The following is a 144,179-nucleotide window of genomic DNA, read 5'->3' as shown; positions in this document are numbered from 1 at the left end:
GAGCATAAAGAGATAGGGTTGAAGAATTAATATGGAGCCAGATTACCAGGGGGATTGAAAGTCCATTTAAATAATTGATTTTGTTCTGTAGAATTACGAGTCAAAATGACATAGGTACAAACAGACATTTATCTCTAAGTTTTGGTAAAAAATGATTACTAACTATAATAAATACCGCTCATGAAGCAGAAGGGGGAAAATGATCTTTGTACATAATCTTCATCTTATATTAAATACTCTGGCTAACTTGGAACCCCAAAATCCAGATTCATAAGAGGTTAAAACCTTGAACAAATTTCCAATATCCTGCAGCAGTAAAGGCAAGTGTCTGCAAAAAAAAAGAAAAGAGAAGAAATGCATCATTGATATTTTTGTACTGTATTTCATGGTTCACAAAATCCTTATGGAAATAGAACAAATCTCTGGGTGGAGTTCAGAAAGCTCTACAGGCATTAACAGTGGGTTTATGATGCTTGCACAGACCAGGTTAGGGATTTGGTTTTGATCTGGAGACAAAGCATTAGGGAAAGTCTCAGCAGCATAGGGGCAAAGGACAAAACCTGACATTTATTAGTGTTAGTCAGTCAGTCATGTCCGACTCTGCATTCCCATGGACTGTAGCCCACCAGACTCCTCTGTCCAAGAAACTCTCCAGGTGAGAATACTGGAGTGGGTTGCCATTTCTCCAGTATTCTTGCCTGGAGTCCTATTGAAGGACTGCTATGTGTAAAATCCTGGACTCTAGATATACAACCTCAGTTAACAGGTATTTGATTAACTCTAGGCAAGAGGAACTATGCTACAAGGGGATCTGGCAGAGTAATGGAGACTCAGAAACTTCTACACTTGGGTTAACGACTAAATCTTTCAATCACTCTCAGCCTCGTGGCAGTTGTGATATGTTTGTCAACTGTACTTGAGTGAATATGGTTGTTACTCATGGAATTTTGACTAGACAATTGCAATCACTTTAATAGTTGAATCAAAATCTTTTGGGGCCAATTTGAAGAAAGAATGTCAGTCATGGTATAATTTGAAAGGTCTTCTGTTGACATCTTCTGATAAAATTATTTTATTTCTAGCACCAAACAGGAAAAATCAGTCACTGGTTGAAAAAGTAAATGTTCTGAGCCAACAGTTGACTATTCTTTTCAATAACGTTTGTATAGGATGCTGGTAGAAGAAAGGATGGAGATATGAATTGCAAAGAGAAAAATCAATCTCAGAATGTTTAGAAGTTTTAGAAATGCCTCCATAAATTCATTTTGCTTATGTTTTCTTTTAAGTTACACAAATGTATATGATTAGGTATATGTACATATATTTTAAAAGAATTCTTTCAATAAGTATAAAATAAAATGTCTTTTAAATGAAAGTATAAAATAAAAAGTAATTACTGAGTACTATGGTACAGTGTAATTCCTCTTCTTACTATACATAAATAACCAAGCATCTTTAAATCAATGGCATCTTATATTTGATGAAATACATAGTTGGTTTCAAGAATTGTACTAAAAGATTTATAAGTAGTGCTTTACTGCGTCCTCATATCTAGTCTACACTTTCCTGTACTTCAGATATGTAAAATAAACCATATATGTTAAGTTCATTTTTACAATCCTACATATAGTAAATAGCAATTCCATTAGACTCCGCATCTGTCTAATTACAAGACTTGTTCTGAATCAAGGCAGCAGTGGATTTCGACTTCAGTGTGTGCAATCATCACCCAGTGAGCTTGGTAAATATTTAGTTTTCTGCACTATTTCCCAAGATATTCTGCTTCAATAAGTATAATATAGACTCTGGAATACGCATTGTTAACAAACATCTAAATTGATTTTTTAGCAGAAGGTTTGCATACATCACTTAATGTTCTTCTCTATTAGATAATAGTAAATGTATAAAGGAACATGGTCAGCCTATTTGGTGCACACAATCAATAATACACAGCAGGAAGGTGGATTGAAAATTAGTTCTCCATGTTTCCTTGGCAGTTATACAAGATAGACCCCAGAGTCTGCTGGAAAAATAAAGAACAAGTACAGCTTGAAAAATACTGCAGATGGTGACTGCAGCCATGAAATTAAAAGATGTTTACTCCTTGAAAGGAAAGTTATGACCATCCTAGACAGCATATTAAAAAGCAGAGACATTACTTTGCCAACAAAGGTCCGTCTAGTCAAGGCTATGGTTTTTCCAGTAGTCATGTATGGATGTGAGAGTTGGACTAGAAAGCTGAGTGCCAAAGAATTGATGCTTTTGAACTGTGGTGTTGGAGAAGGCTCTTGCGAGTCCCTTGGACAGCAAGGAGATCCAGCCAGTCCATCCTAAAGGAAATCAGTCCTGAATATTCACTGGAAGGACTGATGCTGAAGCTGAAACTCCAATGATTTGGCCACCTCTTGTGAAGAACTGACTCATTGGAAAAGACCCTGATTCTGGGAAAGACTGAAGGTGGGAGCAGAAGGGGATGACAGAGGATGAGATAGTTGGATGGCATCACTGACTTGATGGACATGAGTTTGTGTAAGCTCCAGGATTTGATGATGGACAGGGACGCCTGGTGTGCTGCAGTCCATAGGGTCACAAAGAGTTGGACACAACTGAGCAACTGAACTGAACTGAACTGAAAGACTTGAAATGCATCAGTTGTGAAGATTAGACAAATCCAGAAGAAGCTAACCAATCAAATAACTATTCCAGTAGATATAGGTAGAGAGCATCAAGTATTTATGGGGTCGCAGAGTCGGACACGACTGAGTGACTGATCTGATCTGATCTGATCAAGTATTTAACCAAGTCACCCTGCATATACTGCTGCTGCTGCTAAGTCGCTTCAGTCGTGTCCAACTCTGTGGGATCCCATGGACTGCAGCCTACCCGGCTCCTCTGTCCATGGATTTTCCAGGCAAGAGTACTGGAGTGGGGTGCCATTGCCTTCTCCACCCTGCATATAAGTTACAAACATATTTAGAATAGTAAGTCTCAGAATGTGTAAAAATGTTATAAATAACTTATCAAATTGTTTTGCTTATATGTTTTAATGTATATAAATAATGCTATATGATCATATACACATATGTTTAAGGGCTTCTCAGGTGGCGCTAGTGGTAAATAACCCACCCCCCAGTGCAGGAGACTTAAGTCAATCCTTGGGTCAGGAAGATCACCTGGAGGAGGGCATTTCAAACCACTCTAATATTCTTGCCTGAACAATCCCATTGACAGAGGAGCCTAGCAGTCTACAGTCCATAGGGTCGCAAAGAGTCAGACACGACTGAAGCAACTTAGCATGCAAGCACATATATATTTAAAAGAGTTCTTCCAATAAGAATTTTTAAATCTTCATTCATAAATATGGATTTTATGACATCAAATTTCCTTTTAAAAGCAATGTCCTATGTTATGATATGTTAAATCATCAGTTTAGGAGAAAACAATGTTTAAAATAAAATAATATTCTGTATACTCTCAGATAACATCTGAGCACACTTACCTAATTTAATTTCACTGCCTCTACTTTAAAAAAAAAAAACTCATTAAAATTAGATTTTAACAAATTCAGAAAAATATCATAACAAAATCCACAGAATAGAAATTCTGATTAATTTCTCCCACAAATAGTAGGGACATAACCAGATGGGAGAAAGGAGACACTGTACTTGGCTCCTTGATAATACAAAAAAAAAATACCACATGAAAGTAAATGGGGGAAAACCTGGAAGAGCTTTATTTACTTAGAAACCGTATCATTTAATAAATGTTGGAATCAGAGATAGGTTATTGGGCATGCACAATATAAATATTTCTCTCTATCACTTCTGGGAAGCACACCAGACCAAGCCAGTAACCCTGAATTTGGATTCTATAGCAGTTCTTTAACAAGCTCATTTTGGCGTGGATGGAAACACTAATTCCTTGCTACCACAGAAAATGCAGAATTAATTGACACAGAAGCCAATCTAATAATTGGCTTCCACTCTATTCCCAGCAAGCTTCTGTGTTTCTAAATTAGCAATGTAAAGTTATGAACAAGCTAAGCATTTCTATTTTGTTTTGTTAGGACTGAACTGTTTGATCATATCAAAACAGGAATAGAAGCAATTGGACAGATATCATCTACATTTTTCTACTGAAAAAGAAGAAAACTGTCTTTAAAACATAATTTTAAAAGCTTCACTAAACATAAGAACACAATTTTAGTTAAATAGAAATAAACCTTTTTGTAAACTCTCTAAAATTATTTTATGAAATAGAAAAAGAAGGACAAAATGAATTTTAGAAAATTTGTAAATCTGTTTTCAATGATATTTAAGAAGCAACTGCATCTATAAAATTTTCAAAAGTCTCAATTAGGAGCCATTTAAATAAGAAAAAAATTGAATGGAACTTAAAAAAGAAGATAAAACCAAAATGAAAGCCGAAAATACAGATTCAAAATTTTAAAACATGATTCCGTGAAATAGCAGTCAAACAAGACATTTTCCATAATGAAAAGAAAAGAAAAAAATATAAAATGATAAGAGGTAAGATTTAAGGAGTATTTTTATTTTTATTAATATAATATGGCTACTGGTACAGGAGCAAGAAAACAAAATCTTCAAAGCATTGAAAAAATGGCAAGTTACTTAATCTGGTAAAGATTGGAGTTAGAAAGGTAAAGAGAAGAATTAATCAGTTCCCCCCCCAATGATATTTTTTTAACCTGAATGGACTGGATTTCAGATTTTCTCATCTTTATGGAGCAAGAGGTTTGAAAACAAATCTAGGTAGAGACCTAAGGCAGAGAATCCAAAAGTGTATGCATCCACCTATAAATCCTGATGCCCAAAGATCTACATATGCCGTACAGAAGTATGACTTTAAAAAAATGAAAAAGAAAATTCAATGTTTAAAGATCTTATTGGTTTTACTCAATGATTCGTGAATTACCCAGCATCCTATCTAGCAAATAGAAAGGAATTCTGAGTAGCTGTATAAAAATCAAAGACTTTTATAGGCATAAGGAAACAGGAACAAGGTAGTTAATACTGGACAAAAAAAGTGGGTTGGTTACTGCAAGACTTTCTTTGGGGGATAGTAGGGATCTATCAGGGGCTTCTCAGACGGCTTAGTGGGTAAAGACTCCTTCTGCAATGCAGGAGACACAGGAGATGTGGATTTGATCCCTAGATTAGGAATATCCCCTGGAGAAGGAAATGGCAACCCACTCCAGTATTCTTGCCTGAAAAATACCATGGACAGAAGAGCCTGGTGGGCTACAGTGCCAGGGGTCGCAAATGCACTTGGGCGTGTGTGTGTGCATGCACACACACACACAGGGGTCTATCAAGCAGATTACCTCACTAGCGCTATCAGATGATTCCTGACTGACTGGTTTAAGATTCCATTTCTTGGAGAGTTCAAACTGTAATTAAGTCTCAGTTTGGTAACATAGGGATTAGCCTAAGCAGCACCATTTTGAGTCTGTTTTTCTTGTTTTTAAAAGATTCTGGAAGAAGAAAATTCATCCCAGATGTAAGGATAGAGATACAAATAGGATTTGGAGTGAGTACTTGCTTTTTCCAGGAATGATGGGATGATCATATGCAATAATTTTCAAAAATATTTAAACACCATCTCACTGAAACCATCCAAAAGTTACTTAAGCAATATGAATTTTTGATGCATTATTTAGGAGAAACTGGAATTCAAAAGAGGTAAAAATGACATTGGTTGCTGCTTCTCTATAATGTTGATTGGTCATATCAAAAGCTGTGACCAAGAAGTATTTGATAACTTGAGCAGGAATTTTCATCATCTCATGGAGTTAAGGGAGTCATGGAAATTGGGATGGAAATCAGGACTGGCCAGTGAGGAAAAGCGCTCGCTGGGAACCTAAAGGGCTACAAATATAATTAAAGTTGAACTGAAAATAAACCAGAGAGTAAAGACCAGCTGTGATAATTTCAAGGGCTGATTGTACTAATTAGATTTGTCATCTATCTGCCAGAGAAAAAGTAAATCCTCTTTGGAGAACGATATTATCCAGAAGCTCAAATGATCTCTAGAACATTTCAGATGCAATGTTTAACTTGTAAACAAAAGTCACACAAATACAACAGGACAAACTTTGAGTAAACACAATAGTAACAAACAAAAGGACTACAGGAAAAGCCTAAAGGAAATTATCTTACAAAACACAAGACTGTTTCATATAAAAACACAAGATGTAGAATTTTGGTACAGAAATGGAAATATGTACATAAAAATCGTATAAATGTACTATAAAGGCATCAATATCACTACCAGTGGGAGAAAAGGGTGCTTACCTAAGTAACTCTGTAAATTTGTGTAGTCTATAAACAAAAGGCAAAGTAACCTTTTGTAGCACTGTACTCTCATTGATAAATTTGTGTCCAGGGGTATGGGCTAAGAAGGCTAAAATCACTAATATTTATATTAGAATTGAGCAATCAAGTAAATGTACAGTAGATAATGCGAGCCAGGTTTCTCAGCCTTGAAGTGAGCAGTTACAAATAAGCAAATAAATGTTCTGTGTAGTAATGGATAAGATGTGGTGACATCAGTATGAACTCATGAATTACCTTGATATAGATACAGATGGTTACACTTTAAAATAGTTATATGTTTGTATAAACATGGGTTAATATCCATGCATATATTCCCTTGTTCTGTGAGCTGAGAGGGCCTAGAAGCAAAGAGCACATCTACTGCCCAGCTCATGGTTTCTAATGTCATGAACAACAACAACAAAATAACTAGTGTTCCTGGAAAAAAAATGGCTGATTCTAGAGCTGGGACAGGAAATTTACAAGATGTTGTTCAGTCACTAAGTCGTGTCTGACTGTTTGCGAGCCCGTGAACTGCAGCGTGCCTGAAGTTCCCTGTCCTTCACTATCTTCCACAGATTGCTCAAATTCATGTCCATTGAGTCAGTGATACCATCCAACCATCTTATCCTCTGTCACCCCCTTCTCTTGCCTTCAGTCTTTCCCAGAATCAGGGTCTTTTCCGATGAGTTGGTTCTTCACATCAGGCGGCCAAAGCATTGGAGCTTCAGCACCAGTCCTTCTGATGAATATTCAGGATTGATTTCTTTAGGATTGACTGGTTTGATCTCCTTGCTGTCCAAGGGACTCTCAAGAGTGTTCTCCCACACCACAGTTGGAAAGCATCAGTTCTTTGGTCTTCAGCCTTCTTTATGGTCCAACTCTCATATCCATACATGACTACTGGAAAACCCATAGCTTTGACTATACAGGTCTTTGTTGGCAAAGTCATGTCTCTGCTTTATAATACACTGTCTAGATTTAATATAGCTTTCTTACCTTATAATGCCAGAAAATATAGATATGCCTCCTCTTCCCCAAAATGGTATATACATAATGATGTACATGCTAAGTTGCTTCAGTCATGTCCAATTCTTTGTGACCCCATGGACAGTAACCTATCAGTCTTCTCTGTCCATGGGATTCTACAGGGAAGAATACTGGAGTGGTTTGCCATGCCCTCCTTGGGGTTCTTCCTGACCCAGGGATTGAACTAGCATTTCTTATGTTTCCAGCATTGGCAGGTGGCTTCTGTATCACTAATGCCACTTGGGAAGCCCACAAATGATGGGGTTATGTCAAAGGAATAAAAAGCTAATTGAAAGATTTCCCAATAGCCAGAGCTAGAACACACGGAACAACAAAAAATAAAGCATTTTTAATAGTACATTACAGTATAAATAAACATCTGTCTCAAACTGATACAAACAAGTGATTGAATTAAATAAATGAGGAGAAATAGACAAGTTTCCTGTGCAAAATAACTCTGAATAATTTTTTATTACTCTGCTCTCAAGGAGTTGAAGTTATCACTTCCCATTTGTTATAGGTGAGCTGTACATTAGTGACTCCCTTTCAAGGAGAACTCGATGGGAAATGGGTGGAATGAGGTCAGTTTACAATAGAAACACCTGCCAAACAACCTCAAGATTAACATCATCATTTTTAAGCCATGTTGATAAATGTATTCTTGATATGATGTAATGAGAATGGCACTTTTCTTTTCTGGTCTTTCTCCCCAAAATGTACAATCAGAGTCTGATCATGTGACAAGTAACTGATAAATCCCACTTGAGGGACACTACAGAATAACTGACCAGTACTTAAAATACAAAGGTCATCAAAAACAAGAAAATTCAGAGAAATTGTCACAACCAAGAGGAATCTAAATGTAATATGACATCCTGTTACAGAAAAAAATAGGCAAAAATTAAGGAAATTCATATTAAGTATGGATTTAGTTAATTAGAATATATTAGTATTGCTTCATTGATTGTGTCATAGTTACTCTCTAATATAGAATAGTAGCAATGGAGGAGACTGTGTGTAGGGAACATGGGCATTCTCTGTAGTATCTCTACATTTTTTGTACATTTCAAGTTGTTTCAAAAAATTTTAATAGCATACTAAAAATTAGAATTGCCAAAATATCATTTATATTAGTGCACAAACAGAATTAAACACTTAGGTATAAATCTAAAAAATATGATCAAAGTCATAAATAAAAATAAATACAAGTTCTATATATAATAAAATTTTAAAACTGATGAAATAAATCAATGTAACATGCTAATAAAATAAATGATAAAAATAATATGATCATATATGAATGCAAAAAAGTGTCACTAATGATTGAAAATTTCTCAACCATCTAAAACTACAACAGCAATCTGCTAAGTTATTAAAGTGTATATACAGAAAAATAAAGCAGAAAAAACAAGCTTAACAGTTAGATGTTTAAAGCCTTCCTCCAATAATTGAAAATGAGAGAGCAATGTCCACTTTCATCATAATTCAGCATTGTAATGTAAGTCATGAAAAATAAAATGAGAGAAAATATATAGAGAATGTTCCTAGATGATGTGGCTGTATAGAGAGTCTAAAATATATATAGGTAACCTATTTAATTATTACTCATTGGAAATGATGTAATTATTACTCATTGGAAATCTTTCCCTAATGCTGGGAAAGATTTAAAGGGGGCAGCAGAGGATGAAATGGATAGCATCACTGACTCAATGGATATCAGTTTGAGCAAACTTTGCGAGACAGTAGAGGACGGAGTAGCTTGGCATGCTGTAGTCCACAGGATCACAGTCAGACACGACTTAGCAACTGAACAAGACATCAACAACAATCTATTTAATTATAAGTGTATTCAGCAGTGATGTTGTATTCAAGGCCAACCAGAAAAATACTTTTTTTTCATGATTACCCTAACCACAAGATTGTGACATAGATTCAAATGGGAATATTGAAAATTGAGAAATAAATTTGGTTTTACTAGGGAGTCAGTAAATTAAGGGAAATGTTACAGGTTTCATTTATTTGGGGACAAAACAAACAGAACAACTATTTGTTGTTTTGTTTTTTAATCTTGAGGGAAAAGTATTGCTTGCTTGCTTGATTGCTTTTTTATCTTTTGACTATAAGATCTATTTACTCATAAAGTCAGAACAGTCTTATGGACTCTGTGGGAGAGGGAGAGGGTGGGAAGATTTGGGAGAATGGCATTGAAACAGGTAAAATATCATGTATGAAATGAGTTGCCAGTCCAGGTTCAATGCATGATACTGGATGCTTGGGGCTAGTGCACTGGGACGACCCAGAGGGATGGTATGGGGAGGGAGGAGGGAGGAGGGTTCAGGATGGGGAACACATGTATACCTGTGGTGGATTCATTTTGATATTTGGCAAAACTAATACAATTTTGTAAAGTTTAAAAATAAAATAAAATTGTAGTTGGAAATAAATAAATAAATAAATTAAATTAAATTTACAAAAAAAAGTATCAGTTTTGCTTCTGCAGGGAAAAGTGTTTGTAAAACAAACTATAAGTGATTTCCTCAGATAAAAAAAAAAGTAACAAACCATTAGGATAAATGGGCAGGAGGGAAAAAAAAAAATCAACACTCAAAAGAGAAAATACAAAGTGAAAGACAATATGTAATACATTAACAATTTAACATAATGCAATACATTAACAATTATAATTTAACACCTATGTAATTTAAAAATCAGTAAACTAGAATTAAAATGGAACTACATTAACTAAGATATGAATATTGGATGCAGAATTAAAAGTTGTAATTATTTTCAAACATGTTAATTATTCACAATGATAAAAACAAAATTAACTTCCATATTAGATATATAAAAGAAATAAGTGGCCAAATTAAAAACACACATAAATAAATTTCTACTTATGTACCATTTTTATCAAATAGAAAATAAACGAAGTATAACAAGAGTGTAGCACGCACACAAGAACCACTTTAGAACTCACAAATAACCAAAAAATGGTCATGTCTAAATGAAATGAAAAAAACTATAACGCTTTCCTGAAAGTCATAAAAGAAGACCTCAATGAACTGAAAGAGAACATATTCCTGTAAGGGAGAACTCACCATTGTAAAAATGTCATTTCTCCTTCAATTACTCTATAAATCCCTACTGGACTTTTATGAAACTTGTCAAACCATCTTAAAATGTACTGTATGTGGAAGTGAAAATGTGCTGTAATAGCCTACTACAGTAACTTCTCCTACCAGATACTAAACAAACATTTAGGATCTAACACAAGGTGATATCTAAGACATAGGTGAACTATATCTTTGTGCACTCAGCACATCCCTACTGTTTTAAATTAGTTTTCACCCTTATGCCCTAAAGACACAGATGCCTTACCAACAAGTCCAAACAGATACTTTGATCAGCCTCAAATTTAAAAACCCTTGTCTAATATCACTCATCACGTCATGGGAAATAGATGGGGAAACAGTTAAAACAGTGTCAGGCTTTATTTTTTAGGGTTCCAAAATCACTGCAGATGGTGATTGCAGCCATGAAATTAAAAGACACTTACTCCTTGGAAGGAAAGTTATGACCAATCTAGACAGGATATTGAAAAGCAGAGATATTACTTTGCCAACAAAGGTCTGTCTAGTCAAGGCTATGGTTTTTCGGTTTTTCCAGTGGTCATGTATGGATGTGAGAGTTAGACTGTGAAGAAAGCTGAATGCCAAAGAATTGATGCTTTTGAACTGTGGTGCTAGAGAAGACTAGCACCTTGGACTGCTAACTAACTGCTAACTAACACCCTTGGACTGCAAGGAGATCTGACCAGTCCATTCTAAAGAAGATCAGTCCTGGGTGTTCCTTGGAAGGACTGATGCTGAAGCTGAAACTCCAATACTTTGGCTACCTCATGCGAAGAGTTGACTCATTGGAAAAGACCCTGATGCTGGGAGGGGTTGGAGGCAGGAGGAGAAGGGGACGACAGAGGATGAGATGGCTGGATTGCATCACCAACTCAATGGACGTGAATTTGAGTGAACTCTGGGAGTTGGTGATGGACAGGGAGGCCTCGCATGCCATGATTCATGGGGTCACAAAGAGTTGGACACGACTGAGAGACTGAACTGAACTGTACTGAATATCACCCAAAGCACAGACATTATTTTCTTGCACTGCTTATCTGCTCCACTCCCTCATTCATTAAGCCTTGCAAGCCAAAGATCTCCATTAAGAACCCATTCCTGTAGTCATGTATGGATGTGAGAGGTGGACCATAAAGAAGGTTGAGCACCAAAGAACTGATGCTTTCAAACTGTGGTGCTGGAGAAGACTCTTAAGAGTCCCTTGGACAGCAAGGAGATCAAACCAGTCAATCCTAAAGGAAATCAATCCTTAATATTCATCAGAAGGACTGGTGCTGAAGCTGAAGCTCCAATACTTTGGCTACCTAATACAAACAGCCAACTCATTAGAAAAGAACCTGATGCTGGGAAAGACTGAAGGTAGAAGGAAAAGAGAGCAACAGAGGAGAAGATGGTTGGATGGCATCACCAATTGAATGGACATGAACTTACGGAATCTCCAGGAATTTAGTGAGGGATAGGAAAACCTGGCGTGCTGCAGTCCTTGGGGTCGCGAAGAGTCAAAAAAACTTTACGACTGACAATAATCTTAATTATGCAGAGTTCTTCTTAGTTGCTTGCTACTAGAATACTAAGAGAGCTTCTTCACCTACACATATCAGAGTACAACACTGCAGTGAAATCCTGATAAAAGGACACTTGTTTTATAAAAGTCAAATCTTATAAATTTCAAGTAGTATTGCATCCCTACAAAAATTCTGCTAGACCTGGCTAGCAATAGCCTCCCTTTAAACAAAATGCTATTATGAATACAGTTCTCTAATTTAATATATTTTAATTTTATACAATGTTTCTATGAAAACTATAACCAAATGATGGCAGTAAATACATAACATTTAAAGGTTCTATATAAACAAAAGAACTATCAATAAAGGTCATAAATGACACTATTAGAATAAATATTTACAATATATAACAGAGGGCCAACATCCTTCATATGTAAGAAATTCCCATAAATCAATCAGAAAAATTCAAGCTACCAATGGAAAATGTTTCAATTAGAGAAAACATGTACAGAAGAAAACACAAACTGCAAATATAAAAACACCTTAAAAGCTATCCTTATTATAAACAAGAGTAATAATTTTTAATGAGATTCAACTATTAGCTAATCATATTAAACAAGAAAGTAAATCAATGTTAACAATGCTGATAAGGAAAAGAAATTTGGTATTCTCAGACACTATTTAAAACAGTACAATTTGATGAAGATATTTGCAATTCCATTTGATGAAAAATATCAAAATTTAGTACACTGATATTAATATACTTATATTAGAAGTCTTAAATTAGCACTTCTCAGGACTTTAAAGCAAAGAAATGTGTGCAGTGATGTTCACTGATATATGGATTGCAATAGCAAAACATTAGAAAATACTTCAAACTGTACTAATAAAGGAATTTCTAAATAAACTGTGTACTGCATTACCACAGTTCATTTCAGTCGCTCAGTCGTGTCTGACTCTTTGCGACCCCATGAATTGCAGCACGCCAGGCCTCCCTGTCCATCACCAACTCCCAGACTCCGCCCAAACCCATGTCCATTGAGTTGGTGATGCCATCCAACCATCTCATCCTCTGTTGTCCCCTTCTCCTCCTGTCCTCAATCTTTCCCAGCATCAGGGTCTTTTCCAGTGAGTCAGCTCTTCGCAGGAGGTGGCCAAAATATTGGAGTTTCAGCTTCAACATCAGCCCTTCCAATGAACACCCAGGACGGGTCTCCTTTAGGATGGACTGGCTGGATCTCATTGCAGTCCAAGGGACTCTCAAGAGTCTTCTCCAGCACCACAGTTCAAAACCATCAATTCTTCAGTGTTCAGCTTTCTTCACAGTCCAACTCTCACATACACACATGACCACTGGAAAAACCATAGCCTCGACTAGATGGACCTTTGTTGGCAAAGTAATGTCTCTGCTTTTTAATATGCTGTCTAGGTTGGTCATAACTTTTCTCCCAAGGAGTAAACATCTTTTAATTTTGTGGCTGAAGTCACCATCTACAGTGATTTTGGAGCCCAGAAAAATAAAGTCAGCCACTTTTTCCACTGTTTCCCCATCTATTTGCCATGAACTGATGGGACCGGATGCCATGATCTTAGTTTTCCGAATGTTGAGTTTTAAGTCAAGTTTTTTACTTTCCTCTTTCACTTTCATCAAGAGGCTTTTTAGTACTTCTTCACTTTCTGCCATAAGGGTGGTGTCATCTGCATATCTGAGGTTATTGATATTTCTCCTGGAAATCTTGATTCCAGCTTGTGCTTCCTCAAGCCCAGCATTTCTCATGATGTACTCTGCATATAAGTTAAATAAGCAGGGTGACAATATACAGCCTTGATGTACTCCTTTTCCTATTTGGAACCAGTCTGTTGTTCCATGTCCAGTTCTAACTGTTGCTTCCTGACCTGCATACAGGTTTCTCAAGAGACAGGTCAGGTGGTCTGGTATTCCCATCTTTCAGAATTTTCCACAGTTTATTGTGATCCACACAGTCAAAGGCTTTGGCATAGTCAATAAAGCAGAAATAGATGTTTTTCTGGAACTCTCTTGCTTTTTTGATGATCCAGTGGATGTTGGCAATTTGATCTCTGGTTCCTCTGCCTTTTCTAAAACCAGCTTGAACATCTGGAAGTTCACAGTTCATGTATTGCTGAAGCCTGGCTTGGAGAATTTGAGCATTACTTTACTAGCGTGTGAGATGAGAGCAATTGTGCAGTAGTTTGAGCATTCTTTGGCATTGCCTTTCTTTGGGATTGGAATGAAAATGGACCTTTTCCAGTCCTGTGGCTACTGCTGAATTTTCCAAATTTGCTGGCATGTTGAATGCAGCACTTTCACAGTGTCATCTTTCAGGATTTGAAATAGCTCAACTGGCATCCATCATGTCCACCTCCACTAGCTTTGTTTGTAGTGATGCTTCCTAAGGCCCACTTAACCACATTCCAGGATGTCTGGCTCTAGGTGAGTGATCACACCATAGTGATTATCTGGGTCCTGAAGATCTTTTTTGTACTACATAATTACAAGTGAAATATACACACAGAAATATGGAGATGCCATAAGGTTATATTCTCAAGTGAGTCCATTAGGAATACACTGAAAGCATATGCATGGAACTTCCATGAAAACAACAGTTATGGTGGCTGATAGAACCAGCTCTGGAGCCAGACTGTCTAGGTTTAAATCCACATATCCTACTTACTTTAAGTATGGCCCTGGTAAGTCACTTTAACTTTCCTGCCCAAAGTTTTAATTTCTATAAACTAAGGGAAAATACTGAGCCCTAAATATTGGCATTCCCTTTATGATTCATTTTAGAATGTAAAATGGGCACTGAGCTGTGAACACGGCACAAAACTTATGGACCAAAAGCCCTGCTGGATAAAAAAAAAAAAAAAATCAGTCTTGAAACTTATTACAAACTGTAATAAATTTTATAATTGGCTATCTCTTAAAAGAAGTGTCAGATAAAATAGTATTACGAGTTTTGTTTTCTTTACATAGAGTTTTAAAGGAAGAAAACAAATAATAAAAAATAAAATAGCAGGAAGTAAACAAGATGGAATTTACTACCGCAGTGAGTTTTTGTTTTGTTTTGCCATACCACTTTTTTTTTTTTTTTTTGCCCATAGACTATGGTTTGATTATTAAGGGGTGAAGTTTATAATGTATTATATGGCTCCTGTATTCATTCATATGCTTAGTTCATTCTGTTGCACAATGATTTTTATAAGAAGGAACTCAAAGTCCATTTCAAGCTCATATAATCCACAAAATAAATATTGGCTAATTTATTATTTTTGTAGTCTACAAAATTTAACATTTAAATTATTTTTTTCTAAAGAAAGAAGACTCATGACTTTGTACATGCTTGGACTGTCCATTTAAAAAGATTGTTGACTAGTTGCTTATATTTATAAAGGCTCAAACAAACAAACAAAACCGAATTTTTTAAAAAGAAACTGCAAAGGACCAGTGAATAGCTTTTTGTGTGCTCATTTTAATGATTTTTTTTCACAGATATAGACATTTTATATTTTAAACACTCAAATCTCAGATAAATCCTGACCAATGCATAAATTATCCAATTGCACTATCTAGATGTGTGTACTAAAAACTCATAAAACTACTGGACCAAAAATACAAAACATTTCCTGTTATAGGCTGATCGTTATTACATGTTTAAGCTAAAATTTTAAACTGCCTCATGAAAAATAATCTTTACAATTTTTATCCCCCTTGTAAACAAGTGAATGAAACACAAACCAGAATCAAGATTTCTGGGAGAAATATCAATAACCTCATATACTAAAATGACACCACACTTATGGCAGAAAGCAAAGAAGAACTAAAGAGCCTCTTGATGAAACTGAAAGAGGAGAGTGAAAAAGTCGGCTTAAAACTCAACATTCAGAAAACTAAGATCATGGCATCTGGTCCCATCACTTCATGGCAAATAGATGGAGAAACAATGGAAATAGTGAGGGGCGTTATTTTCTTGGGTGAGGTCAAAACAGTGAGGTCCTTTGCAGTCATTCAAAATCACTACAGATGGTGACGGCAGCCATGAAATTAAAAGATGCTTGCTCCTTGGAATAAAAGCTATGACCAACCTAGACAGCATATTAAAAAGTAGAAACATTACTTTACCAACAAAGATCCATCAAGTCAAAGCTATTGTTTTTCCAGTAGTCATGTATGGATGTGAGAGTTGGACTAAAAAGAAAGTTGAGTGCCAAAGAATTGATGCTTTTGAATTGTGATGTTGTAGAAGATTCTTGAGAGTTCCTTGGACTGCAAGGAGATCCAACCAGTCCATCCTAAAGGAAATCAGTCCTGCATATTCATTGAAGCTGAAACTCCAATACTTGGCCACCTGATGCGAAGAACCAACTCAATGGAAAAGACCCTGATGCAGTGAAAGATTGAAGGTGGGAGGAGAAGGGGACGACAGAGGATGAGATGGTTTAATGGCATCACCAATGCGACGGACATGAGTTTGGGTAAACTCTGGGAGTTGGTGATGGATAGGGAAGGCTGGTGTGCTGCAGTCCCTGGTGTTGCAAAGAGCTGGACACGACTGAGTGACTGAACTGAACTGAAACATGTGAATGATCACCGTATCGGTTTTTATTAACTTTTATTAACATCTAGTAAGATATAACTACATTTAAATTTGCTTTTAAACAAATTATAAGGTTTTAGCAGAGATTATCATTGTAAACACATAAGTACACATTAATATATTTTACAAAGCCCAACATTAAAGTGTTTTGTTTCATGAAGTATATAAGTACAGGAAAGAGACATAAAATCCTAAGATGTCAGAGCAGATTGATGAAAATATTTGAAATCTGAAAATTGGAAATTAATGGAGTTTAAAAGCTGATGACATAAAAACAGAATATACCAAGACATTATCATCTTCATGAAACAGTTACCTAATTTATGATGGTTAGACATAATTAATTAAATTAAATTAATCAAATTAGAGTATTTTGTTTTCAATTAAAATACATGAATGTGAATGTGTAAAGATGATGTTAAAATATTTTTCAAGTTAGTACATTGAATACTATGTTCTTTATAGATCCTATATTTCTGTCATGTGATTTATATTTGAGAATACATTATTCTTATTCAGTTTTATCTACCCCTTTAAATCTGTTCACCTGTAATCTTCAGAAAGGCAGTCTTGCCTTGATATTCTTATACACTACAAAAATGATCACCACACTACGTCAACATCTATCTGCCAAAGTTGTTACAATATTATTGATTGTATTCCCTATACTTTAAATCACATCTCTGTGATTATTTTATATCTGTTAATTTATACCTTTTAATTCTCATCAATTATTTTGCCCATATCCCTCTCTCCCTCCCCTCTGGCAACCACCACTTTGTTCTCTATGTCTATGACTATTTCTGTTTTATTATGTTTGCTTGTTTTTTCTTTAGATTCCACATATATATGAAATCATATGGTATTTGTCTTTATCTGACATGTGTCACTTAAAATAACAGCATCAAGGTGAAAATGGCCAGATTTCACTCTTTTTCATGATTGAGTATTACATTGGTTGATATGCCAATGTCCTTTATCCATTCATCTATCAATGGACAGCTATGTTTCTTTCATAATCTGCCTATTGGAAATGACAATGCTATAGCGAACATCAGGGTGCACACATATTTTTGAATTAGTGTTTTCATTTTCTTTCAGACAAACACAAAAGTGGATTTGCTGAATAGAATGGTGGTGCTATCTTTTAAATTTTTTGAAGAATCTTGAAACTGTTTTTCATATTAGCTGCATCCATTCACATTCTCACTAACAGTGCACCAGGGTTCCCTTTTCTCCACATCCTCACTAATGCTTATTTGTTTTCTTTTTGATAATAACCATTCTAACATATATGAATTGATATCTTATTGAGGCTTTGAGTTGCATTTCCCTGGCAATTCATGATGTTGAGCATATTTTCATATTTCTTTTGGCCATTCGTAAATCTTCTTTGGAAATGTGTCTATTCAAGTCCTCTGTTTTTTAAATGGATTGTTTGCTTATTTGATATTGAATTGTATGAATTCTTGACATTTTTTGGAAATTAATCACTTACCAGATATATCATTTGCAGATATATTATGCCATTCAATAAGCTGTCTTTTCATTTTGATGATGGTTTCCTTCACTATAGAGAAGCATTTTATTTGATGTGGTCCCACTTGTTTATTTTCACTTTTGTTTCACTTGCCTTTTGGAGACGGGAAAGACAACCCACTCCGGTGTATTTGCTTGGAGAATTCCATGAACAGAGGAGCCTGGTGGACTATACTCCATGAGGTCACAAAGAGTCGGACGTGACTGAGTGACTAACACAGCACAGACCTTGCCTTTGGAGTCAAATTCACAAAAACATTGCTAACACCAATGTCAATGACGTTATTGCCTGTGTTTTCATCTGGATCTTTATGGTTTCAGGCCTTATGTAAGATCGTTAATTCATTTTGAGTTGGCTTTTGCACATGATGTAAGAAAATGGTCTAGTTTCATTGTTTTACATGTAGCTGTCCAATTTTATCAACACCATTTACTGAAGAGACTGTCCTTTTCCCATCAGATGTCTTTGGCTCCTCTGACCACATGAGTGTGAGTTTATTTCTGGTATCTCTCCTCTATTCCATTGATCTATGGGTCTATGTGTCTGTTTTTGTGCCTGCACCATATTGCGGAAAATTCTTCAAGAGACGGGAATACCAGACCACCTGACCTGCTCCTGAAATATCTGTATGCAGGTCAAGAAGCAACAGTTATAACTGGACATGGAACAACAGACAGGTTCCAAATCAGGAAAGGAGGATGTCGAGGCTGTATATTGTCACCCTGCTTATTTAACTTACATGCAGAGTACACCATAAAAATGCTAGACTGGATGAAGCACAAGCTGGAATCAAGATCGATGGGAGGAATATCAATAACCTCAGATACTCAGATGATACCACCCTTATGGCAGAAAGTGAAGAAGTACTAAAGAGCCTCTTGATGAAACTGAAAGAGGAGAGTGAAAAAGTTGGCTTAAAACTTAACATTCAGAAAACTAAGATCATGGCATCTGGTCTCATTACTTATGGCAAATTGATGCGGAAACAGGAAAGAGTAACAGACTCGAATTTGGGGGGGCTCCAAAATCACTGCAGATGGTGACTGCAGTCATGAAATTAAAAGACACTTGATTCTTGGAAGAAAAGTTATGATCAATCTAGACAGAATATTAAAAAGCAGAGACATTACTAACAAAGATCCATTGAGTCACAGCTATTGTTTTTCCAGTAGTCATGTATGGATGTGAGAGTTGGACTATAAAGAAAGCAGAGTGCCGGAGAATTGATGTTTTTGAACTGTGGTGTTGGAGAAGACTCTTGAGAGTTCCTTGGACAGCAAAGAGATCCAACAAGTCCATCCTAAAGGAAATGAGTCCTGCATATTCATTGGAAGGACTGATGCTGAAGCTGAAACTCCAATACTTTGGCCACCTGATGTGAAAAACTGACTCAATGGAAAAAACCCTGATGCCGAGAAAGATTGAAGACAGAAGGAGAAGGGGAAGACAGAGGATGAGATGGTAGGATGGCATCACTGACTCAATGGACATGAGTTTGAAAAAACTCCGGAGTTGGTGATGGACAGGGAAGCCTGTCATGCTGCAGTCCATGGGGTCGCAAAAAGTTGGACACAGCTGAGCAACTGAACTGAACTGAACCATACTGTTTTGACTACTGTAGCTAATATTAGTATAGTTTGAAATCAGAGACTGTGACACCTCAGGTTTGTTATTTCTTGAGATTGCCCTATACCATGTCTTTTGTGGTGTCATATAAATTTTAGAATTATTTGTTATAGTTCTGTGAAAAATGCTATGGGTATTTTCATAGAAGTTGCTTTGAATCTATAGATGGTTTTGGGTAGTGTGGAAATTTAACACTGTTAATCATTCTAATTTATGAAGATGGGCTATCATCTGATTTATTTATGCAGCTTTCAGTTTCTTTCATCAATGTCTTATAGTATTCTGAGTATAGGAGTTTCACCTCTTGATTAAATTTATACCTAACTTTTTTTTTCTTTTTGATGCAACTGTGAGATTGTTTTCTTAATTTCTCTTTATGATAGTTCATTCTTAATGTAAAGAAATGCAATAGATTTCTGTATATTGATTTTGTATCCTGAAAATTTACTGAACTCATATATTAGTTTATTAGTGAAGTCTTTAGAGTTTTCTAGATAAAGTATTATGATCTGCAAATAGTGGCAATTTTACTTTTTCCTTTCCAATTTGGATCTCTTTTATTTCCTTTTTGAGGGTCTGACTGCTGTGACTAGATCTTCCAATACTATGCTGAGTAGTAGTGGGAAGAGTGTGCACTCTCATCTCCTTCCTGATCTTAGAGGAAAATTTTTCACTTTTCACCACTGATATAATGTTAGCTGTGAGCTTGTCATATATAGCCTTTATTATGTTGAGGTATGTTTGCTGTTGGGATTCCCAGGTGGCCCTAGGGTTAAAGAATCTGCCTGCCAATGTAGGAGACATAGGAGTCTTGGGTTTGATCCCTGGGTTGGGAAGATCCCCTGGAGGAGGGCATAGCAATCCACTCCTGCATTCTTGCTGGAGAACCCCATGGGCAGAGAAGGACAAGTCTGTGTAGCTAGAGTCCATAGGGTCACAAAGAGTCAGATACAACTGAAGTGACTTAGCAAGCATGCACGCATGTTCCCTGCTAGTGGTAATATCCCCTTTGGTAAGAGATTTTTTTTATATATATATATCATAAATGGATGTTGAATTTTGTCAAATGCTTTTTCTGCATCTCTTGAAATGACCAAGCAGTTTTATCCTTCATTTTGTTAATGTGGTGCATCACATTGATTGATTTACAGCTATCGAATGACATTTGCATCTCTGGAATAAATCCCATTAAATCATAGTGTATGATCCTCTTCATGTAATTCTCTTAATGTATTTTGAATTTGGTTTGCTAATATTTTGCTGAGGATTTTTGCATCTATGTTTATGAAGGATACTGGCCTTTAATTTTCTTTTCTTTTAGTATCTTTGTCTTATTTAGCCCTGTAAATGAGTTTGAGTTTCCTCCTCTTCTATTAATATTTTTGACAGAGTTTGAGAAGGGTTGGTATTAGTTATTCTTTAAATGTTTGGTAGATTTCACTAGTGAAGGCTTCTGGCCTTGAATTTTCATTGAGACATTTTTGATTACTGATTTAACCTTCTCAGCAGTAATTTATTTGCTAAGATTTTCTATTTTTTTCATGATTCAGTCTTAGTAGGTTGTGTGTTTTCAGGAATGTATCCATTTCTTCTGCGCTGTCCAGTTTTCAAGTATGGTTATTTTTAGTAGTCTCTCATGCTGCTTTGTATTTGTATAGTAACAGTTGTAATGGCTGCCTCTTTCATTTCCAATTTTGTATATTTGATTCCTTTCTTTTTCCCTTGTTGAGTCTGGCTAAAAGTTCGTCTATTTTGTTTATCTTTTAAATAAACCACCTCGTAGTTTCACTGATCTTTTCTGTTGTCCTTGAGTTCATTTTTTACTGCTCTGCTTTTTGTTATTTTCTTCCTTCTGCTAACTTTGGGCTTAATTTATTCTTCTTTTTCTAGTTCTTTGAGATGTAAAGTAAGTTATCTCTGCTAATAGAACTTATGTTAATAGGAATGATGGATAATAAACATGGGGGGAAAAAAACAAGAACAAATAGCAACTGATAAGGACTCTGCAGAAAAGTTCAGCTAGTTAAGGCAAAGGATAATTTAAAGGGAGGCAGACAGGAAATATCACTTTAAATGAATTACAAGAATAATAAATGATATGAAATCATCATAAAAGTAATTCCTAATGGATGAATAATTGGTACAAATACCCTAAGATAAGAATTAACTGTACATCTTTGAGAAATAAAAATAGCAGCTATGTTGTTAAAGCAAGTCAGAGAAGAAATGGAATGCATGGCACCAGGCAGGTAGGCAAAGGTTATTGTCACATAAAATGATCTATCAAAAAATAATAATAATTTACATTTTACTCTTAAGTAAGCGATTGGAAATCCACTGGAAATTAATGGATCACCACTGTTCTTAGCAGAAGGGCAAAATTTGTTTAAAATATTCGACAGTTTATGTCTATTAGAATGTATTGTTCCATCCTTCGGGCTCTTTTTGCAACATACTCTTCCTTGCCTTTGCTTCTACAGCATAACTGGATATTTTTCAGGCCATTCAATTTTCATGATTGACCATGCTGCTTCTTTCACCTGAGATGAATGAATTTATAAATAAATGAATGTATCATTTTTAGACGTTGTAAGCAACCAACTCATACCAAGACTTGTGAAATAATAAAACAACTAGAAAGGGAGAAAACAAGAGACTTTCTCCAAACCTCAAATCTCACTTCAACATTAAAGACTTAGTGCCTGTGCCACCGTTTCTAGATCAGCCTTCCTCCTCTTTCCACCTCTTGGTGCTTAGTCACTCAGTCGTGTCCGACTCTTTGCGACCCCATGGACTGTTTCCTGCCATCTCCTCTGTCCATGGGATTTTCCAGGCAAGAGTACTGGAGTGGGTTGCCATTTCCTTCTCCATTCCAACTCTTATCTCAATATTTATTATGTATTCATCGATCAAAAAATTCCCTGTAAGGCAACACAGCCTGAGACAGACGGGGATCTGTGATGCTGCATTTTATTCTCAGTTAAGTCATGTACAGTGAAAAGATAAGCATACAGAGCTGTAGACTCCAGAGAGAACTCTATTTACATGCAAAAGAAGGCCTACAGATTGCTTTAAATTATAACTCGAACCAGGAATGAAAAATGTAAAATTCTCACCTCAGGAAGACAGAGCTGCATTATATAAATGTTTAATATAAAGTAGGGTTTACACAGAGTTATCTTGCATAGTTTGGGAAGCAAAGTCAAGATATGTGGAAGTACAGGACACAGACATCCTGTCGGCAGCCTCTCGGTCAGAACAGATCTCTATTGCTTCAAAACTGTACAAACTTGGGAGGTGAGGGCAAATATAAGGCCGGGAGGCTTATAAAATTTTCAGTTCAGTTCAACCACTCATCGTGTCTGACTCTTTGCGACCCCATGGACTGCAGCACCCCAGGCTTCCCTGTCCATCACCAACTTTCGGAGTTTACCCAAACTCATGTCCATCATGTCAGTGATGTCATTCAACCATCTCATCCTCTGTAGTCCCCTTCTCCTCCTGCCTTCAATCTTTCCGAGCATCAGGGTCTTTTCAAATGAGTCAGTTCTTCAAATTATGGGGCCAAAGTGTTGGAGTTTCAGCTTCAGCATCAGTCCTTCCAATGAATATTCAGGACTGATTTCCTTTAGGATGGACTGGTTGGATCTCCTTGCAGTCCAAGGGACGCTCAAGACTCTTCTCCCACACCACAGTTCAAAAGCATCAATTCTTCGGCACTCTGCTTTCTTTATAGTCCAACTCTCACATCCATACACGACTACTGGAAAAACCATAGTTTTGACTAGATGGACATTTGTTGGTAAAGTAATGTCTCTGCTTTTTAATATGCTGTCTAGGTTGGTCATAGCTTTTATTCCAAGCAGCAAGCACCTTTTAATTTCATGGCTGCAGTTACCATCTGCAGTGATTTTGGAGCCCAAAAAATAGCCTCTCACTCTTTCCATTGTTTTCCCATCTATTTGCCATGAAGTGATGGGACCAGATGCCATGATCTTAGTTTTCTGAATGTTGAGTTTTAAGCCAACTTTTTCACTCTCTTCTCTCAGTTTCATCAAGAGGCTCTTTAGTTCTTCGCTTTCTGCCGTAAGGGTGGTGTCACCTGTGTATCTGAGGTTATTGATATTTCTCCTGGCAATCTTGATTCCAGCTTATGCTTCATCCAGTCCAGCATTTCTCATGATGTACTCTCCATGTAAGTTAAATAAGCAGAGTGATAATATACAGCCTTGATGTATTCCTTTCCTCAATATTAAAGCATAGAGCCATTTTTGTACAATAAGCAGAAGGTGGGCAAACCTTCTTAACAATTTTACTAGAGCAAACAATAGGACATGTAAAACTATTAGCTTTGAGTTTTCAGAAATATTAAAAAACATAATCTTCATGAATTCAAGTATAAAAAATTAAATGAAAAAAGTACTGAGATATATATGAAATAATGCTAAGATATTAAAGATGAAAACAGAAAAAAAACTTTTCATTATTTATGAGTAAATGGAATGAACCAACATCAAGTCAAACATGCAATTTGGGAAACACACTAAAAGTATCTTTAAAATTTGATACCTGTTAAAGACATGGTGGATATCAAAAGCTGAGAATATATATGAATAGAAATATATGGAGACTATAGTTTCATATCATAGGTAAAGTATATTTCTGGAAAAATAAACTAGAATAAATAAAATACTAAAATAAAGAGAAAACAAAAATATTCAAAAATATTTCTAACGTGTATGTATTTTTCTTTAAAAAAAAAAAAACCTAACCTATTGACTATAAGAATTCACTGTATTCCGGGCTCAAATAATGCAAAAATAACAGAAGTTTAGCATATTCTGGAAAAGTTTTAAATTTTGATAATAGAGAAAATAAAAGTCATAAACATTCATGTATAAAAACATAAATGGCCATTTTTAGGGAATATTAAGTAATTCTAGTTTATTATTACATTTTCATAAACTACCACCAACATGCACAGACAACCTAAAGAGATATTTTATATGAAAAATAAGAACACAAAATTAAAAAAATATTATCTCTGTTACCTAACCCCAAAGTGCATTAATGGAAAACACAAATGCTAAAACAGAAGGCTGGATATAAGATGGCATAATCCTGATTCTATCTCATATCATCATCTTTGTGATGGCTATTCTATGTATTTAAAATTAAGCTTAGATCACTCATTCATTCAATATATATATATATATATATATATATATATATATATATTTGAGCACTGATATGCCAAAGACTATGCTAGGCAGCAAATACTGACAAAAAGTAATGAACAATATGGTAACAAAAATGGAAAAGGAAAAGACCAATATTGATTTTTACAGGATGATTACATAAAATGAATGATACAAGTCTATAAACACATGTCTTATTGCAAACAAAGAAATTATGGAGCAAGAGAGTATTAAGGTAAATTCTTTTAATTAAGGAGTCAGAAGTAATAAAATTGTTCTTGAATATGGAAATTTTGAAAATCATAAATTTAATTGCAGGTATTATTTTAATACTATTGTATAAACTTTAAATCATTTAAGACAAGTTTAAAAGCAAAGATTTACCTATGTAACCAATACTGTAATTAAAATAATTTCCAATATCATGAAAAATAATACATAGAAAGACAAACTAGATATTAACATATTAAAAATACCCATTAAGAGAAAATATGTATTTTATTTGGATAAAAAAGCAATAAATTACAAGAATATACTGTATTTGAGAATAACCAAGGCAAAAGAGTAAAAAAAAGCTAGTTAAAAATGTGAAACAGTTTTGAATATAGAAAATTTTAAGTGTTTTTGTATATTTTGTCTATGTGAATGGATAGAGCTAAATTATATCCCTAAATTTCTATACTTATTGGTACTTGAGGGTGATTTTAGAATTTGTAATTTCTATATTTACAGTTTTCTTTCTTAAAACTATATACTTTAAGATTTTTAAAAATGGAGTCAAAATGTCTATGAAAAAGCAAACAAACAAATATCTCTGGCTTATTTCTTACTTTGTTTGAGCAGAATATTTCTCATTTGTCTTGCTTAATTAACCAGTCAAGTCAGTGCTTTGTTTTTTTAGCAAAGATGTATAAATCTGGGATTAATGGCTATGCCCAGGGAATATCCTTAGATATCATGACCTTGATTTTAACATGTCTCTAGAAATGTGGGACATTAAATGAACTGGAACTTGTTTATTTTTCATCATTTGAAGAAATATTTATTCTTACCTGATACACTTGCCCCCAAAGCTCTTGAGATTTTTTTTGTTCTACTTTTCTAGCAAATGACAGCTTTGAAGTGTCTGTTTCATTTGAAAAGTAGTGCATACATTTCAAATGTTTGAATACAACAGAGGAAAAAATAAAACATCATTATGATTCCAATTTGAGGTACAATTTAAATTTTAAAATGGTTATTTTAATCATCTTTCATGAGGCTACCTTAACCAGTCATCAACTCCCTCACTATCCTCTGATTCTTGTGTTCAAATAGCAATATTTTCCATTTTTGCAAAGGGTTCTCTTGCATGCATTCTCAGTCGCATCTCACTCTGTACCCCTGTGGGCTGTAGCCTGCCAGGTTCCTTTGTCCATGGGATTCCCCAGGCAAGACTACTGGAGTGGGTTGCCATTTTTTTTTCCAGGGGATCTTTCCAACGCAGGGATTGAACCCACATCTCCTGCATTGCAAGTGGATTCTTGACCACTGTGCTGCCTGGGTTAAGCATTAGGGCTCTCTCATTGTCATCCTTGTTTTTTTTTTCAGTCTGACTTTTTGTCTGACCCCATGGACTACAGCACGCCAGGCTCCTCTGTCCTCCACTGTCTCCCGGAGTTTGCTCAAATCCATGTCCATTGTGTCAGTGATGCTATTTAACCATCTCATCCTCTGTCATCCTCTTCTCCTCCTGCCATCAATCTTTCCCAGCATGAGGGTCTTTTCAAATGAGTCAATTCTTTGAGTCAGGTGGCCAAAGTATTGGAGCTTCCACTTCAGCATCACTCCTTCCAATGAATATTAAGGGTTGATATCCTTTACAACTGAAGGATTATTTTACCCCATAGCATTTTTGATAATTCATAACCCAGAACTAATTCCTTTAAAATCCCTTATACATTTTCCACTTGCTAAACTCCATCTTAAACTTTGCATTACTAAAGAAATGTTTTTGCTTCTCTTCCCCTCTCTGTAGGAGGTCTTCCTGGCTCCTTTCTCCATTTATTCCTGAGATCTTTTAATGCCTTTTCTCCTTTTAATGCTGAGAGATTAAATTTAGTCCTTGTTTTTCTCCACAGACATTCATATTGCAACTAATGCCAAAACTCAGCAAAGCAAAAGATTTTCTATTGAACAGGACTCTTCTGAATTTTATGACATTCAATTAAGCATTAATTTTGTTTGGAGTCAGATACCTCTCCCAAACACACGTATTTCTTCCTAACATATAACATACTCTCCTGAAAAGAATTTCAGTGGATTAGGATTTATCTATCCTCTTCTGCCACTATCATAGAGCCTAGTAATGCTAAAAATGTAGTTCCTGGCCTAGTGTCAGCACCACCTGTGACCATGAGAAAAATGCAGATTCTTGGGTCCTCTTCCCAACCTACTGAATCAGAAATTCTAGGAGCTTCTCCATTGATTCTGAAACATGCAAAAGTTAACAACCAATGAAAAGAATCTGCAGCAACAGGGAAAAAACTGTAACATGCATGGACTCAAAATATATTTCTATGTGATTGGATCATTAAATAGCATGACCTTGATTTTAATCTGTCTCTAGAAATATGGTACATTAAATGAGCTGGAACTTTTTAATTTTTCATCATTTGAAGAAATATTTATTCTTACCTGATATGCTTGCCCTCAAAGCTCTTGTGTGTGTGTGTGTGTGGGCGGAGGCGGGGTGGGGGGGGAGGGGGGGAGGGATGGGGGGATGGCAAGTATATTAGGGAAGCATAGATCTGGGAATGGAGGTGGGTGGTGAGCAGATACCTGTACATTCAAAGTAGAGTTCTGGTCATGTTGCCCTGAACTTGCCTCATCCCCAGCTACAATCTTCAATAGCCCTCTTGAGCCTGTTTGTTCTTCATCTATTCTTCCATCACACAATTCACTTTAATTCATTGCGGGATGTCTATATACCTGGCCTGGAATCAAATCTACCTGAAACTTTTTCTGTGCTTTCCACTGGCAGGGTTCATCCTACTCCCAGGTGAGACTTACTGACTGCTCTAGGTCTCTTTGTATCATTTCCTAGTTTTCCATGTCTGTAGCCATAAGCACCTAGTAATAATTTTTATGGTATCTGACTGAGTGCCTGAGGTCATCAGCCATTTTCTCCACTCTGTCTGGATTGGAACATCAATGTCTTCTGGCATTGAATAACCTGATGTCTCTCTGAGCTATTTCTAGCCCCACAGCAGCCAATATTTATTTATTTTTTCTTGTACAGTGTTGTGTTTGTTTCTGCCATACAACACGAATCAGCCATAATTATACGTATATCCCCAATCTTTGTTAGACTTGCTGAGTTTTGCTGTCTTGCACAGGCCAGCGTTGGACCAAATGCCTGAGGTTAAATCCCTCTTAGACCTTGATGCCTTCCTCTGCTCAGCTGTTCTTCCTCATGTGTTCCGCTCCACAGTCACCTCAGAAGCTTCCAACTTTGATCTGTACCACCTCTGCTTAGCAAGACTGCTCTCCCCTTTGGCTCTATCTCCATGCTGTACTGTCAGAGTCATCCCAGAGAGAAATCCAACACAATCATGAGACTTAATCTGTATGTTTCACTTCTCTGAGGATTAATCATTCTTTGTTGTCTGTTGTCAAATGCCTAGTATGGGAATATAGTCAAATGCCATTTAACCCGTTAAGGAGGCTGAAAGAGAAGTTCTGAGTCCTGTTTTGAAATGAAATTTTTTTCAAGCTATCATCTTTCATGACTGTCTTTCATTTTGGCTATATTTAGCAATCCATAATTTTCTACTTTGTGGATTTTAAACATTTTGGAACTTTTTTGGTAGGCTCAACTCCCTAAGAAGAGCCTGAGCTAGAAACTTGGTGACCGTGATGTATCGAGGGAGGGCTCTTAGGAGAAGAGTCATGAGGGAAGCTGGATAGACAAGGAAAACAAGTCAAGCAAAGATGGGATTTTGTCCAGAGTACTGGCTTCAGCCTGGCCCACAGGGAGCTCTGGAACATGAACTCAACCAGAGCCATTCTACATTATGAGGCAAGGGGGTCAGGTTTCAGTCAGTTCAGTCACTCAGTCGTGTCCGACTCTTTGCAACCCCATGAATTGCAGCATGCCAGGCATCCCTGTCCATCACCAACTCCCGGAGTTCACCCAGACTCACGTCCATCGAGTCCGTGATGCCATCCAGCCATCTCATCCTCTGTCGTCCCCTTCTCCTACCTCCAATCCCTCCCAGCACCAGAGTCTTTTCCAATGAGTCAACTCTTCACATGAGGTGGCCAAAGTACTGGAGTTTCAGCTTTAGCACCATTCCTTCCAAAGAAATCCCAGGGCTGATCTTCACAATGGACTGGTTGGATCTCCTTGCAGTCCAAGGGACTCTCAAGAGTCTTCTTCAACACCACAGTTCCAATGCATCTATTCTTTGGCGCTCAGCTTTCTTCACAGTCCAACTCTCACATCCATACATGACCACTGGAAAAACCATAGCCTTGACTAGACGGACCTTTGTTGGCAAAGTAATGTCTCTGCTTTTGCATATGCTATCTAGGTTGGTCATAACTTTCCTTCCAAGGAGTAAGCGTCTTTTAATTTCATGGCTGCAGTCACCATCTACAGTGATTTTGGAGCCCAGAAAAATAAAGTCTGACACTGTTTCCAGTGTTTCCCCATCTATTTGCCATGAAGTGATGGGACCAGATGCCATGATCTTCGTTTTCTGAATGTTGAGCTTTAAGCCAACTTTTTCATTTTCCTCTTTCACTTTCATCAAGAGACTCTTCAGGTCTTCTTCACTTTCTGCCATAAGGGTGGTGTCATCTGCATATCTGAGGTGATTGAGATTTCTCCCGGCCAGTCAGGTTTATGTTTGCTCATTTCAGTCAGTTGTTGACTGATGGCTATCCTGGGGAGTGGAGTGGGCGGTTTGGGGTAGGAATCCATAGCTTCCCAGGGAGGTTTGCTCCTATTTAGCTGAAGGAAATTCTCTCAAAGAGGGGGTAACATTGGGCCATTAGCAGTGAATATTCATCCTGCTAGTGAAGGGAACATGAGCAGACAAAAGAAAAAAGAAAGAAAAAAAAAAGAAGAAGAAGAAGAGTAGAGAAAAAAAGAAAAGAAAGAAAGCATCCACGAAAGTATTGTAAATCAAATAAATAATTTTGGGGAAACAGTATAAATAAAAGCAGCATTAGGGCTTAGTGTTTACTACTTTTTAAAAGAAGCCTTTTCATACTAGGCTTCTTCTATAGAGCTGAGTTTGTTCAAAAAATAGAATGCTACCATATATCTTACAAGATATATTTTTACATGCCTGTCTATAAGCCACATCTCTATTTAGTCTGAGAACTTCTAAATTACTAAAGTTAAACCTGAATACTATATTGGAATGTCCAAAATATCTAATATTTAATGTCAATTTTGCTAAATATTAGAGAAAATTTTATATTTCTACTTAAATTGAATAAAGTTTTGAATAATTTCCAATTTGGAAGTCAAATTTTTTCTCAGAAAAAAACCTGATAATATTGATGCCTTAAAATTAACAATTCAGATTTTTATAAGAATAGTAAAATAATCAATGTTCTTCATACATAAACAAGTAAAAAAAAAGACATGATCTCCAGAGAATTCCTTGTCACTGTTTGCCTTCCTACAAGGGATATATAACTTCCTTCCTTTTGCATACGTGCTCAGTCACTCAGTTGTGTCTGACTCTATGTGACCCCCTGGACTGTAGCCTGCCAGGCTCCTCTGTCCATGAGATTTTCCTGGCAAGAATACAGTGGGTTGCCATTTTCTACTTCATTCTTCCTATTAGGTTAGCCATTATGGTTAACATCATTGTTGGCGATGTTTACAATCATCTCCTTACTTTTTCCTCATGTATTTAGAATGCTTATGAGTGAAAGTCTTCTTTTTAAATACAACTTATTAAAGAATATTTTGAAAAATCCCTTTATCAAATTTTCATACTTAACATCACAATTATTGACAATACTTATTCAAAGTGTTTATTCTAGTTGATGTTTACTATTTATTGAACATTCACCAGGTTGCATGCAATGCCTTTTCTGTACTTTTTTTCACTTTCCTAAAGAGAGGAAGGTCATTTAATTCAACTTTAGCCAGCAAAGAATCTTCACCAAAGATGTATGAATTTATACACATATACAATCTTCTGAGGATGATCTATAACACCTATTTTCAATTAAAGTGAAGGAAATACCCTGTATAATGCATGTTCTGTCAGAAAAGCAACATGGGAAATGAACGCTAATGTTTCATGAGGCCACTACATCACTTCATATTGAAAAAGTAGGTCGATCAATCAATCTTTGAAAAAGTTACTGGTACTCATTTTATGTGAAATACTTCACTACATGTTTAAAGCAAAATATAATAGGGAAATCTACTTTGCAAAGCTTCTGCATTATAATTGGTGGCATCCTCACATGATGGGAGTCAAAAAGAAGAAAAAGAAATGCTTCTCTTGGATACTTGAGTGGAAAAAAGTTGAACTGTCAGACAGTGAAACTTGTGAGAATTTGATTAAAAGAAAGAACGCCTAAAAAGGAAGTGGGGATATCTTTCCTAGAGTCTACTTAGCATATAGGTAGAGGAATGCTTCATAGAAGAAAAAAGTCATCGATCTATTCAATGATGAAAGAATAAAGCTGTAACATGAATTTCACAAAATAAGTAAATCTTCACACACCTACAACCTGGAAAATATAACTTCAGTAGTTTTCAGAGCAGAATCTTGCAAACCTTCCAAGAGGATTCATAACGATAGCCCTGTAGCCTCTGAGACTTATATTGAAAGGCTTCTATGAACATTAATCCACTTCCCAATGAGTAGTCTTGACAGATTCAAGAATAAAAATCAAGGACTGGTCAATTGTCATTCTCACTCCTTCCCTGGAAATTCATTTGGCATTGTGCAGACCTATCCACAGAGCTTAGCAAGAAAGACACTGGGAAGAGGGCTTGAAATTGAAATGTTTGAAATTTCAAAGGACTTAAATGAAGCTGAGTTAGCCTGGCATCATTTTCCTGACCAGTAAAGTCTTTTCAGACAGTAAAAATCTACATTAAGGAGTGTATTCTGAATAAATAAAAGAATCTTCCCATAAGACATCTGTTTTAATTAAAGCTGGAAAATGGAGTGCCTCATTGGAAAAACAGAACTCTTTTCTCAGCTTTCTAGTCTGAAGGTACTTTCTTGAATTTAAAATCAGAAAGGTTTAAGTGTTAACTGCAGTACACTGGCAGTCTCCACCAGCCTTTTGAAATAAGGGGGTAATTTATATTTGATGTGTTCTCATATCTTTAGTGCTCAATCCACCTTCTAAGAAGCTGGAGTGTTTTTCTAAGAATTCTGCCAGAAATAAAAAATGTCACCACTTGTAATCTGCTTTATATTTTAGGCAGCTGGCAACTGAGAACTTTGTCCTCACCTGATGATTAGCAGTCAACTCTTGTCAGGGTCAGGGGGCGGTGACAAGTCGAGAGACTGAACTGGAACAGAGTATCCCATGAAAGGATCTGGGAAAGGAGAAAACAGGGACAATGCTCAGTCACCATCCTTATTAGAGAATATTAGTTAATACTACTAGCTAGAAAAACGAAATCAGTGTACAAAGGATGGGAAATGGCGAGAAAAATGCAGATATAGCCTGAACCCAGATCTCTGAAATAGTAGAAGGGTAGTGGGATGTGTGGGGGGCAAGTCTGACCCAGAAAAAGTTACAGCAAGTGTGACCAGAGTGGCCTGCTTAACTTTTCTAAGCTGTTGAGACAGGCATCAAGTTTCAAAGGGTCAGGCTGGCTCAAAGGTGTGAAGTCAAGATGGAAAACTAACAGGCAAGTTGGAAATCTATGAAATTATACAATGCAGTAAATGCTTCAACTATGATACATGTACCCTAATGAGAAAAATTCAAATGTATTATGGTATAGAACTAGATTTCAGAGCATTTTGTCATTGTTAAAATTCTTACTTGTCAAACTCTCTTCAGTATATACTGACCTCATTTTAATTGAGTTGAATTATTAGCTTAAAAATAAACATTGTAGTTTAATATGCCCTATTCTACTTTCCATGAGCTTCCATAATATTTATTATCATAGCAGTCATATCTGCTATGACGTGACTGACCACCTGGATATGGTACCTAGATTGCCATCTACTGGAAACTACTGCAAATTACATATGGAAACACCAGACAGGAGAGTGCTTACTATGAGTTCAGTTCTACATACGGTGACATAGTGGTGCAATTTCTGGGAGACGACATGGTAAATATAAAAGCACTGTGTGATAACTCTGCTTTCAGTTATTAATGAATACAAGCATCCTGTATAAGTTTCTTCCTTCAATGTGTCTGATATGATTTTGTACAATCAACACCTCATCACCTGAATGTTCTAAATATTCTGTTTTTGACACACAGGAATGTTTCTAGGTTTTATTAATAAAGTAAAAAATATATAATTTATTCCATAAAGAAAGTTATGAATACTTCTTAAATTTATCTTTTATCATAAACACTGATATTCTGATATTTTGTCTTCTCCTTATTAATAATGTTTATACTCGAAGGGAATAGAAAGGAAATGTTATGCTTCATAAAAAGTAATATACTAGATATTTTAAAACCATCTAAAATGTAATATTATGCCTAAAATGTAAACTCTAAAATTCGTTTTGTTGCACTGCTAATAAAGTGGGCCCAGAAAGTTATAGTGATTAAAATCACAACTATCTGATGGTAACATTTAGGATGAGAATATCAAACCTGGGAAAGAATAGGATTTAATTTAATCTTAACCACACAGAGACTTTTTACAATGTTCAATTTTCATAATTTTTTTAAATAAAATCTTGAGGATCTAGAAATTACTTAAACAAATCCAATTAATAAGTATTTTTTTGTACCAACAATGTATGATATACATTTTTTCTACAAAAGAAGCATGATTTCTTAGTATTATAAAAATGTGCTCATTCCACATAAAATGCATCAAAAATTATTCCAGTATTATATTAGACTTTGTTTTATATAATAAAGTGCCACTATTATAAAAGTTAATATATTGGGAATTTTGTATTCTTCTTCATTGGGAATTGACATTGTTAAGAAAGGTAAATAGCTCAATATCTACCATCTATCCATAACAGTAAGTATTATAGAAGTGATTTGTATTCACAACAATGTTACATATGTCTGTGTCTTCTGATCTTTAAGTTATGCTTCTTAAAACATATTGTATCAATCTTGAAGAATTATATGACAGTAAATATCCTTGAAAGTGTATCTGATTCATCTTGTTGGCTTCAGCTGGAAATGCATGAAAGTCATGTAAGACAGGTGAATCTTATTATTCGATAACTACACAGTAGCAAAATTCACAAATCCTCTTCCAAATAAGTACATTCTTGAATTCAATGACCTTTGCTATCAAAACAGTCCTTAATATATGTGACTGGGTTTATGCTGACTGGGTTAAATTTATTTCCTCAGTGGAAATAGAGAACAACATGACATTGTATATTTAGGATACTTATCACTGAGTTCCATGGAATGATACCTAATCACAAGAACCTTCACTAAAAATCTCTTTCATGTCAAAATTAATGTTCACATATTCGATTTATATTATATTCCAGTCTCAACTTTCTCTGTTAAGGAATAAATCTGGTTACTTATCCACATAGTTTTCCATTCTACATTACAAGATTATCATTTTTAAGCTTATGGAAAGAGTTTCAGTATCATGTTTTAGCTTCAACATTCTGAGGAACAAATCATGAGTTCCTCACCTGGATTTCAGTTATTGCTTTTCTTTAGTATTTTGGATTCAATTATTTCTATAGTGAGACAACAAAGACTCATTTTCCCCAGAGATTTACCCTTGGTCCTATGTTGGTTAGTATTACAGAGAAATGCTAAGGAGTGTAATATCTAGCCAAAAAGTTCAACTTGGAGACAAAAAGGCTGTAATGCTTTGCTAAAGACTCCATTTGCCTTTTCTTATGAAGAAAAACAATGAAATGACAGCATCTTTTTAAATATTTCCCACTGACTGCCATAGAACACTGATCCTGCGTAAAAGTCTTAGCATACAACTGAAATACCTCTATTTTAGGACAGAACTTCAAGCTTAATGACATAGTTCAACTAAACTGAATCATCATCAGATTGCTGACATCTTCTAGAGATGTCCAATCAAACCTATCACTGTTACTTGTGCCTACACCATTATTTTTGTAGTCTTCATGTCTGACAGTGATTTCCATCTAAGTAAAATAAGTTGCCTTCCAAAACCAAATCAACTCGGCCTGGTATATAGAAACTCATTCCAAATGATGATCACTTTAAAGAGACGAATACCATGCAGTATGTAGCAAGTACTTTTTTGTTGTTTTAGCCTCTCCCTTTGTGTTCCCTTTGGTTTAAGTGTATCTACTCCAAAATCCAAATGTGCTTAGAAAAAGGACATTTGGATTATATAGCAGGTCATCCAATTAGAATACTAGCTCACTCACTAAAACATTTACCCAACTGTAGGATACATCCAATCAGCAGGCTTTTTAATTGCATATACACTAAATTTTGGTAGGGATTACAAGTTCACAGTTAAACATGTTCCATTAAGAGAAATATACATTGCAGAGAACGGTCTTGCCTGAAACATACACATATACTTGGTCCTTTGAGGTTTTGTCTTTTTAAAATACAAAATACCTTATTTTGTTGTCTAGCGTATTTTAATCAGCTTTTTGTTTATACAGTCCATCTATGTTGTATGTGTAACTTACGTTTGCTGATTTTCAGTGTGATAGATGATTTCATAAGATAATTATATCACAATAATTTATCCACTCCATTCTTGATAGACATTTATGTTATTTCCAGGTTTTAGCTATGATAAATAACACTGCTATGGGTATTTTGTGACAAGCCTACTGCATATGTGTACGCACATATGTTGGAAGTAAAGTGGAATTTCAAAGTCATAGAAAACATCTACTTAAAAAGTTAGTTCAGTTCAGTTCAGTCGCTCAGTCGTGTCCACTCTTTGCAACCCCATGAATTGCAGCATGCCAGGCCTCCCTGTCCATCACCAACTCCTGGAGTTCACTCAAACTCACGTCCATCGAGTCGGTGATGCCATCCAGCCATCTCATCCTCTGTCGTCCCCTTCTCCTCCTGCCCCCAATCCCTCCCAGCATCAGAGTCTTTTCCAATTAGTCAACTCTTCGCATGAGGTGGCCAAAGTACTGGAGTTTCAGCTTTAGCATCATTCCTTCCAAAGAAATCCCAGGGCTGATCTCCTTCAGAATGGACTGGTTGGATCTCCTTGCAGTCCAAGGGACTCTCAAGAGTCTTCTCCAACACCACAGTTCAAAAGCATCAATTCTTCGGTGCTCACCCTTCTTCACAGTCCAACTCTCACATCCATGCATGACCACAGGAAAAACCATAGCCTTGACTAGACGCACCTTTGTTGGCAAAGTAATGTCTCTGCTTTTCAATATGCTATCTAGGTTGGTCATAACTTTTCTTCCAAGGAATAAGCATCTTTTAATTTCATGGCTGCAGTCACCATCTGCAGTGATTCTGGAGCCCCAAAAAATAAAGTCTGACACTGTTTCCACTGTTTCCCCATCTATTTCCCATGAAGTGATGGGACCAGATGCCATGATCTTCGTTTTCTGAATGTTGAGCTTTAAGCCAACTTTTTCACTCATAGTAGGTTATATTAAATGATTTTCCAAGGTGTTTATACAAAAACTTTCTTCCACCAGTAGTGTATGAGATATTCTGCTGCTTTAAAATCTTATAAAAATTTGGTATTGCCAACTTATATAGCCCTTTCAGAAGGGTGTTAGTGGTATATTGCAGTAATTTTTATTTGCATTCTCCAGTGATTAATGAGATTGCTCACTTCTTTTGTATTTTCACTGGCCAATTTGATATATCCTATTTGTGAAGTGCCTGTTCAACCCCATTTTCTTTTGGACCCTGTGTTTCTCCAGTGATATGTAGTTTTCCTACATTCTACCCAGAATACAGAATATAGTCTTTTCTAGATTACGTGAATTGCAAATATTTTCATTCATTTTCCTTTCTCTCTTAATGGTAACTTTTCACATGTAATTTTAATGTAGTCTGATTTCTCAGTCTTTTTTTAATTATTATTAATGCTTTTAGGAATCCTGTTTAAAAATATTTCTCTACCTAAGATAATAAAAATGCTCTTTTATGTTTTCTAAAATCTTTTGTTTTGCCCCCCAACGCATACAGTGAATCAGCAATTGTTACTTTATATATGGGAGGGGAAAAGGTCAAGTTATTTGTTTTTGCCATAAGGACATCTACTTGGCATTGTCCCATTTGTTGAGAGGAAAATCTCCCCCCACTAACCTATACTGCCACCCTTGTACCATATAAGATCATCTGTACTCATGAGGTGCTCTGGTATATCTGTTCGATTTCACTGATTTGTATTTGTCTGTCTTAGTCAATACTTTCATACTTATTGTTGCTTTACGGTTAAGCATATATGTCTGATAGGGGCTTCCCAGGTGGTGCAATAGTAAATAATCTGCCTGTCAATGCAGGAAATGCAATAGATGCAGGTTTTATCCCTGGGTCAGAAGATCCCCTGGAGTAGGCAATGGCAGCCAATTCCTGCATTCTTGCCTGGAAAATTCCATGGACAGAGGAGCCTAGCAGGCTACAATCTGTGGGGTTGCAAAGAGTCAGACACGACTGAATGTGCGCGTGCACACACATGCGCACACACACACACACACACACACCTGATAGTCTGATAAGAGAAATCCTATCACCTTGTATGTTTCCAAGCATGTCTTGGTTTGGAAATAACCTTTGCATTTCGAAACCAATAACAGTTTACAATGATCATGTAAGAACCAGCTGGCATTCTTACTGGGATTACAATGAATATACAAATCAATTTGAGGGAATTTAACTTCTTTAAATTATTAAATCCCTTCATTATTGGACCCAGTATCAGTTCAGTTCAGTTCAGTTCATTTCAGTCGCTCAGTTGTGTCCGACTCTTTGTGACCCCATGAACAGCAGCACTCCAGGCCTCCCTGTCCATCACCAACTCCCGGAGTCCACCCAAACCCATGTCCATCGAGTTGGTGATGCCATCCAACCATCTCATCTCTGTTGTCCCCTTCTCCGCCTGCCCTCAATCTTTCCCAGCATCAGGGTCTTTTCAAGTGAGTCAGCTCTTCTCATCAGGTGGCCAAATTATTGGAGTTTCAGCTTCAATATCAGTCCCTCCAATGAACACCCAGGACTGATCTCCTTTAGGATGGACTGGTTGGATCTCCTTGTAGTCCAAGGGACTCTTGAGAGTCTTCTCCAACACCATAGTTCAAAAGCATCAATTCTTCGGTGCTCAGCCTTCTTTATAGTCCAACTCTCACATCCATACATGACCACTGGAAAAATCATAGCCTTGACTAGATGGACCTTTGTTGGCAAAATAATGTCTCTGCTTTTTAATATGCTAGGTTGGTCATATGTGTAGGTTGGTCATAACTTTCCTTCCAAGGAGTAAGTGTCTTTTAATTTCATGGCTGCAGTCACCACCTGCAGTGATTTTGGAGCCCAGAAAAATAAAGTCAGCCACTGTGTCCACTGTTGCCCCATCTATTTGCCGTGAAGTGATGGGCCCCGATGCCAAGATCTTAGTTTTCTGAATGTTGAGCTTTAAGCTGACTTTTTCACTCTCTTCTTTAACTTTCATCAAGAGGCTCTTTAGTTCTTCTTCACTTTCTGCCCAATATATGCTTCCATTTATTTAGGTCTTCTGTAATCTATCTTAATGATATTTCTAGTACTATCTGTGACAATTTTTCACAGGATTTATTCCAATGTATTTAAAATACATTGATTCTATTGCAAAGGCTATATATATATATATATATATATGCATATAATTTTAATGCTACATTTTGATGCAGTATCCAACAGTTGTCAAATTTGCACATTATTTATAATAATGTATATGTTTATTCTCCTTTCCTTTTCCATTCTTTCACCTTTTAAAAAAATTACCTTCTTGTACTGGTAGTGTTCCTGTACATAAATATTAACCTTAAAAATGCTAACTGGAGCTATCTTCTAAAACTGTTTTCCAGCTTGCATTTATCAGTAAACTCTTTGTGGGAGAGAAGGAGTTCATAGAGGAGTTCTCTCAATCCACTTATATTTAATGGATTTAAAAGATTCACTGACTCCTGTCTGTTCCTTCTGGAAGATATTCTGACTGATATCCGTAGTATGCTGATTACTTGTGGTTAGTAGGCTGTTCTAAATGTGTTTCCGTATTTCTGCTCATATTTGTCAGACCGTCTTTCCAATTTTTTCTTCATATCATCTGATTAAGAGTGTTTAAATGTATGTATACATGATTCAGAACAGGTGACTCATAATTTTCCTGAAAATTCAAAGCTCACATGATAGTTAAAATGCTTTCTACCTTATCCATTTAATCCTTTAAGTTCTACTCTTGAGAAATCCACTGTGTAATTTTATGTAGTATAAAGTTAATATTTACAGTGAGATTCAGTGAAAATATATTAAAGGTAAGTCAACCTTCAGAATCAGAGGTGCCTCATTTCCATCAAGCATTATGTGGATGATGGTCTCCTTTCTCCCTGTAAAATGTGTGCTACATTTTCATTAACCATAAAAATACATTAAAAACTCATAATTATGGTAGTAATGATGCCTTTTAAATAGTGCTAAAAAGTTTAAAAGTACAAAACCTCTCAAAAGACTTATATAATATGCAAAATAAATTATTATGCCACTTCATTTAGTGAATTTTAACTAAGCTTCTTTAGCTACTTTTGCCATCAGTTTATTTCACTCAGCTGAATAGTCTAATAATATTTTCATTAAATATTTATATGAACAATCAAACACTGCAAATTAAAAGCATATCCCTTGACATTCAAGATGGTTTCCAGGCTGATATCAGCAGTTTGTTATGTTGGTAAGGCCCATTTCAATGGTTTAGAATGATGTTTTCCATTAGCTTTGAGTATCTTACATCTGACCTTAGAATAAAGGCTATTCATCATGTCTTCTAATGTCTAAATTTTATTTTTTCATTGCAAAAGTACTGATAGAAAATTAAGTGCATTTAAAAGTTGGGGTCATGTTATACTAATTCAGCCAAAGAAATTGATTAACACAGATCATTTTTTAAAGCATTAGAAAATATACTCTTTGGTCATATATGTTTAATACCATCCTGTTCCTATCAATTTATATTTCCATTAAGGAGAGGTGAATCTAATATTTGACTTCAGCTTTATATGTGATTTTTCGATTTATGAATGCATAATAGCATGGTGACTGCAATTTAATTGTCACATTTAGTTTTAAATCCTGTAAGGGTAATCACATGATAAATCTGTACATTTCTGCTGAAATATTTGTCTCACTTTCATGGTTCCTATTGGAGATCACTGGAAATTAATATCAAAATGATCCTGTATATTTTCTAGATTATATATCTAAAAATTAGATTGATATCACAAGTTTCAAATAAATACAAAACTTCTTGGGTGGCCATTTTGAATACTCAAGAAGTTACAACTAAAACTTAAAAAAGTAGAAATTATTAGCTTCACCGTATAATTCTGTAACATGTGTTATAAATTTGTAGTTACAAACTGGGATGTACAAAAAAGGTTATTTTGAAGCAAATTAAATATGACTTATTTGTATCCCTTGTGATTAATGGGAAATTTAATTCAGACCATTAAAGGGCTGGTCTATACACAGCTCAGGGCCTTGGGCCCAGAGTATCTTTCAAAATTTCAGGTTTTAGTATTCTCTGTTTGCAAAAATGGAACACTGTCCAAAACAGCACAGCTGCTTCAGGCTGATTGTTCTGCTATTTCTATGATATATTGGGGCCCAGGGCATATATTTGATGAGAGAAACCCCGATGTGTAGCATCAAACTTCTCAGCCACAGTTAATAGGTAAAATCCTCCAACCTCTCCAAGATATTGCAAGGGCCTGAGCTACTATCCTTACTTGTTCTGAAGACCCCAGACCTTAGACCAAGCCTGCTTATTGCAAAACCTCTTCCTTATCATAGTGTTTCAAATTCCCACCCCACGGTCACTAGTTCATCACATCCCACATATTTCTTGAGACTACAGCATAATGTTCTGAATCAGTTTTGTTTTAGCTTGAGTGACCACATAATTTGTCATCCAAACCAGCGTATTTTTGGGGTTAGGAGGTATTCATAATCATGACAAGGCAACTGATATAGCTGGCTGTTTTAGATTAGGCTCCTCAGAAACAGTTCCTAATTTATATTAAAGTGATTTCTTATGATGTAATCCCACAAAAACCTGATAAAGGATTAGGGAAATAGAGTTCTGATGGAAAAGTGGCCAAGGAAGAAGGCTGCATCAATGATGTCCCATGAGAGTGCACGTTGCCAGATAAAGTATAGGACATCCAGTTACAATGGATTTTAAATTAAATAATAATTAATTATTTTGTAGTTTAAGTATGTTCCAAATATTGCATGGGCCATACTTATATCAAAAAAAATTTTTTTTTTCTTGCTGGCTGTCCTGTTTTTTATTTGCTAAATTTGGCAAATCTACCCAAGAGGTATTTGGAGAGTGAAAGAGTGTAGATCCCACCTAAGAGTGCCAGGACACAGGAAAGCTAGTGTATTTAAACCCCTGTATCCATCCACCACTGGTTGAACACTGCTTGGATGAATAGAAATTCCCAGACAATTCCATCTCTCTGTGTACTCAGATGAAAGGGATTATAGGAGTCTGAGGGTAGCCTTCCCAAAAAGAGACACAAGGGCTAGCTGTTGGCATAGAGCCACACTAGGAGCTTCCATGCACAAAGATGGCAAAGAGATCTGAGGGTGTATGGGCAGAGCATTGACAGCATCTGCTGCCCTCGTGTTATCCCAGGAAAACAGATGTGTGGTTGTCTTGACAAAAGCTAGCAGTCTATGCGTAGGGCTTGAAAGCACTCTTAAAAGTAGAAGAAATGCTTTTTTTGGATTTCAATGATAATGGGATTCTTCCAGAACACTAGAAAAAATAGTATATCCTCCCACACATCCACAGTTTTACATCTCAGTGAATTACTACCGTGCCATCAAAATTAACTGTGACACATACTCTCAATTTTGTAGCTATTGGAAGTGAATTTACTCCTTGAAGATTATTTTAATTTAATAGAAATTAAGAGATCATGAAATGAAGCTTCTTGCTTTATTTTCACACAAATTTAGCCATTTATGATATATTTTCTTCCCATAAGTGGGACAAATATGCATGTTATTTTCATATTACCTGAAGATTAACCAGAGCTTCATGATGCGTAAGGCAATGGCTCTCCCAATTAACAGTGAAAAACTCAAGAGTATAAGATATCACTTGGAATAAGCTTCCATTTCCTTTCAGGTTCTTCTGGTAATTCCATGTCCTAAACTTAATGTATAGGCCTCCTAGATAATTAGGATGCTAATTACTATTGGAGTTTTCCTCTTACCCTAAGGTATTGTGCAGTTAAACTTATTCTAAAAGTTAACTACAGCATTTTGACTCCTTGGGGTGTGTCAATAAATAAGATAAAGAAAATTTGCTTCCGGGTTTCAAAGAAGACCTTCTCCTGTAATATATAATGCCTAATTACTCAAGATAGACACATCACTCATTTATATAAATAATTTACAGTTTCTATCCTGTCCAAACGTGGCCATCAATTAGGTTGTTGAATCTGTTAGTGCATGCCCATAAATATACAAGTAACATATAATGGTGTCGTGTCCGACTCTTTGTGGCCCTACGAACTGTAGCCTACCAGGCTCCTCTGTCCATGGGATTTTCCAGGCAAGAATACTGGAGTGGGTTGCCATTTCCTTCTCCAGGGAATCTTCCCAACCCAGGGATCGAACCTGGGTCTCCTGCTTTGCAGGCAGATGCTTTACCCTCTAAGCTACCAGGGAAGTCCTTAGATAAATAGATTGACATCTTAGAGACACCACAGAACAAAACTACATAGCCCAAAAGGATGTATCTTTCTTTTAGAAAATGTGACAAAGTAACTTTCAGTCCAGAGCCCTAATTAGGATGTATACTTTCTGGTGAGCACCAATGTATAGATCCTCCTCTTTTCATAGCCCATGGGACCAAACGTATATTTGTCACTGCAGGATACTGAAAGCTCTTACAGAGAAAAATATGGGACACGTTGCTCCTCACGGAGGGAAAAAAAACAACAGAAACAAACAAAAAAACCTCCTCACTCTATGACTTATTTGATTATATGCCATGTGTCTTAGCTTATCCTGCAAGATCCATCTTGACCTGGCCTATGCCTTTCCCTGACCTCAACTTCTGGTAGCTCCTTTTTAAACACACACCATTACAGCATACCCAAAATTAACACAACATCTTCCCTTTGCTAAAACTACTCCAACTCATTGGAATGTGGTCACTACATTCCTTTCTCATGTCCCCTGGCTAATAGCTACTTATGCTTTAATACTATATTCAGGGAACACACTCTGGGAAGGCTTCTGTGATCTTTCCCAGACTTGGTTAGGCACTTCATCTATTCTCCCTCAGTATACAGTGCATATACTGTCTTCATAACCTGATGTATTGGTGTATTTGACCTACATATGTATCCTTTTACCTAGATTTTTGTTTGTTTTTGAGCAAAAGATGAAAGCTAACTTTCTTTGCATTCTCTAAATTTAGCAGAGTATCCAAGACACATAGAAAAATTTGAATAATAGTTTATTAATGAATGAATTCAATAATAGCAGACTCTGGCTTACTCCTGAAGCTGAGAACAAATGACCATGAATTGAAGATAAGAAAATGTTAAATCTTCAGTTTAAATACAGATCTGTTTCATCTATGTCGATTCTTAAATATGGCTCTAATACAGATACTTGTTAACTGGTAGACTTATGATATAATGCATTAATACCATAGTTAAAACATGAAATTCACTGTAGAATTTTTATAGGTCTACCATTAAAGAGAATATTATAATATACACAACTTTTTATATCCTATTTTAATCATTTTTCATTTTAGATATATGTAAGCATATACATGGGAGAAGGCAATGGCACCCCACTCCAGTACTCTTGCCTGGAAAATCCCATGGACAGAGGAGCCCGGTAGGCTGCAGTCCATGGGGTCGCTAGGAGTCAGACATGACTGAGCGACTTCCCTTTCACTTTTCACTTTCATGCATTGGAGAAGGAAATGGCAACCCACTCCAGTGTTCTTGCCTGGAGAATCCCAGGGACGGGGGAGCCTGGTGGGCTGCCGTCTATGGGGTCGCACAGAGTCGGACACGACTGATGCAACTTAGCAGCAGCAGCAGCAACAGCAGCAAGCATATACATACATATGTAAAAGCAAATGGATGATTATTGTAATTTTACTAGGAGAATGAAATAATAACTGTTCATTTATACATGTCTACATCACCTTATGCTTTAAGAGTTAAAGATGACAGGATTAAAGTAGCTTCTTCAAGCTTTAGAAAAGACAATTGAGTAGCAATGTCAAAATCAGTTAACAATGATATTTAGAATGTCAGAGTAAATTCAAACGCTCTGATTTTATTTTTTTCTAAATCCCATGAAAAGGAAGTTTCACTTAGTCTAATCATAAAAAGTAGAGATTGCCTAAGACCAACAAACTTAGATCTGGATTCTAGTAATCAAGGATGGTGCCTATCATCAAAGTATTAGACCATTATTCTCTGTTACTATCTAATCAGAAGCTGGTAATTGTCATTTTGCACATAAATTAAGTTCTTTGAGGCATATTAGATGATACTATAACATTTAAATAATGCTTTTCATCTTTAACATAATTTATAAATATGAAGTAAGTAATTTTGCAAAGTGGTTATTTGAAAATTTTATCTCCCTTGAAAGTGATTATGTTTAAATTTTCTATTTAGTGGCATTTTATTTAATTTTGCAAACATTACACTTCACAACTAAACTAATCCATCACTTTCTTCCCAAGTACTATTTACTCTGATACTAAATGAGATAAGCATTAGACACTTACATGGTAATTTTACCAGGGACCTCAACCAGTGGACAGTTTTATCCTTCATATCTTGTTCTTGTGCTTCTTGGGTAATTCTCAATGATGTAGTTCTATTTCTTGGAAATAAAGTGGACAACAGTCTTTAACAGCATGCTTCAGTAGGAAAAAAATGTTCAATATTAAATAGATCACATGAATACCATGTTATTAGGGTAATGAAAGTAATACTACAAAAATACTACATTATGTATTGTCTTTCCAACTGCTTTGAATGAACAGAGACACATTTTGGCACAATGCAAATACTGGGGATTTTTTGTGAGGGTACACTGAAACTATACAAAAAAGATCTCAATGACCCAGATAACCACGATGATGTGATCACTCTCCTAGAGTCAGACATCCTGGAGTGCAAAGTCAAATAGGCCTTAGAAAGCATCACTACAAGTAAAGCTAGTGGAGGTAATGGAATGCCAGCTGAGCTATTACAAACCCTAAAAAAATGATCCTGTAAAAGTACTGCACTCAATATGCCAGAAAACCAGAAAATTCAGCAGTGGCCACAGGACTACAAAAGTTGTTTTCATTCCAATCCCAAAGAAATGCAATACCAGAGAATGTTCAAACTACCACACAATTGCACTCATTTCAGATACTAGCAAAGTCATGCTCACAATTTTCCAAGCTAGGCTTCAACAGTACAAGAACCAAGAACTTGCAGATGTTGAAGCTGGATTTAGAAAAGGCAGAGGAACCAGAGATCAAATTGCTAACATCCGTTGGATCATAGAAAAAGCAAGAGAATTCCAGAAAAATATCTACTTCTGCTTCATTGACTACACTACAGCCTTTGACTGTATGGATCACACCAAACTGTGGAAAATTTTTCAAGAGACAGGAATAATAGACCACCTTACCTGCCTTCTGAGAAACCTGTATGCAGGTCAAGAAGAAATAATCAGAACCAGACATAGAAAAATGGACTGTTTCCAAATTGGGAAAGGAGTAATTCAAGGCTATATATGGTCACCCTGCTTATTTAACTTATATGCAGAGTACACTATGCAAAATGCTGGTCTGGATAAATCACAAGCCGGAATCAAGATTACTGGGAGAAATATCAATAACCTCAGATATGCAGATGACACCACTCTTATGGCAGAAAGCAAAGAGGAACTAAAGAGCCTCTTGAAGGTGAAACAAGAGAGTGAAAAAGCTGGCTTAAAACTCAACATTAAGAAAACTAAGATCATAACATCTGGTCCCATGATTTCATGACAAATAGATAAGGAAACAATGGAAACAGTGATAGACTTTATTTTCTTGTGCTCCAAAATCACTGGAGGTTGTGCCTGCAGCCATGAAATTAAAAGACTCTTGCTACTTGGAAGAAAAGCTATGCCAAACTTAGACACCATATTAGAAACCAGAGACACTATGCCAACAAAGGTCTGTATAGTCAAAGCTATGGTTTTTCGAAGGAGTCACGTATGGATGTGAGAGTTGGATCATGAAGAAAGCTGAGCACTGAAGAACTGATGCTTTTGAACTGCGGTGTTGGAGAAGACTCTTGAGAGTCCCTTGGATTGCAAGATCAAACCAGTCAATCCTAAAGGAAATCAATCCTGAATATTCATTGGAAGGACTGATGCTAAAGCCCCAATACTTTGGCCACCTGATGTGAAGAACCAACTTATTAGAAAAGGTCCTGATTCTGAGAAAGACTGAAGACAAGAACAGAAGGGGATGACAGAGGACAACGTGGTTGGATGGCATCACTGACTAAATGGGCATGAGTTGGATCAAGCTCCAGGAAATGGTGAAGAACATGGAAGCCTGGCATGCTGCAGTCCATGGGGTTGCAGAGTTGGACACAACTGAGTGACTTAAAAGCAACAAGTACTGGAATATGCATAATAAAAAAAAACATGTTTGTGAGCATCACATTAAAAATTCCCTAAGGAAAGAACAAGATTGCGGAGGAATAGGTGGACATGGAGTACATCTCTCTGCAAGGATACGTCAGGAATTACACCTTCAGACACAGATGTTCATGCAGAACACCAGCTGAAAGGGGACTAGAGTACATGACGAGTGGAAAAGAATATGTAGAACCAGGCAAAGCTTGGTAGAATGAAGGAACTAGGAGGAAAACTGGACCTGCCCTTGGTGGGGAGGAGTACTGAAACAGGGGTCTGATCCCCATTTTGGGACAATTGTCTGAGTCAGAGGAGAAACATTTAAAGCTGTGAGCGAAACAGCTGATCTGTGGCAGCCTAAATAGAATGAGAATCAGACAGTCCTTGTTGCAGCCATACATACCCCGGACAGGAACGCTGGTCTCCTGGAAGGCACAGTGGCTGGGAGCTGGAGTTTAGGGATTGTGGAGCAATCCCTGGGCGAGGGCTGCTGTTGATTGCAGAGAGACGGATGGAGGGGATGTGAGAGAGGAGATTGTAGGGGGAAATTACTGTGGAGGAAAGCCGAGCAGACATGGAAGCAAGGCAATCCTGCTAAGTCATGTGTAGGGGGTGGAACCATCACCATAGCCTCTCTCTCCCACATCAGCAGCTGAACAGTAGAGAGGCTGGCCCATCAAACGCCCAACGCACTGATCTACAGAGTAGGACCCCATCCAAGGTGCTCTTTTAAGTGCCTGACATGCCAATCTACAGAGTAGGACAGCAGCCAGGGGGACCCCTTTATGTGCCTGATGTGCCAGACAACACAAGGACCCCAGACAAGGGAACCCTCTAATTGCCTGAATGGGCAGAGCTACAGAGAAAGACTGGTCAAAGTGGCCTTCTGATCACCAGCTACAAGAGGCTCAAAAAAGACTGACAGGGCCATAACTCCTGCATCGGAGAGTGTCCCTGCACACTTGGCGCCGCTAGGGTCCCCATAAGCCAAGCAGCTGCACCACCTTCACATTCAACTCTCACTGGGGCAGAGCTGCCATAGGCAGAAAAGTCTTGCGTCTATGCACTCAGGGTCACTTTGGTCATGTACATCTCTTTGTGACCCTGTAAACTGTGGCCTACCAGGCTTCTCTGTCGGGGAGGGAGGTTCTCCAGGAAAGAATATTGGAGTGTATTGGCCAATGCTGGTTGCCATACCCTTCTGCTGCTGCTGCTGCTAAGTCACTTCAGTCATGTCCGACTCTGTGTGACCCCATAGACAGCAGCCTACCAGGCTCCACTGTCCCTGGGATTCTCCAGGCAAGAACACCGGAGTGGGTTGCCATTTCCTTCTCCAATGCATGAAAGTGAAAGGTGAAAGTGAAGTCGCTCAGTCGTGTCTGACCCTCAGCGACCCCATGGACTGCAGCCCACCAGGCTCCTCCATCCATGGGATTTTCCAGGCAAGAGTACTAGAGTGGGGTTCTAGAGCACTATATTTCTTTGTGCCCCAGCCGCCAACTCCCCTGAGTACCTGCTGTTGCCAGAATACCTGCGACCCAAGCAGCTGCACCACTCCATCCATGGCCCTCACAGGGGCAAACCCAAGTCCTTCAGGGCAGCCTCAGGAGCAAACCCCAGTGGATGACCCTCATGCAGAGGTGGAAGTAAAACCACAATTGAAACCCAGGGGCAGTATGACTAAGGAAGAAGACCTAAAACCTTCCCATCTGCTGTACAAGCTGCAGATTAAATCCACATGATCAACTAGGCAGACTGTGTGGAATATGTAAAAGATCATTGCGAGCTCCCACAAAAAAAAACACACTAGTTCTGGTATCTGTGGACATTGAAGGCAAGAACACACAGGAGTAGAACCAGAATAGAATCTGAGCTGCTCCCACTGCAGGTCCAGAGATCAGCACAGTGTCGGAGGGCATCCTAGGGAAGTAAGGTGGACTGTGACTCCCAGTGAGGGAAAGGACTCTGACAGCAGTGACTTAAGAAAAACATTATTCTTATTTTTTGACTTGTTCTGTAGAAAATTTTGGAGTTTTATTTTTTCCCCTCTGTTGTAGTTGTTGATTTTATTGGCACTGCTGCTGCTGCTGCTGCTGCTAAGTCGCTTAAGTCATGTCCGACTCTGTGCGACCCCATAGACGGCAGCCCACCAGGCTCCCCTGTCCCTGGGATTCTCCAGGCAAGAATACTGGAGTGGGTTGCCATTTCCTTCTCCAATGCATGAAGGTGAAAAGTGAAAGGGAAGTCGTTCAGTCCTGTCCGACTCCTAGCGACCCCATGGACTGCAGCCTACAGGGCTCCTCCGTCCATGGGATTTTCCAGGCAAGAGTACTAGAGTAGGGTGCCATGGCTTTCTCCATTAATCCAATTAAGCTTTTGAGCTTTTTTTTCCCTCAGTCACATTATTTATTGTTGTTATAAACATCTGCCTCTATGTTGAGCTTTTACAGTTCTGTGGAGTTTTCTTATATATTTTTCTTTTCTCTTTTCTTTTAATTTTAATTTTTTAACATATTATTATTTTTTATACATTTATTCCTTTGTTTGCTTTTCCTATTGTTCTTTTTTCCCCTTGCAATAAATATTCAACATATATAAGCCTTCTTTATATTCCTCTGTTTAACTTTGCATATCTATTCTTTCTTTCTTTTCTTTCTCTCCTTTCCTCTCAACATATTTGTTTAGTTTTATTTTAATTGCTTTATTCCCCAATTGGCACCTTACTTTTGTTTTGTTTTCCAGTTTGTGCTTTAGTTAGTTTTGTTCTGGTAGATAAAATTTGTGGTTTCCTTTGTTCACTGGGTCAATCTATTTTACTTTATTTTTGTTGGACTGTTCTTGCTTCTAGGTGTATGTGTATATGTGCATATTCAGTCACACTTTTTAGTTGTTATAAACCTTTGCCTCTGTGGGCTTTTGCAGTTCTATGGAGTTTTCCTTTTTCTTTTCTTTTTTCTTTCTTCTTCCATTTTTTTTTCTTTTTTCCTTTTTATAATTTAAATTTTTTAAACCTATTTTATTTTCTCTACATTTATTCCTCTGTTTCCTTCTGTTATTTTCCCCTTGCAGTTAATCCTTAATGTATATAAATCTTCTTCATTTACCTCTATTTAACTTTCCATACCTATTCTTTCTTTCTTTCCTTTCCTCTCAACATATTTGTTAGTTTTGTTTTCCAGTTTGTGCTTTAGTTTCTCTTATTCTTAACTGATAAATATAATTTTTTATTTCCTTTGTTTGCCAGGTCAATCTACTGTACTTTATTTTGTTGGACTGTTTTGACTTTGCTCATGGGTGTATATGTATATGTGCATATTACATTATTTTAATTATTATTTGCATGATTTTGTAACTGCCATTTGTCTGGGGTTTATCTTTGTTTTCTCATTTCTGGATATTTGTTTTAATCTCACTTAGTGCCATAACAAACCACTTGTGGACCCTCCATTCCTGACCAGAGATCAAGCTCTGAGGCTTTGGATTGGGAGCACTCAGTCCAATGCCCTAATGCCCTGTGGTAATCTATTATCAGAAAACTAACCCTAGGGCCCTGCTGCTGCTAAGTCACTTCAGTCGTGTCCGACTCTGGTTGACCCCATAGATGGCAGCCCACCAGGCTCCATCCCTGGGATTCTCCAGGCAAGAACACTGGAGTGGGTTGCCATTTCCTTCTCCAATGCAGGAAAGTGAAAAGTGAGAGTGAAGTCGCTCAGTCGTGTCTGACTCTTCTCGACCCCATGGACTCCAGCCTACCAGGCTCCTCCATATATGGGATTTTCCAGGCAAGAGTACTGGAGTGGGGTGCCATTGCCTTCTCCTACCCTAGGGCCCTAGTGATTATCAAATAGTGAGAACTCACACAAAGAAAAACACTTGAAAATAAGACCCAGCATGACCCAACCACCAGTGGCACCCATTTTAAACAACAAAACAAAAATACAAACCCAATCATCAGCAGACAGGATTACTACCTTACTCAGCCCTGCCCACCAGAGGAAAAATAAACAAACAAAAGCTCAGCACAAATCTCACCCTATATGAAGCTTACAAAAACCACTGGACGAATCTTAGGAGGGCAGAAACCAAAAGGAAGAAAGAATTCAACCTTCTTCAAGGAAAGAATTCAACTTTATTTGAAGCCTGGAAAAAGGAAACGTCAAACACAATAAGTTAAATAAATATATAAATAATGAAAAGGCAGAGAAATACTACACAAGTGAAGGAACAAACAGAAGTCCAAATAAATGAAGAGAAAATAGGCAAACTACATGAAAAAGAATTCAGAATAATGATAATAAACATGATCAAAAATCTTGAAAACAGAATGGAGAAAATGCAAGAATCAATTAACAAAGACCTAAAAGAATAAACATACAAACAAGACAATTACTGAAACTAAAAATACTTGAGAAGGAATCAATAGCAGAATATCTGAAGCAGAAGAACAAATCAGTGAGCTGGAAAATAAAATAGTGGAAATAATTTCTGAAGAGCAGAATAAAGTAAAAGAATGAAACGAACTGAGGATAGGCTCAGAGACCTCTTGGACAATATCAAATGCACCAGCATTTGAATTATAGGATCTGATAAGAAGAAGAGAAAAAGAAAGGCTATGAAAACATTTTTAAGAGATTATAGTTGAAAATTTCCCCAACATGGAAAAGGAAATATTCAATCAAGTCCAAGGGGCACAAAGAGTCCCATACAGGATAAACCCAAGAAGAAACATGCCAAGACACATAGTAATCAAACTAACAAAGACTAAACACAAAGAATATTAAAAGCAGCAAGGGAGAAGCAACAAGTAATATAACAGGGAAACCTCATATGCTTAACAGCTCATCTTTCAGCAGAAACTCTGCATGACAGAAGGGAATGGCAGATTACTGTACCCAGCAAGGGTTTCATTCAAAATTGATGGAGAAATAAAAAGCTTTTTAGACACAAGCAAAAGTTAAGAGAATTCAATACCACCAAACCAGCTTTACAACAAATGTTAAAGGGACTTACATAGTCAAGAAATAAAACAGAAGAAAAGAGATCTACAAAATCAATCCCAAACAATTAAGAAAATGGCAATAGGAACATATATATCAGTAATTGTTTTAAATGCAAATGGACTAAATGCTCCAACCAAAATACACAGACTGGCTAAATGAATACAAAAACAAGACCCATATATATGCTGTCTACAAGAAACCCACCTCAGACCTAAAGACACATATAGACTGAAAGTGAGAGGATGGAAAAGTATATTCCATGCAAATGGGAAGCAAAAGCAAGTTGGAGTAGCAATCCTCATACCAGACAAATTAGACCTTAAAATAAAGATTACAAGAGACAAGGAAGGACACTCCATAATGATCAAGGGATCAATCCAAGAGGAAGACATAACAATTGTAAATATCTATGCACCCAACATAGGAGCACCTCAATACATAAGACAAGCACTAACACACATCAAAGGAGAAATTGACAGTGACACAATAATAGTAGGAGACTTTAACACCCCACTCACACCAATGGATAGATCATCAAAACAGAAAACTAGTAAGGAAACACAAGTCTTAAATGATACATTAGATGAGATGGATCTCATTGATATCTTCAGGACATTCCATCCAAATGCAGAATATACCTTCTTCTCACGTACACAAGGAACATTCACTGGGATAGACCACATCTTGGGTCACAAATCAAACCTCAGTAAATTTAAGAAAATTGAAATTGCATCAAACATCTTCTTCAACCACAATGCTATGAGACAAGGTTATGAATTACAAGAAAAAAAAAAAAAAAACAACTGTAAAAAACACAAACACATGGAGATTAAACAATACATTTCTAAATAACCAACAGGTTACTGAAGAAATCAAAAGATGTGAGAGTTGGACTGTGAAGAAAGCTGAGCACTAAAGAATTGATGCTTTTGAAGTGTGGTGTTGGAGAAGACTCTTGAGAGTCCCTTGGACTGCAAGGAGATCCAACCAGTCCATCCTAAAGGAGATCAGTCCTGGGTGTTCACTGGAAGGACTGATGTTGAAGCTGAAACCCCAATACTTTGACCACCTGATGCGAAGAGCTGACTCATTGGAAAAGACCCTGATGCTGGGAAAGATTGAGGGCAGGAGGAGGAAGGGACGACAGAGGATGAGATGGTTGGATGGCATCACCGACTCAAATGGACATTGGTTTGGGTGGACTCCGGGAATTAATGATGGACAGGGAGGCCTGGCATGCTGTGGTTCGTGGGGTCACAAAGAGTCAGACACAACTGAGCAACTCAACTGACTGACTGACTAGCTGTTTAATCATCCAACTGTTTATAGACCAATAAATGTTGGCCATAATAGCAGGGTTACATGGTGCAAGGTATGGCAATATAAGGATTTTCTTACCAGAGAGCTGGATAACCTTAATCCTTTGCAAATGTCCAAAGGGGACAAAATAAGTAGCAGGAATCTGAGGGCTACCAGAAGAAACGCAATACAACTCTCAGTGAAGATGAAACTTCAGAGTTTTCCCAATACGAAAATCGTAATATATGGAGCACTAATGATGTGAGATGTGCATTATATATATATTACTTTTTTAACTATTATAACAACATAGGAAGTTATATATTATTGACATTACAGATGAGACCCCCAAATTTAAGGAACTTGATCAAGTTCACACAACTAGTAAGTATTAGAACTAGAATATCAACTGAGACTTGGCTGATATTGAATCTAATTTATTCCTCAACAGTACCACACTGATTTTCATAGAAACTATAAAATGAATTAATTGCTATGAGTTGAATTTCATGTTGATTAGTCATAGGCAACAATCTTTCGCTCTTATTAACTTGGAGTATATTAAGGTGGAATATATTTTCCTATTTGGGGGAGGAGAGAACAAAAACTACATATTCAGGAATATGAACTATGGTGCTGGAGAAGACTTGAGAGTCCCTTGGACTGCAAGGAGATCAAACAAGTCAATCCTAAAGGAAATTTGTCCTGAATATTCATTGGAAGGACTGATGCTGAAGCTAAAGCTCCAATACTTTGGTCACCTGATGTGAAGAGTCAACTCGTCGGAAAAGACCCTGGTGCTGGGAAGGATTGAGAGCAGAAGGAAAAGGGGGCAACAGAGGATGAGATGGTTGAATGGCATCACTGACTCAATGAACATAAGTTTGAGCAAACTCCAAGAGATAGTGAAGAATAGGGAAGCCTGGCATGATACAGTCCATGAGTTCACAAAGAGTTGGACATGACCTAGCGACTGAACAAGAAAAGGTTATGAAAGAAATAATTATCTTATATGACTCAGGACTCTTACGAAGTAAAAGTCAGGTACTGTCAGCATAAACAAGGTTATTAGGAATAAAATCAGGGAGTACCTTATCCCTTGTCCTCTGTCTCCAAGGCTGGTGCTTCTTGAATGGTGCCATGTTGTCCCTCTGTCTGCTGGCTTTCCTGCTGAACATCAAGCATTCATTTCATAACTAGGAGAAAAAATATTAATAGTTCAAATCATAAAATATAAACAATAAAATCAAACAATAGATGCAGTTTATTATCTCCCAATAGCATTTTGTGTTCTATGAAACAAATTCAGTTCAATTCAGTTCAGTCGCTGAGTTGTGTCCGACTTTTTGGGACTCCATGAATCTCAGCATGCCAGCCTTCCCTGTTCATCACCAACTCCCGGAGTTCACTCAGACTCACGTCCATCGAGTCAGTGATTACATCCAGGCATCTCATTCTCTGTTGTCACCTTCTCCTCCTGCCCCGAATCCCTCCCAGCATCAGAGTCTTTTCCATTGAGTCAACTCTTCGCATGAGGTGGCCAAAGTACTGGAGTTTCAGCTTTAGCATCAGTCCTTCCAAAGAATACCCAGGACTGATCTCCTTCAGAATGGACTGGTTGGATCTCCTTGCAGTCCAAGGGACTCTCAAGAGTCTTCTCCAACACCACAGTTCAAAAGCATCAATTCTTCGGCGCTCAGACTTCTTCACAGTCCAACTCTCACATCCATACATGACCACAGGAAAAACCATAGCCTTGACCAGACGAACCTTTGTTGGCAAAGTAATGTCTCTGTTTTTGAATATGCTATCTAGGTTGGTCATAACTTTCCTTCCAAGGAGTAAGCGTCTTTTAATTTCATGGCTGCAGTCACCATCTGCAGTGACTTTGGAGCCCCCCCCCCCCAAAAATAAAGTCTGACACTGTTTCCACTGTTTCCCCATCTATTTCCCATGAAGTGATGGGACCAGATACCATGATCTTCGTTTTCTGAATGTTGAGCTTTAAACCAACTTTTTCACTCTCCTCTTTCACTTTCATCAAGAGGCTCTTTAGTTCCTCTTCACTTTCTGCCATAAGGGTGGTGTCATCTGCATATCTGAGGTTATTGATATTTCTCCCAGCAATCTTGATTCCAGCTTGCGTTTCTTCCAGTCCAGCGTTTCTCATGATGTACTCTGCATATAAGTTAAATAAGCAGAGTGACAAATACAATCTTGACGTACTCCTTTTCCTATTTGGAACCAGTCTGTTGTTCCATGTCCAGTTCTAACTGTTGCTTCCTGCATACAGATTTCTCAAGAGGCAGATCAGGTGGTCTGGTATCCCCATCTCTTTCAGAATTTTCCACAGTTTATTGTGATCCACACAGTCAAAGGCGTTGGCATAGTCAATAAAGCAGAAATAGATGTTTTTCTGGAACTCTCTTGCTTTTTCCATGATCCAGCGGATGTTGGTAATTTGATCTCTGGTTCCTCTGCCTTTTCTAAAACCAGCTTGAACATCAGGAAGTTCACGGTTCACATATTGCTGAAGCCTAGCTTGGAGAATTTTGAGCATTACTTTACCAGCATGTGAGATGAGTGCAATTGTATGGCAGTTTGAGCATTCTTTGGCATTGCCTTTCTTTGGGATTGGAAAAAAAACTGACCTTTTCCAGTCCTGTGGCCACTGCTGAGTTTTCCAAATTTGCTGGCATGTAGAGTGCAGCACTTTCACAGCATCATCTTTCAGAATTTGAAATAGCTCAACTGGAATTCCATCACCTCCACTAGCTTTGTTCATAGTGATGCTTTCTAAGGCCCACTTGACTTCACATTCCAGGATGTCTGGTTCTAGGTAATATAATCACCATTGTGATTATCTGGGTCGTGAAGATCTTTTTTGTACAGTTCTTCTGTGTATTCTTGCTATCTCTTAATATCTTCTGCTTCTGTTAGGTCCATACCATTTCTGTCCTTTATCAAGCTCATCTTTGCATGAAATATTCCTTTGGTATCTCTGATTTTCTTGAAGAGATCCCTAGTCTTTCCCATTCTGTTATTTTCCTCTATTTCTTTGCATTGATCGCTGAAGAAGGCTTTCTCATCTCTTCTTGCTATTCTTTGGAACTCTGCATTCAGATGCTCATATCTTTCCTTTTCTCCTTTGCTTTTCACTTGTCTTCTTTTCACAGCTATTTGTAAGGCCTCCGCAGACAGCCATTTTTTCTTTTTTGCATTTTTTTTCCATGGGGATGGTCTTGATCCCTGTCTCCTGTACAATGTCACAAACCTCATTCCATAGTTCATCAGGCACGCTGTCTATCAGACCTAGGTCCTTAAATCTATTTCTCACTTCCACTGTATAATCATAAGGGATTTTATTTAGGTCATACCTGAATGGTCTAGTGGTTTTCCCTACTTTCTTCAATTTAAGTCTGAATTTGGCAATAAGGAGTTCATGATCTGAGCCACAGTCAGCTCCTGGTCTTGTTTTTGCTGACTGTATAGAGCTTCTCCATATTTGGCTGCTAAGAATATAATCAATCTGATTTCAGTGTTGACTATCTGGTGATGTCCATGTGTAGAGTCTTCTCTTGTGTTGTTGGAAGAGGGTGTTTGTTATGACCAGTGCATTTTCTTGGCAAAACTCTATTACTCTTTGCCCTGCTTCATTCCGTATTCCAAGGCCAAATTTGCCTATTACTCCAGGTGTTTCTTGACTTCCTACTTTTGCATTCCAGTCCCCTATAATGAAAAAGACATCTTTTTGAGGTGTTAGTTCTAAAAGGTCTTGTAGGTCTTCATAGAACTGTTCAACCTCAGCTTCTTCAGCGTTACTGGTTGGGGCTTAGACTTGGATTACTGTGATATTGAATGGTTTGCCTTGGAAACGAACAGAGATCATTCTGTCATTTTTGAGATTGCATCCAAGTACTGCATTTTGGACTCTTTTGTTGACCATGATGGCTACTCCATTTCTTCTGAGGGATGCCTGCCCGCAGTAGTATATATAATGGTCATCTGAGTTAAATTCACCCATTCTAGTCCATTTTAGTTTGCTGATTCCTAGAATGTCGACATTCACTCTTGCCATCTCTTGTTTGACCACTTTCAATTTGCCTTGATTCATGGACCTGACATTCCAGGTTCCTATGCAATATTGCTCTTTACAGCATCGGACCTTGCTTCTATCACCAGTCACATCTACAGCTGGGTATTCTTTTTGCTTTGGCTCCATCCCTTCATTCTTTCTGGAGTTATTTCTCCACTGATCTCTAGTAGCATATTGGGCACCTACTGACCTGGGGAGTTCCTCTTTCAGTATCCTATCATTTTGCCTTTTCATACTGTTAATGGGGTTCTCAAGGCAAGAATATTGAAGTGGTTTGCCATTCCCTTCTCCAGTGGACCACATTCTGTCAGATCTCTCCACCATGACCCGCCTGTCTTGGGTTGCCCCACGGGCATGGCTTAGTTTCATTGAGTTAGACAAGGCTGTGGTTCTAGTGTGATTAGATTGACTAGTTTCCTGTGAGTATGGTTTCAGTGTGTCTGCCCTCTGATGACCTCTTGCAACACCTACCATCTTACTTGGTTTCTCTTACAAGGTTTCTTTTACCCTGGGCATGGGGTATCTCTTCACGGCTGCTCCAGCAAAGAGCAGCCGTTGCTCCTTACCTTGGACAAGGGGTATCTCCTCACCACTGCCCTTCCTGACCTTCAATGTGGGATAGCTCTTTTGGCCCTCCTGCGCCTGCGCAGCCACGGCTCGCTGGATGTGGGGTTGGTCCTCCGTGTTAATAAATATCTCTTTGGAAACCACATATAGCACCCATTGACTCCAAGAAAAATTTAGACCTTTGATCCTAGATCAGAATATTTTAAAAATTACAAAAGCCTTCACACTAGAACTCAGCAAAACAGTACTAAAATTATTATATAAAAGAGAAAACTATGTCTTTACTTATTAAGGAAAAACTTTTGAATTTTCTACATTGCCACTCAAACTTTTATTCCATGGCCAGAGTGGAGATCGTAGTGATAAAATAAATAATAATAGAGCAAATTATATTTCTGAAGCATATCATGTTCTTCTTTTAGTGATATACATTTTTAAAAGTGTCTCTGAACCTATAAATTGAGCTATCTGGGGGGAAAAATACACAAACATACATAATGGCAATAATGTGTTTTTTGAGCATTACGGCTTTCACACAAACCCCCATTCCCAAAAGATGGCTTGCTTGGTACATCTCTTATCTAAAAAGGAAGAAGCACTGCTAAATGAGTTGTCTTTTATTTCTATTTTTTAAAATATTTTTATATTTTATTTTGTTAATTGGAGTATAGTTGATTTACAGTGTTGTGTTAATTTCTGCTGTTCAGCAAAGTACTTCAGCTCTACATAAAAATATACTTTTAAAACTTTCTCTGAAACCTGAGAGACTATTTATAAAATTCAAAAGACTTCAGGAAGTGCTTGCTCTTACACAGGCAATAAAGATTCTTATTTTTCCCCAGAGGTTACGGCAAATCTAGTCCTTTTTATGAAAACTTGCCTTCTCAGCCTGGGGAATTCTATTCAAAATGTGTTTTGCCTTATGAGTAATGTAATTTCAGCTACTACTTACATCTATATAAGGCAATTTACTCCTATGATACTAAAAAGCAGTATTCGTCACTCTAGACTTTCCAGCTATCACCTCTGTAAGATCCCTCTGGCTAATACCAATGAACATTATCTATACTCTAAATCTCTTTCCCTTTTTCCCCTCGAAAATATAATTTCTATTTAAAAAATCACAAAGTGGTAAAAATAATTTATTCATTTCCAAAAAGGAGCTTAAATGCAAATATGGTCTCTTTTGCAAAAGCTAAGGGATCAAGTGAATAAAGATATTCTAGCAAAACCTCGACTATTAAAAGTTACAGAGGATAGAGTCTATTTATTCTATAACATGAGATGACTAGATGGCCATCACAGGTGTTTCTTCTGCTTCCACATCATAAAGAAAAAGGAAATTTTGAGATCATAACATATTATTGGTTCCAACAGACAATAGTGGCCTAAGTCTTCTTCTGATCTAATTATCACAGGGTTTCTATCATCTCTCAGAGAAGGCAGTGGCACCCCACCCCAGTACTCTTGCCTGGAAAATCCCATGGACAGAGGAGCCTGGTGGGCTGCAGTCAATGGGGTCGCTAAGAGTCGGACACAACTGAGCGACTTCATTTTCACTTTTCACTTTCATGCATTGGAGAAGGAAATGGCAACCCACTCCAGTGTTCTTGCCTAGAGAATCCAAGGTACGGGGGAGCCTGGTGGGCTGCTGTCTATGGGGTGGCACAGAGTTGGACACGACTAAAGCGACTTAGCAGCAGAAGTCTATCATCTCTCTCTTGAGAGCTCTAAAACACACTAGATTGAAAAAAAAAAAAAAAAACTGAAGTAAAACAGTATATAACATTGCATCTTTATGACAGTTACCTTGAACTCTTTATCAGGTAGATAATTTCCATTTGATAAAGGTATTTTCCTGAGGTTTTTATCTTGTTTTATTTGGAACATATTCCTCTGTCTCCTTATTTTGCCATACTCTGTGTTTGTTTCTGTGTATTAGCAAAACCAGCTACCTTCCTAGTTTTACAGGGTGGCCTTGTCTAAGATGTCTCACAGAGTCCATAGGCACAATCTGGCCACCAGAGCTAGGTCCTCAAGGGAAATCCGGGTTTGGGCTGTGTGTGCCTGCCTGCTGTGGCAAGGGCATGGGCAGGGCTCTCGAATGGCCTCCTTGCTGAGTTGCACAGCTGTGGCTCTTTGGGATTAGATGGCCTCCCAGTGGGGTGTGCCTACTGGTGCTTGCAGGTTTAAGAATTCCAAAGTAGTGCCTGTCAGTGTCAGTATTAGCAAGGAAGAATGAGATCTCAAAAGGGTGTCAGCCAGCATCTCCCTTTCTGGGGAGGATCCCAGTAGGCTCCTGCCTCTCTGGAAGATGCTTTAAGATTGGTAAGTGGATCTCCTTCACTTTTTCAAACAGATGCTTTTCAAACTGTTTGTTGTTGTTTTGTTTTGTTTTGTTGTGCTGCAAAGTGAGTCTGCAAATGAACTCTTTAAGATTGGATTCTTCATGTCCTATAGCACTATGGCTTTCCTGGATGTATCCTTGTCTTTCAAAGCCAAATATTTTGGAGGCTTACCTCTCCTGCATGGAATCTGAGGGCTGGGATGCTTGATACGAGGCACAAGTGCATGACTCTTGGGAAAGAGTTCTGTAGTTTTGAGCCCCCTCCCAACTGTGGATGGCTCACCAGCAGTAGGGTGTTTCTTTGGTGAGACCATGTCTTTGCCTTCACTACAATCTCAATGCTGCTCTTTTATCCTTTCTTGTGGAGGCTCTGTTCACCAAGTCTTCAGTTCTTCTCAGAGGAAACTATTCAGTAGTTTCAGAGGAAACTGCAACTATTTGTGGTTGTAGACTTGTTGTGTCCCTGGTAGGAGGTGAATTCACAAACTCCCCATGCTACCATCTTGAACTACTGTCTAAGACATACTAGTTTTTCATCTTCAGACTTCTCTTTCATTCACCTTTTTCTTTCATTCCAGACAGAGAAGATATTTTAACCTTAGGGGCAGAAAAAGCTGACTTTGACTGTTGAAAAAATCTAATCCCTTTGCCACATGGAATAGTTGAAACTATCAAGAAAAGAATTTTCCATCTGTTTACATCTCAAAGAATTATCCCCACATACTTATTCAGATTGATCTTTTCAGCAGATACCTTTGCCTGCTGGAAACAAAAATGTCAAAGAGATTGGGGAAAACTGGTATCTCCTTGTATAGTAGGTCCTTTTTAAAATCATGGCTCAAATTTTTAAAAGCATTATATAAAGTACATTGTGCAATTCCTGAGACATAGCAAATATTCAATTAATAATGTGTATTCTTGTCTTATTATTATAAGTCTAGGTTTACAATTATTTTCAGTAGGATTTGCTATCAGGGTAATGTCACCCAACTTCAAATCCCACGAAGGTTGACCTAATTCCTAAGGTACCCAAGCTCCAAAATTACCATCTCCTCATTGTTTCCAATCTCTCAAATTCAATTTTAATTTCTTTACTCATTTATTCATATAGTCATTCATTCAACAAATATTCAATGAGGTGGCAGACTCTATACAAAAAAATACAAAGATAATGATAATTAACACAACCCTACCTCCATAAGAGTACTGCCCAGTGGCAGATAGAGGTATTAATCTAATAATCACCCAAGTGTGAAACTGCTATTATAATATGAACTGGGAAGGAAAAAAGTGAGATTATATTTTTAGAGAAGTCAAAGAAGGCTGCATTGCTTGATCTGAGACCCTTCGAAATGTCTCACACTCCTTCAGATATCAACTAGATATTAATAACAAGGAAGGAATAATGCTCTAGGCAGTGAGAATGACATAAACAAAGACCCTGGAGTGGGAAAAAAGTGCCAAGAACTTACAGCTTGTAAGACCAGAGGACAGACAGGACAAGAAAGCAGCACAGAGCAAGATGAGGTTGGGGAGTTAGATGTGAATGACAGCATCCAGGCTCCCGAGATGGACTTTATCTGGACTTTAGCTGGAGATTCATGGTACAACTGAAGGTTGACAACACAGGAGTGACATGAGAGTAATGGAAAACAAAATGGGGCTAGAACAAGTGTAAGTGATTGACCTAGGAAATGGCACTTCTCACTTGCACTGAAGAGATACAAAGAGCTGAGATGTCAGCCTACAAGAGAACAGAATAGTAGCAAGGAAAAATGGTGGCATCTAGGAGTATTTAGGAAGTGAAGTCAAGATCAATGCTAATAGATTTCATACATGAGAGTGAATGAGAGGGAGGTATTAAGAATGATGAACAGATGTATACACTGGGATCTGAGTTGCAGAGAGTAGTTTGGGAAGAAGTGCTTTTTAAGGAGAGAATGATGTAGGCAGTGCCTTTCCATTTTTGGCTTGTTTTACTCATTTGTGTAAAATAGCTACTACTCTGATGGCAGGTTGCCCATAATTCTCTACATATTTGTAATTATTTCTCAACTAGAAAAAGTACAAAACTTAGTGTGATTTGGTTGCCTTTCTATACCTCCTATGATTATTTTATTATACAGGAGTAATCAAATTCATTTAACAAAATGTTAGCAACTTAAAGGATCTTATGAGATTTCTCATGACATTTTGAAAGAGAAAAAAGTGAAATAATCACAGAAATACTGGTAACTTATTAATATATATCAGATTTTTTTTTCTTTTGGCTAACATAAAAAGAAAAATGTATCTTCTACTAGCACTTTAGAAGATACAGATGTACTGGAATGTGGTAATAGTAGAAATTCATCATTATCTCCCAGCCTCTATGGTATTTTTATAAACTGGATTTCTATTAGTGCTTTATTCTAATTCAATCTCACAGCCTATAAAGGAGAGCATCTAATTTAAAGTTGTTGCTTATACTCAATGCCATGGCATGCCCAGAATAAAGTTTGATAGTGGCCCCGCATCCAATATCACAAACCCATATAAATATGCATCTTATTTCAAAGTAATAAAGATGTCTCTGACTAGAAAATGGTGAGGGTTATTCCTTCAAAAATATGTTAATAATTAAATAGGGAGTAACTCTGTTTTGAAGATCAATAACTATGTATTCCATACAAAGTCATAACTTTACAAACGTGTAATCCATGTTAAACCCCATCTCCAAGTTTCACCAAGCATACGTTCTTGCTTTACAAGCATATATATGACAGTTAAATTACATGTTTATCATTTTCACTGAGGACATTCGACATTTATAGGTTATGGTAAAAACAAATTGGGTAATTTTGCTGCCTTAAAAAAGACAAACCCACTACAAAAACTGTATGTTCTCTGCTTTCAAAAGAGAATAGTTTTGGTTTCCAAATGCGAAGGTTTTTTACTTATTTTCTCTTACATACATAAAATACAAGGAATTGTAGACACTGATCTGCTTTGTCTATCAAATTTTTATAAGTAGGATATATTAGTTCTTGGCTAATAGTAACTTAAGAGACAAGTCCTTCAGTAACTTAAATGAAATAAAATGATTTTTTGCTGGCATTCTGTGATGTTATTCTCAGGTTGTTCTAATGAAGCAGACTTATTTTGTATTGCAGCTTATGACCAAGCTTAGAGATATATCTCTGAAAGAAGAAATTTACACCTATCATCCCATGTTCTTTTGCACCTTTTCAGGGACATTACAATAGTGTTTTGTATGAACATGATTTTGTTCATTTGAGAAAGTTTAGGTCCACATTTTCTCTTTAAATGCTAGACTAAAAAGGACAGCTTCACTTTCAGGTCTTTACATTCTCTTTAAGAAAGGGAGGTGAGAATTAGGTCCCACAGAACCCTCTATCACATGTAAGCTATGGTACTGCAGTATGCTTGCTAGAGAGTCAGGCTCTGAATTGTAAGATAAGTATCCTTGTCGTGTCTACAAGTTTGTGCACTCCTGTAAAGAACCAAAGCTTAAGGGGGAGAGAGGATTCCTTATTTACAAATGAAATTAATTTCAAATATGTTAGTACTCATTCTGCAAATTAGAAAAGCCCAATATGATGTCCTCTATTTGATAGATCACTAGGGCAATATATTGTGACAGTATTATTTTCGATTCAGCTATCAAATATTGGATCAACTATTTTGTCCCACTATAATCAAAAGCCATTTAACTGGAGAATTAAGAATAAAAAGGTATTAGTCAGCCAGAGTCTCAGTTTTACTACAATTTTTTAATACAAATTTTTACCACAATTTTTACTACAGTTTTTCTTGCGACCCACAGCAAGAAAATCTGAAAAAGCACTGATGCTTCCAGTGTAGTGGGGGTTCCTGGGAACCTTGTCTCTTCATTCCACAATTTGCACTGCTATCTATTGTTCCTTTCATATTATACATCACACCAGAAGTGCAATTGATGCTATTTTTGTTGATAGCACAGGCCCTTGTGTTTCCTTTAACCACAGTCCTTCAATAAGCATATTAGTTATTTTATATGTACCTGAAAAAATTCAAATATTAAAAGAGGAAGTTTTAGCTTTCATTTTTATTTCTCCATTATATACCTTGCTACTTAAATACAGTAGGATCCTTCTGTGCCACACAAAATGTGAATAAAAATGTCAACTTCTCAGGTTTAGTGCAAAAATTAAATCAGATAACAGAATATATTATAAAGTATCCAAAATGTTATGTCTCAAAAAAGGGAGAAAGTTTGTTCTATATTTAGCTAAACTTTAAAATATGAAAAATATCTCAAATAGTTTTTGGTTGAACTCTCACATAAATTGCCTAGGAATCAGTAATATGAAAATATATTTAATAGCTTATATGACACACCTAAAGCAGTGCTTGGAGAGATATTTAATAGCCTAACCATTTATATTACTAAAATATATATATAGATATAATGAGTATCCAACCTAATCAGTTAAAGAGCAGTAAGACAAAGAGAAAAAGTATATTGGAAAAAGTAATCAATGGCAAACACTGAACTGAAAAATAGAACGTAGTTATCTAAGAGATGACTCTAGAGGAAAATAAAGAATAAAACAGATAAATCATTATTTAACATAAAAAAAGGAAAAAGACAAACACATCAAGCATATAAATCAAGCAAATTTTCACAGATTACATTAAAAAATTATAAATTACTTTGCTTCTCTGTAAAAATTAATTTACAAATGTAGATAAATAATCTAATATAGCCCAATCAAAATAGCATAAAAAATTGAAACCTACAGATTACCATAGAAGAACTAGAGAACTTGTCAAATAACTTTTCACCTCCCATCTCCATTATACAAACACATTCAAGTTAATGCATTAATCATAAATAGATTCTTCAGGAAATTCATGGAATTCCATAAATTATTTAAGTAATATAAGACTATGCAATGCAGGAGATGCAGGTTTGATTCCTGGGTCAGGAAGACACCTTGGAGGAGGAAATGGCAAGTCACTCCAGTATTCTTGCCAGGAAAATCCCATGGACAGAGGAGCTTGGCAGGCTACAGTCCACAGGTTTGCAAAGAGTCAGATATGACTGAGTTACAGAACACATACACATATGATATCTCCATTGCTCAAGAGCATATTTAACAAATTCAAACATAAGTAAAAGATTAGCAAAAAAATCAGTTTCCCTTACTGGTCATAAAATCCTAAACCAAATATTAGCAAACAGAATATAAGGGCATAACAAAATAATAATAATCCATTATTAGTCTTACTAGATTCAGATATAATTCAATATTGAAAGAATATAATAATATAATCTGCATAGTAATATACTTTCAAATATAAAATAATTATAATCACTTCTCAAATGTTTAAAGATATTTGATAAAAATTTTGCACATTTGTCTTAAATAGTACATGCTACTGCTAAGTCGCTTCAGTCGTGTCCGACTCTGTGTGACCCCATAGACGGCAGCCCACCAGGCTCCCCCGTCCCTGGGATTCTCCAGGCAAGAACACTGGAGTGGGTCGCTATTTCCTTCTTCAATGCATGAAAGTGAAAAGTGATAGTGAAGTCGCTCAGTCATGCTCGACTCTTAGCGACCCCATGGACTGCAGCCAACCAGGCTCCTCCATCCATGGGATTTTCCAGGCAAGAGTACTAGAGTGGGGTGCCATTGCCTTCTCCGTAAATAGTACATAGTAAGTTTAAAATTATATATATTTATTTGACATTAAATATATATATATATATATATAAATTTAAACATATTAGATATAAATCTGAGCTTCCCTGGTAGCTCAACTGGTAAAGAATTTGCCTGCAATGCAGGAGACCCCAGTTCTATTCCTGGGTCAGGAAGATCCCCTGGAGAAGGGTTAGGCAACCCATTTCAGTATTCTTGCACTTCCCTGGTGGCTCAGATGGTAAAGAATATGCCTGCAGTGTGGGAGGCCTGGCTTAATCCCTGGGTTGGGAAGATCTGCTGAAGGAGGGCATGGCAACCCACTCCAGTATTCTTGCCTGGAGAATCTCCATGGACTGAAGAAACTGGTGGGCTACAGTCCATGGGGTCGCAAAGAGTCGGACATGACTGAGCGACTAAACACAGATATAAATCTAAAATTTATAGTATTAATGTGGACATAGATTTTAATGTGCAAACAGTGTTTCTATCAAATTTTGAAACTGCATGTATATTCACTATTACCAATCTTGTTTAACATTGTTTAGGACATAACAGCTTATGTAATTAAATGAAAGAGAGAAATGAGTTAAGAAACAGGTGAAAGTATCATTATATATCAAAAACAATATTGTGTGTCTGGAAAACTAAAGTAAATCGACTGAAAAACTTTAAAAATATTCATTTTCACTGGAGGGATTAAGCATAGAGAGATATATTTTTAAAGTGATGTTCAAGATTCACATGGAATAAATTTTAAACTCTCTTGTGGGACATAAAAATAAAATTTGAATCAATTAAAAGGCAATATGCTGTTTCTGGCTAGAAAGGCTCAAGAAGATAAAATGTTAAATTTCCTAAATTAATATTTAAGATATAATCTGTTACCAATAAAAACAGCAAAGTAATTTTTTTTGAACAAGTGAATTCTAAAGTTCCTACACATACACTTTAAATATAGCACAAAAAAGAAAAAGAAGAAAAAGATCAGTAAACTTCAGGAAATCCTATTGGCCTGGTGCAAGATTAGACAGAGAAACTGTAAAAGAGGAGAAAATAGATCTTAAATGAGACATCATACATATATGTAGGACTTCAGCATAAAACACTAGTGATTTTTTATTATGGGAGAAATAATGAATTGTTCAATGAAAGACATTGGAAAAACCCACACCTCTTGAGAATATAGAAAGCTACTATCTATAACTTACACTAGAATTAATTCCTGATGGGTTCAATATTCAAATATAAAAAAAAAAAAAAAACTTCAGCAGTGTGAGAAGAAGGTACAACTTCGGCATGAAGAAGACCTTCTTAAATTTTATATGAAAAAATGGAAGCCATGAAAAAAGGTATGCAAATTACAATGAAGAAGTCTCCTTGGCCGCATATATCATTACAGAATCAAAAGCAAACATCAAAAAGAAACAAAGCAAAAAAACAGCAAAAAAGCAACATCATCTGACAACACCTGGTAACAAAGGGAAGGTCTCCTTCAGACTTCCTTCAAACTCATTAGAAAAAGAAAATAAAATGTCAGAAATTATATTGGCACTAGTGTAAAGAATCTGCCTGCAATGCAGGAGACCTGGGTTCATCCCTGGGTTCAATTCATTCCTGGGTTAGGAAGATTCCTTGGAGAAAAGAATGGCTACCTACTCCAATATTCTGGCCTGGAGAACATCATGGACTGTATAGTCCATGGGGTTGCAAAGAGCGACTTTCACTTTCACTTTTCACTAGCAGTAAAGAACCCCCCTCCAGTGCAGGTAGATGCCAAAGAAAAGGGTTCCATCCCTGGGTCAGAAAGATCCCCTGAAGGAGGTCATGGCGACACACTCCATTATTCTTGCCTGGAGAATCCCATGGACACAGAAGTCTGGTGGGCTACAATCCATAGGGACGCAGAGAGTCAGACACGACTGAAGTGACTTCACACGCATGTACAAAGAGCAGTTTACATAAAAAAGGAAAATATATAGGAATAATAAAAACGTTAATCTTGCCTTTTATCCCAACATCATAGTGGTCTACTGCTCCCTGAAAACTCATATATACTGAATAACTTACTTAAGTATGTTTTAAGATGCATTTCTAAGTTCATAGTAAATTGAGGAAAATCTCAAACAACGTATTTAGATGAATAGAGATATTAAATTGAACAAATAAACAAATGCTAAACAAAGTACAAATATCCAAATCAGAGAACTCAGTTCCGTTCAGTTCAGTTCAGTTGCTCAGTCGTGTCTGACTCTTTGCGACACCATGAATCACAGCACGCCAGGCCTCCCTATCCATCACCAACTCTCGGAGTTCACTCAAACTCATCTCCATCCAGTCGGTAATGCCATCCAGCCATCTCATCCTCTGTCATCCCCTTTTCCTCCTGCCCCCAATCCCTCCCAGCATCAGGGTCTTTTCCAATGGGTCAACCGTTCGCATGAGGTGGCCAAAGTACTGGAGTTTCAGCTTTAGTATCAGTCCTTCCATAGAACGCCCAGGACTGATCTCCTTCAGAATGGACTGGTTGGATCTCCTTGCAGTCCAAGGGACTCTCAAGAGTCTTCTCCAACACCACAGTTCAAAAGCATCAATTCTTTGGCGCTCAGCCTTCTTCACAGTCCAACTCTCACATCCATACATGACCACTGGAAAAACCATAGCCTTGACTAGACGGACCTTTGTTGGCAAAGTAATGTCTCTGCTTTTCAATATGCTATCTAGGTTGGTCATAACTTTCCTTCCAAGGAGTAAGCGTCTTTTAATTTCATGGCTGCAGTCACCATCTGCAGTGATTTTGGAGCCCAGAAAAATAAAGTCTGACACTGTTTCCACTGTTTCCCCATCTATTTCCCATGAACTGATGGGACCAGATGCCATGATCTTCGTTTTCTGAATGTTGAGCTTTAAGCCAACTTTTTCACTCTCCACTTTCACTTTCATCAAGAAGCTTTTGAGTTCCTCTTCACTTTCTGCCATAAGGGTGGTGTCATCTGCATATCTGAGGTTATTGATATTTCTCCCGGCAATCTTGATTCCAGCTTGTGCTTCTTCCAGCCCAGCATTTCTCATGATATACTCTGCATGTAAGTTAAATAAGCAGGGAACTAGAGCATTAAATATTGAGATGCTTAATTCTCAAAGCTCTGTTCTCTACATGTATGGAGAAACAGAAGCTAATGTTGGACAAGGAGATTTTAGATTGAGCCCAGGCCCTCTAGCATGGCTGTCCAACAATGCCTTCTACATGGAAGTGTTCTACTATAGAGGTGCTCGTCAATACAGTAACCACTAGCCACCTCAGGCTGGACTTGAAATATGTCTCATGCAACCACGGATATAATGTGTAATTTATTTATATCTAATTAATTTACATTTAAAAAGTCACCCACGGCTAGCACCTAAGTTATTGGACAGTATAGCTAAGGACCCTCAACATTAGTAAAAGATGGGGTTACAAAATAGGTTTCTTCCCATGTAAAGTAAAGCTAAAGATGAAACTTGCAACTTGCTTCTTTCTGGAACAACTGTGTGTAGAAAAAAGAGGAAAACAAATAGTGGTTTAAATGTATATTACTTACTGCCTGTATGAATCTTAATTAAATATATTAAATTAGACATATTTTTGAGTTCAAAATAAACATATTACAAATATAAATGGGATGAAATGGAAGGAAAAATTTCAAATCTATTACAGGAGAGAAAAACTAAATGGAAAAGTTGATTATTAATAAAATTAGAAACAGAAAACAAAGATAGAAAAAGAAAAGGAAGAAAGTAAAAGATTGTAAAAATAAATTTAAATATAGTAAAAATTATCTTAGTAAGGCCTAGTAAATTAATTCAGTTGAAAAGTAGATTGTCTGACTGGATTAAAGATCCACTCCAACTCTGTTCATTGTATTAAAATGTGTATTCCAAGTTTGATACAGAAAGGCTGAAAATGATGGCTTGGAAACATACACAGAAAAATAGCAAGTTAAGGAATCTTAAGGTTGTATTATCAATATAAAACAAAAAATATACTAAGGTGAGAAAAATTATTAGAGATAAAAATGACAATATAAAGATAATGGTTTCAATTGACTTGGAAGATATTAAAATTCTAAATTTAGATGAATCTAATCAAACACCTGACCTCATTAGAGATTAACAGAGACTGATGAATCCATCATCACAATGGGTATTTCAACACACCACTTAAAAATTAGTAAGAATAGAGATATCAGTGATACAGTTAAGAAGCAAAATTTAATGAACATACACAGAACTGTGCTATCAAGAGCTACAGAAAAATTTTTGCAAACAAAATTTATTTTTGAAATTTTGATATTTCAAAAATTGATATTTTATAAATACCTCTAACCATAATATGATTAACTTAAGGATCAATTACTAAAAGATAAATAACCCATATCGTATATTAAAATCTATTTCAAATTCATTAAAGTTACAGATGTGAAGAATGCAAACTTAAAGTTATATTCTTGGAAATATATCAGACACATCTTACTTGTTTAGAAATAGATAAATATTTCTTAAAATAGTCCCAAAATGTGCAAATCATTTTGAAATGTTGAAAAATCTGATTCTATTAACAACTTCTGTTTATCAAAACACAATAAAGTAAAAGTAAAGAAGAAAATATTGAGAAAATAAAAATAATGAAAATCTTTTCAATTTTACCTAAATTACATAAATGTCATAAATGACTTTTAAATATGCAATCAATAAATGTGTGTGTATATATATATATATATATATATATACACACACAAATATATTTTAATAGGTGTTTCCTAGAGGAGAAAACTAAGAGAATAGTACATGAAAAAAGTTTAATAATGCTAATTTTTGTTAAGGATTGGAGTAAAGATCACTCTCATGAACTGTTGATGATACAGTATCTTTACATAGACACACACACATACACATGACATTGCAAAATAACATATATATAATAACATGCAAATAGACTGAAAAGAATTGCCTCCTTATAAAAAAGTAATAAATTCATTAGAATTGTCCTGAATAAGCATTTTGTTCTCATATTCACAATTAAATTCTGTAAGGCTGTAAGTAGATTAAACATAAACCAAGAGCAAAAGTCACTAATGAAAATGATACTAATGAAAAAGAAACAAAATTGTATGTATGACTTGATTAAGAGTTCACACATAACATTTGAGTTCTACTGTCCATAAAAACTGAACCATACTACCAACTACTTAAACCATATTTTATCAAATTATTAAAAGACATGGTCTCATTTGTTCAAAGACTGAATTATTAATATAATAATTAAACATGAAATTGAATTATTGTATATATCCTTTCCATAGTGAAAAAAAAAATGAGTGCTAACATCTACTATAGAAATTTGGTCCATTGAAGTCTTCTTACAAGAAAGTACTTTTTCATCAGTAATTCAATCTGATAAAGATATTTGCAAATTTATGCAGAGACAGCAGGCTCATTAACAAAAGGTTATGGAAGTTCTCAAACTTACTCCCAAACATAGTTTCTTTGAACACTGAACAACAACAACAACAAAAAAGAAAATAACTTTATGGAAAAACCTGTGCTACTGAAATGCTGAGTCCATAATTCTTCCCAAATGATCAAGAACCTGTCCAAATAAAGTCATTTCTGTACAGTTTCAGCATCCTTTACAAATTTCTATTGCTGTTGGAAACATTAGGTTTACATCAATTCCCTAATACTTATAAATCTGAAGAAATTAAATGCTTAGGCATAAAAATATGACTATGAATCCACTCACATACATACACACAGTTCTCAAAGAGCTTAGCATTTAATCCATTTTAGAAAATTTTTTTTCATTTTTGAAATATTTTAAATAATTTTTTTGTTGTTGTAAATTTGCCTTTGTAGAATTTTTAAAACATGATGTTTCCAGCAGCAGTTAATTTTCTTTTTAAATATACAATGCCTATGTACCAAACAGGTGCCCAACTTCCTGACTGTTCATCAATGGTGTATGTGTGCTAAATCGCTTCAGTCATGTCCAACTCTGTACCACCCTATGGACTGTAGCCGGCCAGGATCCTCACAGTCCGTGGGACTCACCAGGCAAGAATACCAGAGTGTGTTGCCATTTCCTTCACCAGGAGATCTTCCCAACCCAGGGATTGAACCCACATCTCTTAGGTCTCCTGCATTGGCAGGCACATTCTTTACTGCTAGTGCCACATGGTACTAGTGTACAATTGATGGATGTCCTAATTTGCAAATGGTAACTATGAAGTTTCTTTAGCACTATATTTCATGAAGGATTAAATCCTTCTACTGAAATTACTGCTCTAAATTTTGTTTAGTGACCTCTTCACACTATAATAGTATTTTGATATCATGTGATGGTTAGAAAAACCTCTTCCAATTATAGATTCATATTTAGGCTAGATCCAACTCACTATTGTAGGTGGGCTTCTCAGGTGGCACTAGTGGTTAAGAATCTGCCTGCCAATGCAGGAGACTTAAGAGACTCAGGTTCGATCCTGGATTGGGAAGATTCCCTGGAGGGCATTGTAACCTGCTACAGTATTCTTGAAGGCTGAGCGCCGAAGAATTGATGCTTTTGAACTGTGGTGTTGGAGAAGACTCTTGAGAATCCCTTGGACTGCAAGGAGATCCAACCAGTCCATTCTGAAGGAGATCAGCCCTGGGATTTCTTTGGAAGGAATGATGCTAAAGCTGAAACTCCAGTACTTTGGCCACCTCATGCCAAGAGTTGACTCATTGGAAAAGACTCTGATGCTGGGAGGGATTGGGGGCAGGAGGAGAAGGGGACGACAGAGGATGAGATGGCTGGATGGCATCACTGACTCAATGGACGTGAATCTGGGTGAACTCCAGGAGTTGGTGATGGATAGGGACGCCTGGCATGCTGTGATTCATGGGGTCGCAAAGAGTCGGACACGACTGAGCGACTGAACTGAACTGAACTGACAGTATTCTTGCCTGGAGAATCCCATGGACAGAGGAGCCTGGCTGGAGCCCATAGCGTCACAGAGTTGGACATGACTGAAGCAACTTAGCACGCATACAAATGTATTATTGTAGGTAGAGTTTTGGTATCTAGAGCAGGCACATGAACCCATTAACTTTCATTAAGTGTACCTTAATAAGAAATATTTCAATGTATCTTTGTTTACTTGCCATCTTAGAAAAAGTCTATAATTTATAGTCAGTGCTTCTAGAAACAACTTCCCCTCATGATTCACTGACTATTTTCTCCTTTTGTGGTATTGGCATTTCTGGCCCATCATTTCTTAATTTTCTATTTGACATACTCCTTCTCACCTGACCTCTGAATTTTGCAGTTTCAGTGCTTAGTTTTAAGTCCTTTCTCTTTTTTAATCTGAAACACTCTTCCTATAAATTAATAAATTTATTTACAAATATTGATTAGAGACCTCCTGTAAGCTACATATGATCTCATTGAGTTTTGCTATGCATAGACTACGTTTAATTTTATATTTTAATTTAGTATTTCCTTTTGAATTTAATTCCTATAGAGTGAGTGAGGTCGCTCAGTTGTGTCCAACTCTTTGCAACCCCATGGACTGTAGCCCACCAGGCTTCTCTGTCCATAGGATTTTCCAGGCAAGAATACTGGAGTGGATTGCCATTTCCTTTTCCATTTCCTGTCATGTCTGACTCTTAGTGACCCCATGGCCTGTAGCCCACCAGGCTCCTCTGTCCATGAAATTCTCTAGGCAAGAATACTGGAGTGGGTAGCCATTCCCTTCTCTAGGAGATCCTTCCAATCCAGGAACTGAACCCAGGTCTGTATTATACACAGATTCTTTACCATCAGAGCCACAAGGAAAGCCCAACCTAATTCCTATATGCCGGGGTCCAGCCCCGGTGGATCCAGGGAATTCGAAGCGGGGATGGCGTCGACGAGGATCAGGAAACAATTGCTTAATTAAACGTTATTAAGGATATAAAGAGTAATAGAATGAGGATAGCTCAGTGAGGAAATTCAGTGGAGAAAAGAGGCTGAAATAAGGATAGCTCAGTGAGGAAATTCAGTGGAGAAAAGAGGCTGAATAATTCAGCCAGAAGGTAAGAGAAAGAACGACATGGTGAGACCAAGTTTCGGTGAACAAGGCCCGCACTTTATTTTCCAAAGTAGTTTTTATACCTTAAGTTATGCATAGAGGATAATGGGGGAAGGGGTAGAGTCATGCAGTAAGCCAGGCTTTCTTCCTGCAAACTTATCATATGCAAAAGCTTAGGTGATTTGCATCATCTTCTGGCCCAGAGGCCTGTTAACGTTTTAAGACCCTTTCTTCAGAAAACTTATTTTTATCTAAAGGTGATAAGTCAAGCGCCACCCTCCAAAAGCATTAGATAAATTGCATTCCTACAGAGCAAAGGTGTGGTGGGCTATAACAAGAAAAAGAATTAACTCAAGGGGCCCAGGTTACAAACATTAAAGCTACTATTTACACCAATTATATTAATCAATACACTGCCAGGGACACAGCAGGTAAGGGATATGGAGACTTAGCAGCAAACATTGGCCCAACAAGTAAAAATCCCTTCACCAATACAATTTCTAATCAATCTTTTAACTGCTCAAAGGAATCTGTATTTAGACAGTTTAGAACATCTCATGCCTCTCACAGTTGGGAGGCTCTGAGCAATCACATGTGGCCGGAAAAACCTATTCAGGCAGGCTAGAGGACTTCCAAGGGAGTTTGTAGGTTGAAACACTGTCACACCCAGGAATTATTAACTGGAGCTGTAAGCTAACTCTTTTTTCAGAGAGAGGTAGTGGGGGACAGCCCCCCGTAAAGTCAGAGGTGTAGGTGAAAGCACAAAGCAGAAAGTAGGCAGACTCTGGTTTTGGGGGTAGATTGCTCGAGAATTTCCAGGGAGACTCCTGAGGCTTGATCCCGCCTTTGCGTATGCCAAGCCTCCTTCCTCATGACCTTTGCCAGAGGCAGAGCTCGCTCCCCGCACCTATAGAACTCTGTCTAAATAATATTCCCACTTTAATAATTAATAGATATCTTATTCTCAGTTTATCAAAATGGAATTCAAATGAAAATATAAAACAACCAAAAAAAGAGAATTTATAAGATGGTGACTGCGGCCATGAAGTTAAAAGATGCTTGCTCCTTGGAATAAAAGCTATGACAAACCTAGACAACATATTAAAAAGCAGAGACATTACTTTGCCAACAAAGGTTCGTCTAGTCAAAGCTATGGTTTTTCCAGTAGTCATGTACAGATGTGAAAGTTGGACTATAAAGAAAGCTGAGAGCCAAAGAATTGATGCTTTTGATCTGTGGTGTTGGAGAAGACTCTTGAGAGTCCCTTGGACTGCAAGGATATCCAACCAGTCAATCCTAAAGGAAATCAGTCCTGAATATTCATGGAAAGACTGAGGCTGAAGCTGAAACTCCAATACTTTGGCCACCTAATGTGAAGAGCTGAGTCAGTCGAAAAGACCCTTATGCTGGGAAAGATTGAAGGCAGGAGGAGAAGGGGACGACAAAGGATGAGATGGTTGGATGACATCATGGACTCGATGAACATGAGTTTGAGCAAGCTCCGGGAGTTGGTGATGGACAGGGAGGCCTGGGGGGCTGCAGTCCATGGGCATGCAAAGAGTCAGATATGACTGAACAACTGAACTAAACTGATAGGAATATGTTCAAACTCACTCTTAGAGGATTCAAATGAAAACAACAGCGAAATACCCTTTTTAAACCAATAGACTGATAATAATTTAAAAACATGACGATCCTTTCTCTCCATGAGGCCAAGGAGAAACAAGCATATCCATTCATTGTAATGAAAATCAATATGACCTTCTGAGAAAGATTTTGGCAATACACAACAAAAGTTCACACATGCTTTCTTTTTGATCCAGTAATTACAATTCTTGGCTTCCCTGGTGACTCAGTGGTAAAGAATCTGGGGTCGGGAAGATCTCTTGGAGAAGGAAATGGCAACCCACTTCAGAATTCTTGCCTGGCTAATCCCATGGACAGAGGAGCCTAGAAGGCTACAGTCCACGGCATCACAAAAGAGTTGGACAAAAATTAGCAACTAAACAGTAAAATATCAATTACAATTCTCACAATATAAAAATATTTAAGTATAAGGTTATTCATTGTAGAATGTTTATATGGGGAAAATATAAAAAACCCTAACCTATAGTAAAGTGAAAGAGGACAGTGAAAAATTTGGTTTAAAGCTCAACATTCAGAAAATGAAGATCATGGCATCTGGTCCCATCACTTCATGGCAAATAGATGGGGAAACAGTGGAAACAGTGTCAGAATTTATTTTGGGGGGCTCCAAAATCACTGCAGATGGTGACTGCAGCCATGAAATTGGAAGACGCTTACTCCTTGGAAGGAAAGTTATGTCCAACCTAGATAGCATATTCAAAAGCAGAGACATTACTTTGCCAACAATGGTCCATCTAGCCAAGGCTATGGTTTTTCCAGTAGTCATGTATAAATGTGAGAGTTGGATTATAAAGAAAGCTGAGCACCGAAGAATTGATGCTTTTGAACTGTGGTGTTGGAGAAGACTCTTGAGAGTCCCTTGGACTGCAAGGAGATCCAACCAGTCCATCCTAAAGGAGATCAGTCCTGGGTGTTCATTGAAAGGACTGATGCTGAGGCTGAAACTCCAATACTTTGGCCATCTCATGCAAAGAGTTAACTCATTGGAAAAGACCCTGATGCTGGGAGGGATTGAGGGCAGGAGGAGAAGGGGACGACAGAGGATGAGATGGCTGGATGGCATCACCGACTCGATGGACGTGAGTCTGGGTGAACTCTGGGAGTTGGTGATGCACAGGGAGGCCTGGCGTGCTGTGATACATGGGGTGGCAGAGTCAGACACGACTGAGCGACTGAACTGAACTGAACTGATAGTAAAGCCACACAGGCTGCATCACATGGGGGGAGACCCAACCAATGATCAGTAGACTCCTTGATTTGAGGATACAAAGGTGAGAGTCTGGAAAGACCAGAGTATTAATAGGGAGGATTGACAGATGCTAGTGAAAAAGGTTTGACCATAGAGAGAAATTGAATGGTCCATAGGTAGGCCCCCATAATGCTTATCAACAGGTGTGTGAGAGGAGAATACCCAAAGCCAGAGGAAGAATCACCCAGTAGACTAGAAGTAAGCTATGTTAGCACTCACATGGGGCTGAAAATAGTGGCCTAACTGGAAAACCTCATGATTCATGGAGCACTAGGTAGAGTATGCAGCAATCTTGCCTCAGCTGTGGGGAATAATTGGTAATAAATTGAGCTTTCCTCTCTTTTCACCTAACAAGTCTTAAAAGGAAGACCCCAAAGGATTTGTCTATTCCCGAGTAATTTAACAGCATACCAGAACAAAGCTCAAGGATATTCATGGGAGTTGTAGGAAAAGAAAAATGTCTTCCTCTACTCACTTAGGTTCTTCAGCTGGAGCCTTATAAATTAGACTGCCCAAGACAGATTAGGAAAAGAAAAATAAACATATTTATTAACATGCACAGGGTGCATGTATAGGAACACACAAGATGAGTAACTCAAAGATTTGGTTAGAACTTGGGCTTATATAGCATCTTAGCAGTAGAAAGATGCAATTTTTAGAGAAGTAACATAAAGGAAAAAGACCTTCTGTCTCTAGTGTTGGCAAATTGTGGGAAGGCAAATATCTAGGAAACTAATGTCAGGTTAAGCCTACTTAGTAAAATTTGTTATACAAGTTCTTCTGTTGCTGTCACTAAGCTGAAAAAGGTGTGACATTGTATCTAGTGATTAACTTTTGTCCTTCCTGACAGAGAGAAGAGGGTATCTTTATAAATGTACATGCTGCTATCATGCAAATAGGGGAAGACAGAGAGATTTCTTATATCTATTTCTTCTCAATTGCCTTCAGCTTAAAATAATACTTGTGCCAAAATGAAATATTTGGAGTGGCATATTCCATCCCCCTACATAACACAAAAATATTCTGCACTGAATAATGTGGGATGTTTCACCTCAGAGGAGAGCAGCTCTGCCAAAATTGGGGCTGGCCAACAATTGAGACAAATCTAGTTTCAAGATTTCTTCTTAAGCCATTTGCCTTATTTCATGGATTTAATTGTGTCCCTTAATAACACATATTGAATTCCAGACTCCTAAATCTGTGAATGTGATCTTCTTTTGAAATAGGGTCCTAAAGATATAATCAAGTTAAAATGAGGGGGGTCATATTGGATTAGGGTGGGCATAAATCTAGTGACTGACATTGGGAAAAGGCCATGCTGAAGAGAAGGGCAAAGATTGGAATGATAAGTCTATAAGCCAAGAAACACCAAGGATTGCTGGCAACCACACGAAGCTGGGAGAGAGGCTTAGAATAGATTCTCACTCAGAAGTTCTGTGAGGAAGCAACACTGCTCACGTCTGAATTTTGGACTCTTAGCATCCAGGCCTGTGAGAGAATGAATCTCTGTTGTTTTAAGCCCCATGGATTATTGTTAAGATGGCCCCAAGGAAGTAAAAATTAGAGGTGTAGAATTCTGGAAATGTTCATTAGCCCTCTGTTTAATGGTTCACTCTAGTAAATTTTGCCTAAACAGGGAAGATATGCAGTTAATTTGTAGGTATATGCAGTTAATTTGTAGGTACTGAATTGTTCTCCCTTATAGACAGTGGGGAGATTTCAGTTTTAAGAAGACACAATCAAAAGAAACAGAAATAAGAAAACTTAGAAAGCTGAGGTGCTTCAGAGAGAGAGAAATTGTGAAGTTATCCAGTGATTAGATATGGTTGCTAAGTAACTTTGAAGTTCTATGCTGTTCTGTGCTCTGCTATAATTGCTACCCACATTCCTGACCCTTGGGGTTTTGGTCACAAATTGTATCTTGTAATGCACTCATTCTCACCTGGGTGATTCTAAGGGAAGGTAAAGGACATTAATAAGGGACTGGTAGGGATAAAAAAATAATAGGAATCTGTTCAGCAGGAGACAAGATGGAGACTGATTAGAAGTAAGAGCTAAGTTACACATGAATATAGGGCTTCCCCAATGGCTCAGCAGATACAGAACCTGCAGGAGACATAAGAGCCATGAGTTCGATCCCTGGGTCAGGAAGACGCCCTGGAGAAGGAAATGGCAACCCACTCCAGTATTCTTGCCTGAAAAATCCCATGGACAGGGGAGTCTAGCAGGCCACAGTCCAATGGGTTCTCAAAGAGTAAGACACGACTGAGCAACTAAGCACACATGCTCAGACAAATATACGAAATTGCCTTTTCCCTAAAAAACAAAACAAAACAAAAAACCCTGGAGGTTTGAGGGGAAAAAATGGCTTTCCATAGTGTATTAAATGATGGTAGGATGAAATTAAATCAAATACTAATTGGATTTCTTAAGTGTCTTTTGCTATCAATGCCCTTCCAGGAAAAAAAAAAAAATTGGTTTTTAACTATGTTTTGTTTTTTCAATTTCACTGTATTATTTAGTCCCTATCATGTCTAATAGGGGTAATTCTGTCTTTTTGATTATTTTGCTTAGTTATGCTATGTTGATTTTATATTTAGCCTTCAAAGTGACATATCATCTAATTTGCTCAATTTCTAAATAAACGACCTTCCTTTATCTTACCTTTTTTCTCATCCATCTGCTCTACCCACACCTATCTCTAGCAACACCAATCTATTTTATGTTTCTATGAGTTCGGTGTTTTTGTTTTGTTTTCAGATTCCACATATAAGTGCGGTCAAACAGTATTGTTCTTTCTCTATCTGATTTATTTCACATAGCATAATGCCCTTGACATCCATCTGTGCTCAGTTGCTAAGTCGTGTCCTACTCTTTGCGACCCCATGGACTCTAGCTCCCAGACTCTTCCGTCCGTGGGATTTTCTGGGCAAGAATACTGGAGTCAGATGCCATTTTCTCCTCCAGGGGATCTTCCTGTCCTGGGAATTGAACCCATGTCTCCTGCAGCTCCTGCATTGGCAGGCGTATTCTTTACCACTGAGCTACCTGGGAAACCCCAAAGTCCATCTATGGTGTTGCAAATGGCAAGACTGCCTTCTTTTTATGGTTGAATAATATTCCATTGTGTACACACACACACACCTCCCACACTTTCTTTATCCAGTCAGCCATGGGTAGACACCTGGGTTGTCTCCATATCTTGTCTAGTATAAATAATGCTACAATGAATCTGGGGAGTGCAAATATCTCCTCAAGACAGTGATTTCACTTCCTTCAGATACATGGCTAAGAGTGAAATAGCTGATTCATATGGTAGTTCTATTGTTAATATTTTGAGGAACCTCCATCCTGTTTTCCATAGTGGCTGCACCAATTTACATTCCCAAGGCCTTCTTTATCTTTTGTTCTATATATTAGCATAGATGTTATAGCATTTTATGGTTCATTAAGATGGACTCTGTGGGAGAGGGAGAGGGTGGGAAGATTTGGGAGAATGGCAATGAAACATGTAAAATATCATGTAGGAAACGAGATGCCAGTCCAGGTTCGATGCACGATGCTGGATGCTTGGGGCTGGTGCACTGGGACGGCCCAGAGGGATGGTATGGGGAGGGAGGAGGGAGGAGGGTTCGGGATGGGGAACACATGTATACCTGTGGCAGATTCATTTTGATATTTGGCAAAACTAATACAATTATGTAAAGTTTAAAAATAAAATAAAATTAGAAAAAAAAAGATGTCCATGTACACACATTTACTTATTCCTAAAAGGGAAAAAAAATGAGAGTTTTCAGTGAAGTTTTTGTCTTCCCCTTATAGATAAAAAAAAAAAAAGGCGGGGTGGGGAGATTCAGAGAATGATTTGCTATTTCCTCAGTGCTGGAATGTGGCAAAATTAGAAATCAAACTCATGTTTATTGGCTCCAATTTTCATGGTCTTTCAGTGTAATATATACAACTTTTTGAAAAATTTACTCGAGTTTCACTTACTAGGATATAGTTAATATTATTCAATTGGCTAGCCAATGATGTTTTTGAACTCCAAAATTCTTTTGCTCTGTGGATGAAAAGAAAAGCAAATAGGAAAACATATATTTTTCTAATTTGAAACAAGGCAATCACTAACATATAAAAGAGAACTTCAGAGGAATTACTAGTTATACTACTCAAAATATTATAGCTTTCCACATAGATGATTTCAAATTTCCATTCAATAAAAAATAGTAAAAGTCTGAATCTCAAGGATAAGGCATCCTTGAATTTACAATCCTTATACTTCTGTGTTGTTATACATTTTGACAGACATTTCGTTAATATTGAAAACATACATCAATAGTACAAATTTAACTTTAAAGAGTAAATAGAATAAATGTTTTTGTGCTGGAAAGTTACATTTACTTGTAAGGAAATAAGGAAGTAAATGCAACATTTCTCTAATCCTTGATTCATTGCTTATTAGAACAGTCACTTACATATCTGAATGTCTGATTTCACAGACATTACAATTATTTTGAATTATACAAGCCTACACAGTGCCTTGATTAAATCAAGATATTTTTCAGCATAGGACAATGTGCCACTGATTTTTGACCTTCTAATGTTCTGAAGTGTCAGAAATTTAAAAAATGACCTTTATGCTGTAATTCATTTGCCATTTTGTGGCAATTTCATATTTTCTCAGTTTATGAGGGTTATAAACCCAATGTAAATTTCTGAGATTAAGTGAGTCATTTAAAAAATCATATTATTTTCCAGGCTGAATGAAGGCAGCTACTAATATTGAACTGTATACCGAAATGTCAATTGAGTTTTTTTAAAAAATATTGGAGTATTCAAAATACATGGAAATTTTAAAAAATATTTAACAATATAGGGAAGCATTTCAAATCTTTTGTGTCCATTGTATAAATAAACATACAGTACTAAATTGTTTTTCCCCAGCAAAATAATACTCTAGTTAGTTTAAACAAAGCTACACACATTTTCTTGGAGAAAACCAGATTAGTAAAAGTGAGGTTGTATTTTACATATTTTGATTGTTCTGTGGCAAATAGAATTGTTTTAACTACCATTCTCTTCCATACATAGCTCAAAACACAGAACATATGACTTAAAAATTCAGGCATTTTACTTTCTTGGCAATAAATCTAATTGAAATACAATAGCAATTTACTTTTACTTTATAAAATAATGTGGAAAATAATAATGTGTATTTGAATAAGAGATTCCACACTGCCTTAACAATGTAATCAAAGTGGCTAAAACTGGCCTTCTGAACAATTAAGATGTGAAACATTTTTTATTAATTCTTCTATAAATAGGAAAACATAAGCTTTGTAAAATTAGATGCTTAAAATAACCTCAAAAATGAGCCCATTTAAGAGATAATAAAAACAAGAGAGAATGAATAGTCAGGTATGTAAGCTGTGAAACATTTTTTTTTCCCCAAATTGTGATTGCATTCAAAATCGAGATGAAAGAATGAAACAATATTACAAATTCAAACACATGGCTTAATCCTAGGCATCATTCTCCCATTTCAGTTATTTGCTTCCTTTCAAAATCCATGTGTTCCAAATCTGTCTGACAGATCAAAGAAGCAAACAAAAATTAAGAGGGGAAAAGAAATAAGAAAGGAAGGGAAGAAAAAAGAATGGAATTGGAGAAGGGAGAGATAAAAAGAAGCAGAAAGAAAAGAGAACAAAAGGGTGAAAATGTACATTTTTAACTACTAGACAAACACAAATGTCTGTGGCATCTGAGACCTTTTGTATATGCTTAACAGACTTAGAGAAGGGACCTAATAAAGAAATTTAATAGATTTTAGCTATAGACAGTTAATGAGTCTTAAAATTAAACCAGAGTTTGTTCTCAAACATAAAGAGTACTGAAAGGGCTTCTCTCTGTTCATTTGTTCTTGCCTCGACTTTTCATGGCTCCTTTTATCACATATGGGGAGTTTGATCAGGCAATGGGCTTTGGGACCCATGTCTGCTGGTGGGCCTTCTTCCTATGTGCAAATGCAGAAGACACATGAGATTTCAAAAATCATAGGTACTAACAACTACCAGCTAAAAAATTGTTGCTTTGCTCCATTTCATCTCAACCTTAACCTTAACCTCCCAAACTCTTCATTTTCATTGAATTTGAATACAGACAGAATTATATAACACTTGACAGCCTCGAATGTTTTTCTCAACTGGAACTTGGTATCTCTTATTGCTCTATGGTAATATGTTATTGCTTCTAAAAACGTTTTTAAAGGGCTTCTATCTCTTGACAAGCCTTTGCTATCTCATCTGCACTCTTCTAGTTTTATGTGCTCTCTGGTTTCATCACTCTTCTCAGGTCCAGTGTTGTTCAAATTGGCAAAGTTCTTTGAAAACAGAATACTCCATAAATTCACAGCTTAAGTTCAAGCAGCAGGAACAGGATACGTTAAGTGGAATTGTGAGAGTGCTGGCTTGTCACTTCTATTGATCCTCTGTTTGCCCCCAGTTTTCATTTGCTATCTGGCCTCAGAGGGGAGGATTTTCTAGATATATTCTTTGTCCTTCATCTTTATGAAAGCTCATCCTCACTTGGTTAGTTATTATTTTAAAAGGTAACTGACAAATAATTAATCCTCAAAAGTCTGGCTTTGCTTAATTAAAATTCTTCCTACCATCACCAACAATGTTAGCTAAATTATAGCAGTTGATCATCCTGCTACGTGAACATTAACTATTGAAAATTTAATCATCAACTCAGGATAATGACTATTTAGAAGATCAGGATCTTCTTAGAAACATATAGGTCACATCATGGAACCACGTTCTCTAATTATCCTGAGGGTTAGACTTTCTAATTTTGCTTTAACAGACTTTACCAATTTTCCAGACTTTTCCCAGTGTGGAGAAAGGCACACAGATGTACGAAACTCTCAGACACTAAATACCTTATTGGGAATTGGCTGGAAGTCAGAGTTACTCTCAGACACAAATACTAAGGTTCAGTCTTATTTTGGATTTCTTAAAATCAGGAGGAGAATGATCATATGTCTTCTTCAACTTTGAATTCCCTATCCCTTTGAAATAGAAAATGCTTAGTATCTTGAGAATGATAAAAGATATCCAGAGTACTTCTATAAGCTGTCTTAGATCAGGAGCTGTAACAACATAGTGGAGCCCCAAACATACCTCAAGCACATGTATATGGTAGACACCAACTGTGTTTTTGGTGAGTTAATTGTCAAATGTAATATCAAATAATGATAACAAGGTAGTTGAAAGTGGATTATTGATTCAGAATAATGAGGCTTAAAAAAAAAAAGCAACTACAGAAAATACAGGACACTCCCTAAGAAGAAACACAGATAAGAGGGTGACAAGAACTTACCTTATAAAATTTTAATAAAATTGCTGTGATAATTTAGTACAGTAATAACACAAGGTGAAACAAATTCAATAATGGAACTGACTAGAAATCTCAGTAACAATCTACACATTTGGAAACTGTATGAATGTCGAAGTGACACTGAATAACAATCCCTTTTGAGTTTTCTGAGTATTAGGAGCAATTTTTTTTCCTAATAAGGCAATGCTTGGTAGGCTCCTGGGTGGGGGCTGGTCATCAGAAAGATTAGGCTATGATTAGAAGCTTGGAGCTTTCAGCTTCATCCCCTAATTACCAGGAAGAGGATAGGGGCTAGAAATTGAGTTAATGTTGGATCATGGCAATATGAGGGAATCTCCATAAAAATCCCAAAGGTAGCAGGTTCAGGGAACTTCTGGGTTGGTGAGCCCATACAGGTGCCTGTTCAAATACAGTATGGAAGTTTGATGCCCCTTTCCACTTACTTTGTCCTCTGTATCTCTTTCATCTGGCTATTCCTGAGTACCATCTCTTTTTGTTTTTAACAAACTGATAATCTAGTATGTAAACTGTTTTCGTGAGTTTTGTGAGCTGCACTAGCAAAATCAGTTGAACCAAGGAGGGAGCTGTATTATAATCAGTAGTAGGGACCTCTGATTTATATCCGGTGGATCAGAAGCACAGGTAACAGGTACTTGCAGTTAGGAGCTGAAGCTGGGAGTGTGATGTTGTAGGGCTAAGACTTTAAGTTATGGGATCTGATGCTATCTCCAGGTAGACAATATCAGAATTGAGTAAAATTGTAGGACACCCAGCTGGTATGGCAGATAATTGATTAGTATAGGAAAAAAAAAAAAACACAGACATTTGGTGATGTATCAGAGGAGAAGTGTTCTGTGTGAGTAGTAAAGGAGAAAGGAAGAGTATAGATTTTCTTAACAGATTTGTTCCTTGAAATTTTTAAAAATTGATTTATAATATATTAAGCAAATAATGTGATGAACAGTATATGTATTCAATGCTATAAATTTCCCTGTAAGCACTGTTTTTGCTGCATCCCATATATTTTGATAACTTGAAATTGATAACTGATAATTTGATGCTTTAATATTGCTTGTGAACTTTTATTCAATTCAATATTTAAAACAATTTATATCCATATTTATCCCATGTGTTATCTAAAAATGTGTTTTTTAATATCCACGTATTTTGGTAATTTCCAGCTGTTTTTCTGTTATAGGTTTTTTAATTTCATCGTGGTGTAAGAACAAACCTTAAGTAATTTCTACTTTTTTCAATTTTTAAGGTGTAATTTATGACCCAGATATGGTCTATCATGGTGAATGTTCTATTCAGAGATTGAACAGAATGTGTGTTCTGCTATTGTTTGATGAAGTCATTCAGTTCAGTTCAGCTCAGTTCAGTCACTCAGTCATGTCCAACTCTTTGTGACCCCATGAATCCCAGCACGCCAGGCCTCCCTGTCCATCACCAACTCCTGGAGTTCACCCAGACTCACGTCCATCGAGTCAGTGATGCCATCCAGCCATCTCATCCTCTGTCGTCCCCTTCTCTTCCTGCCCCCAATCCCTCCCAGCATCAGAGTCTTTTCCAAATGGATCACATGGGATCACATGGGATCACAGTGTCCGACTCTGTGATCCCATGGACTGTGCCTGCCTGCCTGCCAGGAATCTCTGTCCATGGAATTCTCCAGGCAAGAATACTGGAGTGGGTCGCCATTCCTTTCTCCAGGGAATCTTCCTGACCCAGGAATAAAACCCAGATCTCCCCGCATTGCGGGCAGATTCTTTACTGTCTGAGCAACTGGAGAATCACTGATGAAATCATTGAGAGATGTCAATTACATCGAGTTAATTGATGGTGTTGAGTTCATCTATATCCGTATTGATTTTCTGCCTGCTGAATCTGTTCATTCCCAATAGAGTATTGAAGTCTCAACTATAACAATGGATTCATCTGTTTATCCAAGTAGTTCTAATAGTTTTTGCTTCATGAATTTCGATGTTCTATTATTATATACATATTTATTCTGTCCGTCTGGTCAAGGCTATGGTTTTTCCAGTAGTCACGTATGGATGTGAGAGTTGGACTGTGAAGAAAGCTGAGCACCGAAGAATTGATGCTTTTGAACTGTGGTGTTGGAGAAGACTCTTGAGAGTTCTTTGGACTGCAAGGAGATCCAACCAGTCTATCCTAAAGGAGATCAGTCCTGGGTGTTCTTTGGAAGGACGATGCTGAGGCTGAAATTCCAGTACTTGGCCACCTCATGCAAAGAGTTGACCCATTGGAAAAGACTCTGATGCCGGGAGGGATTGGGAGCAGGAGGAGAAGGGGACGACAGAGGATGAGATGGCTGGATGGCATCACCAACTGGATGGACGTGAGTTTGAGTGAACTCTGGGAGTTGGTGATGGACAGGGAGGCCTGGCGTGCGGCAATTCATGGGGTCACAAAGAATCGGATACGACTGAGCGACTGAACTGAACTGACTGAGTAAGGATTATTATTGTCTTCTTGTATTGACATCTTTGTCATTATGTGAAAGTGAAAGTTAAGTCGCTCAGTCCTGTCCGACTCTTTGTGACTCCATGGACTGTAGCCTACCACTCTCCTCCGTCCACGGGATTTTCCAGGCAAGAGTATGAAGTGGGTTGCCATTTCTTTCTCCAGAGGATCTTCCCGACCCAGGGATCGAACCCAGGTCCCCTGCATTTTAGGCAGACGCCTTGTAGTCTGAGCCACCTATGTAACCCCCTCTTTATCCCGGATAACTTACCGTGCTCTGAAGTCTACTTTGTTTGATTTAATACAACTGATTGGGCTTCCCAGGTGGCGCTAGTGGTAATGAATCCACATGTCAATGCAGGAGACGTGAGACTCCGGTTCCATCCCTGGATTGGGAAGACCCCCTAGAGGAGGGCATGGCAACCCACTCCACTCTTGAGAGTCCAGTAGACAGAGAAGCCTGGCGGACTATGGTGCATAAAGTCCCAAAGAGTCAGACACAACTGAAAAGACTTAGCAGGCGCACGTTCAATAAAACTGATCACTCTAGATTAGAGTAGCTGCTGCTGCTGCTAAGTTGCTTCATTCATGTCCGACTCTGTGCGACCCCATAGAGGGAAGCCCACCAGGTTCCCCCGTCCCTGGGATTCTCCAGGCAAGAACACTGGAGTGGGTTAGCTTGGCCTGTTTTCAGCATCTCTTTACTTTTAATCTAAGGTGTCTTAATATTTCAAGTCAGATTCTTGTAGACAATATATTAGTGTGGGCTTGTTCTTTGATTGGCTTTATCTGTCTTTTGATTAGTATATTTAGACCACTGACATTTCAGTGATCATGGATATAGTTGGACACATATTTTCCATATTTGTTACTGTCTTCTACTTCTTGTCTTTGTTTCTACTTTTGTCTTCCACACTTTTTCTGCCTTTTGTGGTTTTAATTGAAGATTTTATATGATCCCATTTTCTCTCCTTTTGTAGAATACCAATTGTACTAAAAAAAAAAAACCAAACTTTTCTTATAGACATGTGACATGCTTCTTTATTCTGATACTCATCGCTTGTGCCTTGTTTCCTTCTGTCTTTTGTGAGCTCTCATTATGAGCCTTTCTTTTCTTGATCTTACTCTGTGAAAATCCTAAGGGACTAAAAGTGAGATGCTTTACACTAAAGAAGACTCATGTTTGCTTCTGCTCTGATTCAAGAGGTTTTGGTGACTACGTGATACTACGTGAACTCTACTGCCTAGACTCCTGCACACTGAAATACACTCTCATATAGCAGCATTTAATCCCAAGTTTGGCGTGGGTGTTCATACCTTAGATAAAGTCAATTTACAGGTTAATTTACTCTTCACTGCTTTCTACTCAGGTTTCAGCTTATAGCTTATTTTAACTCTTGCATAGGTTCCTTATTCCTTGAAACCCAACAGTGTATTTATATGCAAGATTTAATTGCTTTGTATGGAGGAGAGGTCTTCTGAGTGTCTAATCTATCACCTGGCTGGTAACAGACATATATCGTTTTTTTAAATTCTATGAAATTTCAAACATTAATTTGTTAAGTCAAAAGGATTACATGCCTCTCACTCAAATTTCTTTAAACTTGATGGGAGTATATTACCATCAGCATTTTAAATTTGCAACTCTTAAATTAGTTCAAATCCCTGTGACTGAGAATGTATTATTTAAAATGTGTCATACTGGTGACTTAGGTCATTCTTTAATCACAAAAAAATAAGATAAGAAATAGTAAAATAAGTACAACCTTCCTCATAATGACTTTCAACACATAGTCAATCTATAAGGAAACAAATCAATTACCTTTCCTGACACCATGAATATTATACAATCTGTTTTGCTACATAATAGTATATTCTTCAAAAAACAAGACTTTTTATAAACTTACATGATTTAATATTTGCTTAGCTATATTTCTGTGCCTTTTTATTACACATTTCCTGGATATTAACAGAATTTGCAAACACCAGAGTCTGAGTATCACTATCAATTTGCATTAACATAAAACTCTTCTTCATACTGTCTATAATTGTTTCATGCCTCATAAATCCAACTTGGTCCCTGTGTATTAATTTATCCATAACTCTTTCAAGTCTTGTTGCCAAAATCTTGGCATATATCTTTATAGCACATTTAGTTACTTAAATGGACCTATAATTTTCCAGACTGTTATACCTCCGTTTTCTAAATTAGTAATAGGTACTTTGCTCATAGCTGGGGAAAACTCACCTTGTCCTGTTTGCTCCACAAAAACTGGCCATACAAGGTGGTCAGTTTCATCCTGAAATTATAAAATGACTCACTGGATAACCACATTCTCCTGTTCTTTGCCCTCAGCGAGTTTTCAAATGTCATTTAGAGAAAATTAATTTGTCTCCACAGGATGTTCTAATCAGTGACATTGGGGCTATATTTTCAAGCATTTCTTAGCTTTTAAAGTTAGCAGGAAATAAATCCACTGGAGTTATGACACCATTTTTTCCCTTTATATAAGACTGATGGAAATGAGGAAATATGCTCTGCCATGGCAGCATTCTGAGCCTATGTTCCCGGGGGCAAAGCATACTTAGATATAGGACAGACACTAGGGTGAAACACTATGTCTGAGTGCTAAGGAAATTGTTCCTTAGAGGCCTGAAAAGTTAATGTGTCTCATTAAATTATGACCATGGAACAGTACCAGGTTACACAGAAATTTGAAACTAGAATAGGCTGGAGAAATCATCTAACAGTACAAAATCATTTCATAAGTAAGAAACTGAGGCCCAAGCAAGTTATGTGACTTGGTGCAAGTTGCACAACTAACTAGTAAGGAATTCAAGATTAGAATTTAGTTTTCTAAATCTTTGATAGAAATATTATTCTATGTAACACTCAGAGAATAGTAGCCTAATTGTACTTTGATTAAGCTTGATAATGTATCTTTTAATTAAAAAATAACTTACATAATTAACATTTTTAACATATTTTAGACGTGGGATACATTTTTAGGAATTGGGGCTCAAGAGATATTTCATAGACCCCATCATCAAGGGACTCATGGTTCAAAGGAAGAAATAAATATGTAGTTAATTACAGTATGCTACGCAGTGAGATAATGAAAATAGGTGGGCAGGAACGAAATCTGAAAGGTTCCTTATTCTATGTTAACTAATTCTGACTTTATCTTAAAAGTCAAAACAATACTGATGGATGCCAAGAAGATAAGAACTAAAATAAATTCATTGTTTCAGAAAGCTCAACCAAAGTCAGCATTTTATACAGTGGTTAGGGTAAGAAACAAGAGACTTGAGGGCAATTAACATTATTAACAAATAAATACAAAGAATAATACAGACACACACAGACACAAAGAATCATGAATGTCTCAAAGTTATTATAATGAATATAAAGAGAAAAGAAGAGTTTAAGAATTTTTTAAGGACACAAAATTGATAGAATTTAAAGATTCGGGCAATTAAGTACCATATACAATGATAAGGGACAACTCAGGAGGAAAATATTTGGGTCTGAGGGAATAAAAAGGTCTATTTTACATTTTGATATTATTTACATGTTGATTTTAAGATATCTGTTAGATATTTAGGTAAATATTTTCTGTGTATGTGGTAAAGCAGAATCTAAAAAAGATTTGGTTTAGTGATAGCAATTTATGAACATAAGAATAAGTGTAAATTGAACATATGGATATGGATGAAATGTTATAACTTTAGAACTAAAGTAAAGGTTTAATATGAATATGTGAGATCCAATATTAAAGATGACAGAAAAAAATAATAGAGTGACCAGAGACGCAAAAAATAAATTAAAAAAAAAAGAAGGTATTATCTTGAAAGACCATGATGGAGAGAACTTCAAAATAGAGACAATGCCCCAAAAGGGCATATCCTGCAGAGAGCTTAAGTGCGATAAGCATTCAGATGGTTATCTTGGGGTACTAACACGAAGTGTTTGGTGAAGTAAAAAATAATATTAGTTAAACACTAAGAGAAGAGACACATTAGAGAATTGAGGTATTAGTGAAAGTTTTAGATGTGGAAAAATGCATTAAATCTATTTCTTCATAAGTTTCTCTATGAAAGAAAGAAAAGAGAAAATTAGAAAACTAGAGCTGGAAAACATACAAAGAAACAAAAACATTGGGAAAGAAGTTGAGAAATTCTATTACAATGTTAAAGTTACACACTGTGCTAATGTTCAAGTTGGAAGAAAGTTTAGAGGCTTATCCCGCCTGTTCACACATATAAATAATGTCCAATGAGGAAAAGTTAAGTAAATAACCACTGCTTAACAGTGACCTATGGAGGACCAAGTTGAGGTATCCACAACAAACAAGGTATTGATGTGTGTTCCATTCACACAGTAAAGTGTTTTGTGTGTGTGTTTTGTTCTGTCTTGTTTTGTTCACTGTTGTTATTTTTGTTGTTAGGAAACTATTCTGACTGAGGTAATACATGGATATTTCTGATCAAATATGGAAGAATTTTAATAGATATGTTCATTAGCATTGATGAACACAGATATGAAAAATGATTATTTCTGACAATTTAGAAAACAAGTACATATAATATATGTGAAATGATTCTGAGGAGAATAAGGAAGTAGACATTTTAAATATCCTTTTCAACATATTATAAGGACTTAACTGTAATAATGTTATAGTTTTTGCTTTCCAGTTTCTACCCTTACATTCAGTTATTATTTCCTTGAATCACGACATTTTGTTATTTAAGGATTGTTGTTCAGTCATTGAGTCACATCCGACTCTTTGCCATCCCATGGGCTGCAGCATGCCAGGCTTCCCTGTCCTTCACCATCTCTCAGAGTTTGCTCAAACTCATGTCCATTGAGTCGGTGATCCTATCCAAACATCTTGTTCTCTGTCATCCCCTTCTCCTCCTGCCTTCAATCTTTCCCAGCATCAGGGAAAGTTTGTTGTTGTTATTCAGTTGCTAAATTGTGTTTGACTCTTTACAACCCCATGGACTGCAGCATGCAGGCTCCTCTGTCCTTCATTATCTCCCAGTTTGCTCAAATTCATGCCCATTGAGTCAGTGGTGCTATTGAACCATTTCATCCTCTGCTGCCCCCTTCTTTTGCCTTCAGTCTTTCCCGGCATGAGGGTCTTTTCCAATGAGTCAGCTCTTCGCATCAGGTGGCCAAAATAGTGGAGCTTCAGCTTCAGCATCAGTCCTTCCAATGAATATTCAGGGTTGATTTCCTTTAGGATTGCCTGGCTTCATCTCCCTTCAGTCCAAGGGACTCTCAAGAGTCTCCTCCAGCACAAAATCAGTTCTTTGGAACTCAACCTTCTTTATGGTCCAACTCTCACATCCATACATGACTACTGGAAAAACCATAGCTTTGACTTTACAGACCTTTGTTGGCAAAGTGATATCTCTGTTTTTTCATATGCTGTCTAGATTTGTCATGCCTTTCCTTCCAAGGAGCAAGTATCTCTTAATTTCATGGCTGCAGTCACTCTGCACTGATTTTGGAGCTCAAGAAAATGGAGTATTACTCAGCCATTAAAAAGAATACATTTGAATCAGTTCTAATGAGGTGGATGAAACTGGAGCCTATTATACAGAGTGAAGTAAGCCAGAAAGAAAAACACCATTATAGTATACTAACACATATATATGGAATTTAGAAAGATGGTAACAATAACCCTGTATACGAGACAGCAAAAGAGACACTGATGTATTGAACAGTCTTTTGGACTCTGTGGGAGAGGGAGAGGGTGGGATGATTTGGGAGAATGGCATTGAAACATGTATAATATCATATATGGAACGAGTCACCAGTCCAGGTTCGATGCACGATACTGGATGCTTGGGGCTAGTGCACTGGGACGACCAGTGGGATGATATGGGGAGGGAGGAGGGAGGAGGGTTCAGGATGGGGAACACATGTATACCTTGGCGGATTCATTTTGATATATGGCAAAACCAATACAATATTGTAAAGTTAAAAAATAAAAAAAATTAAAAAAAAACATCTAGTTACTTGTAATTTAGGAATAAATGGATGAGTAATTATGATTTAATTATCTCACTTATCAAATAAACCAGGACAGAAATCTCTAATAACTAGATGAAAAATCTCTTCAAAATAAAGAATTATCAGCAATCATAAATGAAATAAAATAAAATAACATCTGTCACTTCTTCCATTTTTCCCCTTCTATTTGTCATGAAGTGATGGGACAGAATACCATGATCTTAGTTTTTTGAATGTTGAGTTTTAAGCCAGCTTTTTCACTCTCCTCTTTCACCCTCATCAAGAGACTCTTTAGTTCTTCTTTACTTTCTGTCATTAGTGGTGTTATCTGATTATCTGAGGCTGTTCATATTTCTTCTAGCAATCTTGATTCCAGCCTGTGATTCATCCAGTCCAGTATTTTGCATAATGTACTCTGCATATAAGTTAAATAAACTGGGTGACAATGACAGCCTTGCCATCCTCCTTTCTCAGGTTTGAACCATTCAGTTATTCCAGGTAAGGTTCTGTTGCTTTTTGACCTGTATACAGGTTTTTTAGGAGACAGCTCAGGTAGTCTTGTACTCAATCTCTTTAAGAATTTCCCACAGTTTGTTCTTAAGGATAGTTCCACATATTAATGACCTTATTCATCTATTACTTTTTTTTTCTTTAAAGATATTCTTAGAGTTTATTAGTTTTTCTCTGAAGATGAGTTCTAAAGGCATGAAGCATTGGGCAGTGTAGACATATCTTTAAATTCTGTTTTTTTGTAAAATCAGTTTTACTATACATTTCTACTTAAATATGACAGATTCAGTTCAGTTCAGTTCAGTTGCTCAGTCGTGTCCGACTCTTTGTGGCCCCATGAATTGCAGCACACCAGGCCTCCCTGTACATCACCAACTCCTGGAGTTCATTCAAACTCACTTCCATCGAGTCGGTGATGCCACCCAGCCATCTCATCCTCTGTCGTCCCCTTCTCCTCCTGCCCCCAATCCCTCCCAGCATCAGAGTCTTTTCCAATGAGTCAACTCTTCTCATGAGGTGGCCCAAGTACTGGAGTTTCAGCTTTAACATCAGTCCTTCCAAAGAACACACAGTCCACCTTTAGGATGGACTCCTTGGATCTCCTTGTAGTCCAAGGGACTCTCAAGAGTCTTCTCCAACACCACGGTTCAAAAGCATCAATTCTTCGGCGCTCAGCCTTCTTCACAGTCCAACTCTCACATCCATACATGACTACTGGAAAAACCATAACTTTGACTAGATGGACCTTTGTTGGCAAAGTAATGTCTCTGCTTTTGAATATGCTATCTAGTTTGGTCATAACTTTCCTTCCAAGGAGTAAGCGTCTTTTAATTTCATGGCTGCAGTCACCATCTGCAGTGATTTTGGAGCCCCCAAAAATAGTCTGACACTGTTTCCACTGTTTCCCCATCTATTTCCCATGAAGTGATGGGACCAGATGCCATGATCTTCGTTTTCTGAATGTTGAGATTTAAGCTAACTTTTTCACTCTCCTCTTTCACTTTCATCAAGAGGATTTTTAGTTCCTCTGCACTTTCTGCCATAAAGGTGGTGTCATCTGCATATCTGAAGTTGTTAAGATTTCTCTCAGCAATCTTGATTCCAGCTTGTGCTTCATCCAGCCTGGCATTTCACATGATGTACTTTGCATATAAGTTAAATAACCACTGTGACAATATGCAGCCTTGACGTACTCCTTTTCTATTTGGAACCAGTCTGTTGTTCCATGTCCTGTTCTAACTGTTGTTTTCTTATCTGCATACAGGTTTCTCAAGAGTAGGTCAGGTGGTCTGGTATTCCCATCTCTTTCAGAATTTTCCACAGTTTATTGTGATCCACATAGTCAAAGGCTTTGGCATAGTCAATAAAGCAGAAATAGATGGTTTTCTGCAACTCTTGCTTTTTTCGATGATCCAGCGGATGTTGGCAATTTGATCTCTGGTTCCTCTGCCTTTTCTAAAACCAGCTTGAACATCTGGAAGTTCATGGTTCACATATTGCTGAAGCCTGGCTTGGAGAATTTTGAGCATTACTTCACTAGCGTGTGAGATGAGTGCAGTTATGCAATAGTTTGAGCATTCTTTGGCATTGCCTTTCTTTAGGATTGGAATGAAAACTCACCTTTTCCAGTCCTGGGGCCATTGCTGAGTTTTTCAAATTTGCTGGCATATTAAGTGCAGCACTTTCACAGCATCATCTTTCAGGATTTAAAATAGCTCAACTGGAATTCCATCACCTCCACTAGCTTTGTTCGTAGTGATGCTTTCTAAGGCCCACTTGACTTCACATTCCAGGCTGTCTGGCTCTAGGAAAATTAGAGATACCAAGGGAACATTTCATGCAAAGATGGGCTCAATAAAGGACAGAAATGGTATGGACCTAACAGAAGCAGAAGATATTAAGAAGAAGTGGCAAGAATACACAGAAGAACTGTACCAAAAAAAAAAAAAAAAGGACAGCTTAGTTATAGTTTATGTGTGCTACACCCTAAGACATTTGAAATACCATTAAATGTTAATATCGATATTAAACAGGATAGCTTGAGATGGATGCCCTGAGAGCAAACATGGGGTCTGTATCCTTCAGTGCTGATCCCCAGTGTCTAGCTCCCATCCTGAAACTCAATAAATGTAATTGAGTGAAATAAATGAGAAAGTGTTCCTCCAAAGGTGCAAATATATGCATCAGAATATGGGACATTTTAGCTAGGGCATCTTTGCAATAAATTTACAGAATCTGTATGTGGTTGTGGTGAATTATTTATCACTATTATAAATATTTGCCTCCATTTGCCCAGGACGATCTCAGTTTTTTACACCAATTGTCCTTGTGTCTGGCCTGGTTAGCAACTCCTATCATTTTCAAGGATGCACACATTTTAAAATACCTTTTATACTAATAATATCCACTGGCTGTACTCTCCAGCTTACTCAGTAACTAAATTCTTCCTTTATTTTCTTCTATCTTGGATAATGTTATGTTAATAAAAAATAACTTGCAGGAAATAGAATTGGACAAATTCAGGCTAATAGGTATATGAAAAGTATAGGTATACAATCCGAATAGCTCAGAAAAAAACATGTTTTAAGTTTTAAGCAGGAGACTGTCTGCATTACAGAAGACCTGAGTTTGATCCCTGGGTTGGGAAGATCACCTGGAGAAGGAAATGGCAATCCACTCCAGGATTCTTGCCTGGTAAATCTCATGCACAGAGGAGCCTGGCAGACTACACTCCATGGAGTCACAAGAATAGAACATGACATAAGCAAATAAGCCATCACCATACTTTCTAAATCTTATAGAGTCATTAGAAAAAATGTAAACTAAAAAATGCCGATAGGAGTAAATACGTAGAATTTGGAATTTGGAATGTCCTTCTGAGTGCTTAGTTGCTCATTCATGTCTGACTCTTTGTGACGCCCATGGCCTGCAGCCTGTCAGGCTCCTCTGTCCATGGGATTCTCCAGGCAAGAATACTGGAGTGGGTTGTCATGCCCTCCTCCAGGGAATCTTCCCAACCCAGGGATCGGACCCAGGTCTCCTGCATTGCAGGTAGGGAAGCCCCCAGTGTCCTTCTATGGGCATTTGAAACTCTGAATATGATACTAGAGTGCAGAAGAAATTTGGGTTTCATACGCCAAACAAAATTAAGCTTCCACAAAAGTGCACAGCAGTTACTATATTTGAGAAAGTTAGTTTCATATTGTAACAATCTTCTCCTTGATGACAACATGATACTCAAGAGGGATTATATTTTACTAATTCAAGGTCTAAGTTAGAAATGAGTAAACTTCTGTGGTTTTACAGTAAGACAGTAACTGAATTATACAATGTTTCAATCCCATTCAAAACTGTACTGAGGCTCGAATGAACTGGTGCTGGATATCAAAACAGATACGGACCCCTGTTGACACCTACTGAAAAGAATCCATAGTTAGGTGAGTTTGAAGATCCTAGCTATTCTATTGAACTAGGTACCACTGGGACTTTAAGGAAGGTTAAAAAAAAAAATACTCCTATAGAATCAAAGGAGTAAACTGTAGTTATTCTCATTTTGGGTCATGTAAACTCCTTTCCCATTTTTATCTGGCCTTTAAAGATGAGTATCAATGATTACAATCAGTATCAGATTATACCTACAGTGTTCTAGGTGCAGATTAAATATTTTATTCCACATGACACCAGGAAATAATTAAATTACAATTTTCCTATTACTGATGAGGAAACTCAATCAATATTAAGGATATTAGAATCAGAAACATTTTATTTTATTTTTTTGGTCTTTTTAAATTTTAATTAGAGGCTAATTACTTTACAATATTGTATTGGTTTTGCCATACATCAACATGAATCCGAAATAGCATCTGATTTGGTGATTCCAATTATTCCTGGTATAAATATGCTCTGATGAATATTTTGTATACAATACTGACAACTCTTAGACAACTGCAACTGCAACTAACCCAAATAATTATTTCAATTTTCACTATTTAGCAGAATTTCTGAGTGCCTGGGTATTCTTATTTTCAGTGTTACTAGACAGGGAAGGATATCTCTTCGAAAGGACTACCACTTTTGAAACTTGCCCTGCTGTGTAAGAATACATTTTCCTCTCATACTCTTTAAAGCCTCTACATCTTCATTAACACATCTTATCATCTGACTGTTCTAGGAGAAATTCATTGTTGCTATGTTATGTCATGCTCAGATTCAAAGTGAGGTTGAGCATATTTTCACTTGTTTATTGGCCACTTGGATACTCATTTTTGTGAATGTTCTATTAACATCATTCGTGCAAATTTTATTTAGATTTTTTTGCTGTTATTGTTGCTTATCCTTATTGATTGGTAATTATTTATATAATCAAATACTGTTACGTCATATGGTTTGCAGTTACCTCACCTGTACTTGCAATTAGCAATGTAGTGTCAAAGTTGTTCTGTTTTTCTCATTTAGTGCTTTTTTTATAGGTATAACTTACACACTATAACATTAACACTTCCAACAATCAAGGTGTAGAGCAGCTGAAAAAATGCCCTCATGACCTTTTGAAGTCAGACCCTTCTTCCAGTCCAGTTTCTTGGGCTCACTGACTAATCAGTTTTTGGTTTCTATTCTTTTGCCATTTCAAGGCTGTCATATTAACATAAATGGAATCATATTTTACACAGCCTCTAAGAACTTAACTTCTTAAGTTAACTTCTTCCACTTAGAATATTGCGTCTGAGATTCATTCATGTTATGTGTATCAATAGTTCTTTTTCAAATTCCTTGAAGCATTTTGCTGTATGGATGTACCAACACTTATCTATTGATCTGTTGAAGGACATTTGGGTTGCTTAAAACACAAATGGAATTGGAATATCTCTGGCAATTGTATGGAGTACCAGATGTCCATGGGCCACAGAGTAATGCTCAACAACAGAATATGGAGTTTATGAACTTCCTGCATAATAGGTAGCTACATAAAATAAATATATACCAGTTGTCTTTATTGTGCCTTATGTTCTAACTAGACATGAAACTGAACATATATTAGGCAATAAAGGGAATGATTCTATGTCTGGTAACAGAATTTCATGTAAATGAATTGCTTTTTCTTAAATGCATGGCTAAAGTTTTTCCAAGAAAAAGTCATAATTAACATTTACTAAAATCTCAGGGTATTTCTCGTAAAATGGTTAAAGCTATAATCACATTATTCAGAACAAGTTAGGAATCATTTTCAGAGGAGGGGATATATATTTTGGGGACAGAAAATAAATTATTTCCCTATGAATATACTTCTAAAATGATTATGCCTCAATAAACTGAGGCAACTTTTTAAATGTTAATTGATTAATTTTATAGTTATACATTTCTTTGATTAGGGAAAAGTGAAGTTTTTTTTTTTTTTTTAAGTAACTCACTCATTGTTCTTGCCAGAAAATCCCAGGGACAGGGGAGCCTGGTGGGCTGCCGTCTATGGGGTTGCACAGAGTTGGACATGACTGAAGTGACTTAGCAGCAGCAGCAGCAACCCATATTGCTAATGTAAAACTAACTTGGATTTTAGTTCTGTAGTTAAAGGAATCTTTAATAACAGTTCATTTACAATATTTTTTAGGATTCTTATATTTTGAATTTGTTTTCTTCTAAATATGTAGGTCATTGGGTTCAGAAAAAAACAGGTCATGATTATCTGCCTTTTAAGCTTTTAGAATTATGGTAAATATAAATTGACAAGAAAGTTTAGTTTCTATTCAATTTGATAAGCTAGGAATGAAATAAGAAGCAGCAATTATTTTTAATAAAACAACTGTATGACCCTATGCTTTTGATTATAAAATCAAATTTTAACTTAAGAACCTGCACTTTACTTTGAAATATCATCTGTTGGGGATAGACAACAAACTTTAATAAATACCAGACAATCCTTTAAGGCCTTTGTGAAAAACAAATAAAATTATTACTTAGCTTATTTCAAAAATTAAATTCAACTATATGTATATATGTGTGTGTGTATATATATATATACATATGCGTGTGTGTGTGTGTGTGTGATTTTCACTTGATTTCCCAAATGCCAAGATATTATAATATGTAACATAAAAGCATTACATGGATGTAAATTGCTGCCGTCAAGTGGCTTACATTCCACTGAGAAAATGTTAAATGATAGTGGGAGTTGGGGAGACAATAAATACGGAGAATAGACCAGATATGGGACGATGATAATACAAAATTTTTTGCAGTGACTGAATGTGCCAATAATTTGAACAGGTCTATCAACAGGTCACAGAAAATTGTAGAGGAGAGGAAAACATTAGTTGATAAAGAACAAGAAAAATCAGATAAGTATATAGGATAAGAAAATTAGCTGATATTTTAAATGGGCAGTTTTTACTTTTTGACTACTTGGTTAATATAAAATACTAGTAACTCATGCAACAAAAATAAAAAACTTTTGAATAAAGAGGAAAGATGGGCAAAAAGAAAGCCAAAGTAAAGTAAAAATATATAAAATAAATATATAAAAATAAAAATAAAAATTATAATTGAGTAACAGATGGTTGGTTAGTAAAATACGTGGTATGAAACTTGCTCAGGCTGTTATCGGGTTAATGTTACTCTTAAAACAAACTATCTCTATGATGATAGATTTTCCAGTGTTGCTTTTCACTCTTCTAGTGTGCCTACTATAGCACAGCAGCTATTTCCTCCCCAAAATCCAATAACCAAGATAAGAAAACTCTTTAGAGTGGGAATGAAACCACCTTGGCATTTTACTAACTAGAAAGACCCAGACTACATCAAAGCTGTACTGCCTCCAAATCCCCAGAGGTGGGACTCAGGACTTAGCATCACTAAATCCAGGATTAGACTCCTCAGGTGATATAAGCCATATTATAAACTTTTGTTCCTTGCAATATAAAGAAACAAGTCATAATGATTAAATAACTAGGTTTTACAGGCCAAATCATTGAGCCTTGTTTCAAAGAAACAGAAATAATGAATTTTTAATCTTTGTACCTGAATTTCCTTTTTTTCTCATTCTTTTTCCTGATCCAGGTCTTTCAAAATTCTTCTTTTTAACCATGTAGGAATTAAATTTGCCTTAGGGATGAGGACTATGACATCATCAAGTCTAGAAAGGAAGTCTATTTTAATCCCCAACTGGAGTATGAGGATACACCTCTGTATTTATTAATGTTTTATCTTTCTCATACAGTAATCCTGGTGTCTGACATGAAAGAATCAGGATCTTTCTGCCCCTGATTACTTACTGGACTTCTCAACACTGTGCTCGGCTACCTGCAGCCCCACACACATTTTATCCTTTGTCCTTACCTTACTTTCTGCGGCACAGCCTCTAGGTGTACACCAGGTATCCATTCACCTCTTCTTTGATAAACGAATACTTGTGTTCAGGAGAGTAAGTTCTTCAAATTTCTATCAAATGTTTCATTTTCTAAAATGCTCTTTCACAGACTATTTTATAGTTGGTAAATGAAGTCACAGCTTATCCACAGATTCCCCATATCATATAGCCAATAATTTATCCAATAACTTACCCAATCACTATATATGTATATTGTATATGTACCTATGTACACATGTGTAAACATATATATGGGCTTCCAGGTGGCTCAGTGGTAAAGAATCTGCTGCCAACGCAGGAGACAGGAGACATGGTTTCAGTCCTTGGGTCAGGAAGATTCCCTGGAGAAGGAAATGACAACTCACTGCAGTATTCTTGCCTAGAGAATCCTGTGAACAGAGGAGCCTGGTGGGCTATAGTCCATGGAGTCGCAAAGAATCAGACACAACTGAGCACACAGACACGCATCACATCCTACATGTATATACACACTGATAGTGAATAGTTGCAAGTTTTATTCCCTTATAGTAGAAATTAGCAGTGCCATGCAACAGAAACTAGGGGATATGTATACCTATGGCTGATTCATGTTGATGTGTGACAGAAAACTACAAAATTCTGTAAAGCAATTATACTTCAATTAAAAATTTTAAAAAACATAATTCACTTTGAAAAGTGAGCAGTATTTGTTCTCTCCAATTTTTCTTCAGATCTCACTATATTTTAATCAAGAATTAATTTCCCTGTATATACAGACTCTTTCCTTAATTTAAATAAAAACTATATAAAAGTAAATGCTACAACTATACTGCCCTTGTTAATGATTTATAGCAAACGCTGTATTAAATTATACTCAGAAAGAATCTTTTGAAGGGCTCATTCAGTCACATGTTGCTCACTAAAAGGAGCCGAATGCATCCGAGTGTGACTTTTGGCAATGTCGTTAACAAAAAGGCAGTTCAATATGAGTTAGTTATAGTTATGATGTCTTTTATAAACAATAATGATAACTTTAGCACTCCATCATCATTAAGATGTAAGCAGTTATTGTAGATTGGTTTGAATTACAATTATATAAAGCCAATGAATTCAATTTTTAGCTGATAACACACTCGTCTTAGATGTTAAGGAAGCAGAGTTTCTTTCTGCCTTCCTTTCAGTTCTGTGACTTTCTTCCTTTCAGTTCTACTCTCACCTTCAGGAGATCACACAGGGATGGTCACAGTCACCCACCATTCCCCCCGGTTCCCCACACAAACAAAAAAACGACATTAAATTCACAGCATTATTTTCCCTATGAACTATCATAAAAAAGAAAGGAAGAAAAATATGCTAGCATTCATAGTTGGTGACTCAGCCTACCAGACACATAGACCTCAGACTGAGACACAGGGATCACAACAGCATGCTGAGTCAAGTCACTGAGACAGCTTTCCGCCACAACCTAAAGGCTTATGTATGGAGTAACAAACAATAAATGCTTGCTGAAAGAATGCATGATTGAAACAATATAAAGCCAGTAACAACATTTAAGGAACAAGACTATACTTTAAGCTAGATTCAAAAGAGGAATGTTAAGAGAAGCCTCAAAGAATTAAACCCAATATTCATGATATTGAACTGAATTAATAAAATGTCTTAAGAATACCAGATTTAATTTTTCAGTCTCTCATAGAAACTTCTTTTTCACCTTTTGAAAGGTATCTTTTCCATCACTCTACAATTCTTTGCCCACTCTGACAGTTTTTCTCTCTACTGTCATTCAACTTTGCCCTGAAGACCTCAAATATTCATAACTAAGGGCAATTCTGATGGCTATTACTTAAAAATCAGGGATAACATGTGATAAAAGTTGTGACTTTTCATGTACCTTGAGGATTGAGCCAAAGAAGGCAGAGTATTGCATATACATCTTTCAAAACTTAGTTGAACGTTTACACTGTATATTGTGGAAAATTAAAGCTTTTAGATAGAAAGTGAGCATGTGTTGGGCTGTACTAAGTCCCTTCAGTTGTGCCTGACCCTTTGCAACCCTATGGACCAAAGCCCTCCAGGCTCCTCTGATGTGGGATTCTCCAAATAAGAATACTGGAAGGCGTTGCCATGGCTTCCTCCAGGACATCTTTCTGACCCAAGGATTAAACCTGAGTCTCATACATCTCCTTCATTGGTAGGCAGGTTCTTTACCACTAGCACCATGTGGGAAGCCTCAGAAAATGAGCTTATCTGACCTAAATAGCACAAACTTATACACCAAAATTGGAGAAGGGAATGGCAATCCACTCCAGTGTTCTTTCCTGGAGAATCCCATGGACAGAGGAGCCTGTGGGCTACAGTCCATGAGTCGAAGAGTCAGACACGACTGAGCGATTTAGCATCAGCATACACCAAATAATGAGAAAATGTTTCTAGGCACTAATAAATGTAAATGCTTGATATTTGTGTTGTAGGACATGAAGAATTCTGCTGACTGGGCCTTATTTGCTTGCTCTGATCTTATTCAAAATCCATTTGACACCAGATACATTTATAAGGAACAGAAGTTTCTAAGCATCATATCTATTGGTACAGATATGTGAGACACAGAAGGATAGAGATTAAAAAAAAAGAAATGAGAGTATAAATGTGAGTACAAATGCTTTGGTGTCTTCGTAGTAGCCCAGTCTTCAGGACAAACTTCCTCATAGTCAAGCAGGATCAAGAACAATAAACAATTTCTGCCATCAACTGAATCCCAGGTTATAAGGAACCAATGCACTGATGATTAATAAATTGACACTTTCAACAGATTCAGTCTTGCTTCTTTGTAATGCCAATGCTTATCTCTGCTCCCCCACACAGTACCACTAATGACTTCATAATAGCAATGACCTTTTTTTTTTAATGATACGAGGTTGTTAACTCAGTGAGCAATCAAACAAGAATTATCAAGCCTACTATTCTTTTAGTTCAGTTCAGTTCAGTTGCTCAGTCATGTCTGACTCTTTGTGACCCCATGGACTGCAGCATACCAGGCTTCCCCAGCTCTCAGAACTTGCTCAAACTCATGTCCATCCAGTCGGTGATGCCATCCAAACATCTCATTCTCTGTCATCCCCTTCTCCTCCTGCCTTCAATCTTTCCCAGCATCAGGATCTTTTCAATGAGTCAGTTCTTTGCATCAGGTAACCAAAGTATTGGAGCTTCTATTTCAGCATCAGTTCTTTCAATGAATATTCAGGACTGATTTCCTTCAGGATGGACTGGTTGGATCTCCTTGTTCTCCACAGGACTCTCAAGAGTCTTCTCCAACACCACAGTTCAAAAGCATCCATTCTTTAGCGTTCAGCTTTCCTTTTGGTTCAACTCTCACATCTATACATAACTACTGGAAAAACCATACCTTTGACTAGATGGACTTTTGTTTGCAAAGTAATGTCTCTGCTTTTTAATATGTTGTCTACGTTGGTCATAGCTTTTCTTCCAAGGAGCAACCACCTTTTAATTTCATGGCTTTAGTTACCATCTGCAGTGATTTTGGAGCCCTAGAAAATAAAGTCTCTCACTGTTTCCATTGTTTCCCCATCTATTCACCATAAAGTGTTGGGACCAGATTCCATGATCTTCAGTTTTTAAATGTTGAGCTTTAAACCAGCTTTTTTCACTCTTCTTTCACTTTCCTCAAGAGGTTTTTTAATTCCTCTTCACTTTCTGCCCTTAGGGTGGTGTCATCTGCCTATCTGAGGCTATTGGTATTTCTCCTGGCAATCTTGATTCCAGGTTGTGTTTCATCCAGTCCAGCATTTCACATGATGTACTCTGCATAGAAGTTAAATAAGCAAGGTGACAGTATACAACCTTGATGTACTCTTTTCCCAACTTGGAACTAGTCGGTTGTTCCATGTTCAGTTCTAACTGTTGCTTCTTGACCTGCATACAGATTTCTCAAGAGGCAGGTAAGATGGTTTGGTGTTCCCATCTCTTGAATAATTTTCCACAGTTTGTTGAGATCCACACAGTCAAAGAATTTAGTGTAGTCAATGAAGCAGAAGTAGATGATTTTTCTGGAATTCTCTTGCTTTATCTATGATCCAGTAGGTTTGGCAATTTGATCTCTGGTTCCTCTGCCTTCTCTTCTGGGGCTTCTCTGGTGGCTCAGAGGTTAAAGCATCTACCTGCAAGGTGGTAGATCCAGATTCAATTTCTGGGTTGGGAAGATTCCCCTGGGGAAGGAAATGGCAACCCACTCCAGTATTCTTGCCTGGAGAATCCCATGGATGGAGGGGCCTGGTAGGTTACAGTACATGGCGTCACAAAGAGTAGGACATGACTGAGTGACTTCATTTTCACTTTCACTTTCCTCTGCTTTTTCTAAATCTAGCTTGAATTCTTTTAGAGAGGCAACCTTTTACCTATTACCTATTTAAGGCATGTCTTCCCTTTCTTTCTTTCTTCCTTCTCTCCCTTCTCTTATTCTTAATAAGGACAACTGAGCATCTTCTATGTGCCACATGATATATTATATAATTATGATACATCATGATACATTTTCTAATGATACATTCAATTCAGTTCAGTCACTCAGTCATGTCCAACTCTTTGCGACCCCATGAACCGCAGAATGCCAGGCCTCCCTGTCCATCACCAACTCCTGGAGTTCACCCAGACTCACGCCAATCGAGTCAGTGATGCCATCCAGCCATCTCAACCTCTGTCGTCCCCTTCTCCTCCTGCCCCCAATCCCTCCCAGCATCAGAGTCTTTTCCAATGAGTCAACTCTTCACGTGATGTGGCCAAAGTACAGCTTTAGCATCAGTCCTTCCAAAGAACACCCAGGACTGATCTCCTTTAGGATGGACTGGTTGGATCTCCTTGCAGTCCAAGGGACTCTCAGGAGTCTTCTCCAACACCACAGTTCAAAAGCATCAATTCTTTGGCGCTCAGCCTTCTTCACAGTCCAACTCTCACATCCAAACATGACCACTGGAAAAACCATAGCCTTGACTAGGCGGACCTTTGTTGGCAAAGTAATGTCTCCGTTTTTCAATATGCTGTCTAGGGTGGTCATAACTTTCCTTCCAAGGAGTAAGCGTCTTTTAATTTCATGGCTGCAGTCACCATCTGCAGTGATTTTGGAGCCCCCAAAAATAAATTCTGACACTGTTTCCACTGTTTCCCCATCTATTTGCCATGAAGTGGTGGGACCAGATGCCATGATCTTCATTTTCTGTATGTTGAGCTTTAAGCCAACTTTTTCACTCTCCTCTTTCACCTTCATCAAGAGGCTTTTTAGTTCCTCTTTACTTTCTGCCATAAGGATGGTGTCATCTGCATATCTGAAGTTATTGATATTTCTCCCGGCAATCTTGGTTCCAGCTTGTGCTTCTTCCAGCCCAGCATTTCTCATGATGTACTCTGCATATAAGTTAAATAAGCGAGGTGATAATATACAGCCTTGACGTACTCCTTTTCCTAGTTGGAACCAGTCTGTTGTTCCATGTCCAGTTCTAACTGTTGCTTCCTGACCTGCATATAGGTTTTTCAAGAGGTAGGTCAGGTGGTCTGGTATCCCCAATCTCTTGAAGAATTTTCCACAGTTTATTGTGATCCACACAGTGAAAGGCTTTGGTATAGTCAATAAAGCAGGAATAGATGTTTTTCTGCAACTCTCTTGCTTTTTTGATGATCCAGCGGATGTTGGCAATTTGATCTCTGGTTCCTCTGCCTTTTCTAAAACCAGCTTGAACATCTGAAAGTTCACGGTTCACGTATTATATCACGTAATGTATATAATGATCTATTATATATATTATATAATGATATGTAATGTATATTATATAATGTATAATGTATTATATAATGTATATATACATTGTATAATGATATATTATATCATTAAGCTAAGTGCTTAAACAGGTTCCTGTCTGCACACAGCTTAATTCTAGTGATAGAAGACTGATAATAAACTAATGAATTCTTCATGTTTTTGATGATGGTGGGCACTGTGGTGAAATTTAAAGAAAGGTGAAGGGATCACACAGTGTTCTTGGCTGGGGAAACATATGCTATTGTATATACAGCAGTGAGGACAGCCTTTCTGACAAGATGACACTTGAACCATTGACCTGACAAAAAAGAAGTGATAACATGTGTGGCTCTCTGTAGAAAGAATATTCAAAGCAGAGAAAACAACAGATACATAGTCAAGAGAATGCTTAAGTTTATTCAACTCTAAAGTGTTACAAAGGTTTACAAGAGTAACACTGAGAGGGGAGAATTCAGAGAGATGACAGAGAATTTCTTTGCTACTTCCCTGTGGCAGCTGGGGTGGAATTTTTCTAGGCAACATTTCATAAAAGATCCCTTGATGGCTCCAGGGTTTCTCATGGCAATTCTAATCCTGCTTGTTGTACTTCTCGAATCAGTGGTCAGGATTATTATCCATGTGGTTGTATGGAGGCCTATATTCTTTGTTTAAAGTTCATATCTCATTCCAATTTCCCTATAGGCATCTTGGCTTGACATCTAATAAGTGTCTTTTCTTGACTTTTCTGCTCCATTTCAAACACTTGTGGATTTTTCCATTCTTCATTTCAAGCTTGGCTATGCATTTAATTTATTCAGCTATATTCTATGTGTTTGGGACATGGAAATGGACTCCTATGATGATACATTCCACCATATTTACCTAAAAATAAGGATTTCCTTCATGTCAGCTGACCCGTGGGTCTAATTGTTTCACTGAGCTTACTATCTTCATAAAAATACATTTTTAAAGAATCAAATTCTCATATCTAGGTTTTATTCAAGGAGTTTACAGAAAACACAGACACATGGTAAATACATAGTTTAAATTACATAAGCTGCCTTTTGAGCACTGGTTCTTTTTTCTTGCCAAATTCCATAAAATGTGAAAATTTATATAATAGACCAATATAGTATAAGCAAGATGGGAGACTGTTTGACAGCCAGATGTCCCAATTTTTTAGCCTAAGATATAAGATATAGTTGTTCATGTCAATAAATATGTAAAATAGGCTACCATGTATAAGCAGTTTTCAATATGACTTATAAGAATTATGTAAAAATAACCCAGATTTGTGCTACCATTCCAGTCTTGAAAATTCAATGTTTTATTTTCTATTGGAAATAAAATAGTTATAACTACATTTTCAAAGTCCACACTAAAGGGAAAAAGGTGAATAAATCAATGAAGCACAGCCTGTGTCCTCATAATTCACTAAATTAAATGCTGTAATTTCGTCCACCAGACTCCACAGAAAATGAAACCTAATTTCATCAGAAACATTTACAGATCCACCTAGCTAATTCATTTAATAGTGAACACTGAATTATACCTCTTGGTATTGGAGAAATGTAAATTTGGAGATTACTAAAGAAACAAAAACACTCAGAAGTAACAAGTATTGACTTGCTGTCGGGTAGCAATCACAGAAATGGCTGGTAAACAATACACTAAGTGGTTGTAGAAACATTGTGCTATTTATTGCCTTTTCATGGTGACATGAGAAAGTGGTAACAAGCTAAAATTATGCTTTTATTTGGCGACACAAAAGCTCATTTATCCAACATCCATCCACGCAAATTTCTAATTATTCAAGATGTAGTCTTCTTAATGACAAAATCTTGACCTGCCATTTAGCTACTGACCCTGAGAAAATTATTTAATGTGTCTCTCAGTTTCCTCAACTATCAAATACAGATAAGGATAGTGCCTCCTCATAAGTTATTTATAGGAAACAAAGAAGTAAATATATATAAGGTGCTGAGACCAGTGCCTAATACATAGTATGAATTATAAAACTGCTACCTATTAAAATACTTATTGCTTTATATCGTATGGACTAGACTGGGAGAGGGCAATATAATTATCCATATAAGCATTGTATGAGAAAGATGATGGGCAACTTCTCAGGCCAGCCCAGGTATTCTTATCTGAAAATTGTATATAAAGAAAGACTTGAGAAGATCACAGACCAGAGACAGAGGCTGGCTGAAAAACTGAGAGTTAATAAGAGGATATTACAAAGTGATAAAGGGGTCAATTCTTCAATAAAGCACAATAATCCTAAAAGGGTATGTACCTAACAATAGAGCATCAAATATGTGATAGAACTAAAACAAGTAATAGGTAAATGTGCTATTATATTTGTAAATTAAAATATTCCCCTTGTCAATAACTGATGGGTGAAGTAGGTAGAAAATCAATAGAGAGAGAGTGGACCTGAAGGTCACTATCAATCCTCTTGGTCTAATTGATAATTTTAGAATACACTCTTCAATAACAGCTGAATGCTCATTATGCTCAAGTTCACATGGAACATTCACCACAAAAGACCACATTCTAGACCATAAAGCATACCTCATCAAATAGGAGGAATAGAAGTCATACAAAGTATGCACTCAAACCACAATGGAATTACAAAATCAATAGCAAAAACTTAGCTGGAAAATCACCAAACATTTGGAAATTAAATGATACATTACTAAATAGCGAATAAAATATGAGTCAAATAGGATGACTCAAGAGGAATTAAAACAAATTTTGAACTAGATGAAAATTAAAATAAAACATATCAAAATCATTGTCATGGTATAAAAATAGTTCAATGCCTAAAGGAAAATGTATAACATTCAGTGCATGTAATATAAAAGAAAGATCTAAAATCAATAACCCAAGCTTCCAATGTAAAAGACTAGGAAACAAGGATCAATTTAACTCTAAAGCAAGCAGAGGAAAAAAATGATTAAAATTAGAGCACTAACCATGAAATTGAAAACAAGAAAACAATAAAGAAAAATCAACAAAACTAAAAAATAGTTCTTTGAAAAGAAACACAAACTTTACAGACCTCTAGCCAGGCTAACTGGAGAAGGCAATGGCACCCCACTCCAGTACTCTCGCCTGGAAAATCCCATGGGTGGAGGAGCCTGGTGGGCTGCAGTCCATGGGGTTGCTAAGAGTCAGACACGACTGAGCGACTTCACTTTCACTTTTCACTTTCATGCATTGGAGAAGGAAATGGCAACCCACTCCAGTGTTTTTGCCTGGAGAATCCCAGGGACAGGGGAGCCTGGTGGGCTGTCTATGGGGTCGCACAGAGTCGGACACGACTGAGGCGACTTAGCACAGCAGCAGCAGCCAGACTAATGAATGTGAAAAGAGAGATGACATGAAACATCGGTATCATAACTGAAAGAGGATAATTTCTGCTAAGTCCCTGGATTTAGATGACAATAAAAAATATATGAACAGCTTCATGTCTACAAATTTGATAATTCAGATAAAACAGACCAATTATTTGAAAAACACGAAGTACCAAAACACACAAAAAAGTAAATTACTTTAGTAATTCTATATCTAGTAAAGAAGTTAAATCATAAACTAGCCATCCAAACCAATAAATCACCAGGCACAAATGGTTTTACTGGTAAATTCTAGCAAACATTTAAAGAAAAACTGGCACTAATTCTCTAAAATCTTGTCCAGGAAAAGATACAGTGAAAAAACTTGCCTCTTTCTCTGAGAATAGCATTGCCCCAAACAACAAAGCAGATTAAGGTATTATAAGAAATGAAAACTATAGACTAGTTCTTTCATGAACATTGACAAAAATATCCTCAAAAATATGAACAAATTGAACTCAAAAGGTGTAAAGAGTGTCATACTCCATGATTAAGTGAAATCTATTCCAGATATTCTGCTGCTGCTGCTGCTAAGTCGCTTCAGTCATGTCCGACTGTGTGACCCCAAAGACGGCAGCCCACCAGGCTCACCCCGTCCCTGGGATTCTCCAGACAAGAACACTGGAGTGGGTTGCCATTTCCTTCTCCAATGCATGAAAGTGAAAATTGAAAGTGAAGTCGCTCAGTCGTGTATGACTCTCGGCAACCCCGTGGACTGCAGCCCACCAGGCTCCTCCGTCCATGGGATTTTCCAGGCAAGAGTACTGGAGTGGGGTACCATTGCCTTCTCTGCCAGATATGTTAAGCAGGCTAAATATTTGAGAATTAATCAATGTAATCAATAGAAATAGAAAATCATATTATCATATCAGTTGACTCATAAAAGCATTTAGCAAAATCCAAAGTCCATTCATGATAAAAACACAGATCAAACTAGGGACCAAGGGGAAGTTCTTCAGTTTGATAAAGAATATTTGCATAAAGCCTACAGCTAACATCATATTAAATCATGAAAATCTGAACATGCAATATTTTTAACATACGGTTCTAAAATTTATCTAAATGCGTTTAACACAATTTGGGGACAGGGAAGGAGAGAAGGACAAATTTTTGGTATGGAATTAACAAACACAAGCTACTATACTTAAAATAGATCAATAATAAGGATTTACTGTATAGCACAGGGAATTACACCCAGTATCTTATAGTAATTTATAATGGAATATTATCTTCACAAAAAACTGAATCATTATATTATGTACCTGAAGCTAATACAATAGTATAAATCAACTATACTTCAATTAGAAAATATTTTTTAAAAAGAAAAAATTATGTTGAAAGGAGAAGAGTCATTGTGATTCACTCTTGAAAGTATGTATCACTTTTTATTATATTTCTTGGCCAGCCCTTAGTCATGGAGCCCCAGTTAACTGCAAGGGAGTCTGGGTAATCCGTCTCAGTTCCTAGGAAGAAGAGAATATGAAAATAGTGAACTCTAGGGATCTCTTCCACATCTGTGACCCATTGAGAAAGCAGAAACTTTAGAAATCCCTCCAAGAAATCACAGTTTGATCAGATTTAAGGACAAAGACATTGTGTCTAAAAGGATTCTCTTACTACATAGAAATGTTTGCTGGAAGTAATACTGGACCCTTGGAATTCACAGAGAACTAAACTGAAATGAAGGTGACAAGAGGAAATATAAATTTTATTTAAAGGAAGAGAATGGCATCAAGGTAATTCCGGGGATCGGGATGACATTTAGCAGGCCAGGTTCCAATAAATAGAACACTGGTTGTTGTTGTTTAGTTGCTAAGTAGTGTCCGACTCTTTTGTAGCCCATTGGATTGTAACATTCCAGGCTCCTTTGTCCATGGGATTTCCCAGGCAAGAAAACTGGAGTGGGTTGCAATTTCTTTCTTCGGGGGATCTTCCCAACCCAGGGATCGAACCCACATCCCCTGCATTGGTAGACAGGTTCTTTACCACTGAGCCACCATGGAACACTGGAATGGAGTGCGAAAAGAAGACTGGCTAAGAAGGCAGTTCTCATAGGAGACAAACATCACTCATCACTCCCAAACTTTCTAGAGGCTAGTTGTAAACAAACATTTATTAGTGTAGAGGCTCCAATAGAGATAAGTGTCTTTTTCTTTGTTCACTATCCTTTCTGTGTTCTGTTCTATTCTCACAACTCAAAAATGTTCTGAATTCTTTTCCAGTGTCCTCCAAGCATTAAAATTCCGATAAAGACATAAATTTGTCTTCAAAAAATCTGAGGAAGTGATTTTGTAGATATAAACAAATGAATTCTAAAGCTTGTATGGAAAGACAACATCTGTTAGCACCTGCCTTTTTTTTTTCTTCTTCATCCTTATCTATAACTTTACCAATGCCTTTTTTTTTTCTATCACTGAGGAAAGTGTATCACTTTAGGAGTTATACTCACACCTGATCCAGTCACCAGACTTCTCTGTAGTGGCCACTGGCGTTTTCTTTGCTCTCCCCTGACTCCTTCACCTATGGGCACGGCAGGAGTCTGTGAACGGTGAGTTACCACGTAGTCCTTGCCATCAAAGGAAAATAGGATTAAACCCTTGTTTCAACTCCAGCTAAATATCAAATGCCAGGCAGGTGTTTTGCCTGTGTGGATCAATATTAATTTTTCTATCTTCCCCTTAGCCTACAAACACATTCAAGTACATTCTAACATGACCTTCCTTTCTCTCTTTGCCCTTCCTGAAGCTACCAGTGAGAACAATTTTCAAAGAGATGGTAAACTGCCTGCATATATTTCCTCTCCACTTCTTCATCCTCAAATACCTATAGATGGCATTCATTCCTACCGGTTCCTCACATTATTAAAAAAAAAAATTATTAGTGACTTTCTATTTTCAAATACAAAAATCTTTTTCTAGCTTGAGCTGCATTTACTCTGAGATATTCTTAAGGTTTTCGTTTTAATAAACAAACAGCTTCATTCCCTAAATCCCTGAGTGGAAGAATATCATTAGTTCTCCTTGAATAAAACATACACTAAAACAGATTCAATCCATCCATGTGAACTCAATTGATTAAAGTATCTTGACACAAACTATGATTCTTTAAGAAAAATACAAACATCTTGATATAAAAGAATTTCTGAAATATATTCAATTAGTTATTCTAGTGGAACACTGATTCATAAAAGTAAATTCTTCCGCTCAGTAAAAAGATGCCTAAAGGCTTAAGATTCCTTCTCTTCTTACTGACTCAGCATGTTGTTTCATTTTTAGATATAAACACATTAATGCAAAACACACTAGAACTGCTCTACTGGAGGACTAAGCTGGTACTAAAATTAGTTGACTATTTCCTTTGAAGAAAAGTAAACAAGCCATCTTAAAATAATTTGAATGGTAATGTCACATTTATTGAACAAATCTTTTACAATGAGCTACAAAAAGAAACAAATGGCAAGCAAAAGTCAGTAAGGAGCGGGGTAATTTTTAATTTTCAAAGATGAGGATAAAACAGTACCCCAAGTGAGATTTTAGCATTGACCATGTTCAAGGGATTTTTTTGGTCAACAAGTAATGAAATAAGAAAAAAAAACCTCATTAAAATATCCAGTTTTAACTGTGGTAAGGAATTTACCAATAACCATGCTAAAATTTATTCTCTTTGCTTTATTTTCCTGGTATTCAAATACTAAGCCTTTTAAAATTTATTGCAGCATATGCATTATACAATTCAAGGTCAAATGTAGAAGTGACCAATCTCTTTGGACAAATTTTTGAACTTGTTTTATGTGCCCAACCAAAAATTTTTGAAATCATCATCATAATTATTACAGTGACAGTTATAATTGCTGTCACAAGCAGAACCCTACTGCAAAGGAAACTAGCTCTTGCTGCAAGATAACTCTGAGGCATTCACAGCAGAAACTTCATATGTTATCCATGGAATCCTCTCAACATCCCTGTGTGGTAGCTGTTAACTCTACTGAGTGAGGAGAAAATTGCCAGACTAGCTCCAAGTCAAATATCCAGTATTGGCAGCTTTGAATTCAAATGAGGCCAGTGCATAAGTTTGTTTTCCACATCTGTGAAGGAGTGGGGGATAAACTGGGAGATTGGGATTGACATATATGCACTACAATATATAAAATAGATAACTAATAAAAACCGACTATATAGCACAGGGAACTCTATTCAGGTCTTTGTAATGACCGATACAGGAAAAAAATCTAAATAAGAGTGCAAGCGTATGTGCTAAGTCACTTCAGTCATGTCTGAATCTGTGTGACCCTATGGACTGTAGCCTGTCAGGCTCTGCTGTCCATGGGATTCTCCAGGCAAGAATACTGGAGTGGGTTTCCATACCCTCCTCCAGGATATCTTCCTGAACCAGGGATCAAAATTGTGTCTTTTATGTCTCCTGCATTGGCAGGTGGATTCCTTACCACCAGTGTCACCGGGAAGCCCGTGGATATGTGTATATGTATAGCTGATTCACTTTCTTGTACAGCAGAAAGTAACACAACATTGTAAATTAACTATACTCCAATAAAAATTAATTTTAAAAAGACAAAGACAAAACAAATGCGGTGGTGCAACTTCAGAGTCTATAGGTATACAATGTATTCATTTGCAGAAGAAATGAGAGATGTGGGGGTTAGCTTATGTGACAAAAAAAAAAAAAAAAGAAAATTCACACTTTTCCTCTTTGTCTGCTAAGGAGAATTCCAGATTCCCTGCTTAGTTCTTTCTCTGCATTGTTTAGAATCAGAGAGATGACTGTCTAGGAAAATTGAGAGGCACAAAATCAACTTTCGTTTGCTTATATGGAAAGTCACTGACGGGTCTGGTGCCCAAAGGGGACTGAGAAGAGGAGTGAAGAAAAGATTTCACTCAGGCTGAGAAGATTAAAAATTTTCTGGGACCTTAGCAAGAGATGAGAAGGTTCAGAGAACTCTGTAAGACTCCGAGAGAAAGTTAGGAAAATTGAATCTTTAAGAAATCCTTCTTTAACAATAGAGAAACAATCCCCCTTTGTTGTCTCTGCTACTGCTGCTGCTGCTAAGTCGCTTCAGTTGTGTCCGACTCTGTGCGACCCCATAGAGGGCAGCCCACCAGGCTCCCCCGTCCCTGGGATTCTCCAGGCAAGAACACTGGAGTGGGTTGCCATTTCCTTCTCCAATGCATGAAAGTGAAAAGTGAAAGTGAAGTCTCTCAGTCGTGTCCGACTCTTCTCGACCCTATGGACTGCAGCCTACCAGGCTCCTCTGTCCATGGGATTTTCCAGGCAAGAGTGCTGGAGTGGGGTGCCATTGTTGTCTCTAGACTGCATTTAACATCTAAATGTTTTAAGATTACTTTTAGACACAGGCGTGATATTTCTTTGAATACAACACAGGGTGAGGAAGTGGTCATGTGGAGACATGGCTTTGTTTTGAATACGGTAGACATCGAACTAGCATTGAGATGGAACATTACATTTTAAAAATCTTTCCCTCCATTTGTATTACAGCCAACACCTCTGGCAACTGGTATAGGCAATGAGACTAAAATGACCTTCTCCCCAATGGCTGCCTCCAACACACCTTCTCCTGAAAGCTGGAGACCAATTGTTTCAGCGGTGGAGGGGTAGGGAGAGAATTTCTAGCCATCAACTTCTCCAAGTCTTAGAAATTTTAAGAGGTCAGATGTCTGGCAACAGATGACAGATGAAAGAAAAACATTAGTTTCATGTCAAACAAGCTGGAGACGGAGAAGCAGCCCTTTTATCAGACAGAAAAACTGGGAGGCAGATACTGTAACCTAAAGTCTTGAAGTATAATGGGGCTCTACCATTGGAAATTGTTTTTATTGACAAGTTTGCATTGATGTAACCTAGTTAAAAACCAACTGAGGTGACCAAAGTAAGCAGTGAATCCAAGTGAGATTGTTGATAAGACTTGGTACATGAACATGGAGACAATTTATCTAGGCTGGTAAAGTCTGTACTACCTACATCACCACTGTAGCCTGTTCAGAGCAACACACAGGATCCTTAAGGACTCTACATATGTGATATATAAGCACTCACTTTATGTGTATTAAGCAACCTGAAGAACTACTGTACCTTCTTCTGAGCCCTGCACCATCTGACATCAACTAACCTCTTATCCAGACTCCACTGTAGCAAGATCACTGAAGGGCACCATTCACTCTGCACTACAGAATCATATTTAAGGAGGCCAACTATTTTGATACACTAAGAAGGCAATGTTAGATACCCTCCAAAAATGATGTACTTCATCTTCATCCTCCGTGCTGGTCCTCTTTCCATACAAGCAACTGCCAGCCTTAAGTCTATAACCTATGCCATCTCCGTGCCCCACTTCTGCCTCTAATCATCTGCAGGTTTGGGAGTACGTTCTTTTAGACTTGTTGATTCCACTTATCCAGTGACCCTAAAACTAAGTATATTCACTAGGTTTAGGAAGAATACTTTCAACTGCTTTCTTCCTTTTTTCCCTTATCCCCTCTTTCTTCTTTCTCTCTTTTACTGTCAGATGTTTGAACAAGTTATCTGATCACTGTCACTGCATTTCGCCTCATGCTTGTTCATCTTTCATCACAGATGCTTTGCTAAGTTAGCTCTTCCTAATTTCACACATGAGTTTCAAGTTTCCAAATTAAATATCATTTTTATATTTTCAATTCCTCTTTCTTATATTGACTTCTGAAGACAATGTTTATTCTTGTGTTCACTCAGTTTATTCTACTAATGTTTTTAAACACCTATCTTCAACGAAACAGTATTGTAAGCAAGGAGAATAAAGAAATGGTCAATAAATACATGGTTGATATTCTTGTGACGCATATACTTTCATACAGGAGACAGATATTAGACAAATAATCATAAAACTAAGTTTAATTAAAATCTGAGTTAAGTCCTCTAAGGGAATTAAATTCTATTTTATTACAAGAGCCTGGCCTATATTGAGACTTGAGGTCAACCTCCCAAAGAAGTTAATCTTGAGCTGAGATCTGAAAAATGAGTAGAACTTTATCTAAAGACACAGGGACATGGACACACTGAGCAAACAGTTAGTGGCAAAGGCATATTTTCCTGTACACTTATCCTTAGGAACAAGGGTAGGAGGTGGGATGTAAATGAAATGCTTAAGAGAGAAAATGAGAAACATAATTATAATTTATGTTGTTATAGGTTTTATTTTTGTACCCAGCACCTTTTGGACATTATTGCATTTGATCTTCAAAGTCCCCTGATGGGTAAGTATTCTTATCCTGTCTCTTACAAATAAGGAAAGTGAAAGTGAAAGTCATGCAGTTGTGTCCAACTCTTTGCGACCCCATGGGCCATAGCCTGCCAGCCTCCTCTGTCCATGGAATTCTCCAGGCAAGAATATTGGAGTGGGTTGCCATCCCCTTCTCCAGGGGATCTTCCCAACCCAGGGACTGAACTTGGGTCACCTGGGTTACAGGCAGATTCTTTACTGTCTGAACCACCAGGGAAGCCCTAATGAGGAAACTGGGATGCAAAGTATTACTAAAATGAATGTGCAGAGGGTTCATAGGAGCAGGGCCCTGATTAGAAGCCTCATTTCTGAGGCTCCATAAGAGGCTTAAAGACAAAATTTTGCAAATAAAATTAGTGGAGAGACAGAATCTTTTTAAAGAATTAGTAACTGCATCCCTTGTTAGCTGGAAAGTTATTTATCCATGGTAGAGTATCCAACGACAGATCTAAATTACCCACTGGGAAGCCTGAAGAAATCCATCCCCAGGCTTTTGGAATTAGGGTTTTTTGAGAGAGGTGTGAGATTCAAGTTAGCTCACTGCCTTTAAGAATTTAGATTTTGCCAAAGGCAGAAAGCGTAAAAACCTGTAAAGAGAATTTCTAACCAAATTCCTTTGGCAGAATTCCGCCCAACTATCCATTTATTTCTTTGAGAGGGTCTGTGTTTTTCCTCTGTTTTTGTTGTTGTTGCTCTGCTTGGCATTCAAATTTGGTTTCTCAACAAGATACTATCTCCTTTTGTTGTTGTTGTTGTTCAGTTGCTAAGTCATGTTAGATTTTTTGTGACCCCATGGACTGTAGTATGCCAGGCTTTCCTGTCCTTCATTATCTACCAGAGTTTGCTTAAATTCATGTCCATCAGTTGCCGATGCCATTCAACCACCTCATCCTCTCTCGTCCCCTTCTCCTTCTGCCTTCAATCTTTTCCAACATCAGGGTCTTTTCCAATGAGTTGGCTCTTCACATCAGGTGGACAAAGTGTTGGAGCTTCAGCTTCAGACCTTCCAAAGAATATTCAGGGTTGATTTCCTTTAGGATTGACTGATTTGAGCTATCTCCTTTATCCTTCCTTTGTTATCATGTACCCAGCACATGATCAGAGTTCTTCCCGAGTGGCTTAGATGATAAAGCGTCTGCTTACAACACGGGAGACCCTGGTTCAATCCCTGGGTTGGGAAGACCCTCTGGAGAAGGAAATGGCAACCCACTCCAGTACTCTTGCCTGGAAAATCCCATGGATGGAAGAGCCTGATAGGCTACAGTCCGTGACATTGCAAAGAGTCAGACACGACTGAGTGACGTCACTTTCACCCAGCACCTAGGTAAACCACCTCTCAGCTGCTCTCACCTCATTTTAGGCCCCTGAAACATCACATCTTTGTAAGTATAGGTGAGACAATGTTAATTTATCTGCCACCTCTTTTCATAAAGATAATGAACTAGAATCATCCATGATATGATTCTTTTAATAGCACTTGGTAAAATCATAACATAGGTTTAAGTATCAGAATATGAGGCAAGGGGAAAAAACATTAAAATCCTGAAAGGACTGTTGGATGGCCAGGGTTAATCGCTTGTCCAGTTAGCAGTGATCGAACTGTTCTAGTTCTCACAGATGTGAGAGAACATGAACTGAAAATTCGTGAACCAGACTATGATGAGATGAAAGAGCAATTAGAGGACACCTATCACTTGATGAAATAGTTTGTCTGAAGAATCCATGGCACAGCAGGGAGTTGTCTTGGGAATGGAGCACTGATTTGGAATGTGGCAAGTTTCACAAGAAGTGTTCAGATTGATACTGAAGGAATCATAATAAAAACTCCTCAGAGAACGTACAGTTTACGAAAATGTTACAATCTGGAAGTGCCCTCCGACCCCCATTCCTCAGTAATCACCTGAACCTTCCTGTCTCTGTGTGGTTCCAATCCAACAAACCTATATTGCATACTTTCTTAAGAGAGTGTTGCACTTTATCTCATCAGCATGATCCAAAAGAGTTTGAAAATATCATGAAGGTTCTATCAAGTTGACAATATATATTTTCAGAGCATAGAGAGGACAAAAGAATAGATTAACTCCTTTAGTAACTGTTACTTAACAATTTAGGTTTTCTTTCTTAAAATTGAAAAAGTTCTAAATGTTATTTTACAGTGTTCTATTTCTCTACAGCAATATCTAAGCCATAGAAAGAAGATTTTATATTAGGGAAGAGTAATGTTGTTTGTGCCCTAATGGATATACTGTACTAGATACTTTTGCATTAATTCAGTTTTTATCCAATTATTTCTATATCCTATAAGTGCACAACTGCCAGTATTGTTTCAGATTATCCATGCCTTAGGGGCAAAAGGAATGCCAGTACAATAAAATTAAAATGTCTAAAATAAATTTTAAAGGGGCTGTAGCCAATAACTTATTTATCAAAATAGATTCCCAAATGGTTTCTTAAAACCAAATAAAAGAAGTAAATGATATTTTTTGAAAGTTTATTGCTTTTACTGACCACCTCCACCACCCACCCATTACCTTCTTGCCACTCATAATTGGGTTGGTTAGTTATACAAACTGATTTAAAAGAATTACAACGTCACCTATCCACTGCTCAAGATGTGAGTTCAGCTGTAAATTCATGCTGCTGCTGCTGCTAAGTCTCTTCAGTCGTGTCTGACTCTGTGAGACCCCATAGACGGCAGCCCACCAGGCTCCCCCGTCCCTGGGATTCTCCAGGCAAGAACACTGGAGTGGGTTGCCATTTCCTTCTCCAATGCATGAAAGTGAAGGTGAAAGTGAAGTCGCTCAGTCCTGTCCGACTCTTAGTGACCCCATGGACTGCAGCCCACCAGGCTCCTCTGCCCATGGGATTTACCAGGCAAGAGTACTGGAGTGGGATGCCACTGCCTTCTCCAAAATTCATGCTATATTTGGACTTATTTTTACTTGAAGTCAGGTTTTTTAAAGAATTAAATGTGAGGAAACTGATAGTAAAATGTAGGTTTTACTTTTCTGTATCCTAAGGGTGTGTGTGTGTGTGTGTGTCTGTGTGTTTATTTACATGTATATGCAGACGGGGTAGGAGAAAAAAGTAAAAGCAAGTTTATAATATTCTCTAACCAAATTTTGAAAATTGATTACTGAATATAAGAGAAATTTTTAGATAATTTTTACACTTAAAATACTAGAAAAGGCTATACTCAGTCACACTTTGTGGCTCAGATTATAGGTTAATTCCAAGGGAATCATCCAATTTAGAGAGCTCACTGATTCCAGGAGTTAAGTTTTTTTAAATGTGATCCCATAATTTATGCAGTTCCAAAATAAATATTTCAATCTATATAGTTATAGATTAATTATAGATTAATGCATTGTTTTGAAAGTGTGGAAATGCCATTTCTAGAGCATGAGCATTCCATTATTTTTGATACCAAGTAATATGACTGAATCATATTCTTTTAGGTATTCTACATTTAAATGTGAATCAAAATAACTAAGATATCAGTTCAGTTGAGTTGCTCAGCCATGGCTGACTCTTTACAACCCCATGAACCACAGCACGCCAGGCCTCCCTGTCCATCCCCAACTCCCGGAGATTACTCAAACCCATGTCCATTGAGTCGGTGATGCATCCAACCATCTCATGCTCTGTCCTCCCCTTCTCCTCCTGCCCTCAATCTTTCCCAGCATCAGTGTCTTTTCCAATGAGTCAGCTCTTTGCATGAGGTGGCCAAAGTATTGGACCAGCTTCAGCATCAGTCCTTTCAATGAACACCCAGGACTGATCTCCTTTAGGATGCACTGATTGGATCTCCTTGCAGTCCAAGGGACTCTCAACAGTCTTCTCCAACACCACAGTTCAAAAGCATCAATTCTTCCGCACTTAGCTTTCTCTGTAGTCCAACTCTCACATCCATACATGACCACTGGAAAAACCATAGCCTTGACTAGATGGACCTTTGTTGGCAAAGTAATGTCTCTGCTTTTCAATATTCTGTCCAGGTTGGTCATAACTTTCCTTCCAAGGAGTAAGCATCTTTTAATTTCATGGCTGCAATCACCATCTGCAGTGATTTTGGAGCCCAGAAAAATAAAGTCAGCCACTGTTTCCACTGTTTACCCATCTATTTGCCATTAAGTGATGGGACAAGATGCCATGATCTTAGTTGTCTGAATGTTGAGTTTTAAGCCAACTTCTTCACTCTCCTCTTTCACTTTCATCAAGAGGCTTTTGAGTTCTTATCCACTTTCTGCCATAAGGGTTGTGTCATCTGCAGATGTGAGGTTGTTGATATTTCTCCCGACAATCTTGATTCCAGCTTGTGCTTCATCCAGCCCAGCATTTCTCATGATGTACTCTGCATATAAGTTAAATAAGTAAGGTGACAATATATAGCCTTGACGTACTCCTTTTCCTATTTGGAACCAGTCTGTTGTTCCATGTCCAGTTCTAACTGTTGCTTCCTGACCTGCATACACATTTCTCAAGAGGCAGGTCAGGTGGTCTGGTATTCCCATCTCTTTCAGAATTTTCCACAGTTTATTGTGATCCACACAGTCAAAGGCTTTGGCATAGTCAATAAAGCAGAAATAGATGTTTTTCTGGAACTCTCTTGCTTTTTCCATGATCCAGCGGATGTTGGCAATTTATCTCTGGTTCCTCTACCTTTTCTACAACCAGCTTGAACATCTGGAAGTTCACAGTTCACGTATTGCTGAAGCCTGGCTTGGAGAATTTTGAGCATTACTTTACTAGCGTGTGAGATGAGTGCAATTGTGCAGTAGTTTGAGCATTCTTTGGCATTGCCTTTCTTTGGGATTGAAATGAAAATTGACCTTTACCAATCCTGTGGCCAGCTAAATTTTCCATATTTGCTGGCATATTGAGTGCAGCACTTTCACAGCATCATCTTTCAGGATTTGAAATAGCTCCACTGGAATTTCATCACCTTCACTAGCTTTGTTCATAGTGAAGCTTCTTAAGGCCCGCTTGACTTCACATTCCAGGATGTCTGGCTCTAGGTGAGTGATCACACCATCGTGATTATCTTAGTCATGAAGATCTTTTTTGTACAGTTCTTCTGTGTATTCTTGCCACCTTTTCTTAATATTTTCTGCTTCTGTTAGGTCCATACCATTTCTGTCCTTTATCGAGCCCATCTTTGCATGAAATGTTCCCTTGGTACCTCTAATTTTCTTGAAAAGATCTCTAGTCTTTCCCATTCTATTGTTTTCCTTTATTTCTTTACATTGATCACTGAGGAAGGCTTTCTTATCTCTCTTTGCTATTCTTTGGAACACTGCATTCAAATGGGTATATCTTTCCTTTTCCCTTTTGCTTTTCACTTCCCTTCTTTTCACAGCTATTTTTGTTAAACTACTGTGTGGTAAACAAAAATTAATTAATGTACATGCTTTTTCTGAAAAATGTCTAAAGTGAGGGAGTAAAGTGTTATTTAATTCACTTTGGTTTTTTCCCTTCTATCATGAATGCATCAACTGGTATTTCTCCTATAATAGCAGATGAGCCCCTAAATACTATGAGGACAATAAGTGAAGCTATGTGATTCCAAACTTAGAACCAAGAGGACTTAGTTCAGAAGACTGGCTTTGAGACAGATTAAATTTTACTGAAGTGTTTTAGCAGTGTGTTGTTATTTTCAGGAACAACCATTAAAGATATTTTGTTAGTCTATGATAGTTTAAACTGTCATTCTTAAATGATTCATTTCTGCAGTTGTCTTGAATGGATCCATGATTATAGTTGGTAGTATGGACATTTGCCATTGGTTCAGGTTATTCTGCATGTGCACAGAAGTCCAGTGTGTGTGGGCTCTTTCTATTTAGGAGGCAAAACCTCCTCTCACAGAGGAGTCAAATATTTGAGTTTCTTACATGCCTCGACTCACTGGAAGTTCACACTCAAGCCCCTGCTCTGAAACTTTCATTTGAAGCCAGTGATGTGAAGAAGTGAGAGTCATGCAGCACCCATTCTAAGACAGATAGCCACAGGGCAGTTGCGTCTTCTTTTCTCTGTGTAAGAGTGGAGCAGTTCTAACCAGAGACAAGCGGCTTTGGTGTCATCAGTGGCATTGTTATATAGGCTATGGTGTCTGAATTCAACTGCAAGATCATTTCTGGGATATAATCAAACAGGAAATTGTGTCCTGCCAATTAGCCTCAAATCCCAGTTCTCTGGTCCCCAAGAGATTCCTGTGACCATCTACAGAATTCTTTTCCTACCTTTTTTAAAAACTGTGAACTACAGTTGACTTCTGTTCTTGAAATTAAAAAATCCTATCCAATATATTTGTGATTGATTAAGGGATGGAGAGAGGAAGTAAGAAGAGTGAAAGAGAGAAAGAGAATGAATGAGAGAGTGAGAATAAAGGTACATTATTAGAAAAAGTACTAAGCTGTCTCCTGCTTTTATTGTTGCCATGACACCATAAAATGTTAAAAATTGTATTGCAAACTGTGATTTTTTGGGGCAAGGCTACTCATAATTGTCAGTTACAGCCCTAGAGAATCCATAAACATTGTATAAGGGTTGAGGAGATAAATAATGCCTCTGAAACAGGTAATTGAGAAAATGGATAGTAATTTTATCCTTTATTCTAACTCTTATTTTTGCTTGTTGAGTAATGACAAACAAACTCTGCAAAATATACTTACTTATACGAAATTTAAGCAGACTTTAGTTTGAAAGCATTGGAAAAAAAACGATAAAGACATCTGGTTTAGAAAGCAACACACATGTGCACGGGCACATGGGAACTCTAGGGAGCCCATTATATTGATATTTATGTAAATAAAGTGATTAGCATTAAGCATTCCCTTGTGACTTTTAACTACTTAAGATTTCTCCCATCAGAACTCCTAATTTAAACTGTACAATATGAAGAATTCAGAGGACTCTACATCCAGTTAAAATAATATAAACTAGTATAGATTCACCAAGGGATTGTTAAAAATCCATGAAATCTGGGAAATGTTCCAGAGTCCAAACTGGAAAGTCTGAGTTTGAAACATTTACAAAAGTAGAATATTCTCAGCTAGCATGTAAATGGGACCTACGCAGATGATTTAGCCAAAGTGATGGATCCTGGCGCTTTTGGAATGAAATCCCGGAAAACCTTTATTCCTGGATTTTTTGCTACAAGCAAAAGACATTTTGAGGGAGGACAGTAATACAAATGCCTACATGAGTGAGGCATGTAACTAACTGGCAGAATCAGTGTACTTACTGTGAGTGTTTAAACTAATTTCTAGTCCCAGCAAATGGACTAGAAAAATTAATTTCAGTTTTCTCCGCTTTGAAGTGGGAATTTTAACAGTGTCAGTATAACTTGGGCTTCCCACGTGGCCGAGTAGTAAAGAAACTGTCTTTTGATACTGGAGATGTAGGATCAATCCTTGGATTGGGAAGATGCCCTGGAGAAGGAAATGGCAACCCACTCCAGTATTCTTGCCAGGGAAATCACATGGACAGAGAAGCCTGGCAGGCTACAGTCCATGGGGGTCACAAAAGATTCTGACATGATTTAGCAACTAAACAACAACACAATAAAGACATTCTGCCTTTGCGATCACCACAATCACTGAAATCCAGACTCTCAGAAGGAAAGTAGGTGCTTACGAGTAATTGTTTGTATACAATCTAGAGAGGTTGGACAACAGCATTCACTGACTCAGACACAAAAGCAATCTATTACCCAGGGAACATTTCAAAAGCCAGCCAAGGGTTAGCCTTGGAAGCAGGTTTTTCTGATAAACAGCCCTTTCATGTTACCCTTGCCTGCACGTCCACTAATGTGCCAGTTGTTTAAAAAATACCCACCTATAACACTACACTCCTACAGATCTGTTGTATGCCATATATGTAAAAGACAATAAAGTTGTCTTCAAATTATTGATATTTAAATGCTGTTGACCTGCACTTAACTAAAAGCCTTTTAAATTAATGTATTGAAGAGAACAATAAAATCAGATATGTCCTTCAGGGAAATGTATCACAGCCAAATGAAAGAACATAAAATGACTCTTGATCATACAACTCAACAGCTAAAAAGCAAACAATGTGATTAAAAAATGGGCAAAAGATCTGAATAGACATTTTCCCAAAGACACATAGATTGCCAACAGGTACATAAAAAGGTGCTCAACATCATAAATATTCAGGAAAGTGCATATCAAAACCAGAATGAGATATTCTCTCACAACTGTTAGAATGGCTATAGTCAAAACGATGAGAAATAACAAGTGCTAGCATGGATACTCAGAGAAGGCGATGGCACCCCACTCCAGTACCCTTGCCTGGAAAATCCCATGGGTGGAGGAGCCCGGTAGGCTGCAGTCTATGGGGTCATGAAGAGTCGGACATGACTGAGAGACTTCCCTTTCACTTTTCACTTTCACGCATTGGAGAAGGAAATAGCAACCCACTCCAGTGTTCTTGCCTGGAGAATTCCAGGGATGGGGGAGCCTGGTGGGCTGCCGTCTATGGGGTCGCACAGAGTCGGACATGACTGAAGCGACTTAGCAGCAGCAGCAGCAGCATGGATACTAGTGGGAATGTAAATTGGTGACACCACTATAGAAAACACTTGGAGGTTTCTCAAACATTTAAAAATAGAACTACCATATGATCCAGAAATTGCACTTCTGGACATTTCCAAAGAAAATGAAAATAGTAATTTGAAAAGATACATGCACTTCAATATTCACAGCAGCATCATTTACAATTGCCAAGATACGGGGACAACCTAAGTGTACATAGATGGATGAGTGGATAAATAAAATGTTAAATACATATATAATATATAAATTATTCAACCACCAAAAAAGGAAATCCTGCCATCTGTGACAACAGGGATGGGCCTTAAGTGTATTATGTTAAGTGAAAAAAGTCAGATGGAGAAAGGTGAATAACATATGATTGCACTTACATATGGAATATACATAAACAAACGCAGATACAGAAAACAGATCGGTGGTTGCCAGAGCTGAAGAGTGGCAAGGTAGATGAAATGGGTGAAGGTGGTTAAAAGATACAAACTTACAATCATAAACTAAGTCCTGGGGATTTAATAGACAGTAAAGGATTCCCAGGTGGAGCCGTGGTAATGCAGGAGACACAGGACAGTGGGTCAAGAAGATCCCCCAGAGTAGGAAATGGCAAACCACCCCAGTATTCTTGCCTGGAGAAGCCTATGGACAGAGAAGTCTGACAGGCTACAGTCCATTGGGTCACAAAGAGTCGGACACGATTGAAAATGCATGCACACATACCGGAGTATACCTAAAAATAAAGCACTTTTAATTGAAAGTTGCTAAGACAATAGATCTGAAAAGTTCTCACTACAACAACAACAAAAACTATGTGTAGTGGTGATAAATAGCTAGATTTATGATGGTGACCATTTTCCAATATATATATAGTGAATCATTACATTCTACACCTGAAACTAATACAGTTCAGTCACTCAGTCATGTCTGACTCTTTGCGACCCAAATGGACTGGAGCACACCAGGCTTCCCCATCCTTCACCAACACCAGGAGATTGCTCAAACTTATGTCCATTGAATTGCTGATGCCATCCAACCGTCTCATCCTCTGTCGTCCCCTTCTCCTCCCTCCTTCAATTTTTCCTAGCATCACAGTCTTTTCCAGAGTCGGTTCTTCACATCAAGTGGCCAAACTATTGGAGTTTCAACTTCAGCATCAGTCTTTCCAATGAATATTCAGGACTGATTTCCTTCAGGATTGACTGGTTTGATCTCCTTGCAGTCCAAGGGACTCTCAAGAGTCTTCTCCAACACCACAGTTCAAAAGCATCAATTCTTCAGCACTCAGCTTTCTTTTTTTTTTTTTTAATTTTATTTTATTTTTAAACTTTACATAATAGTATTAGTTTTGCCAAATATTAAAATGAATCCACCACAGGTATACATGTGTTCCCCATCCTGAACCCTCCTCCCTCCTCCCTCCCCATACCATCCCTCTGGGTCGTCCCAGTGCACTAGCCCCAAGCATCCAGTATCGTGCATCGAACCTGGACTGGCATCTCATTTCATACATGATATTTTACATGTTTCAATGCCATTCCCCCAAATCTTCCCACTGTCTCCCTCTCCCACAGAGTCCATAAGACTGTTCTATACATCAGTGTCTCTTTTGCTGTCCCGTACACAGGGTTATTGTTACCATCTTTCTAAATTCCATATATATGCGTTAGTATACTGTATTGGTGTTTTTCCTTCTGGCTTACTTCACTCTGTATAATAGGCTCCAGTTTCATCCACCTCATTAGAACTGATTCAAATCTATTCTTTTTAATGGCTGAGTAATACTCCATTGTGTATATGTACCACTGCTTTCTTATCCATTCATCTGCTGATGGGCATCTAGGTTGCTTCCATGTCCTGGCTATTATAAACAGTGCTGCGATGAACACTGGGGTACACGTGTCTCTTTCCCTTCTGGTTTCCTCAGTGTGTATGCCCAGCAGTGGGATTGCTGGATCATAAGGCAGTTCTATTTCCAGTTTTTTAAGGAATCTCCACACTGTTCTCCATAGTCGCTATACTAGTTTGCATTCCCACCAACAGTGTAAGAGGGTTCCCTTTTCTCTACACCCTCTCCAGCATTTATTATTTGTAGACTTTTGGATCGCAGCCATTCTGACTGGTGTGAAATGGTACCTCATAGTGGTTTTGATTTGCATTTCTCTGATAATGAGTGATGTTGAGCATCTTTTCATGTGTTTGTTAGCCATCTGTATGTCTTCTTTGGAGAAATGTCTATTTAGTTCTTTGGCCCATTTTTTGATTGGGTCATTTATTTTTCTGGAATTGAGCTGTAGGAGTCAGCTTTCTTTATAGTCCAACTCTCACATCCATACATGACTACTGGAAAAACCATAGCTTTGACTAGACAGACCTTTGTCGGCAAAGTAATGTCTCTGCTTTAAATATGCTGTCTAGGGTGGTCATAGCTTTTTTTCCAAGGAGCAAGCGTCTTTTAATTTCATGGCTGCAATCACCATCTGCAGTGATTTTGGAGCCCCCAAAATAAAGTCTCTCATTGTTTCCATTGTTTCCTCCTCTATTTACCATGAAGTGATCGGACCAGATTCGATGATCTTAGTCTTCCGAATGTTGAGTTTTATGCCAGCTTTTTCACTCTCCTCTTTCATTTTCATTAAGAGGCTCTTTAATTCTTCTTCACTTTCTGCCATAAGGATGGTGTCATCTTCATATGTGAGGTTATTGATATTTCTCCCAGCAGTCTTGATTTCAGCTTGTGTTTCATCCAGACTGGGATTTTGCATGATATAATCTGCATGTGAGTTAAATAAGCATGGTGACAGTATACAGCCTTGATGTACTCCTTTCCTGATTTGGAACCAGTCTGTTGTTCCATGTCCAGTTCTAAAAGTTGCTTCTTGACCTGCATATAGATTTGTCAGGAGGCAGGTCAGGTGGCCTGGTATTCCCACCTCTTGAAGAATTTTCCACAGTTTGTTGTGATCCACACAGTCAAAAGCTCTGGCATAGTCAATAAAGGAGAAGATGATTTTCTGAAACTCTCTTGCTTTTTTGATGATTCAACAGATGTTGGAAATTTGATCTTTGGTTTCTCTGCCTTTTCTAAATCCAACTTGAACATCTGGAAGTTCATGGTTCATGTATTTTGAAGACTGACTTGGGGAATTTTGACATTACTTTGCTAGCATGTGAGATGAGTGCAATTGTGTAGTAGTTTGAACATTCTTCAACATTGCCTTAATTTGGGATTGGAATGAAAACTGACCTTTTCTAGTCCTGGGGCCACTACTGAATTTTCCAAATTTGCTGGCATATTGAGTGCAGCACTTTCACAGCATAATCTTTTAGGATTTGAAATAGTTCCTCTGGAATTCTATCACCTCCACTAGTTTTGTTTGTAGTGATGCTTCCTAAGGCTCATTTGAGTTCACATTCCAGGATGTCTGATACTAGGTGGGTGATCACACCATCATGGTTATCTGGGTCATGAAGATCTTTTTGAATAGTTCTTCTGTGTATTCTTGCCACCTCTTCTTAATATCTTCTGCTTCTGTTAAGTCCATACCATTTCTGTCCTTTATTGAGCCATCTTTGCATGAAATATTCCCTTGATATCTCTAATTTTCTTGAAGAGATCTCTAGTCTTTCCCATTCTATTGTTTTCCTCTATTTCTTTGCAGTGATCACTGAGGAAGGCTTTCTTATCTCTCTTTGCTATTCTTTGGAACTCTGCATTCTAATGGGCATATCTTTCCTTTTCTCCCTTGCTTTTCTCCCTTTCCTTTTCTCTCTTGCCTTCTCTTCTTTTCTTAGCTATTTGTAAGGCCTCCTCAGACAACCATTTTGCCTTTTTACATTTCTCTTTCTTGGGGATGGCTTGATCTCTGCCTCCTGTACAATGTCACAAACCTCCATCCATAGTTCTTCAAGCACTCTGTCTATCAGATCTAATCCCTTGAATCTATTTTTCATTTCCACCGTATAATTTGATATAGGTCATACCTGAATCAGAGAAGGAAATGGCACCCCACTCCAGTACTCTTGCCTGGAAAGTCCCATGGATGGAGGAGCCTGGTGGGCCGCAGTCCATCGGGTCACGAAGAGTCGGACACGACTGAGCAACTTCACTTTCCCTTTTCACTTTCATGCATTGGAGGAGGAAATGGCAACCTACTCCAGTGTTCTTGCCTGGAGAGTCCCAGGGACGGTGGAGCCTGGTGGGCTGCCGTCTATGGGATCACACAGAGTCAGACACAACTAAAGTGACTTAGCAATGGTAGCAGCATACCCGAATGGTCTAGTGGTTTTCCCCACTTTATTCAATTTAAGTCTGAATTTGGCAGTAAGGAGTTCATTATCTGAGCCAAAGTCAGCTACGAGTCTTTTTTTTTTTTTGCTGACTATATAGAGCTTCTCCATCTTTGGTTACAAAGAACATAATCAATCTGATTTCCGTATTTACCATCTGGTGATGTCCATGTGTCGAGTCTTCTCTTGTGTTGTTGGAAGAAGGTGTTTGCTATGACCAGTGTTTTCTGTTGGTAATACTGTGTTAGCCTTTACCCTGCTTCATTTTGTACTCCAAGGCCAAATTTTCTGGTTACTCCAGGTGTCATTTGACTTCCTACTTTTGCATTGCAGTCCCCTATAATGAAGAGATATCCTTTTGGGGTATTAGTTCTAGAAGGTCTTGTAGGTCTTTATAGAACGGCTCAACTTCAGCTTCTTCAGCATTACTGGTTGGGACATAGACTTGGATTACTGCAATATTGAATGGTTTGCCTTGGAAACTAACAGAGATCATTCTCTTGTTTTTGTGATTGTACCCAAGAAGTCCATTTCAGACTTTTGTTGAAGTTTTTTTTTTTCCTAAGGGATTTTTTCTAAGGGATTCTTGCACACAACAGTTGATATAATGGTCATCTGAGTTAAATTTGCCCATTCCAGTCCGTTTTAGTTCACGATTCCTAAAATGTTGATGTTCAATCTCCTGTTTGACCACTTCCAATTTGACTGGATTCTTGAACCTAATATTCCAGGTTCTTATGTAACATTGTTCTTTAGAGAATCGGACTTTACTTTCATCACCAGTCACATTCACAACTGGACACTGTTTTTGCTTTGGCTTTGTCTCTTCATTCTTTGTGGAGTTATTTCTCCACTCTTCTCCAGTAGCCTATTGGGCACCTACCGACCTGGGAAGTTCATCTTTCAGTGTCATATCTTTTTGCCTTTTTATACTCTTCATGGGGTTCTCAAGGCAAGAATACTGAAGTGGTTTGCCATTCCCTTTTCCAGTAGACAACGTTTTTTCAGAACTCTCCACCATGACCCTTCCATCTTGGGTGGCCCTATGCAGCATGGCTCATTCATTGAGTTAGACAAGGCTGTGGTCCTCGTGATCAGATTGGTTTGTTTTCTGTGATTGTGGTTTTCATTCTGTCTGCCCTCTGAGGGATGATAAGAGGCTTATTGAAGCTTTCTGATGGGAGAGACTGACCAGGGGGAAACTAGGTCTTGTTCTGATGGTGGGGCCATGCATGGTAAATCTTTAATGCAATTTTCTTCTGATGGGTGGGGCTGTGTTCTCTCTCTGTTGTTGGACCTGAGACCAAACTATGGTGGAGGTAATGAAGAAAATGGCGACCTCCTTCAAAAGGTCCCACGCACGCACTGCTGCACTCAGTGACCCCGACCCTGCAGCAGGCCACCACTGACCCATGCCTTCGCCGGAGACTCCTGGACACTCACAGGCAAGTCTGAGTCAGTCTACTGTGGGGTCACTGCTCCTTTCTCCTGGATCTAATGTAATATAGACCCAGGAAAAACTAATACAATGTTATGTCATATATAATGTTATGTCAATATAATGCTATGTCAACTATATCCCAATTAAAAATGACTTGATTATTTATAATAAAGCCTATATTCATTAAGCCTTTACTTTGTGCCAGGCCCTGAACTAAGGCCTCGATACAATTTATTTTCTTTAATCCCTGCTGCTGCTACTGCTGCTGATAAGTCGCTTCAGTTGTGTCCGACTCTGTGCGACCCCATAGACAGAAACCCACCAGGCTCCCCTGTCCCTGGGATTCTCCAGGCAAGAACACTGGAGTGGGTTGCCATTTCCTTCTCCAATGCGTGAAAGTGAAAAGTGAAAGGGAAGTCACTTAGTCATGTCCAACTCTTAGCGATCCCGTAGACTGCAGCCCACCAGGCTCCACCGTCCATGGGATTTTCCAGGCAAGAGTACTGGAGTGGGGTGCCATTGCTTTCTCCACTTTAATCCCTATACAGTCCTATAATTCAGTTACTAAAATGCTCCCTATTTTATAACTTGGAAACTGAGGTTTAAAGAAATTAACTCATATGCCTATAGTTACTCAACTAGAAAGAGCAGAGTATGCAAAGGGCAGTTTGATTCCAGACTTTGAGCATACAACCTTTGGAAAACACTGCCTCATTTGTTTGAAATAATAACACAGACATATTTTTATAGTCCAATTCTTTATCTTCCCCATTTACATACTTTTTTCAATTTTTACTTGAGTCTAGGAATATGAACTATTCCACATGACAAGTTAGGATACTGAGAAAAATTATGTGCCATCAGTCACATTGTTTTCAAAGAAAGTATAAGTATTCACAACTTTATAAGCACCCTCATACCTATATTAAATATAGAAAAAATACTTCATGAATTCTAATTAAATTCAAAGAATAGAGACTTAAACTTGAATTGCCATCTTCCAATAGTTAGCCATTTACTCCAATGAGTATTTCTAACATAAGTAATTTTACTTTTAAGTGATATGTCTTAAATTCATTTGGCAAATGCAAAATCAAAACCCATAATTTTTAGGTTTGCTTACCACATTTTTCTAAAATACAATTTACCTCCTTTTAAAGTCTTCCTAATTTCTAATTCCCAACATGATTTTGGAAATTGTGGCTGTGTCATGTTGTTTGAATTCAAAAAGTTATAATGCAGCAAAAAATGTCTGAAGTTGCTAAGCAGTGAATTAAAGTACTCTTCAGGAGGAGACAATAAGAAACTTAAAAGATCAGTTATGTCTACAGGGGGTAAACTGTCCTTGAAAGAAATAAAGGAAGCATAAAGAGGAATTTATAATATCTCTTGGGTTCAACAATATTAATTTGTCTTAACCATCTTTGAAGTCCTGACCACAGTGATACCTTCCTAGGTGCATTTTAATTAGCATGATACTGTCTCAATAAGCTGCCCAGAATTCAGAAGAGAACAAATCATTATCCCAAAAGCATTTGTCATAGAATATATTGCAACATGAAATGAATAAATTGGTTTCCATATGAGAGCAGAAAGTCTAGAATTGAAAAAAATTAGAAAATTATTTCCATCATGGTTCACAATATCCTCAATAATTTTTAATACATACCATATTTTGGGGAAAACGGATTTTATGAGAACAGGTGGGGCAAGTATTTTCCTATTAGTGTCTTAACTGTCAAGATTTTATATAAATATAAGGTTTTCAACATCGAAAGTGTCTTTCACCTCCAAAAGTCCCATCTTTTTCATCATTTTAAGTATTGAATCATCCTCACTTGTGAATAAGCCATCTGCTAGAAGCAATAATTTTAGGAACGATGTCCCAAAACAGCTTCCCATAGATAGCTGTTGGCAGCTCTGGCATTTGGGAGCATAATCCTTTTAAATTGAAATCTGCCCTCACAGGTACAGGTTTCCAGATCCTCAGAGTGTCATGAGTTCTATATATTTGTGAGGAAGGTCAAATTTACGAAAAAGGACATTTAAGCTGAAATTTAGCTGATTTTCTTTCTAGTTGTGTCATTATATTTCAAATTATAAATAATCAAGAATGTGCTGAGATTCTTAATGAAAACCCAACATTCATCTTTGGAAACTTTTAACATCCATGATTCATGAGAAAATGAATGAGCATATATTTCCTAAATCATGGATGAGTAATCTATCTTCTTTATACGTAAACTTTGTCTTTCAGCATGATCTTCACACCTCCTTTGTTGCAATACACATTTAAAATTCTTGATATGTCCTTAAACTGAGTGTCTTGGTCAAAGGAGCATTGTACAGAGCGGAACAAATATCGTAGACTGAAACACCTTAGTTTATTCAGAACATTTTCACTTAAAAATATTATTGAAGAAAACAATCCATCCAGAAGCAAAGATAATACTCAAGGAGGATATAATTCTCATCGATCTCTTAGTTTTTGGCTCTTAGATGAACTGCTTCCTTTAATGCTAACACAAATCATGTAAAAGAAAAATTTTGTGTTGCCATAAAATAAAATGAATTATAATGGCTGTAGAATTCTTCTACATATATTCACTTCATGCTTTGATGTCTTTGTAGCAAGAACAAGTTAAACTGATATGTAATATGAAAACTTACATAGAAAAAAGGTTTAGAAAGCCCAAATGTCATTACTGTAAATGTAATGGGAAAATTTTTATCTAATTCTGATTTTTCAAACTATGAATTGACAGTATATTTAAAGATGTTTTATCTATTCTTTATAGATTACAGAAATATGAAAACAATCTGCATCTAATAAATTTATTGTTTTCTATAACTAGAGACTTCCTGAATATTTATGTTCTTAGAATAGCATTAAAAACATTTAACTTATGTATTACACACATCAATTTTTCTTTTCATGAATAATCTTTAGCTTAATAAACTATGTATATGTGCATGCTAAGCCACTTCAGTCGTGTCTGACTCTTTGCGAACCTGTGGATTGTAGTCCTCCAGGTCCCTGCTGGCCCCTCTGTCTGTGGGATTCTCCAGGCAAGAACACTGGGGTGGGCTCCCATGCCCTCCTCCAGGGGATCTTCCCAACCCGGGGACTGAACCTGTGTCTCTCACATGTCCTGAATTGGCAGATGGATTCTTTACCATTAACTCCACCTGGTCTATAACTATATATTTTTACAATCTTTGACTCTTTACAACCCCAAGGACTATACAGTCCATGGAATTCTCCAGGCCAGAATACTGGAGTGGGTAGCCTTTCCCTTCTCCAGGGGATCTTCCCAACCCAGGGATCGAACCCAGGTCTCCCACATTGCAGGCAGATTCTTTACCAGTTGAGCCACAAGGGAAGCCCAAGAATACTGGAGTGAGTAGCTATCCCTGCTCCAGGGGATCTTCCCAACCCAGGAGTCGAACCGGGGTTTCCTGCATTGCAGGTGGATTCTTTACCAACAGAGCTATCAGGGAAGCCCTTGGGTTTTTAATAACTATTCATAAATGATTTCAATTGAATACCTAGAAAATCTAGATAGATAATATAAAATATTTTATATCATATGGTAGAAGAAGTCATTTTCTTCTCCTAGTAGTCCTGATTTGCCTATTACATTTGGGATATATTGGACATTTACCCTTTTGCATGTACTGAGAATATCTTCTAGCTTCCCTCCACATCCCCATTCATTCATGATCCTGGAAAATTAGTGATTTAGCTATTGATTTTAAGAGGAAAAACAGTATTGTGGGTCAGCCTTTGCTCTTTCTTTTGGATAATCTGTACTCACTGTGAAGAACACAAGCAATCTTTGTTCCCCTATTTGTCAAGCTTCCAGCGAAAGACCCTTCATCTGCAAGGTGAAAAGCATGCTGCCTTGTATAAGTAATTTCAATTTACATATGAAGAATAAAAATAAACCGTGAATTCATAAAGCAGATATGTGGTGTTCCATTTACATTACTTTTGTAACTAATTTCTCAGTTAGTTTGGACCTCAGGAAAAAAAAAAAAGGCATTGCAAATCACCAAGATTTCCTTAAAGTAAAAATTTCTAAGAAGGTATGAATAAGATAATTCCTTGGTGGCTCAGCTGGTAAAGAATCCACTTGTAATGAGGGAGACCTGGGTTTGATCCCTGGGTTGGGAAGATCCCCTGGAGAAGGGGACAGCTATTCACTCCAGTATTCTGGCCTGGAGAATTCCATGGACTGTATAGTCCACAGGGTCTCAAAGAGTTGGACACAACTGAGTGAATTTGGGTCCATGGGTAGTATGATTAAGATTGGGATTAACTTTTCAGAAGGAAGTATAATTGACTAAATTTAGGCACAATTAATCAGTTACCTTAAAAAAAAGTTCCCATTGAAAATAAACATTATACCATTATCTTGATCATTTAGTTCACATTTCTTTGAGAATTAAAAAATGCCCTGTATATGCCTATTTATTGTTAGTAATCTTTGTTTTTGTTCAGTTGCCCAGTTGTGTCCCACTCTTTGTGACCCCAGGGACTGCAGCACAGCAGGCCTCTCTGTCCCTCACCATTTCCTGAGGTTTGCGTAAGTTCATGTCCATTGCATCAGTGATGCTATCCAGCCATTTCATCCTCTGATGCTGTCTTCTCCTTTGGCCCTCAGTCCTTCCCAGCATGAGGGACTTTTCCAATGAGTGAGCTGTTTGCATCAGATGACCAAAATACTGGAGCTTCAACTTCAGCATCAGTCCTTCCAATGAGTATTCAGGGTTGATTTCCCTTAAGATTGACTGGTTTGGTCTCCTTGCTGACCAAGGGACTCTCAGGAGTCTTCTCTAAGACCATAGTTTGAAGGCATCAATTCTTCGGCACTCCACCTTCTTTACAGTTCAGCTTTCACAACCGTGCATGACTACTGGGAAGACCATAGCCTTGACTGTACAGCCCTTTGTTGGCAGAGTCAGGTCTCAGCTTTTCAACACATTAAGTTTGTCATAGCTTTCTTGCCAAGAAGCAAATGTCTTATGATTTCATGGCTGCAGTCACCATCCACAGTGATTTTAGAGCCCAAGAAAAGGAAATCTGTCAGTACTTCCACCTTTTCCCTCTCTATTTGCCATGAAGTAATGGGGTCAGATGCCATGATCTTATTTTTTTTAATATTTAGTTCTAAGCTGGCTCTTTCACTGTCCTCCTTCACCTTTACCAAGAGGCTCTTTAGTTCCTCTCAGTTTCTGCCATTAGAGTGGTATCATCCTCATATCTGAGGTTGTTGATGTTTCTCCCACCTGTCTTGATTCCAGCTTGTAACTCATCAAGCCTGGCATTTCTCTTGATGTATTCAGCATATATATTAAACAAACAAGGTGACAGCAAATTTTCGTTTGCTTTCTCAATCTTGAACCATTTAGTTGTTTCATATAGGATTCTAACTGTTGCTGCTTGACCAGCATACAGGTTTCTCAGGAGACAGGTAAAAAGGTCTGGTATTTCCATATCTTTAAGAGCTTTCCACAGTTTATTATGATCCACACAGTCAAAGGCTTTGGTGTAGTTGATGAAATAAGGGTAGGCGTTTTTTTCCCCCTTAATTCTCTAGCTTTCTCTGTGATCCAGCGAATATTGGCAATTTGATCTCTGGTTCCTCTTCCTTTTCTAAACAGCTTGGACATCTGGAAGTTCTTGGTTCACATAATGCTGAAGCCTAGCGTGCAAGATTTTAAACATGACCTTATTAGTATGGGAGATGAGTGCAACTGTCTGATGGATAGCACATTCTTTAGTACTACCCTTCTTGGGAATCGAGATTAATCTTTACTAGCACACTTATAATAGTGAATGTTGGAGAAAATTAGGAAACAGGTTTAAAACATTAGTAAGTAAAAAGAAGATAATTTGTTTAAGTTAAAAATGATTGGTTCTTACTTTGGGTCTAGTCATGTTACAAATTTTCATACATGTAACTTGATTTCATATTTTTAAAATTTAACAAGATATAACTATAAATATTATCTGAATCTTAAGAAAATGGATAATATTACTTGCAGAGACTCAAACCAATAAAGACATATCATTTTTAAGGCTACAGTTGAAAATAAAAAGGCAAAGTCAACATGAATTTCTGATTAAAGAAAATATCAGATATTCAATGAAAATTATAAAAAAAAGTATGTTCTTATTTCTGAAAAACTTAAAACCACTCAATAAAATTAATAATATTTATTCATCTATATCTGAAGACTTTTAAGTCACTCAATGAAGTATATTTATAATAAATAACATTTAAGACCTTAATAATTCTCATGTGATAGCTAGTCTCACAATACGGTCTTCTCACTGAATATACCTCTTTGTGTTCACATCATTGCATGGTATTCTTCACTAGAATCTGGGCTGGCCCTGAGCTTATTTTTGATCAATAGATCACAGTGAAGCTGGTTCATAATGAGAGTTGGGACTCTTGGAACGCTTGCTGTTGTCATGTAGCCTCACAGATCCCACCCACAATTTTCTGCTAAAAGCCCAGACCAGACAGGTCTCATAGTCTAAAGTCCACATAGTCACTTTGGCTGATAGCACAGGCTGAGATCAGAGCCAACAACAAATATTAGTTTTCAGTAATGTGAGTGGGTACATCTTGGACATTCAGTTGAATTAAACCCTTAATGTCCCAGTTATCTGACAGCAGCTGCCTAAGAGAATACAGTGCTCAGTTGAATTCAGTCAAGCCACCCAACCATGAGAGACAATGCTTTGCTTAATGTTATTTTTAGCTAGTAAGGTTTCAGATGATTTGTTATAGAGCAGAAATGACTGGAAGAGAAATCAGTACCTAGAGTGGGGTGATACAACTGAAAAAAAAAAAAAAAAAAAACAACCTTTATATGACTTTCGTTTTAGGATTGGATAGCTAATGGAGGCCTGAAGGGCATGGAGAGGATTATTTTCAATGGAATAATAATTATGGAAGCTGCAAGGACAGCAAGAAATTTTGTTTTAGAATCCATAAGAACTGTTACTTCTGCCATACAAGAGAGGAATTTAGAAAAATGTTGCTTGGGATAAAATAGAAAATATATTAAATAAACTGGTATGTTTGGCTAAGAGTTCCACTCAGTTGCAAGTGCTAACTGGTTTTCTTTAGCTGCGTATGATGAGGTAGGGATATTTAGAAATAAGCTAAAAATTGTTCCATTTTCAAGTAAAATTTAGAGGAAGTAAAAAGAAGTCAGGAATTTCTCAGTTAAAAAAAAAAATGCATCATATTCTCAGCCTCTCTCAATGGAAAAAGGCTCTCAGAGTAAAAAAAAATGCCCCTGGGATAAAGACCATCTCAACAGCATGACTATAGAAACCTTTGTTAAGACTTCAGAAAGGTTTAAGGACTATCTCATAGAACTTCTTAATATTTCAAATTACTTTTAAGAATTTTAAGAGCATTGCTCCAACACATCCTGACAAAGAAAGATCCTGAGTTAAAGCAATAGGTATTCACAGCGTTTGTCTAATGAGTGAATTCTATGATATTCATAGGAAAACCACAAGGGCTCTCAAGAGTGCAGTATTTGAGGACATACTGTTAGCTTGCACCAAAATAGGGAAAGTTCAAAATGAATTCAACCCTTCGGGTCCTGACCTGTACATAGGTAGGAATCAGGCTAAGAAAGGCACAGAGCGGCAAATTTCTTGTAAAAAGGGAAGGTATTAAAAAGTAGAAGAGAAAGTGGAGTCAAGAGTCCAGAGAGTAGAATTAAGAGCCTAGATATAAATAACAACCATCTAGAAGATGTGGAGAGCAGCTTATAGGGAACAATACTGAGATCTAACCAATGAAATTGGTGGCATGCACTGGCTGGATTTGAGACTTGCTATGTATAGGTTATTGCAATGTGTTCTCATTCCTACCATTCTTGGATGAGAATGACTATTGCATTTATCCTGTTCCTACATCACCACTGTATGTTGAGAGTGTGTATTTTCATTGAGATGAATGCAGATTGAGAGAAATAACATTCCAGAAATAACATAGCAGAAACCATTTTTGTAAAGGCTGAATAATTGTCGCTATACCCTGACCCTCGGAACCTATGAATATGTTATCTTATTACATGGCAAAAGGGACTTCACAGATGAGCATTAGTTTTAAAATGGAGAAATTATCCTGGATTATCATGGTGAGCCCAAGGGAATCACAAGGTTTCTTATAAAAGGGAGGCTGTAAGTCAGGAAAAAGACATCATGCCACTGATTTAAAGATAAGTAAGGAACCACAGGTCAAGGAATGCAGATGGTCTTTACAAGCTAGAAAGGCAAAAATAAATAAATAAACCTCAAGAAGGGATATGCCCCTTCCAACACCTTGGCTGTAGACTTTTAATCATCATATCCAAGAGGAAAAAACATTTGTGTTGTTTTAAGCCATTAAATTTGTAGTGATTTGTTATAGAAACAGTAACCATCCTTATATTCCTGCCCTGCCCTAACCCATGGATTGCAGCCTGTTTCAGCTGCTTCTGCCTCCTGGGCTCAGTGGGGTGGCAGGAGTCGGCTTGGGCTCTAACTTGCTGTTCATGGTCAACATATCCTCAGAAAAGGAGCTATAGTTACTACAGTCCTCACTACCTAAGTTTCCCTTCTCTCATAGATTGCATTTGGGAGCTGAAAAACGATCTTCCTCTATGTTATTCAGTTTTACAGTTCTTTACATTGAAACAGCTAGTCTAGTACTAATAACTCTGTCTTGGCCAAAAGCAAAAGGCATTTTTACTTCTAAATGAACATTAAGTCTATTTTTTAAACTTAAATTTCTCTAAGTTTTGTAACTCAATTTAGGAAATAATTAAGGCATAATAAATCTTCCTATCCAGGAAAATATTATGTTTTTGTATATTTTTAGTAAAAATTGGAGTTACCACTTAATGGTCTTGATCTATCAGGCAGTCTGCTAAAAGCAAAATATGCAATCCATATAACAATGGTGTATTTTACAGATGAGGAATCAGAAGATAGCAGATATCTGAAATTTCTAAAAGCACTGGCTTTGAAACTATGAGGCTTCACATCCAGCCTCAACAAGTTATTGACTATCATCTTAGGCACATTATTTTTCATTTTTCTGTACTTCAGTTCCCTCATTTGTAAAAAGGACATGATATTATCCAACCCATAGAACTGCTGAGAAGATTAATTTAAACAATAAGTGCTTACAATACCATCTACTCAAGAAAGTATCAATAAATGTTACTTGCTGTTGTTTAGTCACTAAGTCATGTCTGACTCTGCCACCCAACATGGGCTGCCAGGCTCCTCTGTCCGTGGGATTTTTTCAGGCAAGAATACTGGAGCGGATTGCTATTTCCTCCTCTAGGGGATCTCCCTGAGCCAAGGATCAAATACACGCCTTCTGTATCTCCTGCATTGCAGACGGATTCTTTACCCATTGAGCTATCATGGAAGCCCAAATGTCAGCGATTACAGGTATATTTCAGATTCAAATCCAAGTCTTATATGATACCAAAGTCTCATATTTAACCACTTGCTACTATATTTTGTCTTTTATAGACTTTGTTCCATGGATTGTTTCAATTTTTGTTGCCATTGTAAAAAGCATCTGACTTTTTATAATTCCATTTTATCCAAACTGGCTATTTCTGATATGTAGAAAACATATGTATGTTACAATTAGAAACCTTCCTAAAGTCTGTTATTTCAAATAGCTTTCTTATTGAATTCCTTAAGTTTCCTGGGCAAGCAATTACATAATACACAAACAATAATAATCTTCTTCAAATTCTTATGTTTTATTTCTTTCTCCTAAGTATTGAAATGATTAAAACTTCAGAACACTGTTTAATAGATGTGATAATAAAGAGCATATTTCTTTACCTCTTGACTTTAATCAAGATGAGTAATTTTTCACTGTTGAGTATGATCAGATTTTTATTTTGAAGTAGGTATTTTAATCACATCTTTATGTCTTGTTTAAAGTGTGTTTAACTTTTTCACATATAATCATAAACAATGTTTAAATTAACTTATTCTCTACATATTTTGAGGGAATCAAATCACATGAATTTGATTATTTCAATTTGATTAAATAAAGCGAATAAAGTTTTTCAATATTATCTTAGTGAATTGTCTTATGTACTGTTTACATTGTCATCACCATTCAGTAAACACATAAAACACATTAATAACAATAATCATTAAACATTACACCCTTTTGATAGCCCAAGAATTCTTCTAAACATTTTGATCCTCGTTTTGTTTAATTTTTACAAGAGTCTTATGAATTGGGGACTATTCTAGTCTACATTTTATAGCTGAATAAATCAAAGTGCAAGTGGCTATAAATCTTGCCAGACTTTACTCACCTGGGAAATATACCATTTGGAATTTGAGCTAATCACATGATTCTAGAACTCGAGTGTTTTAATATTTCATTCTACTTAATTTTGATTGCCCAAGTAGCAGTGAGCTAAGCCAGCCTCAGGAAGGTTAAGTCTAAATCCTTTTGCAAAATGCTTCCCAGTTATATCTGTATCTCTAAGAAGGACTCTCACACATTTACTTCAATGACTCTGGTGTTGTCAGTTACTATGCAATGTTTACTCTGTTCTTTCTTCTTTCTCTCATTCTGTTACCAAAACCATTAGAAAAAAACAGATTTTGTTTAAACTCAACAGATTGAACCTATATGTGTACTTGTACTCTCTCTGTATGGGAGATGTCATAAAATTGGAAGCTAAAATGGAAAAGTGGTAACTGATTAAACAAATCAGAAGAAAGTCAAAATCTGATTAACTATAGTAAGTGGCAGTCAGGTGTGAAGTGTTTGTGTGAAGTCAGATGTGATGTATGTGTGTGTGTATGTGGTAGGGAAGGAGTGGAACTGGAGTTGAAAGCCAGAATTGATGCAGAAAATTCCAGAAAGGCTTCAAGGGTAAGGACTGTAACACTTTCTATGGTTTATGACTCTTGGAAAGTCTAGGAAACCTAAAAATTGAAATACTTGTTTTTGGTTTAGACTTCCTTCTGTTGTGTTTGCAAATGGAAATTATTGTGTTTGGTTCACTACCCATTCTCCTCTACTCACTTCTTATTGTCTGAGGTGTACTCCTTGCACTGGTCTTTTCCCACTATTGTAATCAGACCTTATGTGCAGTATCTGAGCTCAGGAGTTAAGGTTACAAAGTGGCCTACCGACTTGCTTTGTCTCTATCATCCTGCTTCTTGCCTAAGCAAAACAAAACAAAATCCAAATAAGTATATTAGTTTACCTAGTTTACTAATGGGCTTTCCTGGTGGCTCAGACAGTAAAGAATCTGTCTGCAATGCAGGAAACCCAGGTTCGATCCCTGGGTCGCAAAGACCACCTGGAGAAGGGAATGGCTACCCACTTCAGTATTCTTGCCTGGAGAATCCAGTTTATTAAAGATTATATTCATGGGAAAGTCTCTTAGTAAAAATCTCACAGATTATTCTTTTGATTACTTTTTGTCTTCCAGGCATGTAAGTCCCTCTGAAATTCTTAAAAAGTGACCATAAGAAGGCCAAAGACTAAATTCAAGAATTCAAATACTGTCATCTGCTTTCCTTTCTTATTTGATGCCCAGCAATATAGAATTATCCATAGTATTCACATATAATTTTATTAATTTATTTTCTGAATCTACAGTTATGTCCCTTTTTTCATAATTAATTGTGTGTTTGGTTGTTCATCTTTTTGCAATATTGGTCTAGTAGAAACGCCTATTTTATTCCTTTTTCTTCAAAGAACAACAGATGGTGTTTTTTAATCATTTCTATTCAACTGCTTGATGTTTCATAATATATTATTGCTTTAATATTGACTAATGCATTAAGTTGTTTTATTATTCCCCAATATTTAAAGATATATGATTAGCCCTTTTACTTGCCTTCTGTCTTTTTAGTAATGAATGCATTTGTTCTTAAGATTTACCTTTGATTACTGCTGTTCTTACTCTGCAACCACTGTTGAACCCATCCTCTTATTTTAAAGTCAAAGAAAACATTTTTTACCAACAATTTATTTTCAGTCACATCAGAAATATGACTACCATCTATCCTATTACTTTAGCAATTTTTGAAATATTTTCCTTCAACATGACTTATGCTTTGGTACAATATTGTAATCAGTCCATTCTATTTCTTAGCATTAGCAATACAATTTTCTAAAAATATCATTTATGATACAACACTGCCTTGGTACTTTTTAATATTTGGCTCTTTGTCCCAAATTTTTAGAAGGCTGTATAATCCAATCTATAAAACAAAAGTTTTGTGCTTTACACGAGATCCAAATAACAAATACAATTTTCTCACTCAATAAGTGTTATTAGAAATAGAATCTCCAACTACAGTAATAAAAGAGGACAGTGTACTAAATCAGTTAGAAACATTTAGAGTCAGAATGACCCAGGTAGACTTTGAGGTCCTTCTTACCTATCTGTTCCTTCCAGCATTTGGACCAGGCATTCTACCTGCTTGATAGACCAAGGAGTTTCAACACAGAGTGTAGCTTTACACTCTGTACACACACAGAGTGTAGTGTGTGCTGAGTTGCT

General features: G+C 37.2%; 1 non-coding gene across 1 annotated transcript; it reads right to left on the bottom strand.

The window, feature by feature from the left end:
- Positions 1 to 42,992: 42,992 nt before the first annotated feature.
- On the bottom strand, positions 42,993 to 43,064 carry TRNAC-GCA. The gene has a single exon. It is a non-coding gene; the product is annotated as a tRNA-Cys (tRNA).
- Positions 43,065 to 144,179: the final 101,115 nt, after the last annotated feature.

Source organism: Bos indicus x Bos taurus, chromosome 4, assembly GCF_003369695.1.
Source record: "Bos indicus x Bos taurus breed Angus x Brahman F1 hybrid chromosome 4, Bos_hybrid_MaternalHap_v2.0, whole genome shotgun sequence".
In the NCBI taxonomy this organism is placed as follows: domain Eukaryota; kingdom Metazoa; phylum Chordata; class Mammalia; order Artiodactyla; family Bovidae; genus Bos; species Bos indicus x Bos taurus.
The sequence above is the reverse complement of the archived record's forward strand: the minus strand, read 5'-3'. Positions and strand labels throughout refer to the sequence as shown.